Source organism: Anomaloglossus baeobatrachus, chromosome 12, assembly GCF_048569485.1.
Source record: "Anomaloglossus baeobatrachus isolate aAnoBae1 chromosome 12, aAnoBae1.hap1, whole genome shotgun sequence".
Taxonomy (NCBI): domain Eukaryota; kingdom Metazoa; phylum Chordata; class Amphibia; order Anura; family Aromobatidae; genus Anomaloglossus; species Anomaloglossus baeobatrachus.
Window position 1 is genome coordinate 13,930,001 of NC_134364.1, and position 144,179 is coordinate 14,074,179.

A 144,179-nucleotide genomic window follows, 5' to 3' on the forward strand; every position below is an offset into this window, starting at 1 on the left:
GCTGCTTTCACACCTCCGGTTTGAGCAGTGCGGCTAAATCCGGCTCTAAAACCTATGCAACGGATGGGCCGAAAAAAACACATACTTTGCATAAGTTTTTACATGCGGCCCATCCGTTTTTTGCCGGTTGTTGCCGCATCGCGCCGCATCCAGCATCCATAGGCATGCATTGGAAAAAGCGCTGCATCGGCCGGATGCGGCGCGATGCGGACAAAAAACCGTGCCAGGCAACGTTCCATCCGGATGCCGCATGGTCTAAATATGCCGCATCCGGCAAAAACCGGACCGAACTCAAGGCCATGCGGCACAATCTGGCACTAATGAAAGTCTATGCGGAAAAAAATGCAACTGGTGGCAACAAAAAACGGTTGCGTTTTTTCTGCAAAGAGCCGGATTGTGCCGCACAGCAAAAACAGGATGTGTGAAAACAGCCAAAGTGAACGGTCCATTATCATCCTGCCAATTCCTGTAACTTTCATTTCATAAGAGTAGATACATATTACACCGCTGGTGCAGATTAGACAATGTGTTAATAGACTGTAGAGCTCCTATTCCAGCAATCGATGTTATGCGCAGGAGGAAACCAATCCTGTTATGACTCGTACTAGCAATAGCGCAGTCACAAACGCATTTGGTGCTAGTCACCACTGCTAGGCGAGTCCATACGGGCCAGGATATTCTTCACCTGCTCCCGAAACAATCGGGAGGTGTCGCGTCCTGCGTCCCCACATCACACACCACTTCCCCACATGAGGTACAACCATGTATAGCTGCGCAGCCCGAGTGTGCAATAGCCCCACCCCAGAATGGACAGACCGGCAGAGAATACTGGCAACCAGAGTGGGACAATTGCAACCACGGCAGGTATTCTTAACAGTCGGGTCACACGGGGTCATCAGCACTGTAATGTATACCCAGGATCAGAATAATAATGGGTCCCAGTGTATAATACATGGGCACAGATAACACCTCCTTGGTCTGTTTTTCAGTAATAAATTATATATATGATGTGTATTGTGTGAGCAATGACAGCAACAAATATTACATTGTTGCAAGATGAATCCCCTGGAATGAGGGTAAGACTACATGTGACGGCTGATAGCATGTGTCTGAAACTCTGCCCACAGCGATTCTCCTCTGGGGCGTGTATATTTTCCTCTGTATGAAGCTGTCCAATGGAAAGTAAGAGGCATCATACAGGGGAAAAAATAACACACCCCTAGAAAGTCAGAAGAATCTGCCTTCTCCTGTGAGATGTAATGACATTCAGAACCTGCCCTGATCTCTGCAACTACTGTGTAGTATAGAGCAAAGCTGAGTGTCATTACACTTTTATTTCATGGCAGTCAGTGTGGGGGTGAGTGTGATTACAAACACTTCTGCAGTTCTGCTGTCACAAAGATCTCAATTCTGCTGTATACCTCCCTCTCCCCCCACACACACTGCTGTGAGATCAAAGTTGGCGGTATTTGCAATCACACTCATCTGTCAAGAAAGTCTCCCATCCTTGAGAGACTTGTGACAGCTGTAGGATCTGAGTCTCACATTGCCATGCGTTAATGTAATTTTCATTGGTGGTAGTTGCTAGCTAGTCCAATCTCAAGTGCAGCCGGTTTGTGACCGCTCCCATTCCCCTAAAATAGTCACATGTTCGGTCACATGATGCCGATTATAGAGAAATCATTCTGAACTGACTATCATGGAAAGAGGACATATTTGGAATTTGCTGGAGCCCAGTTGTCTGCAGCCTTGGTGTTTGGCTGCTACCTTGCTGTTTGTTGATATCATTTTGTCTATGTTTCCCTGTTTCTATTCCTCTGTGTTGGATTAATAGTGGTGACATCTAGTGCACTCACCGGCCTTGGCACTATTCAGGATAAGTGAAGGCACGCTTAGAGACTAGGTATGTGGCGGCAGCGGTGGGAAGGACCCGCTTAGGGATCCTAGAGAGCTTAGGGTGCAGACACAGGTTAGTGTCAGGTATGACCTGTCTCCTCTCTCCCTACCATAAGGGCCTTCCTACACCATTCCCATCCCATTGTAACCTATGTATTGTGCTCTGCGCCGGACATTCTCAAAGTCTGAACGTGACATCATCTCGGCTGTATTCCTTAATCCCGACACTAAAAGCTGTCAGATTACAGCTACTTAGAGTGTCTACAATCACACTCGGTTCTGCTCTACTCTTGTCAAAAACGTGTCACAACCGCATATTACCTCTGGGGGATCTGGGATCAGGAGTTCTCAATGCTTAATTGATCACAGGTCCTCTGTGGAGCCCACTTGACTGTTATCTTGTATTTGACTGGATTTACTTTTATTTGATGTTGAGATTACTCACAGCCTTTATCTCAGCTGCTTATCATCACTCCCTTCCGCTATATTTACCCACTCCTGACTTCACTCTATGCCAGTTATAGTTCTTCCATACTGACCACTTTGAAGGAGCCTGTCTCTGGAGAAGCTGCGGTGTTCATTTCAGTTGTAGCTGTGCAGTTTACTGCTGCAGAAGTTGAGGATTGCTATTTGTTGTATCTTTCCCAACCCTGTTGGCTTACCTTACTCTTGTTGTTTTATTGCAGTAGTGAGACTAGTATCTTACTGGCTTTTATACTAGTCAGGGTGAGTTCAGGGCAGCGAGGGCCTAGGAATGTCATTGCAAATTTTGGGAAGGACCCATCTAAAGATGTTAAGGAGTGCAGGGATCAGACTCAGGCATGACAACTCTACATAGTTGGCACAGATATCAGGGCAGATGAGAGCAGGACTGTCTATCATTAACATCTCACAGAAGAAGGAGGTCTCTCCCCCCCCCCCCCCTTCATGACGAATCCTGCTTGTGACTAGTTAGTACAATATTCTATAAAACATTATTTCTAATAATATTAAACTCATTCTTATTGGTAAATTCAGCATGACATCTTCCCCATCACAGAGCTCCATAGTCTCACTGCTTTTACAGTAAAGAATCAGCATTACAACTTCCCCATCGGAGAGCTCCGTAGTCTCACTGCTTTTACAGTAAAGAATCAGCATGACAACTTCCCCATCGGAGAGCTCTGTAGTCTCACTGCTTTTACAGTAAAGAATCAGCATGACAACTTCCCCATCGGAGAGCTCTGTAGTCTCACTACTTTTACAGTAAAGAATCAGCATGACAACTTCCCCATCAGAGAGCTCCGCAGTCTCACTGCTCTTACAGTAAAGAATCAGCATGACAACTTCCCCATCGGAGAGCTCCGCAGTCTCACTGCTCTTACAGTAAAGAATCAGCATGACAACTTCCCCATCGGAGAGCTCCGCAGTCTCACTGCTCTTACAGTAAAGAATCAGCATGAAAACTTCCCCATCGGAGACCTCCGCAGTCTCACTGCTCTTACAGTAAAGACTCAGCATTACAACTTCCCCATCGGAGAGCTCCGCAGTCTCACTGCTCTTACAGTAAAGAATCTTCTTCTATGTTGGTGTAAAAGATGTTATCTGATTATAGGATATAATCCTGGGTATAAATTGATCATGGGAGAGATTCTGCAGTTCAGAGGAATATTGATACTGTCCAAAACTAAATAACCCTAATTTTGTTCATTGTCCTGGGTGCTGCAGTCCATCCTTACCATTTATTTGTTTTGTTGCCGCTTTAGAACCTATTTTATATTTGTGAGATTTTTATTTTCCCACGGAGGCCATTAATTGTGCACAACAAACTATTTACAAATATTAAATTGTAATGAATCAATGTAACAGTTCCTCGAGGTTGAGCCAAGATCTGTACACGTGAGAAGCGGCTATTGTTCGTCCTGGTAGTAAAGTTTGTGCCATACACATTCCATACATCTGCAATTTGTTGGCCTAGTTCAACTTTCCTTTATTGTGTATGATACTTTTATATTTAAGTTGGACTAATATGAGCCATTTAATATTCATTTTGGCAGCACATAGTCCCGTGTAATCATGGATGTGCTGCAGACAACGTGCGGCGGTCCGTCACTCTCCAGGCAGTATGTATTGGCCGCATGAGAACAGATCACAGAGGACTTCTGAGTGCAGCTCTGCATGTGATTAGTCACTGACATAACTGAGCGTTCAATTATCACAAAACCAAGAATTTTCAATTCCCAATAATTCAAATTAATATTGTATGTAAGATAGAAGTAAGTGTCCATCCAGTCATTTCACTCCACACTTAAACTATTTAAAATTATATCCATGAGGTTAAAGACTGACCTGGTTTGGATTTATTCTTCAAAATAGTTCATCTATTGTAAAACTACAAGTGGAATATATGGAGGAGGGAGGAGGGGGATGCAGCTGCAGGTTGTTACCCTCTGTGTGATGGAGACAGCATATTGTGAGAAGGGAGGAGCATTAACAAAGGGGAGACATCTGATTGGCTGACATCACACTGGATCGACCCTGCCCATTCAGCAGGTGGGAGGAGAAAATGCATAAAATAATCTGCAGAAAAACTCCACAAGATATTTCATTCATCCAGTTTGTCCTGTTACCCTGTAGATCCAGAGGAAGTCAAGAACGTATATGAGCTAAAAGCCAGTTATCCTCACTTTATAATAAAAATAACTTCACAGATACCCAAAAAATGTAAATCAGAATACATCACTGTATTAGGAACCCACCTTATAATATACAGTATTCACTTAGCACGCACACACAGAGGTTATGACAATAAAAGATAAGGAGGAAAAGCAAGAGCTGGAAGGGAGCAACAAAACAACAAGGGTAAACTCCACAACAGCACCAAGCAGAGGGCACAACTTTCACCAGGACGTCTCGGACACCACAGCTCACAGGCAAATATAGAACAAACTATAGCTGGAATGGGTGGAAGGATTCAGCCAGCACAAATAGGAGGGGAGCAGATGTGATTGGCTTACCCACAACATGTGATCAAAGGAGCAAGCAGACTAGCAGAGATTAACTCTTGGTAACCTGCCTAAGAATCGGCACACAGCATGTCGATGCCCGAGTCTGCCTGTGTTGATCCCAGACACCACAGAAACCATCAAAAGGAGTGTCAAAATCTACAATGTAGAGAAAGCCCACTGCTGCCATGATAGTTGGCAAAGTTTGTGCGAAACTCTGTGTGACAACTTGTTGAGTGATGGGGTCTGACCCCTGGGACCTGCACCTATCTGCAGAAGTAGTTCTTTACTTGTAGTCCTCCTGTAGAACGTTCTCAAAATCTCTGCAGTCTCCAGAAAAAATTCATCTTGTATAAATTTGTAAATAAAACCATGGAGGAGGGAGATGCAGCTGCAGCACGTCACTCTTTCTATGTTATTATACCACATGCTGTGATAGGTGAGAAACAATAAAGGGAAGACATCTGATTGGCTCTTGGCACACAAGTGATCACCACCTTTTTCCGCCCCCTCAGCCTCCATCAGAGCTTGTTGATGTAGGAGGTGGTCAGGAGACCCCCACTCCTACTAGCCTGCTTTCCCAAAAATAAGACACTGCCTTATATTTTTTTTTTGCCATGAAAAAAGCGCTAGGTCTTATTTCCAGGTGATGTCTTATTCTCGAAGAGACATGGCTGGGGGTAAGTTTACCCTCCATAAAACGCAGGACCCCCCCCCCCCCTCCGGCGGGCGCTCCCAGCTGCTGCATGATGTCCTCCCCTGTGTCTGGCCGATACTCACATACATCTGAACACACTCTCACACATCCGATCGCATACACTCACACACACTCACGAAATCGCACTAAAGAGTACTTTACACGCTACGATATCGTTAATATTTTGTTGTCGGGGTCACGTTGTTAGTGACGCACATCCGGCGTCATTAACGATATCGCAGCGTGTGACACTGACCAGCGACCTTAAGCGACCTCAAAAATGGTGAAAATCGATCACCATGGAGAGGTCGTCCCAAAACCAAAAATCGGTAAGGGTTGTTTAGCGTTGTGGTTCATCGCTCATGCGGCAGCACACATCGCTATCTGTGACACCGCAGGAGCGAGGAACGTCTCCTTACCTGCCGCCGGCCGCAATGCGGAAGGAAGGAGGTGGGCGGGATGTTACATCCTGCTCATCTCCGCCCCTCCGCTTTGATTGGCCGGCTGCTTAGTGACGTTGTGGTGACGTCGCTGTGATGCTGAACGTCCCTCCCCCTTGAGGGAGGGATTGTTCAGCAGTCACAGCGCCGCCGCCGACCAGGTAAGTACGTGTGACGCTGCCATAGCGATAATGTTCGCTACGGCAGCGATCACAAACAATCGCATGCGCGACGGGGGTGGGTACTTACACGCTCAATATCGCTAGAAATTGCTAGCAACATCATAGCGTGTAAAACCCGCTTTACAATCGGGCGCATACACTCATCATATCCAGTGATACCACTTGCTTCTGGCCATGTCATGTGTTCTTCCTGCAGGTCCTGGAAGCTCCACTGCACAGTGCACAGCGTCCCAGGTCCTTAAACCGCCGAGAAGCCAGCGATATCGCTGCATGTGGTGAGTGTGTGTATGTAATCTGATGTGTGATTGTGCGTGTATATATATGTGATCTGATGTGTGTGTGATCTCATGTGTGTGTGTGTATATGTGATCTGATGTGTGTGTGATCTCATGTGTGTGTGTGTATATGTGATCTGATGTGTGTGATTGTGTGTGTTTAATCTGATGTGTGTGTTCCGCCGCATGACCTTGATGCACTCCCCTGCTTCTAGTCAGCGTCTGGGGAGCATGATTGCGGGGTCTCTATCTTCTTTCGTGTCTCTTTTGGGGGTGTCTGCTGTCTATAATGAAGTGTCCTGCAGTATACTTTAACTTTTTTACCGCTGCATGGACACTTCATTATTGAACTGCGACTAATGCGGGCGTCACACGAGACGATCTATCGTGCGATTGCACAAGCGATCGTACTCGCCCTCGTCGTTTGTGCGTCACGGGCAATTAGTTGCCTGTGTCGCACAAAGTCGTTAACCCCCTTCACACGCACTTACCTCCCGGGCGACCTCGCTGTGGGCGGAGAACATCCTCTTCCTTAAGGCCTCACAGCGACGTCACACAGCCGCCGGCCAATAGAAGCGGAGGGGCGGGGATGAGCTTGACGTAAACATCCCACCCACCTCCTTCCTTCCGCATTGCCGGTGGGACACAGGTAAGCTGCAGTTCATCGTTCCCGGGGTGTCACACAGAGCGATGAGTGCTGCCGCGGGAACGATGAACAACCGACGCACAGAAGAAGAAACAACTTTTTGAAAATGAGCGACGTGTCAACGAGTAACGATAAGGTGAGTACTTTTGCTCGATCACAGTCACTCGTAGGTGTCACACGCTACGATATATCAGATGATGCCGGATGTGCGTCACTAACGACGTGACCCCGACGACATATCGCCCGATATATCGTACCGTGTGACGCCGGCATAAGGCTTATTTTGAACTGCGACTAAGGATTATTTTCAGGGGATGTCTTATATTTAAGCCTCCCTCAAAACTCCTGCTAGGTATTATTTTTGGGGGAGGTCTTATTTTCGAGGAGACATGACTCGCCCACCCCAGGGCTATGGGACACCCGGTGCCGGGCCGGACTAGTCCGGTGGTAGTCAGTGGTGGCTGGGCCCGGCTCCGTGGCCCTGGTGGGTGTCAGTAGAATATGTGGCTTGGTGAATAAAGTTGTGTTCGTGACGCCACCTGTGGTATGCGGCTATTAGGCCGCCGCTGCTGTGTGAGGCCACCGGGATGATGATATGGCAGCAATGGTGGTACTGCTCCCCACAGGTGGAGCAATGCCCGGGGCACAGTTGGTGCTTGTGAATGTCTATGCAGCTGAAATAACAGAGACCACTCCAAGGGTGCAGTTCAAGTTCTTTACTCACACTTCTTGTCACAGTGCTGTAGGGACCCTTGGACTGCTGGGACCACTGTCAGGGACCTCCGCCTTTTCTGGGTGATTCAGAGAGTAAAAGCCGGTACCCTTCTCTTAGTGTCTCTTTCTTCTGCTGTCTTCCTTAGCCTTGCCTTTGTTAGGATGAACCTGGCTTGGCCTCCACTACAGCCTCCAGACTGGGGGGTCACCTGTCGGCTGATTACCCCTTTTCTGGAAGTCTGCTATGGGTTCTGGCCCTGGGAGTCTACAACCTTCCCTGGGCCTCGGTTTTTACTGTTTGGAGATGATTTTGCACTCCTCCAGTCTCTAGGGACCGTCCCCTGTCGCAGCTTGATCCCTCCACCGATGTTATTGTGGAACAGGCCACCGTAGCTCTAAACTGCCCCGACAGCTAGACAGACTACCCGTGGCCCTGCGACTCCTTCTGCCTCTTACGTGGTGTCACCTGGACCTCTGGGTCCCAGGATCTTCACCAGGAAGCGTCTCCTTCTGTTTCTCTGCTCCTGTCTGACTTGGAGCTTTCTTTCCTTCTTTCTTTCTTTCTTTCTTTCTTTCTTTTCTCCTCCTTGCCTGCCTCCAGCAGGCCTCCTCCTCCCTCCTTTCTCTCGTTCTTCTCCTCCAACTACATGCTCACTCTCTCACTCCCTGAGGTAGACTGACTAAACTTGACCTTCCTCTCTGCGTCTGCTCTCGGATGGCTCCTCCCACCTCCCCAGTTGCTAAGCTGTACCCTATAGGAGCAGGGATGGGTCTTACGGCCCCTCCCAGCATGCAGCATGGGGGGGTAACTGCCACTTTCCCTGGTCCCAGTATGTACCTAACAATGGGTGTAGTGTGGATTTACCAGGGGACCGGAGTTCACTCTCTTCCTCTCCCAGAATGGGGCATCACACCGCTGGATGGGGTGCAATGACCTGTGGCGACGGAAGCCTCAGGGGCGCCACACTCCCCCACAGCAAATCCCAGCACGTCCTCGGGCTGAAAAACAACAAAAACATGTGGAAGAACTGCAAAACATTTTTGGTATGCAAAACATAAAACAATAAAACATTTCTTCCCTTTATGGGAGGCACAATTACTTTAACGTTGCAACTTCTTATAAAGAAACTATGTGTGCACTTTCAGTTCATTGCACAGTTTGGGCACTTCCCCCATAATTCTGGTAGGGGGCACAACGGGTGCAACTATATACATTTTCGGCTACAACAAGTCCAGTAGCCCGGCAGTTCGTTTCTTTCAATCAACAATGGGACAAAATCAACCAGCCATTAAGTCCAATGGCCTGGTTACACAGGACACATAAGACATCACATTCACCGGGGCCCACATTCCAGTTCAGTGGCCCGGTAACACATAAACATGGGGGTGACATCTTCGAAAAGCATAAGGGGCAGTACAGCAGGAAAGGGTGTCATCTTCGAAAAGAACATTAGGGCAGAACACAAGGGACATCTTCAAAAAGAATGAGGGGCAGACAGGGGCTATATACAGTTCAGCTGCTTCTTACTTCTTTACATGTAGGGATTCTTCTCCGGCTCCCCACCTGGCAGCAGGTAGACAGCGGTTAGCACAGTCTGCGTCTGCTGGTCTTGGCGGGCCGCGCCTGGCATGGCGGCGGCCTGTATTGGAGTCGCTGCTGCGGTGTGGATGGGCGTTGCTCCGGCGGCGAAATCTTGGCGGGCCGCACCTGGCGCGGCTGCGACCCAGATCGGCGTCGCCGTGCCGGGCGTCTCTCCGGGGACCGCGGGCATGGCAGCGGGGGTTGGGGCTCTCGCGCCGGCAGGGGCATTAAATGACTCACCCCTCAGCAGCATCTCCGGTGTTCTGGTGGTCGCTGGCCTGCTGCAGGGTTCTGGTATCGGAGCTGCGGTGGTGGCACGCGCGCCTGCAGGAGGACTGGGCAGGAACCCCACCTGGCAATCCGGGCTCCGCCGGTTGGGGTTGACACTCTCTTTACCCGGCTCTGCAGCGGCTGCTGGACCTTTTCCGCTCTCCAGGACGCAGGACACCACCCGGTTCTGAGGTGCGTGTCCCGGCTCGGCCACTCCTCCTCTGGCCGCTCGTTGCTCGGCATCCATCATCTTAGCTTCTTCACGCGCCATCTTTTCTTCCTCCGCTCTCCATCGCGGGCACTGCTTCGCGCTCTTTTTGGACAAGACCAAGGGGGTGGGGCTTCTCTTCGCGCCCTTTCTTCTGGCACACCCCCCTTCTTCCCGCGCTTTGCAATCTGTAATGGCGGCGGTTTCCACAATGACACAGTCTTTTTCACGATTCTTCAGGCGCACAGTACCCGGAATGACCGGGCACGAAATCCTGTTCGTGACGCCAAAGCTGACTCGCCCACCCCAGGGCTATGGGACACCCGGTGCCGGGCCGGACTAGTCCGGTGGTAGTCAGTGGTGGCTGGGCCCGGCTCCGTGGCCCTGGTGGGTGTCAGTAGAATATGTGGCTTGGTGAATAAAGTTGTGTTCGTGACGCCACCTGTGGTATGCGGCTATTAGGCCGCTGCTGCTGTGTGAGGCCACCGGGATGATGTTATGGCAGCAATGGTGGTACTGCTCCCCACAGGTGGAGCAATGCCCGGGGCACAGTTGGTGCTTGTGAATGTCTATGCAGCTGAAATAACAGAGACCACTCCAAGGGTGCAGTTCAAGTTCTTTACTCACACTTCTTGTCACAGCGCTGTAGGGACCCTTGGACTGCTGGGACCACTGTCAGGGACCTCCGCCGTTTCTGGGTGATTCAGAGAGTAAAAGCCGGTACCCTTCTCTTAGTGTCTCTTTCTTCTGCTGTCTTCCTTAGCCTTGCCTTTGTTAGGATAGACCTGGCTTGGCCTCCACTACAGCCTCCAGGCTGGGGGGTCACCTGTCGGCTGATTATGATTACCCCTTTTCTGGAAGTCTGCTATGGGTTCTGGCCCTGGGAGTCTACAACCTTCCCTGGGCCTCGGTTTTTACTGTTTGGAGATGATTTTGCACTCCTCCAGTCTCTAGGGACCGTCCCCTGTCGCAGCTTGATCCCTCCACCGATGTTATTGTGGAACAGGCCACCGTAGCTCTAAACTGCCCCGACAGCTAGACAGACTACCCGTGGCCCTGCGACTCCTTCTGCCTCTTACGTGGTGTCACCTGGACCCTCCGAGTCCCAGGATCTTCACCAGGAAGCGTCTCTTTCAGTTCCTCTGCTCCTGGCTGACTTGGAGCTTTCTTTCCTTCTTTCTTTCTTTCTTTCCTCCTCCTCCTTGCCTGCCTCCAGCAGGCCTCCTCCTCCCTCCTTTCTCTCGTTCTTCTCCTCCAACTACATGCTCACTCTCTCACTCCCTGAGGTAGACTGACTAAACTTGACCTTCCTCTCTGTGTCTGCTCTCAGATGGCTCCTCCCACCTCCCCAGTTGCTAAGCTGTACCCTATAGGAGCAGGGATGGGTCTTACGGCCCCTCCCAGCATGCAGCATGGGGGGGTAACTGCCACTTTCCCTGGTCCCAGTATGTACCTAACAATGGGTGTAGTGTGGATTTACCAGGGGACCGGAGTTCACTCTCTTCCTCTCCCAGAATGGGGCATCACACTGCTGATGGGGTGCAATGACCTGTGGCGACGGAAGCCTCAGGGGCGCCACAGACACAGTAGGTGTTGAATGAAAGTGTCTTGCATAATGTTGTATAGGTTGCTTTACAGTGTGAGCCCTGCGTGTTATACATGTAGGTGGCATCACAGACATTTTACAACCAATCCCGTATAAATATATCCCCCTTTATTCGGAGTGTCCGCACGACCCCCGGGTCCGGAGAACCCGTCGAGCCGTACCGTAGATCCGGGTCCGAGCAGCACCGGCTGCTGGCACGGGGGCGGCACATACATGTATAATAGATAAATGTATAGGAATAGATAGAAGGTTTGTTAGTGCAGGAGGAGTAATGTGCAGGTGCAGCAAGCACAGAAATACATATTATTGGTAACTAAGGCAACAGTGCCCCCTGTTCCAGGTGTGAGTTGGACTGGCTGACACCTCCCCTCTTAGAGAGTGGGGATGGTTTGACCCAAACAGAAAAAGTGCGGGAAAGTGTCTGTGAGGAGAGAGACGTGTGAGGGAGATTCCAGAAGTGGTTGTGCCTCTGATGTGGGGTAATCTTGTGTGACACTGCCTGAGGAGAATGTGATAAGCACAGAGTGGGAAGATACACCATGAGAGAACCCAGACTTTAGCCAGGCCGGTACCTGTAAGAAGGGAAGACGTCGCCCGGAGAAGCCCAGGTGCCAGAAGAGAAGTCCCCTCTTGCCTCGCCTGGAGAAGTGTGCGCCAGCGAACCCCAGAGAGACGGTTTCTCACAACGGTATTGTGAGTTTGCATTTGTGCGCCTTGGTTAGGGCGTAGTGTAGGCCGCAGATGTTAGAGCACGGTAGCCGCAATGCCACAGTAGTGGAGGCCAGTGACACTGTAGCGCAGTGTAGGCCGCAGTCGTTAGAGCGTGGTAGTCATGAGGCCCCAGTAGTGGAGGCCAGTGACACTGTAGCGCAGTGTAGGCCGCAGTCGTTAGAGCACGGTAGCCGCAATGCCTCAGTAGTGGAGGCCAGTCGCACTGTAGTGCAGTGTAGGCCGCAGATGTTAGAGCACGGTAGCCGCAATGCCTCAGTAGTGGAGGCCAGTCGCACTGTAGTGCAGTGTAGGCCGCAGATGTTAGAGCACGGTAGCCGCAATGCCTCAGTAGTGGAGGCCAGTCGCACTGTAGTGTAGTGTAGGCCGCAGATGTTAGAGCACGGTAGCCGCAATGCCTCAGTAGTGGAGGCCAGTCGCACTGTAGTGCAGTGTAGGCCGCAGATGTTAGAGCACGGTAGCCGCAATGCCTCAGTAGTGGAGGCCAGTCACACTGTAGTGTAGTGTAGGCCGCAGATGTTAGAGCACGGTAGCCGCAATGCCTCAGTAGTGGAGGCCAGTCATACTGTAGTGTAGTGTAGGCCGCAGATGTTAGAGCACGGTAGCCGCAATGCCTCAGTAGTGGAGGCCAGTCACACTGTAGCGTAGTGTAGGCCGCAGATGTTAGAGCACGGTAGCCGCAATGCCTCAGTAGTGGAGGCCAGTCGCACTGTAGCGTAGTGTAGGCCGCAGTCGTTAGAGCGTGGTAGCGACGATGCCCCAGTAGTGGAGGCCAGTCGCACTGTAGCGTAGTGTAGGCCGCAGATGTTAGAGCACGGTAGCCGCAATGCCTCAGTAGTGGAGGCCAGTCGCACTGTAGCGTAGTGTAGGCCGCAGATGTTAGAGCACGGTAGCCATGATGCCCCAGAAGTGGAGGCCAGTCGCACTGTAGCGTAGTGTAGGCCGCAGATGTTAGAGCGTGGTAGCCGCAATATCCCAGTAGTGGAGACCAGTCACACTGTAGTGCAATGTAGGCCGCAGATGTTAGAGCACGGTAGCCGCAATGCCTCAGTAGTGGAGGCCAGTCGCACTGTAGTGCAGAGTAGGCCGCAGATGTTAGAGCACGGTAGCCGCAATGCCTCAGTAGTGGAGGCCAGTCGCACTGTAGTGCAGTGTAGGCCGCAGATGTTAGAGCACGGTAGCCGCAATGCCTCAGTAGTGGAGGCCAGTCACACTGTAGCGTAGTGTAGGCCGCAGATGTTAGAGCACGGTAGCCGCAATGCCTCAGTAGTGGAGGCCAGTCACACTGTAGCGTAGTGTAGGCCGCAGATGTTAGAGCACGGTAGCCGCAATGCCTCAGTAGTGGAGGCCAGTCGCACTGTAGCGTAGTGTAGGCCGCAGATGTTAGAGCACGGTAGCCATGATGCCCCAGAAGTGGAGGCCAGTCGCACTGTAGCGTAGTGTAGGCCGCAGATGTTAGAGCGTGGTAGCCGCAATATCCCAGTAGTGGAGGCCAGTCACACTGTAGTGCAGTGTAGGCCGCAGATGTTAGAGCACGGTAGCCGCAATGCCTCAGTAGTGGAGGCCAGTCACACTGTAGTATAGTGTAGGCCGCAGATGTTAGAGCACGGTAGCCGCAATGCCTCAGTAGTGGAGGTCAGTCACACTGTAGCGTAGTGTAGGCCGCAGATGTTAGAGCGTGGTAGCCGCAATATCCCAGTAGTGGAGGCCAGTCACACTGTAGTGCAGTGTAGGCCGCAGATGTTAGAGCACGGTAGCCGCAATGCCTCAGTAGTGGAGGCCAGTCACACTGTAGTATAGTGTAGGCCGCAGATGTTAGAGCACGGTAGCCGCAATGCCTCAGTAGTGGAGGCCAGTCGCACTGTAGTGCAGTGTAGGCCGCAGATGTTAGAGCACGGTAGCCATGATGCCCCAGAAGTGGAGGCCAGTCGCACTGTAGCGTAGTACAATCTTACAACTGACTCATAGTTACATATAATGAGAGTACTTTCCAAGTGGATTCAATATATTGCTTTATTAAATTATTTTTTTGATATATATTTTTTGGATACACGCAGTGCAGAGAGTGCAATATAAAAACACAGATACGTTTAGGTGACAAAAACAAAGGACAGTGCGACCTAAGATCACGCACGGCAATTAAATAAACCAATATATATTAATGTATATATTAGAAATTTGTTCAGCATCCAGGGAGCACCCTACATATATATGTGTACACAGCAGTATATTTGCAAATAAACAATTGGATAAAGTGCTTTACTATAGTGCTTAATAATCGATCCCATATACTGTCATATTGCACATTAGTCATATTGCACATATCCCAGCACAAACTTTGCAAATAATAGGTTGGATAAAGTGCTTCATTATAGTGCTAATTATATTTGCACATTTATCATATTGCACATACCCCAACCATCAAAATGTATCCACACTTAAACTGGACACATGAAAACATAAAATGGCTTGTTAGCAAAAATTGGTGCTCAAACTAAATGCAGAGATGAACGGTAGCTCCTAGTGGCAGATTGAATGGAAAGAATTGCAGCATGTATGGGCAATCATAGTAAGCCCAGCAATACTAGGGACACATCCCCTGGGATAACTACCCAATATTACCGTGCCCACTGTGGGCAGTGTGACCTGAGACCTGGCACGGTAATATTGGGTAGTTATCCCAGGGGATGTGTCCCTAGTATTGCTGGGCTTACTATGATTGCAATATATTGAATCCACTTGGAAAGTACTCTCATTATATGTAACTATGAGTCAGTTGTAAGATTGTAGTAGTTCTTTTTGGGGACCATAGTATAAACCATGTTAAAAGCATAATATGGATCTGGTGATTCTAATTTTTAGGTTTTTGACACTGTAGCGTAGTGTAGGCCGCAGATGTTAGAGCGTGGTAGCCACGATGCCCCAGTAGTGGAGGCCAGTCACACTGTAGCGTAGTGTAGGCCGCAGATGTTAGAGCACGGTAGCCGCAATATCCCAGTAGTGGAGGCCAGTCACACTGTAGTGCAGTGTAGGCAGCAGTCGTTAGAGCGTGGTAGTTATGAGGCCCCAGTAGTGGAGGCCAGTCACACTGTAGCGTAGTGTAGGCCGCAGATGTTAGAGCGTGGTAGCCGCAATATCCCAGTAGTGTAGGCCAGTCGCACTGTAGCGTAGTGTAGGCCGCAGTCGTTAGAGCGTGGTAGTTATGAGGCCTCAGTAGTGGAGGCCAGTCACACTGTAGCGTAGTGTAGGCCGCAGATGTTAGAGCATGGTAGCCGCGATGCCCCAGTAGTGGAGGCCAGTCGCACTGTAGTGCAGTGTAGGCCGCAGATGTTAGAGCGTGGTAGCCGCAATATCCCAGTAGTGTAGGCCAGTCGCACTGTAGCGTAGTGTAGGCCGCAGATGTTAGAGCGTGGTAGCCACGATGCCCCAGTAGTGGAGGCCAGTCACACTGTAGTGCAGTGTAGGCCGCAGATGTTAGAGCACGGTAGCCGCAATATCCCAGTAGTGGAGGCCAGTCACACTGTAGCGCAGTGTAGGCAGCAGTCGTTAGAGCGTGGTAGTTATGAGGCCCCAGTAGTGGAGGCCAGTCACACTGTAGCGTAGTGTAGGCCGCAGATGTTAGAGCGTGGTAGCAGCAATATCCCAGTAGTGTAGGCCAGTCGCACTGTAGCGTAGTGTAGGCCGCAGTCGTTAGAGCGTGGTAGTTATGAGGCCTCAGTAGTGGAGGCCAGTCACACTGTAGCGTAGTGTAGGCCGCAGATGTTAGAGCGTGGTAGCCGCGATGCCCCAGTAGTGGAGGCCAGTCGCACTGTAGTGCAGTGTAGGCCGCAGATGTTAGAGCGTGGTAGCCGCAATATCCCAGTAGTGTAGGCCAGTCGCACTGTAGCGTAGTGTAGGCCGCAGATGTTAGAGCGTGGTAGCCGCAATATCCCAGTAGTGTAGGCCAGTCGCACTGTAGCGTAGTGTAGGCCGCAGTCGTTAGAGCGTGGTAGTTATGAGGCCTCAGTAGTGGAGGCCAGTCACACTGTAGCGTAGTGTAGGCCGCAGATGTTAGAGCGTGGTAGCCACGATGCCCCAGTAGTGGAGGCCAGTCGCACTGTAGCGTAGTGTAGGCCGCAGATGTTAGAGCGTGGTAGCCGCAATATCCCAGTAGTGGAGGCCAGTCACACTGTAGCGTAGTGTAGGCCGCAGATGTTAGAGCGTGGTAGCCACGATGCCCCAGTAGTGGAGGCCAGTCGCACTGTAGCGTAGTGTAGGCCGCAGATGTTAGAGCACGGTAGCCGCAATATCCCAGTAGTGGAGGCCAGTCACACTGTAGCATAGTGTAGGCCGCAGTCATTAGAGCACGGTAGTCGTAAGGCCTCAGCAGTGGAGACCAGTCACACTGTAGTGTAGTGTAGGCCGCAGTCATTAGAGCACGGTAGTCGTAAGGCCTCAGCAGTGGAGACCAGTCACACTGTAGCGTAGTGTAGGCCGCAGTCATTAGCGCATGGTAGTCATGAGGCCCCAGTAGTGGAGGCCAGTGACACTGTAGCGTAGTGTACTGTTGATGTTCTGTACTGTTCCCACTTTGTTTTCTGATAGTTGAGGCGTCGGCTGTACTCCACCTCGGCTGATCAGCTTTCTTGTTTATTACCTCTGCAATTCTGCATACCCCCTTCCCGCTGCCTCGCAGCAGTTGCGTGTCCCGGCCTGTAAATAAACCCTGTTTATCTGTAGTCTCGTATTGTGCCATAACTTACTCTGCACTGCGGTGGTCCCTGGGCCATCGCATCACTGACACCCCCGATAATTGCAGAATGTGCCAATGTCCCTTTTATAAAATGTAAGTAAATTGAAGATGTAAGGGGTACTTTGCACGTTGCGACATCGCTACTGCGATATCGTCGGGGTCAAATCGAAAGTGACGCACATCCGGCGTAGGTAACGATGTCGCAACGTGTAAAGCCTAGATGCGCTGATAAACGATCGCAAAAGCGTCGTAAATCGGTGATCTGTGCAGTGTCGGACATTTTCATAATGTCACACCAATAGGACATACGATGTAGTTCCTCGTTCCTGCAGCAGCACACCGCTGTGTGTGGTGTGTGTGAAGCCGCTGGAGCGAGGAACATCTCCTTACCTACCTCCACCGGCTATGCGGAAGGAAGGAGGTGGGCGGGATGTTTACGTCCCGCTCATCTCCGCCCCTCCGCTTCTATTGGCCGCTTGCCGTATGACGTCGCTATGACGCCGCACGACCCGCCCCCTTAGGAGGGAGGCGGGTTGCCGGCCAGGGCGACGTCGCAGGGCAGGTAAGTGCGTGTGAAGCTGCCGTAGCGATAATGTTCGCTACAGCAGCTATCACAAGATATCGCAACTGCGACGGGGGCGGGGACTATCGCGCTCGGCATGGCTAGCATCGGCTAGCGATGTCGCAGCGTGCAAAGTACCCCTAAGTGTCTGATTGGTGCTAATGGGAAGGTTGACAAATTGGAGCCACATTGGTCATCCTCTGCACACATTCTCGGGAGGATAAATGTAGACTATATTTGTCCAGCCATGGTCCCTGCCAGGTATATGGGCACTGGCATCTGCTTGTATTTACCAGACTCTGCAGTTATAGGTTTTGCAGGCATCACCAACTGTTATGGCGGCGTCAGGATCTGTGGAAACCACAGATTCTGGCACTTTGCCTACTAACTTCTCTGACGTCTGTGATTAGCGCAGGGAGACACGGACCAACAGACATGGGCAGGCTAACAAGAGATAATCAATGCTGGACCGCTTGTTAATCTCTTTGATCACATGCTGTGGGGGAGCCAATCACATTCACTCTCCTATATAGGTTGGCTAAGCTATTCAAATAATGCCAGCTATAGCTTTGCTATACTGGTCTGGTGAGGTGTTGTGATCAAGATTTACTGATGGTACTTGTGGATTATTGCGTTGAGCAGTTGTGGTGTTATGCCTTGCTGTCTTTTTGTTGCTGCCTTCCTGCTCTTGCTTTTCTCCTCAGTCTCTTACTGTTTGTTCCTGTTAGTTTTTGCAGTGAGCCTGAGTTTTGTTTTTCCTTCTGTCTGTATTAATCTGTGTTTGTGTCGCGGGTGGGGAGGACACCGCCGCCACGCGCTCGCTAACGCTCGGGTCCGGCGCTGCTGCGGCTGCTCGGTGGCTCGAGCGGTGGGCCGGATCTGGGGACTCGAGCGGCGCTCCTCGCCCGTGAGTGAAAGGGGTGGTTGGTTTGGGGGATTTAGTCCGTGACGCCACCCACGAGTCGTGGTGAAGATGGGCACCACCGCTGCTGTTGACGGGGATCCTGGGAGCGATGGTGGGGAGCAGCTGGGATGTTGTTTTCCCCCTCCGTGGGTAGGGGTCGGTGGTCTCGGGGCCCGATGGTGAGACGGGGAGGCAGGGTCGGTGAGGTGCAGGGTTTCAGGGACAGCGCAGCGCGGTGCCGGATGGCACGGGTGTACTCACTGAGCAAGAAAGGTACAAAGTCCTCGGTAAACCAAACGGCTGGATGGACGGGTCCCGCAGCCGGCTGCAGTGTCTCTCCCCGGACAGGTGATGGCGGCTGCCTTTCCCTGCACCTTGATGTTCTTCTTCTGACTACTATGGATTCCCAACGGTAGTCCGCTCCCCAGTGTACGGGTACCGGAGGAGCCCGTTTGCCCGCAAGCGCTGGCCGTTGGGTCTCTAGCCTTAGGTGGTAGCTGTATACCCTCACGGTGTGGGCGGTTGCCTTCAATCGGGACTTTTGCTGTTGTGAAACCCCTGGAGTTCCAGTCACATTCGGATCTGACTATTGTCGGCAGCTCCAAGCCTGGTCGGGGTCCAATGGCCCTGCCTGTGTGTGCTGGCTTCACTTCGCTCCCCGGTCGGTACCGGCGGGCCGTCGCCCGTCCCCGGTCCTACGGTTCCGCGTTGCTCCACCACTCTTGCAGACGGCCACCACCATCTGCCAACCTTGCTGTCAGTGCCTGGGCCACAAACCCAGACACCCCAGTGCTCACTCCTCTCACTTCAACCTCCGAACTCTCTCTGTCACTTTTCCCGCCTCCAGGCCTGTGAACTCCTCGGTGGGTGGAGCCAACCGCTTAGCCCCGCCCTACCTGGTGTGGACATCAGACCCTGGAGGGAGGCAACAAGGGTTTTGTGTTTGGCTGGTGTCCCTGTCTAATGGGGGTGGGGTGTTTGCGTGTTATCTGTGACGACCTGGCTAGGCCAGGGCACCACATTTGCATCACACTCCTGCCTTTTCTTACCATGGCGGGGTAACAGATTAGATCTGGTCAAGAAAGGAAAGGCACGGGACTCCGGCATCTGCACCATCATGGGTAATCTGGAGGTCAGGGATAGCCCAGAGTCCCCTAGCGTGAGGAACAGTGCTTTCCTGCAGTCACATTGTGACACCCTGGGACATTTAGTGACCCTCCACCCTAAGACTGAAAAGTCACCTGGTGCCCTCCTTATGCCTCCTCCATTCAGTTTTTCCTTCCATTCCTCCTGCTTTGATGATGGCTGCCACTATGGCAGCGTGAGAGCTGTGATAGGTTTAAGCTACCCCTTTCCTGACCTTCCAAACTCATGGATTTCACCAATGCGATCCTATGAGGAGTCTGTGTGCCAAAAGATGAGTGTTGGGTACTGTTCATACCTTCAGGATTTTGCCAAAATGTAGGCACAGCTTTGACACTTACACTGAATGGATGGGTGAAATCCGACTAAAAAAAATTAATGTAGCCAACCTCATGAATCCTCTGCTGGACCGGTGCCCCATCGCTGGTCTCTACATACTTTCTGCAGCTGTCACCTACCGCACAGCTGGGTGACCACTGCAGACAATCAGTGGAACCACATGAGCCCTTGCGGTAATTTGCACTGCAGCTGCCGAGCGGTATGTTTCTGATAGTCTAGTAATAATGGCATGGACACGGAGAGTAGACGGCAGCTCTTTATTACGTGAGGAAAGCGTCGGCTGTCATTCTATTTAGTTGGGTTGATTATTCTTCCGGTGAATAGGTCGGTAGCAATATCCTTGTTGTAGATGGTGAATAAGAATGGTCGGTCTATTTTCACGTGTCGTAACAGTGGACCACTGAGCTTCATAAACCCAAGTCCGGTGGCGGCAGCGGCTTCTGTTCCCTCCTCGTCCACTTTCAGCACGGCTTTATGCACAGCCTACAGAGGTTGAGAGCAGAAAAGTCATAAAACATGGATCACCTGTTGTCTTCGGGATTTTATAAAGGAGGTGGTCAAATTATAAACATCCCCTCCCAGAAGACTCCCTGAGGATAAGAAGAACATCTGAGACATGATCCATGGGTAAAAAGGTGACGCAAATGTGATCTCCCAAGTGATGCACCGAGCGGAGGCAGCGGCCCTGTTACTTATAGAGTAGCGACCTCTACGAGGTGGGGCGTATACGATGTCTTCCTTAAGTTCTGTAAGTGAAGGAGCTCATTTGCATGTTTTTTCCCATGGAGCATTGCCAATGTGATTCCACTTTGTCTCATTGAGGAGATTCAGTCCCTGAAATAATATTCACTGCTCAAACCCAAAATTAGTTTTACCTTTGTCACTGACAGTGTGGAGTCTCCCGTAATCCCCGAGAGGTCGGCGTGGTCAGAAAACACATCTGTGATGCCCAAGGCCTGAAGTTCCTTCACAAGATCAAGTTCTTCAGACATGGAAAATTTTGGAATTGAAAGAAGAATCTTACTGAGCAAAGAGAAAAAAACCTCATTATGTCATAGAAATAACCCACTACAAAGTCCACGATCACACTGCGACCAAAACTACTTAATTCTGCCATTACAGTAATAACATTACATTACTGATCCTCAGTTACCTCCTGTATTATACTCCAGAGCTGCACTTGTCGCGGGCGGGGAGGAGGGTGTCAGCACACCGCGCCCACCCCTTCTGCTCGGGTCCGGCTGCTCAGTGGTGGCTCGAGCCGTAGGCCGGATCCCGGGGGTTTCCTCGAGCGGCACTCCTCGCCCGTGAGTGAAAGGGGGTTTTGGGGTGTTGGGATAATGTCCGTGACGCCACCCACGGTTGTGGTGATTGAGTGTACACCACCGCTGCTCTATGTGGAGGTCCCGGGGATGGTGAGGCGTAGCAGCCAGTTGTTGCGTTGTCCCTCCATGGGTAGGGGTTGGTGATCCCGGGGCCCAGTGGGGTGCAGGGGCGCAGGGGCAGCGCTGTGCCTTGCGGCACGAAGGTACTCACTCAGCCAGTAAACACGACACAGTTCTCGGTAAACAAACGGCTGGTTGGACGGGTCCCTCGGACGGTTCACGGTGCTGCGGTTCCCTGCAGTTAGCGGTGACGGTCTCTTCCCTGCACCTTGGAAATGTTTGTTTGGTAGCGATGGATTCCCACCGGTTACCCGCTCCCCGACTGCAATCTGGACCGGAGGAGCTCCACACTTTGCCCGCAGGCGCCGGCCCTGGGAAACTGGTGCCTTGGCGGTGTTTCCCCGTTGTGGTTAGACCTTTGCCGTCAATCAGGACTTGCTTGTTGGGAGATCTACGTCCCCTTCACTAACGGATTTAGCAATTTACAGCGACTCCAAGCCTTGCTGGGATCCGAAAAGCCCCTGCTCTGGTGCTGACTGCCCTTTGTATCTGCTCCAGACTACCGGGCACACAGCCAACGGGGTCCTTCCAGTAACCTCCAGACAGTCCCACTGCAGACCTTCACCGCCGTCTGCTGACCTTGCTGACTCCGTCTGGGCACACAGCCACAGACCAACTTCAGACTTTCTGTCACTTCACTGCTGTTTCACTTCACTCTAGCTCCCTCCTGAGCTACACTCCGTTGCTTTCTCCTTCCACTTCCTCCTCCTTTCTCTCTCTCCCCTTACTGCGTTGTTTACACTTGCCCTCCCTGGGCTCTAACTGCCTGGAACTTCCTGCCTCCAGAGCTGTGGCCTCCTAGGTGGGCGGACACCAACCGCCTGGCTCCTCCCCCTGGTGTGGACACCAGCCTCTGGAGGAAGGCAACAAGGATTTGTAGGTTAGCTGGTGTACCTGCAGGGAATGTGGGGGTGTGTGTTGTTGTGATCTGTGACCCCTGGCTTGCCCAGGGCGTCACATTCCCCCTTAGCAAAACGCAGACCGTCCTCGGGCTGCCCGTCCAACACCGGTTTTATTTTCCTTTTTGTTTTCTGTAAAGTAAAAGGTATAACATAATACGGTAGAATACATTTTTAATAATAACTCTTCCCAAAACGGGAGGCACATCACTTTAACGTTGCAACGGTGTACGGTTACGGTTTCCGCTCTCTCCCACCCAAGCAACCTGGCCCTGATGCTGCCCCTAAAACGCAGGCAGCACCCCTTGACCCACAGTCCAGCACACGGTTCCCGAGCGGGATCTGTCCTTGCCCTCCAGAGGGTAGCCACCGGTCCTTTTGGTGGCTGGGCCCCAGCCTGCTCTGCTCAGGGCCCTCCCTCCAACCTGCCTCTCCGGAGGCGGCCTGCGGAAAACGGTAACGGTACCCAACATATTTACAAGCCACTAACGTCTGTGGTTGCCCTGCAAGTTCACGGGCTTGTCCATGGATAGTTCCCATGCATTTTTAAACGGTCCCCACGGGGACAACGGTGCCGGCTCCAGCCGGTTGCAAATCAACAAACAAATCAGGTGACTTCTTCGATAATCATCATTTTCTTATCATTCTTTCCAAACAAGCAACAAACTTCTGGTGGTCCCCACGGGGACGGTGCAACGGGCATCCGCTGCCCTACTCCGGTCCTTCTGCTGCTTCATCCGAGGGAGGGGGTGCAGGGCTCACCTTGCTCTCTTTGCTGCCCCTGAGCTTCACATCCAGGGCAAACCACCCCCTCTCTCCGCAGTGCCGGATGTACCGCACCATGTCTCCCGGTATGAGATTGCGGCCAGGATGCTCCTCGGGCAGGTGGGCATTTACATCCCGCCGGGCTACAAACACTTCGGCCTCCAGGCCCGGTTCATATATAAACCCGTAGCCCCGGCGGACATCAAACCGCCTCACCTGCCCCTCGTACAACGGGCCCCGGACACGGAAGGTCGCTTGCCGCAGGTTTTCCTTTTCCCGAATGGCTCGGGCCACCAGCTCGGCTTTCCTTCTCTCCCTCTCCGCGATCTCCAGGCCCAGCTTTGTCGGCTCCCTATCCCAATAGGGCGCTGCTGCCAGCGCCGGCGCACGGGTCGGGCCCCGCGGGACATCCAGAACGTTACCCACTGTCAGGAAGGTGGGCGGCGTATCCCGCGGTGTCATGGCCTTGGGCGCTGCCTTGCAGCAACAACCCAGCGCCACCTCAGCCGAGGTGTGGGGGATGGGCACAGGGGCTTTCCGCGGCTGGGCCTTCGGCTCGGAGCGGGTCATCGGCTCCGGCTCGGGAAACTGCTCGTGGACTGTCTCTGGCACAATCTTCGGGGCCTTCCATGGTAATGCCTCCGGTTTGCTTCGGGCTCCGGCTACAGGTCGGTCCGCTGGGGCGGACGGGCTGGGTATCGCTACCGGTTGCGGTGGCAGCGGGCCTAGTGGCGGGGTCACGGCCTCCGGGACGGGTGGCGAGGGAGGCAACGGGGGAAGAGGGCTTGGACCGGGTCCCTCAGCCGCAGCGACCGGTCCCTCCGGGACACAGGGGAGTGGGTCACTCACCCTCCCTTCCTCCGCTTCCTCCTCGCGTCTCCGCACGGTGGCTATAACGTCCGCCATGTCGGTCTCCCACTCCTCCAAGAGGAGCTGCATCTTGACCTGCAGCCTTAGGTGGAGCTGCGCGGTCCGGATTTCCACCCACGCTGCGGTTCCCGGCGCGGGGGCCACGGTGTTTCGGGACGGCATCCACATGGTGACTTTCTCTTTTCTTTCCAGGAACGGTATGCTTGCAGGGTCCTGGCGTCCCTGCTTTTATAGCCGCGACTACATGCGGCCAGCCGCCATCGCGTCCCCCTTAGCTCTTTCCGGCCCCTCCTCTCTCGGGGCGGGGTTTTGGCCTTCGCGCCTCTACTGCTCGAGAAGACGCTCGAGCGGGAACTTTTCGCGCCAAAGATGGCGGCTTCTGCAATTTTTCTGCCGGATACCTCCGGCGGTAACAAGGCGCACCTCTACCAAACGGCAGAGCGGTAGGATCCTGTTCGTGACGCCAAGTTGTCGCGGGCGGGGAGGAGGGTGTCAGCACACCGCGCCCACCCCTTCTGCTCGGGTCCGGCTGCTCAGTGGTGGCTCGAGCCGTAGGCCGGATCCCGGGGGTTTCCTCGAGCGGCACTCCTCGCCCGTGAGTGAAAGGGGGTTTTGGGGTGTTGGGATAATGTCCGTGACGCCAGCCACGGTTGTGGTGATTGAGTGTACACCACCGCTGCTCTATGTGGAGGTCCCGGGGATGGTGAGGCGGAGCAGCCAGTTGTTGCGTTGTCCCTCCGTGGGTAGGGGTTGGTGATCCCGGGGCCCAGTGGGGTGCAGGGGCGCAGGGGCAGCGCTGTGCCTTGCGGCACGAAGGTACTCACTCAGCCAGTAAACACGACACAGTTCTCGGTAAACAAACGGCTGGTTGGACGGGTCCCTCGGACGGTTCACGGTGCTGCGGTTCCCTGCAGTTAGCGGTGACGGTCTCTTCCCTGCACCTTGGAAATGTTTGTTTGGTAGCGATGGATTCCCACCGGTTACCCGCTCCCCGACTGCAATCTGGGCCGGAGGAGCTCCACACTTTGCCCGCAGGCGCCGGCCCTGGGAAACTGGTGCCTTGGCGGTGGCGGTGTTTCCCCGTTGTGGTTAGACCTTTGCCGTCAATCAGGACTTGCTTGTTGGGAGATCTACGTCCCCTTCACTAACGGATTTAGCAATTTACAGCGACTCCAAGCCTTGCTGGGATCCGAAAAGCCCCTGCTCTGGTGCTGACTGCCCTTTGTATCTGCTCCAGACCACCGGGCACACAGCCAACGGGGTCCTTCCAGTAACCTCCAGACAGTCCCACTGCAGACCTTCACCGCCGTCTGCTGACCTTGCTGACTCCGTCTGGGCACACAGCCACAGACCAACTTCAGACTTTCTGTCACTTCACTGCTGTTTCACTTCACTCTAGCTCCCTCCTGAGCTACACTCTGTTGCTTTCTCCTTCCACTTCCTCCTCCTTTCTCTCTCTCCCCTTACTGCGTTGTTTACACTTGCCCTCCCTGGGCTCTAACTGCCTGGAACTTCCTGCCTCCAGAGCTGTGGCCTCCTAGGTGGGCGGACACCAACCGCCTGGCTCCTCCCCCTGGTGTGGACACCAGCCTCTGGAGGAAGGCAACAAGGATTTGTAGGTTAGCTTGTGTACCTGCAGGGAATGTGGGGGTGTGTGTGTTGTTGTGATCTGTGACCCCTGGCTTGCCCAGGGCGTCACACACTCACTATTCTGCTGGTGCAGTCACTGTGTACATACATTACTGATCCGGACTTAGCTCCTGTATTATCCTCCAGAGCTGCACTCACTATTCTGCTGGTGCAGTTCCTGTGTACATACATTACATTACTGATCCTGAGTTACCTCCTGTATTATACTCCAGAGCTGCGCTCACTATTCTGCTGGTGCAGTCACTGTGTACATACATTACATTACTGATCCTGAGTTGCCTCCTGTATTATACTCCAGAGCTGCACTCACTATTCTGCTGGTGCAGTCACTGTGTACATACATTACTGATCCTGAGTGACCTCCTGTATTATACTCCAGAGCTGCACTCACTATTCTGCTGGTGCAGTCCCTGTGTATATACATTACATTACTGATGCTAAGTTACCTTCTGTATTATACTCCAGAGCAGCACTCACTATTCTGCTGGTGCAGTCACTGTGTACATACATTACATTACTGACCCTGAGTTACCTCCTGTATTATACTCCAGAGCAGCACTCACTATTCTGCTGGTGCAGTCACTGTGTACATACATTACATTACTGACCCTGAGTTACCTCCTGTATTATACTCCAGAGCTGCACTCACTATTCTGCTGGTGCAGTCACTGTGTACATACATTACACTACTGATCCTGAGTTACCTCCTGTATTATACTCCAGAGCTGCACTCACTATTCTGCTGGTGCAGTCACTGTGTACATACATTACATTACTGACCCTGAGTTACCTCCTGTATTATCCTCCAGAGCTGCACTCACTATTCTGCTGGTGCAGTCACTATGTACATACATTACATTACTGACCCTGAGTTACCTCCTGTATTATACTCCAGGTCATCATGAAGTTCTTTTCTCTATTCCTCTATGTATTGGGTACAGAAGAGGGTAATCTTTCTCCCGCTGGGGCACGGCAGCGTCTGACACTTACAGGCTCTGTCAGCTGTGCAGTATCACCCCATCCCTCACATCACACAGTATCACACTATGGCCTCTTGTCTTATTTCTTTACAATGAATCCTTCTAGTGTTCGTCCTTTCTTACCTTGGCTTCATTGCTTTCTCCCACGTCTCTTGTGACACATTCTGCAGAGCCTTTTCGGCCTCACGTAATTTTCCTTTCTCGGGTATGATGAATATAGCAGAGGTGTTTCCTTTGTAGGGGACATCGACCACCCTGCATCCAATCTCACTTATATACCCGGTTAGATACTCTCCTCGTCTGTTCATCATCGGCACCTTCACTACTGTGTTGTCATCCACATGGAAGTCGTCTTCTCTGGTATGATTTACATTGAATGCGTGTTCCCAGGATCCTACAAGAAATTCCACCAGTAATATATTACTTTTCAGCAATTTTGAGCTTTTTGTTCCATGTCCGAGTTGTTGTTACCAGGCTCGGTCCTGTACATGCGCTAGTGACCTGAACGGGACGGATCTGCAGCACCAGGACTTGGCTACTTTCATTCAGCTGATGAAGACAAGGGAATTCAAACCCCATAAATTACAGTACTAAAATTTGATACATTTGATACATTCTCAATAGTTTTGCCCCTTACCCTTGAAGAATATGGTGTTGACGATAACCAGAACCGTCATTGGATCAAGATTGTCCAAGAGATCTTTAATTTTCCCATTGGTGTTCTTCTCCACATAACTATTGATCTGCTCTAAGGCTTCTTTGACTTTGTGGAAGTCGGTGGAGATGGCCTCAGATCGGTAGAATTTCTTGGCGTCTTCTAAGAACTTGTCTAGAACCTTCAGCTTATTATCGATGAAGAGCGCGTTGTTGCTGTCCAGCTGGAGACCACTTTTCGGTTGGCTGATGATCTTTAGAAGCTTTTGGAAGCCTTTGTGGATCGTTTCCTCTGATGTTAAGGATGTGTTGAAACAAAAGCCTTCCTGGATCTGACTGAGGGTCTTGGACTTGGCACCAAGTGAGAGTAAAGAAAATGCTATTGAGATACTTAATGGGGAGAAGAAAAAGTTGTCATCGGGGTGAGCGGCAGCCAGGTGGTAGTAGAGCTTGTAAGAAAACTTGAGACTTGCTGCGGATATCTGGTGCAAGGCTTCTGCTTCATTGTCATGGTGGTCATGGTGGTCATGGTGGTCATGGTCATCATCATGTGGTCCTCCGTGGTCACCACACACAAGTACCCAAAGGAGAGCTTGGCTCAAACACAGGAAGATTAGAAGCTTCATTTTTTTCTGAAACAGAAAGATTATATATTCATCATAAGTATGTGAACCCCGATATTTTTTTTTATTTACTACTAGCTGTAGTACCCAGGCGTTGCTCGGGATAGTAACTGTCTCTATGTCTCTCTCCCAGTCTCTGTCTGTGTGTCGCTGTCTGTCTGTCTCTCTGTCTGTCTCTTTCCTTGTCTGTCTGACTATTTCTATCTCTGTCTGTATTTGTATCAGTCTATCGTTCTCCATCTCTGTGTCTGTATGTCTCTCTCTCTATCTCTGTCTCTATGTGTGTGTCTGTCTGTCTCTTTCCCATCTGTCTCTTTCCATCTGTCTTGGTCTGTCTCTTTCCAGATCTGTCTCTTTCCAGGTCTGTCTCTTTCCTGGTCTGTCTCTTTGCCCAGCTGACTCTTTACAGGACTGTCTCTTTTCAGGGCTGCCTCTTTCCCCGTCTGTCTCTTTCCAGGTCTATCTCTTTCCTCAGCTGTTTCTTTCCCCGTCTGTCTCTTTTCAGGGCTGTCTCTTTCCCCGTCTGTCTCTTTCCCCGTCTATCTCTTTCCCCGTCTATCTCTTTACCCGTCTATCTCTTTCCCCATCTATCTCTTTCCCAGTCTGTCTCTTTGCCCGGGTGTCTCTTTGCCCAGCTGTCACTTTTCCCATCTGTCACTTTGCCTGTCTGTCTCTTCCCAGGGCTGTCTCTTTCCAGGGCTGTCTCTTTCCAGGGCTGTCTTTTTCCAGGGCTGTCTCTTTCCAGGGCTGTCTTTTTCCAGGGCTGTCTCTTTCCGGGTCTGTCTCTTTCCAGGTCTGTCTCTTTCCAGGTCTGTCTCTTTCCAGGTCTGTCTCTTTGCCCGTCTTTCTCTTTCTCCGTCTGTCTCTTTCTCCGTCTGTCTCTTTCCAGGGCTGTCTCTTTGCCCGTCTTTCTCTTTCTCCGTCTGTCTCTTTCTCCGTCTGTCTCTTTCCAGGGCTGTCTCTTTCCAGGGCTGTCTCTTTCCAGGGCTGTCTTTTTCCCCGTGTGTCTGTCTGTCTATTTCCCCGCCTGTCTCTGTCTGTGTCTCTGTCTGTCTCTTTCTCTCTCTATCCATCTCTCCACCGACATCATATAACCCCACGCATAAGCTTTTTATACTAAGTTTATTTTGTTCCTATAGCAACCACTGACAGTTGCTATTACTAACCTATAGCTCCCACCTCCATTTAGTTTAATGGAGGCAGGATTTTAGAGACTAACTGTAAAGCACGGGGTTACATTTTTCTGTCAAAACATAGTTTACGACGTTCCCTGGGTCCCATGAAGCGTCTGTGCAAAATGTCGTGATTGTAAATGCGACGGTGCGGATTCCTTTACCGGACATACACACATACGTACATACATACTCAGCTTTATATATTAGGACATACACACACACACACACACCACACACACACCACACACACACACACCACACACACACACACACACACCACACACACACCACACACACACACCACACACACACACCACACACACACACACACACACACACACACACATACTCAGCTTTATATATTAGATATTTACAACCTCGGGTTGTCTAGGTATACTTTTTTTTTTTCGTATAGGGGCTTGCACATGTTGAAAATAATAAACGCACTGCTGCTCAGTCTCCGTAGGTCCGGGGCCATCTCTCAGATCTATTTTTTATTTACTGACTCGCTGTGCTCCTATGAGTCCAATGCATCTGACCACTGCAGCCAATCACTGGGTTCAGCAGCTTTTTTTTGTCTGCATCAGCACAGTTGGCTGCTGCAGTCATGTGGCCGGTAGTCACGATGGCTGCAGCTATTATGCAATAAACACGAGAGCGGCATTCAAAAGGCTTTTTGATCGAGAGACTATAAGAGTGTTTATGCCTTAGTACATATGCAAGCCTTTAAAAGAAAGAGAAAAGTCTTCCAAGACAGCCGCTTAAAGTTATACTGATCAAGTGTCATCTCACTAAATTGCCTAAAAATATGACCTAACCCAAAAATAAGCCCTAGTAAGATTTTTGGGCCTTTTTTTTTTTTTTTAGTATACTTATAATATAAGCTCTACTCCAAAAATAAGCCTGAGTTGCCGTTCCATAAAGAAGTGTCCAAGTTGCTAGAAAAGTTAAAAACAGCAGGTCTCTTTATCAAAAAAACAGATGTCCCCCACAAGAAAGTAGAAAACCTCAAAATAAAGCAGAGACCCTTAAAAGACAGCAGACAACCCCCTGTTCCTCCCCAAAAACAAAATTGCATTCACTAGATCCCAAACAATTACAGTTGGATAGTGCTGATGGTGGATGGGCTCTCACACAGAGATCTGCATTGCTGTCAGGTTCCTCGCCGCTTCAGCTACATTGCACTGCAGCTCTCACACACAGATCAGGTAACAGTATCACTCCGCGTGAGTGATACTGCTTCCAGTCACCAGGGGGAGCCAAGCACTGTAGAATGCAGGGGGAATTGACAGCGGGATGCAGATTTGTATGTGAGAGCCCATTCACCTGCCAACTCTAATTGTATGGGGTCTAGTAAGTGCGATTATTTTATGGGGTATCTGGTTTCTTTGGGGGGTAAACTTAGCTGTACATAAAGAATAATAAATGTAAGCATTTAATTTAACCCTTTGTAAATACAGTATGGACCCACTTGTTACGAATCGGCACTGCTGTAGCCGCAAGCAGCCTGCTGTGGTTCCAGTTGCGCCCAGGCGCCAGCTGCCGTTTTTGGTCGTGCCTCAGGTCGTCCAGATGGCTGCTTCCTCCTCCACGTCTAAGTGTGGAGAGGTGGCTAGTGCGCATGTGCGCGATGATTTACCCCAGCCAGAGCCTATAACCAGTGTTTCACCTAGTGAGCATGCTCAGCCTGATTGTGTCATGTCTAAGGCTAATGCGGGCGTCACACGGTATGATCTATCGTGTGATCGCACGAGCGATCGTACCCGCCCCCGTCATTTGTGCGTCATGGGCAAATCGCTGCCCGTGTCGCACAAAGTCGTTAAACCCCTGTCACACGTACTTACCTGCTGAGCGACCTCGCTGTGGGCGGCGAACATCCTCTTCCTGAAGGGGGAGGGACATTCGGCGTCACAGCGACGTCACACAGCGGCCGGCCAATAGAAGCGGAGGGGTGGAGATGAGCGGGACGTAAACATCCCGCCCACCTCCCTCCTTCCGCATAGCCGGCGGGTGCCGCGGGACGCAGGTAAGCTATGTTCATCGTTCCCGGGGTGTCACACAGAGCGATGTGTGCTGCCCCGGGTACAATGAACAACCGGCGCCATGAAAAATAAATATTTTTTAAAAATAAGCGATGTGTACACGACTCACGATTTGTGACCGATTCAGCGTCGCTCGGAGGTGTCACACGAAACGACTTCCGCAAACGATGTCGTATGTGCGTCACGAAGACCGTGACCCTGACGATGCATCGCATGATAGATCGTCTCGTGAGATGCCCGCATAAGTCCTCAGTTCGGGATTCTGAACATGCTCCTGCAGTTATTGCGAAAAGCCTCTTTGCACAGGTACTTAGACTTCGTGCCGTGTCTAAGTCCTGTGTTGTGCCTACTGAGCATGCTCAGGCTGATAGTCTGATTTCTGAGACTGTTGTTCAGGCTGTTTAGCATGCTCAGGCACTTAGTGCATTGGAGGCTAAGGCTACTTTCACACATCCGGTTTTTGCTCTGCGGCACAATACGGCGTTCTGCAGAATAACCGCAACCGTTTTTTTTGCCGCCGGTTGCGTTTTTTTTTGCATAGACTTACATTAGTGCCGTATTGTGCCGCATCGGCTTGCGGTCGGTCCGGTTTTCGCCGCATGCGGCAGATTTAGCCGATGCCGCGGCCGGATGGAACGTTCCCTGGCACGTTTTTTGCTCCGGCAAAAAAAAACGCATCGCACCGCATCCGGCCGCTGCGGCGCATTTTTCAATGCATGCCTATGGACGCCGGATGCGGCGCGATGTGGAAAAACGCATCCGGCCGCTGCATGCGGTTTCTTCCACTGCGCATGCTCAGTAGCATGCCGCAACCAGAAAAAAACGGACGGGCCGCATGTAAAAACTTATGCAAAGGATGCGGTGTTTTCGCCGCATCCATTGCATAAGTTTCACAGCCAGATTGAGCCGCACTGCTCAAACCGGATGTGTGAAAGTAGCTTAAGTCCGGGAAGGACTTCACTGGACATGTCTGTGAGGTGGCAGGCCCTGATAGGCCAGAGGGCATCAGGTGTCCTGATGATGTGGCCACTCCGAACTGGCTCGAAGAGGCCCGCCCCTATGACCTAGCACCCCACCATTAGTCGACAGACGATGACTGGTGAGGTGTTTGGGGCGTTGCTGCCATGAGGCCATCAGTGATGTAGCAGTGCCGGATAGGCTGCTGGTGTTGTCACTGATGATGTGGCACTACGCTATTGGTCCCTGGAGGTGCCATTGTGGTCCACCCTGGGTTTGGGGCGGACCCAGGTTTTAAAAGTGGCTGGAGACAACATGGAGGTGCGCAGTCTTCACCTATGCTCAGACAGAGCACACCTCCATGTGAGAGCCTCATTGCGGCATCAGCCTGGAAGCAGTAGGTAGGGATAGGTGTCTGGTTCCAGCCACGTCAAGACACCTGTGGCTGGGCATGGTAGGGTCAGGCGTCGTGCTTCCCTCCTATTGTCCAGTTCTGCTAGTGCAGCTGTGAAGCCCCACATGTGTTGTGTCGGTGCTGGTGCATTAACTTCAGGGACTCCACGTGGATGAACAGTCTGGTCACAGGTAGGGAACCTTCTCTTTAAGATTTTTGTGATGCCACTCTCGGTATTGCGGTCACGGTGACCGCCACTGCAGATTAAGGTGTGCCTGGGGCTGATGGTGGGTGCAGTCAGTTGTAGTGGCCTCCCGAGAGTGAGGCAAGCCCCAGGGCCCTGTGTAAGTGTGTGGAACCACAAGGTGAAGAATGACCCAAACACAGTCCAGGCAGTCTTTCAGGGTTTTTACTCACAGTTGATGGCAGGTGAGTAACCCGGGCGTAGCTGGGATGAACCAGGCTGGAACCAGGTATCCTTCCGGCTGGCTGATGAGGGTGACTACCAACTCGCCTTCCTAGCCCTGTGTGTTTTTGTGGTGACCCCGACTTGAAGTCCCTACGGGAGTCAACCAGGGAAGTTGCTGCTGCCTGTTCTCCCCTCGTTTCGGCCCGTTTGCTTGTAGCCTGGACCAGGTCACTCCGGCTGCTTGCCTCCTGTGAACTATGGGCCCTCTCTTTGCTACGTGGCTGCGAACTCTGTGGTGGTATGGCGTGGGTCTGAAGTACCCCCACGGCAGGTTTGGCAGAAGAAAGGTGAATCTATCTCTGCACTGGGATCTGTTACCCCTGCGGGTCTGGTACCTCCCTGGCAGTCCCCTTACTCTGCCACCTCTTTGCTCTCTCTAGCTTTGGGTGGATTTCGGGCAGCACTACCAGGTGACCGATCTCCCCCGCCGGTAGTCACTGCGTGTACGTTGTCAGATTGTGACAGACTGCAGGGTCTGCTGCATGCGTCTGCTCTCCCTGAGCTGCACTCACTAACTGGCTCACTGCTCCTCCTCTCCTGTTCTTGCCTATGCAACCTAGCAACCAGGCCCTCTACCACAGCTCTTGAGTGGACATGCAGGCCACGCCCCCTCCTGGATTTCCCAGGGGTCCCTTTCAAAGGTAGATGTGTGAGACCTGATTAGTATGCGCATGTGTAGTCACACCTCGGTCAGCCTTCTGGATTACCTGTATTGTACTGCCCCCAGCATGGGTGCAGTACTCAGTGGTCCCTGACCAGGTCAGGGGTGCCACACAGCCCAGTGGAGTTAAGTGCGCCACCTGTCCTTTTCATTTCGGCTTCCTAGTCAACGCTACCGGTGTGACTACCTGGCCTGACGTGTCCTGTACACACGTGGCCAGTTGAGAGCCGGTGTCCAGAAACGCTAATCGGGGGGCCGCTCGGTCTGACGTGTCCTACACACGTGGCCGACAGAGCGCTTTCGCTTTCGTGGCAGTCTTCCGGTCAACGCTACCTGGTCACCTCCCGGCCTGACGTGTTCCCTGCACACGTGGTCAGTGTAGCACCACAGGTACACCGAAACGCTAACTGGGTTGTCGTCCGGTCTGATGTGTCCCTACACACATGACCGGTTCCCAGGACCTCTGTGGGGTTAACAGGGTGTGCCTGGGCTGGATGTGTGGATCCTGTGACGCCAACAGGGTTCACAGTCTCCTGATCCGAGTGGCGTTTAACTCGGGTCAGGCTCCTATTAGTTTCAGCGCCACCCAGCTCTGTATTCTCCGCCTAACCTTCGGGTTGCCAGCAGCTCCTTTGTCATCTGGAGCACGGTGGGCCCCGACTGGCGATTGGGATATATACCACCTTATCCTAATCAGCCAGTTAACGTATGTTAATACAGCATATCACAAAAGTGAGTACACCCCTCACATTTTTGTAAATATTTCATTATATATTTTCCTGGGACAACATTGCTGATCTGACCCTGTGATACAATGTGCAGTGTCAGTGCACAGCTTATATACAATGCAGTGTCAGTGTGCAACTTGTATAACAGTGTAAATAACTCATCACAGCCATTAATGTCTAAACCGCTGGCAACAAAAGTGAGACACCCCTAAGTGAAAATAGCCAAATTTTGCCCTTGGTGTGAATATTTTATGTGGCTGTTATTATTTTCCAGCACGGTCTTACCTCTCGGCGGTCACTAGATCTTCACAAGAGCCGCTGGATCCTCTTCATCCTCCATTACGACACCATGTATCTGGTGGATATTACAGACCTTGCACTCCTCCACCTTCCGTGTGAAGAGACTCCACAGATGCTCCATAGGGTTTAGTTCTGGAGACGCTCGGCCGGTCTAGCACCTTCACTTTGTGTCTGTAGCGAGGCATTAGGGGTCTTGGAGGTGTTTGGGGTTGGAATATGAAAAGAGGAGATCCTGCTTTGCTTTAGTATGTCACAGAAGATGTTGGCATTCATAGTTCACTCAATGAACTGTAGCCCCCACAGCCGGCAGCACTCATGCAGCTTCAAACCATGACCCTCCACCACCATGCCTTACTGTAGGCAGGACACACTTATCTTTGTCCTCCTCACCTGGAGCCGCCGCATACACTGATACCATCTGAACTAACTAAGTTTATCTTGGTCTCATCAGACCACAGGACGGCTCCAATAATCCATGTCTTTAGTCTGTTTGTCTTCAGCAAACTGTTTGCGGCTTTCTTGTGCATGATCTTTAGAAGAGGCTTCCTCCTGGGACAAGAGCCATTGAGAACAATATGCTGAAGTCTGAAGTATATGGTTTGAGCATTGGCAAGCGGCTCCCCCACCCTTGTTATCTATACAGTGTCTGGCATTTGATCTGAGCACTGACAGATGAACCCTCCCACCCCTCTAACTTGTGCAGTGTATGGTCTGAGCACTGACAGGCGGACCCCCACCCCTGTAACCTCTGCAGTGCGCGGTGTATGGTCTGAGCACTGACAGGTGGACCCCCCACCCCTGTAACCTCTGCAGTGTGCGGTGTTTTGATTCGGGGACCAAGGAGGATCAAAAAATGCGGAATCCCAAATGGCAACAGAGTGGCTGGAAACTTAACGGACTTCCGACCTATTCCTGACACACAACTAGAAGAAGCCGTGGGACGAGCCTATGATGACCTAGTTGTCTCGACACAGCCGGAGAACTAAATATTCTCACAGATAGAGACATAAGAAGCTAATCTGCCTCAGAGCAGTCCCCAAAGATAGCTAGATAGCCCCCCACATGTAAAGGCTACGGTGATATAGAAAAACACAAGGTGAGGCCCAAACTATCTTTATAGGAAAGGATAGGACGGAGCACTGTCTGCAACCGTAAAAAATTATAATATATACCAGCACTTCTGATATGGAAAAATCCTGAGGTCACACGACCCCTTTCCCACTGCATACGCACTCAGATGTTACTGGGTTCCAAAAACACTAATACAGATGAGGGACTGAATTAATACCAAGCATGACAAACACAAAACCTTGCAGAATCATGGAGCTAAGTATACAGACACTCCCAGCAGGGAATGATCCCATTCCACCAGGAACTCTACACAGACAAAATAGGAATCAAGCTTTAGTATCAAAGCAAAAAAAACAACAACAAGAAAGTGGAAAACAAACAGCAGACGTAGCAAGACCAACTTATCTGAGAGGATTTCTGGTAGAGAGCAGAGAGCTGGTTGCAGAATGTCCTTAACACACAGGAGACCATTGATCACCGGCAAGTAATATGAGAAAACTACTCAGTTAAATAGCCCAATCTGACCCTGATTGCCAGTCCTCCACAGATATGTGGCTTTCATTCCACACATCAACTGCACCATCAGCACTGACCACAAGAGGGAGCCCAAAACTGGAAACCGTATTCACAACAGTGCGGTGTATGGTCTGAGCACCGACAGGCGGATCCCCCACCCCTGTAACCTCTGCAGTTTGCGGTACATGGTCTGAGCACTGACAGGCGGCTCCCCCACCCCTGTGTGTTGACAATCTTCTTATAGTCTCTGCCATTTTAATGTAGAACAACAATTCTTTTTTTCAGATCCTCAGCAAATTCTTTGTCATGAGGAGCTATGCTGAACTCCCAGTGACCAGTATGTGAGCGAGAACACTGAGTGTAACACCCCTGACCGCCATTCACACCTGAGACATGGCTAATTGGGCACAGTTTGGACATTGTCACTTAGGGGTGTACTCACTTTTGTTGCTAGTGGTTTAGACATTAATGGCTGTGTGATCAGTTATTTTCACTACAAAAAGCATGTCCAGTGGCACTAAATAATATAAGGATACATTGGCATTGCGTTATTGCTATAAGAATATTGAAGAAAAGGCACAAATACATAGCTAATGTGAAAAATGAGTAACAAGACACAGGCATTGCATTACTGCTTTGGAAATATTCACAAAATGAGATTTTTAGCTTATCGCTATGTCCACCATCTTATTTAGCCAGGGACCTATCTGCCCAGACACACAGAATTTTAATCGCACATAGAGGCATTTAGAGTTAAGTTCCCGATTATAAGATCACCTTGTCGTGGTTATCGGGCTCACATGGATCGGCCAATACATAAGCTAACAATCTCTTTTTGTCAATATTTCCAAAGCAGTAATGCAATGCCTATCTTTTTTACTTATTTCTCACATTAGCTATGTATTTTTGTGCTTACTCCCATATTCTTATATCAGTAATGCAATGCCAATTGTAGTAAAGTTGTTTTTTTCGGTTGGTTCCTGTTCACATTTGTTGAAGCTTGTAGTCAGTTTTGTGATAGTTATTTACACTTTTATACAAGCTGCACACTGACACTACACATTGTATACAAGCTGCACACTGACACTACACATTGTATGCAAGCTGCACTCTGACACTGCACATTATATACAAGCTGCGCACTGACACTGTAAATTGTATACAAGCTGCGCACTGACACTGCACATTGTATACAAGCTGTGCACTGACACTGCACATTGTATACAAGCTGCGCACTGACACTGCACATTGTATACAAGCTGCGCACTGACACTGCACATTGTATACAAGCTGCGCACTGTCACTGTACATTGTATACAAGCTGCACACTGTCACTGTACATTGTTTACAAGCTGCACACTGTCACTGTACATTGTATACAAGCTGCACACTGACACTGTATATTGTATGCAAGCTGCACACTGACACTGCACATTGTATACAAGCTGCACTCTGACACTGTACATTGTATACAAGCTGCACACTAGCACTGTATATTGTATGCAAGCTGCGCACTGACACTGCACATTGTATACAAGCTGCACTCTGACACGGCACATTGTATACAAGCTGCGCACTGACACTGCACATTGTATCACAGGGTCAGATCTGCAGCGCTGTCCCAGGAAAAGATACAGTAAAATATTTATAGAAATGTGAGAGTTGTACTGACTGACTGTCTATGTTACAATGAGGAAAAGAAGGAGAACATGAAGAAAAGATGAAAATCAAAAAACAGGAGAAGTGGAAATAGAGGAAAGGAAGATCAAATGGAAAAGGACAGATGAAAAGGGATGTAGAAGAATGAGAAGGAATGTAAGAAGAGATTAAAATAAAAAATAGAAGTAAAAGAAAGGTAAACAGACAGAGAAATCATTGGAAGAAAAATTAGAAATAGGAGAAAATAAATGAAGAAGAAATGGAAAAGGAGAAAGGAAACAAGATAAAAAAAAAGGAAGACGACACAGACACAGATAAGACAAAATGATCAAAGTTTAAAATACGAACAGGAGAAGAATAAAGAGAAGAAAAAAGGAAGAATAAGAAGCAAGAAATTAAAATAAAAATATGCAGAAGTGAATGAGAAATGACGGACAAGAAAAAGAGGAGAAAGGAAAGAAGCAGAGAAAACAAACAAAAGTGGAGGGCAAGAAAAAATTAAAGAGTAAAAACAGAAAATGGTGACGAAGGAGAGGAAAAGAATAGAAGAGTATCAGGAAACACAAAATAGAAAAGTAGTATAGAAGGAGAAAAAAATGAAAAAGGAGAAGGATATAAACAAAGAGAAAATTCAGAAAAAGGAGAAGCATTAGACAAAAAGAATAAAGAAAAGAGGGAAAATATGAAGTGAAAATAGAAAACAAGGTTACTAGGATAGAAAAGAAAGGAAGGAAGAAGGAGGAGACGATGTCCCGCCAATAAGAACTATTATAAAACATCTGAGGAAAACGCTTGTTTGTCAGTTGATCACAGACGTTTTCATGGGCGAATATTTAGAGATGAGCATCTAGGTTGTCACCCAGAGGCTCAGGCTGCTACATTTCATCTCCCCCATACTTTACACTTTAGCTTTGCTTTCTCAGATAAGATACAAGAAGTCGGCACAAGGAGCGGTTATGTGAATCACAGCAAGGACAGAAGAGTAAGCGGAGATTTGAGCTGTAACTCACCAGCGGCTCGTGGAGGTCTCCGGGATGAGTGCAGTCCTCCAGCCGCCTCCCCATATATATATATATATAAAAATGTATATTTACTCTCGTCATTGTGTAACACATTCTTCATATTAGATTCCAGCAACCTTTGTCCTATTGCTTTGTTTTACCTGATTAAACAGTGATGCAAGAAAGTCAGATTCCGCTGTATCCGAGCTCTGCCCAAATCTGTGCTGTGAAAGCATTACAAAATCCTTACACCAGAACGTCTGCATTAGATGCCTGTCCAGAATAATCTGTGATGTGTGAACAAGAACAAACACCTCTTCTGGCCATTGAATGACTTCTATGCTGTAGAATTAACCAGATTTTCCTCTCCACGGACCATATCTCATCTTTTCAGCTGTCGCTGAGCCACTGGCAGGAGACTAGCTGCTACAATGTCTCTCATGTATTAACACTAGAACTACTGGACTCGTGACACCTATATAGAAATACACTGCAAAGTAGTCAAAATGACTACCTCATGTCACTATGTAGCACATCCTCAGCAGCAGTATGGAGGATATTATACAGCTGTACTAAGCTGTGTAGCTGGGAATCCAGCTCTAGAAGAGATAACACACTTAATAGAAAGCAGCGACAACAGCATGTGATGTGCCCTGTGCCTGGATCACCACAAATAATATCTAAATGCGTATTTCAATATATAAAAAAACAAAACTGAAAATAGTATAAACATATACTCATAAAGCCATCCCACCACGACAAGGTGTACACAATTGGGACATTATCTACACTCTCTAATATTAAAACCTCACCATGTGTCAACAGACATCAATCTGAATAAGGGCAGAGAGTGGCTGGGTCACGACTGGACACACAGCCATCGGAAGCATATTTCAATATATAGAACTTGGATTCCCAGCTTTAATGAGATTCGGTTTTCTCTGCTGTTCACCACATACACACATTTGCCCACACTCCCTTACTGGGTGTTACGCCCAGGTGGGGGATCCTCTGGGCCGTGCACCGGACTCCCCCAGTGGAGCAACTCAGAGCTAACCCCTATACAGGGACTGTCCGGTCACCCCACCAGAGGGCCTGGATGCACGGTTGCCTGAGCATGAAGCCGTACAAGAGCAGAGTCCAACCGGTAGAGGTTGCCGGGTAAAGCCGAGGTCAGGGGAACGGTTCAGACTGGAGCAGATGGTAGTGTCACAGCAGACAATCCCCGGAGGACCACTCGGACAGGTTGCGATCAGGACCCGATATGCTTGACAGGACAGTCCCCGCAGAACCTCTCGGACAGGTTGTAGACAGGACCAGGTGTAGCTTTGGTAAGACTGGTTCTGTGGAAGACACAATGTTAGAACGAGACACAGCAAGAGGGACCTGGACTCCTAGCTAGAGAACTTGTAGAACAGGCGACGCCCTCAAGGCAGGAAGCTCCTTTTATACTCTAGTCTTGATTTAGGCAATATCTCTCCCCGCAGCCGGGACAAGAAGTCACGTATCAGAGGAGTACCCACGTTCTCCCGGGGTTCCCAGGACCTATCCTCGGGGCCATAACCCGCCCAGTCGACCAGGAAGTACTACCTACCCCTGGCGGTCTTCATGGCCACGATATCTCTTACCGCATAGATGTCATCATCAGCAATGGGAGGAGGAGGAGGACTGGCATCAGCGGAGAAGGGACCAAGGACAACAGGCTTCAACAAGGACACATGGAAGGAGTTGGGTATCCGCATGGAGGGCGGAAGCCGCAACTTGTAGGATACCTCGTTGATTTTCCTGAGGATCTTGAAGGGACCAATGTACCGCGGACCCAGCTTGTACGATGGAATTTTGAGTCGGACGTACTTGGAGGCAAGCCAAACCAAGTCCCCTGGTGAGAAACGAGGAGGGTTAAGACGCCTCTTGTCTGCATGTCTCTTCATCCGTACAGCAGCTCGACCAAGAGAGGCCTTGATGGAGGCCCATATAGCGGAGAAGTCTCTGGCTATGGCGTCTGCAGCAGGTACATCGGAGGCTGGGGATACAGGCAACGACACGGAAGGCTGGAGGCCATAAACGACATGGAAGGGAGAGCTGGAGGTGGATTCGCTGACCTGGTGGTTGTGAGAGAACTCAGCCCAAGGAAGCAGCGTGGACCAGTTGTCCTGATGGGCGTTGACGTAGTGGCGTAGGAAGGTAATCATGATCTGGTTAACACGTTCCACTTGTCCGTTCGACTGAGGGTGGTAGGCAGAGGAAAAGTCTAGAGACACACCCAGGTGTTCGCAGAGAGTCCTCCAAAAGCGTGAAGTGAACTGGGTTCCTCTGTCGGACACAATATGAGCAGGGAAGCCGTGTAGGTGGAAGATATGCTGTATGAAGGCGTCCGCGAGCTCTTGAGCGGAGGGTAATCCAGGCATGGGAATGAAATGGGCCATTTTCGAGAACAGGTCTACCACGGGGGGAGATCATGATAGGATCCTCCTTAGAAAGGAGTGTGAGTGGATCTTCAGGATGGAGTCGGTACACCCTGGTGGACTTAATGAGCTGTTGTCTTATGTTTCTTTCCTTTGAGCCCAAGGGTGCTGTTTTGTTGGTCTGTGGTGGCTATACTGGTCTGTATCCCGCAACTGGGAGGTAATTTTTACGTTTAATAGCACTTTTTCATACCTGCCGGTAGGGTGATTTAGGGCAGGTCAAGGATAGCCGTCGGTGAGTGGGGGCGCCATATCGTGTCTTTAGGGTGCCAACCCCCGCGTGAGGTAGTGGACAGGAGGGAGGCTTACTTTTAGGGTTTTTATTCTTTACCCTCCTCCCTTCTCCACCTGTGCACTTTAGGTTCTACATTGTGTGTAATTTGGATGTTTTAAGCTTACCAATAAAATGACGTTTTAAGGGTTTATTTATATAAATTGTTTCTCCAAACCTTCCCTTCACTTTAATATACAGGTCTACCACGACCCAGATAACCGTATGACCGGAGGACAAGGGCAAGTCCGTGACGAAGTCCATGGCAATGTGTTGCCACGGAACTGAAGGAGTCGGTAGCGGCAGGAGACGACCATATGGCAGGTGCTTGGGCGTCTTGTTCCGGGCACAGGAGGAACAAGCGGAGACGAAGGCGGAGACATCGTTACAAAGAGACGGCCACCAATAATGACGGACGATAGCGCCCCAGGTTTTATTCTGACCGGTGTGTCCGGCCACTTTCGACGAATGTCACCGTTGGAGGACCTTGAGTCTGTCGGTCTCAGTGATGTAAGTCTTCACAGGGGGTATCTGTGCAAGAGTGACAGGGGCCACCGGAATGATCTTGCTAGAAGAGATGATGGACTGGTTTGGCTCTTCCTCCTGCTCCACCAAAACGAAGGACCGGGACAAGGCATCTGCCCGTACGTTCTTGTCCGCGGGTTGGAAGTGTAGCTGTTAGTCAAACCTGGCAAAGAAGAGAGACCGACGAACTTGGCGCGGGTTCAGCCTTTGAGCCGAGCGTAAATATTCCAGGTTTTTGTGGTCAGTATAGATAATCACTGGGTAAACCGCTCCCTCCAAGAGATATCGCCATTCCTCCAACGCCATCTTGACAGCCAGGAGTTCTCGATCGCCAATGGTATAATTGCGTTCAGGAGCCGAAAAGGTCTTGGAGAAGAAGCCGCAGGTGACCATCTTCCCGGTGGAGGACTTCTGCATAAGAACGGCCCCGGCCCCTACGGAGGAGGCGTCAACCTCCAAGGGGAATTGGCGGTTCAACTCTGGTCGGTGAAGAACGGGAGAGGAAGCAAAGGACCGCTTCAGAGAGCAGAAGGCGGCGTCGGTCTCGGGTATCCAGGCCTTCGGATTGGCTCCCTTCCTGGTCAGGGCGGAGAGAGGGGCCGTCAGGGTTGAGAAGTGAGGGACGAACTGGCGATAGTAGTTAGCAAAACCGAGGAAGCGTTGGATGGCCTTCAGTCCCGAAGGAGGAGGCCACTCGAGGATAGCAGAAACCTTCTTGGGGTCCATCTGCAGACCGGTGTCAGATATCACATTGCCCAGAAAGGGAAGAGACAATTGTTCGAACACACACTTCTCGTCTTTGGCGTATAAGCGGTTCTTCCTCAGCCTCTGTAGCACCAGCTGCATGTTCTCTCTGTGGGTCTGTAGGTCCGGGGAGTAGATTAAGATGTCGTCCAGGTATACGACTACACAGACGTAGAGGAGGTCCCTGAACACGTCGTTCACCAGCTCCTGGAAGACAGCCGGGGCGTTGCAAAGACCGAAGGGCATCACACAATACTCATAGTGCCCGTCCCGGGTGTTGAAGGCAGTCTTCCACTCGTCCCCGGAGCGTATGCGAACCAGGTTATAGGCCCCACGGAGATCCAATTTGGTGAATATACGGGCCCTCTGAGCCGATCGAAGAGTTCAGGGATGAGAGGCAGGGGTTATTTGTTTTTCACGGTGATCTGGTTTAGTCCCCGGTAATCGATACAGGAACGTAAGTCGCCTTCTTTTTTCTTGACGAAGAAGCCCGCTCCAGCCAGAGACGAGGATCTCCGAATAAACCCCCGTGCCAGGTTCTCGGTGATATAGTCAGACATGGCCCGGGTCTCAGCAGGGGACAAAGGGTATATCCGCCCTCGAGGAGGAGTGGTTCCTGGCAGAAGGTCGATGGCACAGTCATAGGGTCAGTGTGGGGGTAATACTTCCGACTCCTTTTTATCGAACACATCTGCGAAGGACCAATAGGCTGGAGGTAGGCCAGGTAAGGAGACCAGGGCTGGAGGGCGACGAACGGGCTGGACGGACTGCAGACAGTTCTCATGATAGGACGGGCCCCATCGGGTTATTTCTCCAGTACGCCAGCTGACTGAAGGTTCATGTACCCATAGCCAGGGCAAGCCCAGCAGGAGCGGATGAGACATGCGCGGGAGGACATAGAAGGCGATTTCCTCAGTGTGCAGCGCACCAATACGAAGTCTCACTGGTTTGGTGATAAACAGGACGGTGTCAGATAGGGGTTCCCCATCCACAGAGGCAATCACAAGGGGTTCCTTCAGTGGTGTGACAGGTACCTGGTACTTGTCGACCGTGGCCTGGAGGATAAAGTTGCCTGCTGCCCCGGAATCGAGATATGCCTCTGCCGTGAAGCGGGTTTCTCCTGTTGTCACCTGGACAGTCCATGTAACGGGGTCTGAGAGCTTCCCGGTACCTAGGGTGGCCTCTCCTACCAACCCTAGGCTTTGGAGTTTCCCGGTCTCTCCGGGCAAGAGCGCACCAGGTGTGCGCCTTCTCCGCAGTAGAAGCAGAGGCCCTTGGTGACTCTCTCCGCTTGACGCTGCTCGGAAGACCGCAGCCGGTCTACTTCCATGGACTCATGGGTGGAGGAGCCAGAGAGCGCGGACGAGGAGAAGATAGGCTTCTGCGGCAGAGTGGAGTGCCTAACTGGACGCCTCTCGCGGGACACTTCTTTGGACCTTTCCTGAAAGTGGAGGTCTACCCGGGTTGCGAGGGCAATCAGAGCGTCCAAGGTGGAGGGAACATCGCGGCCGGCCAGCTCGTCCTTGATACGACCGGTAAGTCCCTCCCAGAAGGCGGCACTCAAGCCTTCATTGTTCCATCCTAGCTCAGAGGCCAGGGTACGGAACCGGATAGCATACTGTCCCACTGTCAACGTCCCTTGTCGTAGCCTGAGTAGAGAGGAAGCCGACGCAGAGGCGCGCCCGGGCTCGTCAAAGGTGGTACGGAAGGCATGCAGGAAATACCGGATGTTGTTGGTTACGGGATCTTCCCTCTCCCACAAGGGATTCATCCACGCCAGTGCCTCGCCCTCCAGGTGGGACATTACAAAAGCCACTTTGGCCTGGTCAGAAGCAAAGAGGTGCGGCAGCAGCTTGAAGTGAAGCGAGCACTAGTTCAAAAACTCCTGGCAGGTCTTGGGATCCCCGACGTACCGGGGCGGAGAAGCCAGTCGGAGTTTTGAGGTCTCGGAGGCGGCTCCTACAGGGGTCGTGGACGTGACCGGGGTCGACAGGGACATGGCGGTTGTCTGCAGCGTGTTCAGGCGCGTATCCACTGACGTCATAAAAGCCAGCATACGTGATTGTGTTTCACGTTGACGGACCAGTTCCTGCTGCATTCCGGCCAACTGAGACGCTAGTGCTTCGTCGGGATCCATGGCCTGTTCTATCTGTTACGCCCGGGAGGTGGATCCTCTGGGCCTTGCACCAGACTCCCCCACTGGAGCAACTCAGAGCTAACCCCTGTACAGGGACTGTCCGGTCACCCCACCAGAGGGCCTGGATGCACGGTTGCCGGAGCACGAAGCCGTACAAGAGCAGAGTCCAACCGGTAGAGGTTGCCTGGTAAAGCCAAGGTCAGGGGAAGGGTTCAGACTGGAGCAGATGGTAGTGTCACAGCAAACAATCCCCGGAGGACCACTCGGACAGGTTGCGATCAGGACCCGATATGCTTGACAGGACAGTCCCCGCAGAACCTCTTGAACAGGTTGTCAGCAGGTTCAGGTGTAGCTTTGGTAAGACTGGTTCTGTGGAAGACACAATGTTAGAACGAGACACAGCAAGAGGGACCTGGACTCCGAGCTAGAGAACTTGTAGAACAGGCGACGCCCTCAAGGCAGGAAGCTCCTTTTATACTCTAGTCTTGATTTAGGCAATATCCTGTTTCAGGAGTGCTGGCCCTTTAAGAGGAGGTCAATGACCGCGCGCGCGCCCTTATGCACATGCGCGATGCCCGAGTGCCAGAGGCCAGAGCAGGGAGCGGTGTCGAGGAAGCAGGGGAGCCAGGCAAGGTGTCCAGGGTCGCAGGGGAGCGTCGGGAGCGGGAGACCGGAAGATTGGAGGGTGCCGAGGAGGACGTGTGGCTGAGGGCAGGTGATCCGGGGACCGAGGCGGTGTGTGAGGAACGGCGTCGGGACCCGGGGGGCGTGACACTGGGGCTGTTTACCACATACACACATTTGCCCACACTCCCTTACTGGGGCTGTTCACCACATACACACATTTGCCCACACTCCCTTACTGGGGCTGTTTACTACATATACACAAATGCCCACACTCCCTTACTGGGGCTGGTCACCACATACACACATTTGCCCACACTCCACTACTGGGGCTGGTCACCACATACACACATTTGCCCACACTCCCTTACTGCATACACACATTTGCCCACACTCCCTTACTGGGGCTGTTCACCACATACTCACATTTACCCACACTCCCTTACTGCATACACACATTTGCCCACACTGCCTTACTGCATACACACATTTGCCCACACTCCCTTACTGCATACACACATTTGCCCACACTTCCTTACTGCATACACACATTTGCCCACACTCCCTTACTGCATACACATATTTGCCCACACTCCCTTACTGGGGCTGTTCACCACATACACACATTTGCCCACACTCCCTTACTGCATACACACATTTGCCCACACTCCCTTACTGCATACACACATTTGCCCACACTCCCTTACTGCATACACACATTTGCCCACACTTCCTTACTGCATACACACATTTGCCCACACTCCCTTACTGCATACACATATTTGCCCACACTCCCTTACTGGGGCTGTTCACCACATACACACATTTGCCCACACTGCCTTACTGCATACACTCATTTGCCCACACTCCCTTACTGCATACACTCATTTGCCCACACTCCCTTACTGCATACACTCATTTGCCCACACTCCCTTACTGCATACACTCATTTGCCCACACTTCCTTACTGCATACACTCATTTGCCCACACTCCCTTACTGCATACACTCATTTGCCCACACTTCCTTACTGCATACACACATTTGCCCACACTGCCTTACTGCATACACACATTTACCCACACTCCCTTACTGCATACACACATTTGCCCACACTGCCTTACTGCATACACACATTTGCCCACACTCCCTTACTGCATACACACATTTGCCCACACTTCCTTACTGCATACACACATTTGCCCATACTGCCTTACTGCATACACACATTTGCCCACACTCCCTTACTGAGGCTGGTCACCACATACACACATTTGCCCACACTCCCTTACTGCATACACATATTTGCCCACACTCCCTTACTGGGGCTGTTCACCACATACACACATTTGCCCACACTCCCTTACTGCATACACACATTTGCCCACACTCCCTTACTGCATACACACATTTGCCCACACTGCCTTACTGCATACACTCATTTGCCCACACTCCCGTACTGGGGCTGGTCACCTGAGCTGATAACAAGGCTTGTGTGTGGCCCTAGAAGGGGAGGAGTTTAGCATGAGATAAAAGTTAGTTGGAGTTGGTGTCAGGATGTGAGAGGAGTGTAACATGGAGACGTCCTGTCCTGAGATAACTGTTGAAACCTTTGGAGGGGCTACACATTGGCAGGTATCAGTCCCTAGGCCACCAGGACTTCCAAGGTCAGTGGAAAACTGAGAGACTGCGATTAGCCTTTACATAAGGAGCAGTGAATTAGCCCAGGAGCTCAGCGACGTGATTGAGTCTGGAAACTTCTAGAAGAAACAGTGGGTTTTCCCACAGGATTAAAGTCGCCGTTCACTGGAAGGGATCAAGGATCCAGACTTTTCTTGTCTTCAGAATCCCAGGATCCCAGACTCCTTATCCCAGGTAGGGAAGTAGCGGCCGGAGGACACACGAGCATCACACCGCAGAGAAGCCAAACTCTCATTAGGGCAGGTCAGACCACCATCATTGTGAAGGCTCGAAGGAATGTTCCGGACTGCTCTGCAGAGTGTCAGTGAAAGGTAACAGCTCCTGTCCTGTCTGTGGTGAATTATTCTCTGCTGCATCGTCCCTACCTCACCATCCCCAGGAACCAGCCCTAGTTGGAGGGGGGGCGAGAGAACAACCCTCTGGCACTGTGCCACCCCACCTAACTCCTGGGACCTCCAGCAGTGCCAGCTGTACCAAATCCGAACATCCCAACTGGTGGCACAAACCGTTTATTTATTTTATTATTTTTCTCTCCCCTTTTTAATATTATATTTAACCCCCATCAGTAAAGCCCGTTGCACGTGTCCAGTACGGCCACTTCACCACTCGGCCCCACCACCGTGACATCAGAGGTCTACCAGTGGCGGCACAATATCACCTATCTATGGAATAGGGGATAACTTGTTGAGTGATGAGGTCTGACCACTGGGACCTGCACCCATCGGCAGAAGTAGTTCTTTACTTGTAGTCCTCCTGTACAATGTTCACAAAATTTCTGCAGACTCCAGAAAAAATAATACGATATAAGTTTGTAAATAAACATCATGGAGGAGGGAGATGCAGCTGCAGCCCGTCACTCTCTGTGTGTTACACTGTATTCTGTGAGAGGGTGGAGTAAGAATGAGAAGACATCTGATTGGCTCCTAGCGCACAGGTGATCATCACCTTTATCCCCCTCCTTACCCTCCATCAGCATTCGCTGACACCCCCGGGAATTGCAGAATGCGTCAACATCCCTCTGATAAAACGTACGGAAATTGAAGAAGTAATTGAGTAATTAGCGCCTATGGGAAGGTTGGCAGATGAATCTTAACACAGGTCTCATGGGAAGAGCGAGGGGCTTCAGAGCATAGATTGGACACAGGAAGGGCACCCATGCCTCCGGAGGCGGTGGCGGCTTCAGCTGGGTTATGGAGCCACATTGGCCCTCATCTCTGCACACATCCTCAGGTAGATAAATGTAGAGTATATTTATCCAGCCATGGTCCCTGCCAGGCATCTGCTTGTATTTACCAGTCAACTTTGCATCTATAAAATATGTAGGCATCTAGAACCGTTCATTGTGCAAGGTAATGATGGTTTTTCACATTGACCATGAGAATGGAGATCAAGAGCAACAGTCGAGCAAGCCCATTACCAATCCACTAATAATCTACGGGCCTGATGGAGAGACCGGACACAGTGCTCACTTTTCTCCACCAGAAACAGAAAATAAAGGAAGACACGGTGCCTATAACCGAACCAGAAGCAGAAAATGAAGGAAGACACGGTGCCCGTGACCGACCAAGCCACCATTCCAACTGGGAAGTGTTGGCCAAATTCTCGTAATTAGTGAAGGTCCCAGTGTTCAAGCTTCTCCTTGTTCAACAAGTTCTCCCCTGTCCTATACTCGGTGATCACCTGTAATCTTGGCGTAACACTTTTAATGATGGGTCATCCATAAAGGGTAGCCAATATCTCCATCTGCAGGACCACGTCTCCTACAACACACTTTTATTTGTAGATCAGATGGGGCCTGTATCATCTTATCACAGAATGACCCAACAATCTTTAACCCCGTGGACACCTAGTGACCGTCCACCCTGGGACAGAAAAGTGACTGTTTATTAATCACGTATATTCACCTTACCTGGTGCCCTCCGTATCCCTCCTCCACCCAGTTTTTCCTTCCATTCCTCCTTTTTTTTTAAAAAAAAAATATTCTTTTTATTAATTTTAATATCAATAACAAATAATCAAATAATCTCTCAATTACAGATATTAAATCCCCTCAACTCCCAACTACCCTCCCGCTTTCCTCCTCTTTTGACGATGACATCCACTATGGCAGCGTGAGAGCCATGAAAAGGTTAAACCAGCCCTTTCCTGGCTTTTCTATCCCACAGCACAGGCAAAGTGCGGTATAAACTTACCCCAGCCCTCCCGGTACCACTGCTGCCACCATGAAAGCTGGAGGAATGGAAAATCAATAATGAACATAGCAGGAATACGGAGGGGGACAAGTAGGGTGACTACACATGAGAAACCAGAATGAAGGGTCCCTTTAATTTCTACCATTTGGGGAGAGAAGGACTCGATTGCTTATTTTGCAGGTATTCCTGTGCCTAAGGCCCCTTTCACACGTCAGTGATTCTGGGACGTTTGTGCTTTTTTTTAAACGTACCAGAATCACTGACATACGCAGACACATTATAATGAATGGGTCTGCTCACACGTCAGTGATTTTTCACTGCACGTGTCTCCGTGCGGCGTACCCGCGTGTCCGTGATTGCCGCACGGAGACATGTCCATTTTTTTCTGGCATCACTGATGTCCCACGGATCACGCAGTGGTGTGGTCCGTGAAACACGTGCCAGAAAAAAACGTGCTTTTAAAATAAAAATCTTTTTTCCTCACCCGGCGTCCAGCGATGTCCTCTGCAGCCCGTGCAGCCTGCTGCTTCTGAGCCGGCTCATTACTGTCGCGCATATTCATGATGCACGACACAGCCGACCCGGAAGCAGCTGCTGCGGGGGTCAGCGCCAGCCGGATGCTGCACCACGGGAGCGATCAGTAACATGGAGAGCGGGAGCGGGCACAGGTGAGTTAATCTCTAAGTGCAATCACGGGCCACGGAGAATGGAGCCTGGATTGCACTTAGACAACCCACGTGTGCCATGATTCACGGCACACGGAGGGACATGTGCGTGTTTTACACGCCAGTGAAAAACGTCAGTGTTTTTCACGGATGTGTTAAACGGGCCTAAGGGCGGCTTTGCATGTTGCGACATCGCACATGCGATGTCGGTGGGGTCAAATCAAAAGTGCCGCACATCCAACGTCACTTTCGACATCGTAGTGTGTAAATGCTAGATGATACGATGAACGAGCGCAAAAGCGTCGTTATCGTATCATCGGTGCATTCACCGACATTTCCATAATGCCGGTGCCGCGACAGGTACGATACAGTTCCTTGTTCCTGCGGCAGCAGACATCGCTGTGTATGAAGCCGCAGGAGCGAGGAACTTCACCTTATTACCTGCCGCCGGCGGCTATACGGAAGGAAGGAGGTGGGCGGGATGTTTACACCCTGATCATCTCCGCCCCTCCGCCGCTATTGGCCACCTGCCGTGTGACGTCGCTGTGACGCCGAACGACCCGCCCCCTTAGGAAGGAGGCGGGGCGACAGTCGCAGGGCAGGTGAGTTCATGTGAAGCTGGCGTAGCAATAGTTTTCGCTACGCCAGCTATCACAAGATATTGTACCTGCGACGGGGGCGGGGACTATCGCGTGCGACATCGCAGCATCGGCTTGCGATGTCGCAACGTGCAAAGCCCGCCTAAGTCTCCAAAACATTTTGTAAAGTCTGTACTTGGACCTCTTCTCATAAATATATATATAATAATGATGTCCTAAAGTGGCAGAATGATACATATAAACAAATTCAAGAAAACCTATTAATAACCTGTGAATATTTGGAGAGAGAAGGCCCAGACCCCAAAGCTTGTTTTACATTAGCTTCTTCCTGGGGAGATACACTTCCCCAGGAAGAACCTAAAGCGAAACGCGCGTTGGGGGTTCTGGTCCCTTCTCTCTCCAGTATATTTATTGACCTTTTATACCTGGTTTCCTAGTAGAAGGATTTTTTGTGTCATATTTTCCCTCCATGATTTCTATTTATTCTATTTCGCATGTTGTTCTGTATAATTAATAAAGGTTGTTACTTTTTTGCTACTTGGGCTTTAGTTGCTTCTATTGTTATTTGTATATTCACATAGATAGAAGTTGTTTTGGGGTTTCTTTGATGCCCAATAACTGAAATCTCTTTACCACTATAATTTTAAAAGGTACAGACTCATGGAATGTGAGACTCCGAAGGGTCTGTGTGCTAAAAGATCAGTGTTGAGTACAGTGCATACATTCAGGATTTTGCCAAAATTGGGGCATGGATTTGACACCTACATCCCTACTGAATGCGCAGACAAGGGATGAGTGAATGTAACGCTAGGTACTAGGAAGTACCAAGCCAACGGTGAAAGGGAAGGGAAACCCTGTGTCTAGGGAGAGGGAAGATGGTGACCCCTGATCAAACCTACCGCTGTTCCCTGGGGTCCCTCACCACCCTAGATAGGTTCCGCACCTATACGCCTGACCCTTGGTGACCCTAGTGCTGGACCCTAAATAGGGAACGGATGGGATGAGCTCTTCATGAACCCTACTAAACACAACAAGGAAGACACAAGGAGGACACTTTGGGAAAATGCATGAACTGCTTATGACACAGGTAGACGTTCAAGAAAGTTCTCAGCCATGATACCACAGAGGAGTCCAAGCCACAAGGCTTGAACGAACTGAAACTATCACCAGCAACAATCCAAGGAAGGAAGGGGTATACAAGCACCAAGCGAATACTGATGATCAACAGTTGAGTGGAAGGCGAGATCCTGCTGGGTCCAAAAGGGAGAGAGATGAATCCAGCAGGAAAGCTCCTATACCAATGAATACTGACAGCACGAACAATGGGGACCATTCTGCACAGCCTGTGACCTTCTATGGCCACAAACCACATGACTGTCTGTCACACGTGACACCCCCGTGACAGTGAAATCCTACAAAAGAAAAAAATCATGTAGTCAACTCTTGAATGCTCCATTGGACCGACGCCACTTCACTGGCCTCTACATATCTCCTGCAGCTGTCACTTACCGCACATCCATGTGACCACTGCAGCCAATCAATGGACTCACATGTATAATGAGTGACAGCTGAGGACATAGATTGGCAGCAGCGGTCATGAAGTGATATTAATCATGTTCTCAGTGCAGGACACAATGAGAACCTGATGGTGATCGTGTAGTGACAGATTAGAGGTATTTTTGGAGTATCTTTTTTATACATTCTTTACGATGCTGAAATTTTCCATCTGCCCCAAAAAGTGACACGGAGAGTAGACGGCAGCTCTTTATTACGTGAGGAAAGCGTCGGCTGTCATTCTATTTAGTTGGGTTGATTATTCTTCCGGTGAAAACGTCGGTAGTAATATCTTTATTGTAGATGGTGAATAAGAACGGTCGGTCTATTTTCACATGTCGTAAAAGTGGAGCCGAGTGCCTCGTCATCCCAAGTCCGGTGGCGGCAGCGGCTTCTGTTCCCTCCTCGTCCACTTTCAGCACGGCTTTATGCACAGCCTACAGAGGTTGAGAGCAGAAAAGTCATAACACATAGATCACCTGTTGTCTTCGGGATTTTATAAAGGGGGCGGTCAAATTAGATTAGATTAGAGGTATTTTTGGAGTATCTGTTTTATACATTCTTTACGATGCTGAAATTTTCCATCGGCCCCAGAAGTGACAACCCCCCCTCCTCCTGCCCCCAGCAAATCACCACTTTTCACAATGAATTGCTAATGTAAGATGAAGAGTGAGGGTCTGGGATCCCATATTATTGTCTTTTTGGATAGTACCATTGTTTATAGTCAAATTATAAACATCCGCTCCCAGAAGACTCCCCGAGGATAAGAAGAACATCTGAGACATGATCCATGGGTAAAAAGGTGACGCAAATGTGATCTCCCGGCTGATGCACCGAGCGGAGGCAGCGGCCCTGTTACTTATAGAGCAGCGACCTCTACGAGGTGGGGCGTATACAATGGCTTCCATAAGTTCTGTAGTTGAATGAGCTCATTTGCATGTTTTTTCCCATGGAGCATTGCCAATGTGATTCCACTTTTGTCTCATTGAGGAGATTCAGTCCCTGAAATAATATTCACTTCTCAAACCCAAAATTAGTTTTACCTTTGTCACTGACAGTGTGGAGTCTCCCGTAATCCCGGAGAGGTCGGCGTGGTCAGAAAACACGTCTGTGATGCCCAAGGCCTGAAGTTCCTTCACAAGATCAAGTTCTTCAGACATGGAAAATTTTGGAATTGAAAGAAGAATCTCACTGAGCAAAGAGAAAAAAAACCTCATTATGTCATAGAAATGACCCACTACAAAGTCCACGATCACACTGCGACCAAAACTACTTAATTCTGCCATTACAGTAATAACATTACATTACTGATCCTAAGTTACCTCCTGTATTAACCTCCAGAGCTGCACTCACTATTCTGCTGGTGCAGTCACTGTGTACATACATTACATTACTGATCCTGAGTTACCTCCTGTATTATACTCCAGAGCTGCACTCACTATTCTGCTATTGCAATCACTGTGTACATACATTACATTACTGATCCTGAGTTACCTCCTGTATTATACTCCAGAGCTGCACTCACTATTCTGCTGGTGCAGTTACTATGTACATACATTACATTACTGATCCTGAGTTACCTCCTGTATTATACTCCAGAGCTGCACTCACTATTCTGCTATTGCAATCACTGTGTACATACATTACATTACTGATCCTGAGTTACCTCCTGTATTATACTCCAGAGCTGCACTCACTATTCTATTGCAGTCACTGTGTACATACATTACATTACTGATCCTGAGTTACCTCCTGTATTATACTCCAGAGCTGCACTCACTATTCTGCTGGTGCAGTCACTGTGTACATACATTACATTACTGACTCTGAGTTACCTCCTGTATTATACTCCAGAGCGGTAATCTTGAAGTTCTTTTCTCTATTCCTCTATGTATATTGGGTACAGAAGAGGGTAATCTTTCTCCTGCTGGGGCACGGCAGCGTCTGACACTTACAGGCTCTTGTCAGCTGCGCAGTATCACCCCATCCCTCAGATCACACAGTATCACACTATGGCCTCTTGTTGTCTTATTTCTTTACAATGAATCCTTCTAGTGTTCGTCCTTTCTTACCTTGGCTTCATTGCTTTCTCCCATGTCTCTTGTGACACATTCTGCAGAGCCTTTTCGGCCTCACGTAATTTTCCTTTCTTGGGTATGATGAATATTGCAGAAGTGTTTCCTTTGTAGGGGACATCGACCACCCTGCATCCAATCTCACTTATATACCCGGTTAGATACTCCCCTTCTCTGGTCATCATCGGCACCTTCACTACTGTGTTGTCATCCACATGGAAGTCGTCTTCTCTGGTATGATTTACATTGAATGCGTGTTCCCAGGATCCTACAAGAAATTCCACCAGTAATATATTACTTTTCAGCAATTTTGAGCTTTTTGTTCCATGTCCGAGTTGTTGTTACCAGGCACGGTCCTGCACATGCGCTAGTGACCTGAACAGGACGGATCTGCAGCACCAGGAATGGTCACTACTAGATGTTCAGGACCGCGCCTGAGAAACAAAGAAGGGAACACAACACTCGATGCAGCAACTTGGCTACTTTCATTCAGCTGATGAAGACAAGGTAATTCAAACCCCATAAATTACAGTACTAAAATTTGATACATTCTCAATAGTTTTGCCCCTTACCCTTGAAGAATATGGTGTTGATGATAACCAGAACCGTCATTGGATCAAGATCGTCCAAGAGATCTTTAATTTTCCCATTGGTGTTCTTCTCCACATAACTATTGATCTGCTCTAAGGCTTCTTCAACTTTGTGGAAGTCGGTGGAGATGGCATCCGATTGGTAGAATTTCTTGGCATCTTCTAAGAACTTGTCTAGAACCTTCAGCTTATTATCGATGAAGAGGGCGTTGGCGCTGTCCAGCTGGAGACCACTTTTTGGTTGGTTGATGATGTTTAGAAGCTTTTGGAAGCCTTTGTGGATCGTTTCCTCTGATGTTACGGATGTGTTGAAACAAAAGCCTTCCTGGATCTGACTGAGGGTCTTGGATTTGGCACCAAGTGAGAGTAAAGAGAATGCTATTGAGATACTTAATGGGGAGAAGAAAAAGTTGTCATCGGGGTGAGCGGCAGCCAGGTGGTAGTAGAGCTTGTAAGAAAACTTGAGACTTGCTGCGGATATCTGCTGCAAAGCTTCTGCTTCATTGTCATGGTGGTCATGGTGGTCATGGTCATCATCATGTGGTCCTCCGTGGTCACCACACACAAGTGCCCAAAGGAGAGCTTGGCTCAAACACAAGAAGATTAGAAGCTTCATTTTTTTTCTGAAACAGAGAATTATGTATTCATCATAAGTATGTGAACCCCTAATATTTATTTATTTATTTTTTACTATATTTACAAGCTTGGGTTGTAATCACCGCCCTTTCTGACAGGTGCTGACGCTGGTCCTGACCGCTGGGGAGACTCAGAGTTCTGCATCAGTCGGTCCGACAACGCCCCCTCTGATACTGCTGTGCCCGGGGCACATGCCCCGTGAGCTCCCCCCTAGATACGCCTCTGCTATAAGAGTGTTTATTCATTTGTGCACATGCAAGCCTCTAAAAGAAAGAGAAAAGTCTTCCAAGACAGCCCCTTAAAGTTATAATGATCAAGTGTAATCTCACTGAATTCCCCAAGAATATGACCTAACCCAAAAATAAGCCCTAGTAGGATTTTTGGGGCTTTTTTTTTAGTATGCTTAAAATATAAGCCCTACTCCAAAAATAAGCCCTAGTTGCCGTTCCATAAAGAAGTGTCCAAGTCGCTAGAAAAGTTAAAGAATACAGCAGGTCTCTTCATCAAAGAAAGCAGACATCCCCAAAAGAAAGTAGACACTCCCAAAAAGAAAGCAGACACCTTCAAAATAAATCAGACACCCCCAAAGAAAAGCAGACCTCCCAAAACGTTGCACTCACCAGACCCCAAACATTTACAGTTGGCAATTGCGGTTGGTGGATGGGCTCTCACACAGAGATCTGCGACACTGTCAGGTCCTTCGCCATTCCAGCTACGTTGCACTGCAGCTCTCACAAACAGATTGGGTACAAGTATCACTCCACGCAAGTAATACTGCTTCCAGTCACCAGGGGGAGCCAACCGCTGTAGAACACAGGGGGACCTGTCAGCGATGCCGATTTGTATGTGAGAACCCATTCACTTTCCAACTCTAATTGTTTGAGGTCTGGTAAGAGCAATTCTTTTAGGGGGGTCTGCTCTCTTTAGAGGTAAACTTAGCAGTACACAGAGAATAATGCATTTAAACAGGTAAATTAACCCTTTGTAGTTATGGTGTGTACCCAGCACTATAGGATGAGAATAGCTGATCAGATAAGAAAATGTGCATCTGACCAGTATAGGAGGAACACAAAATGTTCATGTTCCAGAATGTGATGACGATTATATGTGAATAAATGTTGATTTTTTTTTTTCAAGAATAAATGTGGATTGTTGTTTATGGGAAAATAAAAGAGGCATCCCCTAAAAATAAACCCTTGCAAAAAATAATATAATCTTCTATTAATGTGATTTTTCACTTCTAAAATGAAGAAAATATATATACAGTATGTATGTGTGTGTATATATATATATATATATATATATGTATATATATATATATATATATATATATAATAATGCTGAATGTGTGTGTGTGTGTGTGTGTATGTCCGGGATTGTCATCCTCACCGTCGCACAGCCACAAAATTTTGCACACTCACACTTCTGGACCCCGAGAGCGTCATAGGCTATGTTTTGAGGGGAAATTTTAACCCCACTCTTTACAGTTATTCGCCAAAAAACCTGCCTCCATTAAAGCGAATGGACCTGGGAGCCACAGTGCAGCCAGAACTTCAGAAGAATGCGCAGCCACGCCCTTATATGGAATGTTGGCGTGTCACAATGCAGCCAGGGAAAGAGACAGACACAGACAGGGAAAGAGACACACACAGAGAGGGAAAGAAACAGACATAGACAAGGTAAGAGACAGACACAAAGAGACAGAGACAGACAGGGAAAGAGAGAGACAGAGATATATACAGACGGGGAGATAGACATAATTACATTTACAGTTAGGTCCAGAAATATTTGGACAGTGACACAAGTTTTGTTATTTTAGCTGTTTACAAAAACATGTTCAGAAATACAATTATATATATAATATGGGCTGAAAGTGCACACTCCCAGCTGCAATATGAGAGTTTTCACATCCAAATCGGAGAAAGGGTTTAGGAATCATAGCTCTGTAATGCATAGCCTCCTCTTTTTCAAGGGACCAAAAGTAATTGGACAAGGGACTCTAAGGGCTGCAATTAACTCTGAAGGCGTCTCCCTCGTTAACCTGTAATCAATGAAGTAGTTAAAAGGTCTGGGGTTGATTACAGGTGTGTGGTTTTGCATTTGGAAGCTGTTGCTGTGACCAGACAACATGCGGTCTAAGGAACTCTCAATTGAGGTGAAGCAGAACATCCTGAGGCTGAAAAAAAAGAAAAAAATCCATCAGAGAGATAGCAGACATGCTTGGAGTAGCAAAATCAACAGTCGGGTACATTCTGAGAAAAAAGGAATTGACTGGTGAGCTTGGGAACTCAAAAAGGCCTGGGCGTCCATGGATGACAACAGTGGTGGATGATCGCCGCATACTTTCTTTGGTGAAGAAGAACCCGTTCACAACATCAACTGAAGTCCAGAACACTCTCAGTGAAGTAGGTGTATCTGTCTCTAAGTCACCAGTAAAGAGAAGACTCCATGAAAGTAAATACAAAGGGTTCACATCTAGATGCAAACCATTCATCAATTCCAAAAATAGACAGGCCAGAGTTACATTTGCTGAAAAACACCTCATGAAGCCAGCTCAGTTCTGGAAAAGTATTCTATGGACAGATGAGACAAAGATCAACCTGTACCAGAATGATGGGAAGAAAAAAGTGTGGAGAAGAAAGGGAACGGCACATGATCCAAGGCACACCACATCCTCTGTAAAACATGGTGGAGGCAACGTGATGGCATGGGCATGCATGGCTTTCAATGGCACTGGGTCACTTGTGTTTATTGATGACATAACAGCAGACAAGAGTAGCCGGATGAATTCTGAAGTGTACCGGGATATACTTTTAGCCCAGATTCAGCCAAATGCCACAAAGTTGATCGGACGGCGCTTCATAGTACAGATGGACAATGACCCCAAGCATACAGCCAAAGCTACCCAGGAGTTCATGAGTGCAAAAAAGTGGAACATTCTGCAATGGCCAAGTCAATCACCAGATCTTAACCCAATTGAGCATGCATTTCACTTGCTCAAATCCAGACTTAAGACGGAAAGACCCACAAACAAGCAAGACCTGAAGGCTGCGGCTGTAAAGGCCTGGCAAAGCATTAAGAAGGAGGAAACCCAGCGTTTGGTGATGTCCATGGGTTCCAGACTTAAGGCAGTGATTGCCTCCAAAGGATTCGCAACAAAATATTGAAAATAAAAATATTTTGTTTGGGTTTGGTTTATTTGTCCAATTACTTTTGACCTCCTAAAATGTGGAGTGTTTGTAAAGAAATGTGACAATTCCTACAATTTCTATCAGATATTTTTGTTCAAACCTTCAAATTAAACGTTACAATCTGCACTTGAATTCTGTTGTAGAGATTTCATTTCAAATCCAATGTGGTGGCATGCAGAGCCCAACTCGCCAAAATTGTGTCACTGTCCAAAGATTTCTGGACCTAACTGTATATCTATTTGTTTTGTGGTTTTTGTGTGCAGAATACATTTTTGTTAATACATTCTATTTTGTTAACAGCAGTTATTAACCCGGGCGAAGCCGGGTAGTACAGCTAGTATTATATAAAGCTGAATGTATGTGTGTGTGTGTGTGTGTGTGTGTGTGTGTGTGTGTGTGTGTGTGTGTATCTCCGGGATTGGCATCTGCACCGTCGCAGCTACAGACACAAAATGTTGCACACTCACACGTCTGGACCCCGAGAGCGTCATAGGCTATGTTGTGAGGCGAAATTTTAACCCCGCACGTTCTAATTTACCAATCAATTTTGCCCCTATCTACATAATGGGGAAAAAGTGAAACGAAAAGTGTATCCGCATCGTCGCATTTACAATCACGAAAGTTTGCACAGACACCTCATGTGACCCAGGGAATGTCATAGACTATGTTTTGACAGGAAAATGTAACCCCGCGCTTTACAGTTACTCTCCAAAAAACATGCCTCCATTAAAGTAAATGGAGCCTGGAACTACAGGTTAATAGTAGGAGCTGTGATTGGTTGCTATAGGAACAAAAGACATTCATAGTATAAGAAGCTTATATGTGAGGTAATAAGATGTCGGTGGGGAGACGGATAGAGAGAGACAGAGACAGACAGGGAAAGAGACAGATAGAGACAGACAGACACAAACGGTGAAAGAGACAGACAGAGACAGACGGTGAAAGAGACAGACTTGGAAAGAGACAGACCTGGAAAGAGACAGAAAGAGACTGACCTGGAAAGAGACAGACCTGGAAAGAGACAGATGGGAAAAGAGACACATGGGAAAAGAGACAGATGGGGAAAGAGACAGACAGGCACGCAGACAGGGACAGAGACAGGCAGACAGGGAAGGAGGAGGCAGCCAGAGAGACAGACAAAGATAGATGGGGAAAGACACAGACCTTGATAGAGACAGACGGGAAAAGAGACAGAGAAATAAAGACAGGCAAGGAAAGAGACAGACAGAGACAGGCAGACAGGGAAAGAGACAGACAGGAAAAGACACAGACAAAGAGACGGGGAGACAGACGGGAATAGAGACAGACCTGGGAAAGAGACAGACCTAGAAAGAGACAGATGGGGAAAGAAACAGAGATAAAGACAGACAAAAAAAAGACAGACAGGCAGACGGGGAAACAGAGAGACCTGGAAAGAGACAGACGGAGCACATTACTTGTCCAATTTAGTTAAGTCTGTGTGGAATATCTGTGGTGTTGAAATATATGTTGTGAAATGCTTCTATTAGCTTAGTTTTTGCCTTTTAATAATTACATTTCTATCTATTTGTTTTGTGCTTTTTGTGTGCAGAATACGTTTTTGTTAATACATTCTATTTTGTTAACAACAGTTATTAACCCGGGCAATGCTGGGTAGTATAGCTAGTATATAATATATATGCCGTGTGCAGAATTATTAGGCAAGTTGTATTTTAGAGGATTTTTTTATTATTTATCAACAACTATGTCCTCAATCACCCAAAAGACTCATAAATATCAAAGCTTAATATTTTTGGCAGTTGGAGTGGGGGTTTTTAGATTTGGCTTCTTAGGAGGATCTGTTTGTGCAGGTAACTATTACTGTGCAGAATTATTAGGCAACTTAATAAAAACCAAATATATTCCTATCTCACTTGTTTATTTTCACCAGGTAAATCAATGTATCTGCACAAAATTTAGAAATAAACATTTCTGACATGCAAAAACAAAACCCAAAAACGTTAGTGCCCATTATAGCCCCCTTTCTTTCTGATGACACTCAGCAGCCGACCATCCATAGATTCTGTCATTGCTTGATCTGTCTACGATCCACATTGCATGCAGCAGCCACCACAGCCTCCAGACACCACAGCCTCCAGCCACCACAGCCTCCAGCCACCACAGCCTCCAGACACTGTTCCCAGAGGTGGACTGTTTTCCCTCCCTGTAGATCTTACATTTTATGAGGGACCACAGGTTCTATATGGGGTTCAGATCAGGTGAACAAGGGGGCCATGTCATTATTTTTTCATCTTTTAGACCTTTACTGGCCAGCCACGCTGTGGAGTAGTTGGATGCATGTGATGGAGCATTGTCCTGCATGAAAATCATGTTTTTCTTGAACGATACCGACTTCTACCTGTACCACTGCTTGAAGAAGTTGTCTTCCAGAAACTGGCAGTAGGTCTGGGAGTTGAGCTTCACTCCATCCTCAACCTGGAAAGGTCCCACAAGTTCATCTTTGATGATACCAGTACCATACCAGTGCCCACCTCCACCTTGCTGGTGTCTGAGTTGGAGTGGAGCGCTCTGCCCTTTACTGATCCAGCCTCTGGCCCATCCATCTGCCCATCAAGAGTCACTCTCATTTCATCAGTCCATAAAACCTGTGAAAAATCAGTCTTCAGATATTTCTTGGCCCAGTCTTGAGGTTTTATCTTATGTCTCTTGGTCAGAGGTGGTGGTTTTCAGCCTTCCTTACCTTGGCCATGTCCCTGAGTATGGCGCACCTTCTGCTTTTTGATGCTCCAGTAACGTTGCAGCTCTGAAATATGGCCAAACCGGTGGCAAAAGGCATCTTGGCAGCTTCACGCTTGATTTTCCTAATTCATGTGCAGTTATTTTGCGCCTTTTTTGCCTGACACGCATCTTGCGACCCTGTTGACTATTTGCCATGAAACGCTTGATTGTTTGGTGATCACGCTTCAAAACTTTGGCAATTACAAGACTGCTGCATCCCTCTGCAAGACATCGCACAATATGGACTTTTCAGAGCCCGTCAAATCTCTCTTCTGACCCATTTTGCCAAATGAAAGGAAGTTGCCTAATAATTAAGTCCCTCTTATATAGGGTGTTGATGTCATTACACCGCACCCTCCTCATTACAGAGATGCACATCACCTGATTTACTTAATATGTAGTTGGCTCTCAGCCTATACAGCTTGGAGTAGGACAACATGTATAAAAAGTATCATGGGATCACAATACTTATCTGCCTAATAATTCTGCACACAGTATATATATATATATATATATATATATATAATCGCAGAGTGGGTAAGAAATACAGAGATGTAAATGTCTGGATGAAGATCCTCTTGTACACCAGGAGAACAAATGTAAGAAAAAGTCCAAGAAGATATAATGAGAAGGCAAAAGATACAACATGGAGACGAAATACATCAGCAATATCTTAAAGTAGAGAAGATTAAAAAGAAGAAATGGAAGGAAAGAAGAAGAAATTGAAAGAAAAAAGATCTCCAGTGTTGTCTGGTAAAAAGATATAATAAAATATTTACAAACATGTGAGGGGTGTACTCACTTTTGGGATATACTGTATGTAACAATGAGTAAAGAGGGAGAAGAGGAAGAGGAGATGAAAATCAGAAGCAGAAGAAGGGGAAGTAGAAAAAGGAAGAGAAAATGGAAAAGGAGAAAAAAAAGGGGTATGGAAAAACGACAACAAGAAGGAATGTAAGAAGAGAAGAACAAAATAAAAAATAGAAGTAAAAGAAAAGGAAACAAAGACAGAGAATTGGGACAATGAGAAATAGAAGAAAATGAAGAAGAAATGGAAAAGGAGAAAGTAAACGAGATAAAAAGGACAACACAAAGGAAGATTCGACAAAATGAGCAAAGTCTAAAGTAGGAACAGGAGAAGAATAATGAGAAGAGAAGCAGGAAATGAAAATTACAAAACTATGCAGAAGTAAAGGAGAAACGATGGACAAGAGAAAAGAGGAGAAAGGAAAGAAGCAGAGAAAATAAACATAAAAGCGGAGGGCAAGAAAACATAAAAATGTAAAATCAGAAAATGGTGAAGAAGGAGAAGAAATAATGAAGAGTAAAAGGGAACAAAAAGTAGAAGAAAAGTAGGATAGAATGAGAATAAATGAAAAAGAAGAAGGAGAAGAAGGAGAAGGAGTAAGCTTTGCTTTCTCAGATAAGATACAAGAAGTCATCACAAGGAGCAGCGGTTATGTGAATCACAGTAACAGAAGCGTAAGCGGAGATTGGAGCTGTAACTCACCAGCGGCTCGTGGAGGTCTCCGGGATGAGTGCAGTCCTCCAGCCGCCTCCCCATATATATATATAAATGTATATTTACTCATGTCCTTGTGTAACACTGAAATTCTTCATATTAGATTCCAGCAACCTTTGTCCTATTGCTTTGTTTTACCTGATTAAACAGTGATGCAAGAAAGTCAGATTGCGCTGTATACGAGCTCTGCCCAAAACTGTGCAGTGGAAGCATTACAAAATCCTTACACCAGAACTTCTGCATTAGATGCCTGTCCAGAATAATCTGTGATGTGTGAACAAGAACAAACACCACTTCTGGCCATTAAATCACTTGTATTCTACAGAATTAACCAGATTTTCCGTTCTGCAGACTATATCCCATCTTTTCAGCTGTCACTGAGCCACTGGCAGGAGACTAGCTGCTACAATGTCTCTCATGTATTAATCCCCATCCTGCTATTCTGTCACTATGTAGCACATCCTCAGTAGCAGTATGGAGGATATTATACAGCTGTACTAAGCTGTGTAGCTGGGAATCCAGCTCTGGGGTGAGATAACACACTTAATAGAAAGCAGCAGCAACATGGATGACATTTTATTGCAAAGCTGAGCAGGGTGGCTGTGAATCCATCTTTGGGTTGTGCAAAAAAAAAAACCAAACACTCATTAAAGGGAACCAAACATCAGGATTTTCATCTATAAGGTGCAGCCAGTGCAGTACTGGCACTATCGGGCACATTGTGTACATACCATCAGGGGGCAGCTCGGGTGTTTAGGCAGCGAAATCCAACTTTATAAAGTTTGAAAATTCGTGCACTTTTTGATTGACGTGTGCACCTCACTGCTAATGTCCGGGCGTGTTATGGACTTGTATCCCTGCCCCCCCGCTGCCTGTTCCTCCCTCTCTCTGGTTGTATTTAAATTTCCCTCTTCAGTAACATGACGTCGGAGTTGGCGCCTGCGCACAGCGCTTATCTCCGGCGCCATGTTTCTGAATCCCACAGTACCGTGCAGCCGTGTGCACGAAAGGGCGGCACATGCGCCCTCGCTTCTTCAGATCCCGTTGTGACCGCGGGAGCGCACGCGGTCACAACAGGACTGGAGATCAGCTGACGGTAGGACGCGATTACCTGCAGCTACGCTACCAGCACAGCAGCCACCTAGGACACCGGGGCACAGGTGAGGTGAGTTCACAATGCTGTGTGTGCGCCCCTGCGTTGACCTGGGCTCACCTTCTGAATGCCAGGTCACCGCAGGAAAGCACTCACAGCTGTGTGTCTGTGCTATGTGTGTGTGCAGTGTGTGTGTCTGTGCTATGTGTGTGATTCTGTGCAGTGTGTGTCTGTGCTATGTGTGTGATTCTGTGCCGTGTGTGTGCAGTGTGTGTGTGCAGTGTGTGTGTGCGCAGTGTGTGTGTGCAGTGTGGTGTGTGTGCACACACTGTGGTGTGTGTGTGTGTGCGCACGCTGCGTGGTGTGTGTGTGTGTGCGCACGCTGTGTGGTGTGTGTGCGCACGCTGTGTGGTGTGTGTGTGTGTGTGTGCACGCTATGTGGTGTGTGTGTGTGCGCACGCTGTGTGGTGTTTGTGTGTGCGCACGCTGTGTGGTGTGTGTGTGTGTGCGCACGCTGTGTGGTGTGTGCGCACGCTGTGTGGTGTGTGTGTGGGTGTGTGTGCGCACGCTGTGTGGTGTGTGTGTGTGTGTGTGGGGAAGCCCTTTTTTTTTTATTTCATGAATTTCATGAAATAATTAAAAAAAAAAAATGACATGGGCTTCGCCCAATTTTTGAGTCCAGGCAGGTACAACTAGGCAGCTGGGGATTGGAATCCGCAGTGGAGAGTGCCCAAGCTTTCTGGGCACCCCCGCTGCGAATTGCAGTCCACAGCTACCCCAGAAAATGGCGCTTTCATAGAAGCGCTATCTTCTGGCGCTGTATCCAACTCTTCCAGCTGCCCTGATGCCGGGTGGCTCACTGGGTAATAATGGGGTTAGGGCTAGGTGTGTATTATCAGCTAGCCCTAAGCCCGAAATTCATGGTGTCACGCCAATATTAGACATGGCCACCATGAATTTCTAGTAAAGATAAAAAAAAACAAAAACACAAAAATATTTTTATTAGAAATAAAACAACACAATTAGTGACTCCATCTTTATTGAAATAAAGAACCCCCCCTCCTCCGCAGTAATCCTGGGTCAAGGGTCCCGCGCCGTCCAATCCGGATCCAATATCATCTGAAAAAAAAAAAACTACACACTTCAGCGTAGCGTCGGACTGGCTACCGGAGGAAACTCCAGTAATGCCAGGCCTGTATTCAGGACACACACACACACACCACACAGCGTGCGCGGCGCGCACACACACACACACACACCGTGCGCACACACACACCACACAGCGTGCGCACACACACACCACACATCGTGCGCACACACACACCACACAGCGTGCGCACACACACACCACACAGCGGGTGCACACACATACCACACTGCGCACACACACTGCGCACACACACTCACACACTGCACACACACACACTGCACATACACACACTGAACACACTGCACAGAATCACACAGATAGCACAGACACACACACTGCACACACACATAGCACAGACACACAGCTGTGAGTGCTTTCCTGTGGTGACCTGGCATTCAGAAGGTGAGCCCAGATCAACGCACGGGCGCCCACACAGCATTGTGAACTCACCTCACCTGTGCCCCGGTGTCCTAGGCGGCTGCTGTGCTGGTAGCATAGCTGCAGGTAATCGCGTCCTCCTGTCAGCTGATCTCCAGTCCTGTTGTGACCGCGCGCGCTCCCGCGGTCACAACGGGATCTGAAGAAGCGAGGGCGCATGCGCCGCCCTCTCGTGCACACGGCTGCACGGTACTGCAGGCTTCAGGAACATGGCGCCAGAGATAAGCGCTATGCGCAGGTGCCAACTCCGATATCATGTTACTGAAGAGGGAAATTTAAATACAACCAGAGAGAGGGAGGAACAGGCAGCGGGGGGGCGGGGATACAAGTGCATAACATGCCCGGACATTAGGAGAGAGGTGCACACGTCAATCAAAAAGTGCATGAATTTTCAAACTTTATAAAGTTGGATTTCGCTGCCTAAACACCTGAGCTGCACCCTGATGGTATGTACACACTGTGCCTGATAGTGCCAGTACTGCACTGGCTGTGTCGCGGGCGGGGAGGAGGGTGTCAGCACACCGCGCTCGCCCCTTCTGCTCGGGTCCGGCGGCTGCCGCTGCTCAGTGGTGGCTCGAGCTGTGGGCCGGATCCCGGGGGGTTTCTCGAGCGGCGCTCCTCGCCCGTGAGTGAAAGGGGGGAATTTGGGTGTTGGGATAATGTCCGTGACGCCACCCACGGTTGTGGTGATTTGTAGCACCACCGCTGCTCAATATGGGGCTCCCGGGGATGGTGATGCGGAGCAGCCAGGTGTTGTGTTGCCCCTCCGTGGGTAGGGGTTGGTGATCTCGGGGCCCGGTGATGGAGCGCAGGGTGCAGGGCCTGGTGGGCGCAGGGACGCGGGGGCAGCGCTGTGCCTTGCGGCACTGTGGTACTCACTCAGCCTGAGACAGTGACACAGTTCTTGGTAAACAAACGGCTGGTTGGTCGGTCCCACGGACGGCTGCACTTGCTCACCCAGTCGGTAGCGGTGATGTCCCTTTTCCTTGCACCTAATGTTGTCTGTTGGTTGCGATGGGTTCCCACCGGTAACCCGCTCCCCGGCTTCAAGCTGGGCCGGAGGAGCTCTACTCTTTGCCCGCAGGCGCTGGCCCTCAGAAACTGGTGCCCTGGCGGTGGCGGTGTCTCTGTTGTACAGGTTGGGCTGTTGCCTTCAATCGGGACTTGGTTGTTGGGGGATCTACGTCCCCGTCACTGACGGATTTGGCAAATTCGGCGACTCCTAGCCTTGCCGGGGTCCGAGAGGCCCCTGCCCTGGTGCTGACTGTCCTTTGGTACGCTGCTCCAGACCGCCGGGTCACTACCCGTCCGCGGCCCTTCCAGGAACTTCCAAACGGTCACCCCTTCAGACAATCACCACTGTTGCTGACCTTGCTGACTCCGTCCTGCACACAGCTGGACACACTTCAAGCTTTCCTTCTGTAACTGTTCTCACTTTCCTTCAGCTTCTCCTACTCCTCCTCTACCACTACCACTTCACTTCACTACTTTCTCTTCCTTAGCTCATCTTAGCTGTTTACTCCTTCACCTCCCTAACTTGACTGCTGGTTTTTCCCGCCTCCAGAGCTGTGTCCTCCTTGGTGGGCGGAGCCAACCGCCTGGCCCACCCCCCTGGTGTGAACCCCAGCCTCTGAAGGAAGGCAACAAGGATTTTGTTTAGCTTTGGTGTTCCTAACTGGGATGTAGGGTGTGATGGTGCAGTGACCTGTGACCCCTGGCTTGCCCAGGGCGTCACAGCTGCACCTTATAGATCAAAATCCTGATGTTTGGTTCCCTTTAAGCAACAGCAGTATGGAGGATATTATGCAACAATCCTAAGCTGTGTAGTTGTGAATCCAGCTCTGCGTGAGATGACACACTTAACAGAAAGCAGCGGCAACAGCATGAAAGATGTTTTATTGCAAAGCTGAGCAGGGTAGCTGTGAATCCATCTTTGGGGTGTGGGGAAAAAAAACACTCATTGAGCATCAGCAGCATAAAGGATATTATGCATCAGCACCTAGCAGTGTAGCTGTGAATCCAGCACTGGGTGAGATAATATACTTACTATAAAGTGGTATGGGGGACTTTATGCATGAGTACTCAGCAGTATAGTTTTGAACCCAGCTTTGAGATGAGATAAACACTTACTAGATTTGGGGTTTGGGTCTGTGTATGTCTTTCCCTGCCTCTCCCTTCTTCATAGACTTCAATAGTCAGCTATAACCTGATCCCTCAGTGAGCTAGTAGTACATCTTATTTTGACCAACATAGATTTTAATAATTCAGAGTAAATGAATTCAGGTGGTGGGGAAAAAAAAGAAGTGGTTCCTAAGTGGAGAAAGAAGATAAGATTAATTGCAGAGTGTCTTGTCTTTGCTTGTACTATTGATTTCCACTTGTATTGTTCTCAATATTGTCCCCAATAGAAGTCTATCAGACATTTTAAATGGCCCAATTAAGCACCCTCTACTCTACTGATAATCTACTCATCTCTGCTACTCCTGGTGCTGTCCGCACCCTCTACTCTACTGATAATCTACTCATCTCTGCTACTCCTGGTGCTGTCCGCACCCTCAACTCTACTGAATGAAGGTACCTAATAATCTACTCATCTCTGCTGCTCCTGGTGCTGTCCGCACCCTGAACTCTACTGAATGAAGGTACCTGATAATCTACTCATCTCTGCTGATCCTGGTGCTGTCCGCACCCTCAACTCTACTGAAAGAAGGTACCTGATAATCTACTCATCTCTGCTGCTCCTGGTGCTGTCCGCACCCTCAACTCTACTGAATCAAGGTACCTGATAATCTACTCATCTCTGCTGATACTGGTGCTGTCCGCACCCTCAACTCTACTGAATCAAGGTACCTGATAATCTACTCATCTCTGCTGATCCTGGTGCTGTCCGCACCCTCAACTCTACTGAATCAAGGTACCTGATAATCTACTCATCTCTGCTTCTCCTGGTGCTCTCCTCAGTCTCAACTCTACTGAATCAAGGTACCTGATAATCTACTCATCTCTGCTGCTCCTGGTGCTCTCCGCAGTCTCAACTCTACTGAATCAAGGTACCTGATAATCTACTCATCTCTGTTATATAAAATAAAGATTCATAATATAGCAAACATCAAGTAAACACAGTAGCGGTGGTCTCGGTAACACCATCGTCCCGAGCAGAGACAACCATTCTAAACAATACACTGAATGGTCAGAATCCTTTAGAGATCCAAGGCCAGGTGTATTCTCATCTCACATCTGCCCAAGGCGACCAAAAGAATGCCGAATATCAATGATCATTTTCAGATATTCTACAATAATAAGGGGGAGGAGGATAGGACGGAGGAGGGGGCCCTTCAGATACCCAGAATACACTTCAGGAGGCCCCAAGTCAGTGCATTAAACACAAAAACAAAACCTACTTATTGTGGGATACAAACCAAATTTCAACCCAACGGACCACAATACAGACCCTCACACTTAAAGGGAACAGGCATAGGAGATCTGCTCTTCAGAGTCCATCCTGAATATACATTCACATTCTGTCCTTAGTATGGTCCTATCATGATCACCATCATTTGTCATTGTGCCCAAATAGTTTGATTTTGGTTTCCTCTGAGCAGAGCACCTTCTTCCACATGTTTGGTGTCTCCAGGTGGCTTGTGGGAAACTTTAAACAACACTTTTTATGGATATCTTTGAGAAATGGCTTTCTTCTTGCCACTCTTCCATAAAGGCCAGATTTGTGCAGTGTAGACTGATTGTTGTCCTATGGACAGACTCTCCCACCTCAGCTGTAGATCTCTGTAGGTTATCCAGAGTGATCATGGGCCTCTTGGCTGCATCTCTGATCAGTCTTCTCCTTGTATGAGATGATAGTTTGGATGGAGGCCGGGTCTTGGTAGATTTGCAGTGGTATGATTCTCCTTCCATTTCAATATGATCGCTTGCACAGTGCTCCTTGGGATGTTTAAAGTTGTGGAAATCTTTTTATAACCAAATCCGGCTTTAAACTTCTCCACAACAGTATCATGGACCTGCCTGTTGTGTTCCTTGGTCTTCATGATGCTCTCTGCGCTTTACACAGAACCCTGAGACTATCACAGAGCAGGTGCATTTATACGGAGACTTGATTACACACAGGGGCTTATATTTATCATCATCAGTCATTCAGGACAACATTGCATCATTCAGAGATCCTCAATCAACTTCTGGAGTAAAGCTGCACTGAAAGTAAAGGGAATGAATAATATTGCACGCCACAATTTTCAGTATTTTATTTTTAAAAAATGTTTAAAATAAGCAAAAAATATCGTTCAACTTCACAATTGTGTCCACTTGTTGTTGATTCTTCACCAGAACATTAACATTTTTATCTTTATGTTTGAAGCCTGAAATGTGGGAAAAGGTTGAAAAATTCAAGGGGGCTGAATACTTTTGCAAGGCACTGTAAATATTGATATAGAGTTTATTTCATTTATCATACTGGGATTATAGGATGGAGGGACATTTATTATCTGACTGTTCTGGGGAAAAATTGGGGCCACTGACAGGGGGTGACCCGGACGTGTTTGTTGGGTCTGGGGGGCACCTGGTCCAACCAGCGCATTATTTAAGGGACCTAAATACTATCAGGTCCCCACTCATCTTATCTATTATAGCATTTACATGGCACGCAATTTGAGCGGCTTCAAGTTTAACCTTAGGGGAAATGCATTGAGGCAGGAACTTATCCGCTCGGCGTCAGAGAGATGAGTATTTTTTCATTAACGACTCCCTCCAATGTATTTTTCTGCCATTTAGTAGCACCTCATGCACTTTCACAGGCACGAGCACTTCTCACATCATTTAGGGTGAGGTAGGGCAGGTAAGAGACAGTCAACGGAGAGTGGGGGAGCCAATTCTAATTTATTAGGGTGCCGACCTCTATTGAATAAAAGTTCATAGTATTAAAGGGTAATTTTATATAGTTGGAGACAACTGAACATTTGATTAGCACAAAACCTAGAATTTCCAGTTCCCAATAACTAAACATAATATTGACGTAAATGTCCATCCAGTAATTTCACTCCACACGTAAACTGTTTAAAATTATATCCCTCTTCCAGAATCCCTGAGATTAAAAACTGACCTGGTTTGGATTTAGTCTACAAAATAGTCCATTTGGTGTAAAACTACAAGTGGAAAGCATAGAGGACGGAGGAGGGGGATGGAGCTGCAGGTTGTCACCCTCTGTGTGATGGAGACAGCATGTTGTGAGAAGGGAGGAGCAGCAGAAAAGGGGAGACATCTGATTGGCTGATATCACACTGGGTTGACCCTGCCCATTCAGCAGAAGGGAGGAGAAAATGCGTAAAGTAAATATCACGCTAGGTACAGGGGAGCACCAAGCCAACAGCAAAAGGGAAGGGAAACCCTGTTTGAAGATGGTGACCCCCTGATCAAACCTACCGCTGGTCCCTGGGGTCCCTCACCACTCTAGATAGGTTCCGCACCTATGCGCCGAGCAGGATACCTGACCCTAGGTATTCCTAGTGCTGGGCTCTAAATAGGGAACAGGTGGTGTGAGGTCTTCATCAACCCCACTAATCACTATAGAAGACACAAGGGGGACACACGGGGGAAAATGCATGAACAACTTGTCCACAGATGACTTAGGCAGAAGTTCAGCAAAGCTTTCAGCAATGATACAGATGAGTACAAGCCACCTGCTTGCAACCAGGGCTTGAAAGAACTGAAGAATATCACCAGCATCAGTTAAGTGAAGGAAGGGTTATTTAAGCACCAAGAGAATACTGATGATCAGCAGCTGGGTAGGAGAGCTCCTGCTGGGTGCAAAAGGGGGAGAGATGAAAACCCAGCAGTAAAGCTCCCTCTACCAATGAATACTGACAGCAGGAACAATGGAAAGTCAGGGAGCCTTCTGTGCTGCCAAACACTGTGACCTTCTATGGCCAGAAACCACATGACTGTCTTGCACCCGTGACCATAATCTGCAGAAAAACTACTGCAACAAGATATTTCATCTATCCTGCTTGTCCTGTTCTCCTACAGTCAAGAATGCGGATGAGAAAAAGTCCAGTTATCCTCATTTTATGGTAAAAATTTCTTCCCAAATTCCCCAAAAATATTAATCAGAATAAGTCTCCGAATTAAGAACCCACCTTATAATATAATAAGATATCACCTATCTATGGAATAGGGGATAACTTGTTGAGTGAGGGGGTCCGACCACTGGGACCTGCACCCATCGGCAGATGTAGTTCTTTACTTGTAGTTCTCCTATAGATTGTTCACAAAATCTCTGCAGTCTCCAAAGAAAAATAATGTGTTTATAAATAAATAACCATGGAGGAGGGAGATGCAGCTGCAGCACGTCACTCTCAGTGTGTTACACTGTATTGTGTAAGAGGGGAGGAGCAATAAGAAGAAGACATCTGATTGGCTCCTAGCGCACAAGTGATCATCACCTTTATCAATGAATGAAGACACGGTGCCCATAACCGATCAAGACACCATTCCAACTGGGAAGTGTGGGCCCCCAATCTCGTAATTAGTGAAGGTCCCAATGTTCAAGCTTCTTTTTCTTCAGCAAGTTCTCCCCTGTCCTATACTCGGTGATCACCTGTAATCTTGGCGTAACACTTTTAACAATGGGTCATCAATACAAAGTGATTGGATAGCCAATATCTCCATCTGCAGGACCACGTCTCCAACAACACACTTTTCTTTATAGATCAGATGGGGCCTGTATCATCTTATCACAGAATGACCCAGCACTTTTTGGCCCCTTTGTCATAAGCAGATTTTTGTAGGCATCACCAACTGTCACGGCGGCCAATCACATTCACCCCCCTCCAACATATGTTGGCTGGACTATTGCAGTAATGCCAGCTAGAGCTTTGCTATACTGGTTTGGTGACGTGTTCAAATCCAGATTTAGTATTGGTACTTGTGCATTTGTAGTGTTAACCCTTGCTGTCTTTTTGTTGCTGCCTTCTTGCTCTTGCTTTTCTCCTCAGTCTCTTACTGTTTGTTCCTGTTAGGTTGCAGTATGTCTGAGTTTTGTTTTTTCCTCTGTCTGTATTAATCTGTGTTTCCATCACATTCCTGCCCCTTTCTTCCTTTGCGGGAGGACAGATTAGATCTTGTCAGGAAAAGAAAGGCACAGGACTCCGGCATCCCAACTGTCAGGGGTAATCCGGAGATTAGGCATAGTTTAGGGTCCCCTGGCATAAGGTACAGCATAGGAGCCCTCTGTCCCTCGCTTTCCTGCAGCCACATCATGACACCCTTGGACACCTAGTGACCCTCCACCCTGGGACTGAAAAGTGACTATATGTTAATCATGTATATTTCCCTTACCTGCTGCCCTCCTTATGCCTCCTCTGCTCAGTTATTCCTTCCATTCTTCCTGCTTCCACTATGGCAGGAAGAGAGCTGTGAAAAGTTTAAACCCCCTTTTTTTGGCTTTTCTATCCCACAGCACAGGGAACGTGTGACGTAAACTTACCCCAGCCCTCCCGGTACCACTGCTGCCACCATCATGAAAGCAGGAGGAATGGAGCAACGATAATGAAGATAGGGAGAAAACGGAGGGTGACAGGTAGGGTGACTACACAGGAGAAATGTATTCTCACTTTTTAGAACCGGAATGAAGGGTCCCTTTAATTTCTGTCTTTTGGGGAGAGAAGGACTCAGTGGCTTATTTTTCAGGTATTCCTATGCCTAAGGCATGCAGGAACTCATGAGAAGTCTCCAAAACTTATTGTACAGTCTGTACTTGGACCTTTTCTCATGGATCTCATAAATATACATAATAATGCAGTCCTAAAGTGACAGGATGATACATCTAAACAAATTCAAGAAAACCAATAATAACCTGTGAATATTTGGAGAGAGAAGGCCCAGACCCCAAAGCTTGTTTCACATTAGCTTCTTCCTGGGGTGATACACCATCAGGAAGAACCTAAAGCGAAACGCGCGTTGGGGTTCTGGTCCCTTCTCTCTCCAGTATATTTATTGTCCTTTTATACATATTTCCCAGTAGAAGGATTTCTGTGTCATATTTTCCCTCCATGATTTTTATTTATTCTATTCTGCATGTTGTTCTGTATAATTAATAAAGGTTGTTACTTTTTTCATACCTGTGGTTTTATTGCTTCTATGCTTATTTGGATATTCACATAGATAGAAGTTGGTTCATTGTTTATTTGATGCTCAATAACCAAAATCTCTTTAGCACTATAATTTTAAAGATGCAAACTCATGGACAGTGATCCTACAACGAGTCTGTGTGCCTCATCATCAGTGTTGGGTATTGTTCATGCCTTCAGGTTTTCGCCAAAATTGGGGTACAGATTTCACATCTACATCCCGATTGAATCTTTTGACAAGGGATGATAAAAATCCCACAAAAAACAAATCATGTATTCAACCTCGTGAATGCTCCGCTGGACCGGAGGCCCTTCGCTGTCGCGGTTCTCTTTATACTTCAGCTGCAGCTGTTGCCTACCGCACAGCCATGTGACCACTGCAGCCAATCAGTGGACTCACATATATAATGAGTGACAGCTGAGCACAGAGATTGGCAGCAGCGGTCATGGAGTGAGCCCCCTTAATAACTTCCGCTGTAGCTGCCGAACGGTGTGACCCTGATAGTCTAGTAATAACGGCACGGACACGGAGAGTAGACGGCAGCTCTTTATTACGTGAGGAAAGCGTCGGCTGTCATTCTATTTAGTTGGGTTGATTATTCTTCCGGTGAAAACGTCGGTAGCAATATCTTTGTTGTAGATGGTGAATAAGAACGGTCGGTCTATTTTCAGGCGGGGAAGTATTTGACCACTGGTAGCTTTTATCCCAAGTCCGGTGGCGGCAGCGGCTTCTGTTCCCTCCTCGTCCACTTTCAGTACGGCTTTATGCACAGCCTACAGAGGTTGAGAGCAGAAAAGTCATAACACATAGATCACCTGTTGTCTTTGGGATTTTATAAAGGAGGTGGTCAAATTATAAACATCCCCTCCCAGAAGACTCCCCGAGGATAAGAAGAACATCTGAGACATGATCCATGGGTAAAAAGGTGACGCAAATGTGATCTCCCGGCTGATGCACCGAGCGGAGGCAGCGGCCCTGTTACTTATAGAGCAGCGACCTCTACGAGGTGGGGCGTATACGATGGCTTCCTTAAGTTCTATAGGTGAATGAGCTCAATTGCATGTTTTTTCCCATGGAGCATTGCCAATGTGATTCCACTTTGTCTCATTGAGGAGATTCAGTCCCTGAAATAATATTCACTGCTCAAACCCAAAATTAGTTTTACCTTTGTCACTGACAGTGTGGAGTCTCCCGTAATCCCGGAGAGGTCGGCGTGGTCAGAAAACACATCTGTGATGCCCAAGGGCTGAAGTTCCTTCACAAGATCAAGTTCTTCAGACATGGAAAATTTTGGAATTGAAAGAAGAATCTTACTGAGCAAAGAGAAAAAAACCTCATTATGTCATAGAAATGACCCACTACAAAGTCCACGATCACACTGCGACCAAAACTACTTAATTCTGCCATTACAGTAATAACATTACATTACTGATCCTGAGTTACCTCCTGTATTAACCTCCAGAGCTGCACTCACTATTCTGCTGGTGCAGTCACTGTGTACATACATTACATTACTGATCCTAAGTTACCTCCTGTATTAACCTCCAGAGCTGCACTCACTATTCTGCTGGTGCAGTCACTGTGTACATACATTACATTACTGATCCTAAGTTACCTCCTGTATTAACCTCCAGAGCTGCACTCATTATTCTGCTGGTGCAGTCACTGTGTACATACATTACATTACTGATCCTGAGTTACCTCCTGTATTATACTCCAGAGCTGCACTCACTATTCTGCTGGTGCAGTCACTGTGTACATACATTACATTACTGATCCTGAGTTACCTCCTGTATTATACTCCAGAGCTACACTCACTATTCTGCTGGTGCAGTCACTGTGTACATACATTACTGATCCTGAGTTACCTCCTGTATTATACTCCAGAGCTGTACTCGCTATTCTGCTGGTGCAGTCACTGTGTACATACATTACATTACTGATCCTGAGTTACCTCCTGTATTATACTCCAGAGCTGCACTCACTATTCTGCTGGTGCAGTCACTGTGTACATACATACATTACTGACCCTGAGTTACCTCCTGTATTATACTCCAGAGCTGCACTCACTATGCTGCTGGTGCAGTCACTGTGTACATACATTACAATACTGACCCTGAGTTACCTCCTGTATTATACTCCAGAGCTGCACTCACTATTCTGCTGGTGCAGTCACTGTGTACATACATTACTGATCCTGAGTTACCTCCTGTATTATACTCCAGAGCTGCACTCACTATTCTGCTGGTGCAGTCACTGTGTACATACATTACAATACTGACCCTGAGTTACCTCCTGTATTATACTCCAGAGCTGCACTCACTATTCTGCTGGTGCAGTCACTGTGTACATACATTACAATACTGACCCTGAGTTACCTCCTGTATTATACTCCAGGTCATCATGAAGTGCCTGTCCTCTATTCCTCTATGTAATGGGTACGGAAGAATCTTTCTCCTGCTGGGGACTAAAACTAGAAAAAGAAGCGCTGATAGGGTATTACCAGATAAACAGGAGTAATATATAAAGGTATATACACTCACCTAATGTGGTTGTGAAAGTCACAACCACTGGAAAGCATAGGATAATGGCGTCTGCCACAGCTCCACGTGGATGAGTCTTCCAATTCGAGAGGAGAAGCGGTTAACGCCGCGCATCAGCCAAATGGAAATGTAGAGTTGTTGATAAATTAATATCTTTTATATTCCATAAGTCTACGCCTTTCGAGGTTGAAACCTCTTCCTCAGGACCAGAATATCAACAAAGCATGATGCTTTGTTGATATTCTGGTCCTGAGGAAGAGGTTTCAACCTCGAAACGCGTAGATCTATGGAATAAAAAAGATATTAATTTATCAACAACTCTACATTTTCATTTGGCTGATGCGCGGCGTTAACCCCTTCTCCTCTCCTATTTGAAGACTCCCGCTGGGGGACGGCAGCGTCTGATACGTACAGACCCAGTCAGGTGCGCAGTATCACCCCATCCCTCACATTACACAGTATCACACTATGGCCTCTTGTTGTCTTATTTCTTTACAATGAATCCTTCTAGTGTTCGTCCTTTCTTACCTTGGCTTCATTGCTTTTTCCCATGTCTCTTGTGACACATTCTGCAGAGCCTTTTCGGCCTCACGTAATTTTCCTTTCTCGGGTAAGATGAATATCGCAGAAGTGTTTCCTTTGTAGGGGACGTCGACCACCCTGCATCCAATCTCACTTATATACCCGGTTAGATACTCCCCTTCTCTGGTCATCATCGGCACCTTCACTACTGTGTTGTCATCCACATGGAAGTCGTCTTCTCTGGTATGCTTTACATTGAATGCGTGTTCCCAGGATCCTACAAGAAATCCCACCAGTAATTCACTTATTACTCTTCAGCATTTATTACTTTTCTGAGGTTTTGAGCTTTTTGTTCCATGTCCGAGTCATTGTTACCAGGCTCGGTCCTGCACATGTGCTAGTGACCTGAACGGGACGGATCTGCTGCACCAGGAATGGTCACTACCAAATGTTCAGGAATGTGCCTGAGAAACAAAGAAGGGAACGCAACACTCGATGCAGCAACTTGGCTACTTTCATTCAGATGAAGACAAGGGAATTCAAACCCCATAAATTACTAAAATTTGATACATTCTCTTCCAAAAATCAGTTGACGATAGTTTTGCCCCTTACCCTTGAAGAATATGGTGTTAACAATAACCAGAACCATCATTGGATCAAGATTGTCCAAGAGATCTTTAATTTTCCCATTGGTGTTCTTCTCCACATAACTATTGATCTGCTCTAAGGCTTCTTTGACTTTGTGGAAGTCGGTGGAGATGGCCTCAGATCGGTAGAATTTCTTAGCGTCTTCTAAGAACTTGTCTAGAACCTTCAGCTTATTATCGATGAAGAGGGCGTTGGCGCTGTCCAGCTGGAGACCACTTTTTGGTTGGTTGATGATGTTTAGAAGCTTTTGGAAGCCTTTGTGGATCGTTTCCTCTGATGTTAAGGATGTGTTGAAACAAAAGCCTTCCTGGATCTGACTGAGGGTCTTGGACTTGGCACCAAGTGAGAGTAAAGAAAATGCTATTGAGATACTTAATGGGGAGAAGAAAAAGTTGTCATCGGGGTGAGCGGCAGCCAGGTGGTAGTAGAGCTTGTAAGAAAACTTGAGACTTGCTGCGGATATCTGGTGCAAAGCTTCTGCTTCATGGTCATGGTGGTCATGGTGGTCATGGTGGTCATGGTCATCATCATGTGGTCCTCCGTGGTCACCACACACAAGTGCCCAAAGGAGAGCTTGGCTCAAACACAGGAAGATTAGAAGCTTCATTTTTTCTGAAACAGAATTATGTATTCATCATCAGTATGTGAACCCCGATATTTATTTTTTTTTCTAATATTTACAACCTCGGGTTGTCTAGGAAAACTTTTTTTTTTTCGTATAGGGGCTTGCACATGTTGAAAATAATAAACGCACTGCTGCACAGCCTCCGCAGGTCCGGGGCCGTCGCTCAGATCTATTTTTAATTTACTGACTCGCTGTGCTCCTATGAGTCCAATGCATCTGACCACTGCAGCCAATCACTGGGTTCAGCAGCTTTTTTGTCTGCATCAGCACAGTTGGCTGCTGCAGTCATGTGGCCGGTAGTCACGATGGCTGCAGCTAATATACAATAAACACGAGATTGGAGTTGGAAAGGCTTGATGACTATAAGTGCATTTATTAATTTATACATGTGCAAGCCCTTAATAGAAAGAATAAAGTCTTCCAAGACAGCCCCTTTAAATTTAATTATCGAGTCAAACCTCACTGTATTATGTAGCTGTTAAGACGTGCTCCAAAATTAAGCTGTAGTTGTGGTTTTTTTGCTTATGCTTAAAATATAAGCCCTACTCTAAAAATAAGCCTAAGATGTAGTTCCATAAGGAAGTGTCCAAGCAGCTAGAGAAACTAAAGAATATAACAGGACTGTTCATCAAAGAAAGAAGACGTCCCCAAAAGAAAGTAGACACCACCAAAAAAAAATATGCACCCCAAAAAGAAAGCAGACACCCTCAAACGAAATCAGACACCCCCAAAAAAAAGCAGACCCCCTCCCAAAAAATTGCACTCACCAGATCCCAAACAATTACAGTTGGCCAGTGCTGATGGTGGATGGGCTCTCACACAGAGATCTGCATTGCTGTCAGGTCCCTCAACGTTCCGGCTACATTGCTCTGCAGCTCTCACACACAGATCGGGTACCAGTATCACTCTGCTCAAGTAATACTGCTTCCAGTCACCAGGGGGAGCCAACTGCTGTAGAACCCGGGGGGACCTGACAGTAGCACAGATCTATCTATATGTGAGAGCCCATTCCCTTGCCAACACTAATTGTTTGGGTTCTGTTAAGTGCAATTCTTTTAGGGGGTGTCTGCTTTCTTTTGGGAGTAAACTTAGCAGTACGTAGAGAATAATACATATATGCAGGTGATTTAACCCTTTGTACATATGGTATATACTCACCCCTATAGGACAGGTTCTGCACCATGAGAATAGCAGATCAGATAAGAAAATGTGCATCAGACCAGTAATAAGATTAATACAAAATATTCTTGTTCCAGAATGTGATGACGATTATATGTGAATAAATCTGGATTATTTTTTCAAGAATAAATGTGGATTGTTGTTTATGGGAAAATATAACCGACGTTCCCTGAAAATAAGCCCCGAGCAAAAAATAATAGAAAACCCTGTGTTATTTTTGGGGAAACACAATAGTTACATTTTAGAATTGATTTCTTTTCTTTCTTCGTACACATGTAGCATCTTGTATTAATGTGATTTTTCACTTTTCTGTTTATTTTTTGCTTATAAAAAAACCCAATAAATAAATATATATAAAATAGCAGAGTGGGTAAGAAATACAGAGATGTGTCTGGACGGAGATAATCTCAAACACCGGGAGAGTGAAACTAAGGAAAAGTCCAAGAAGAAACAATAAGGAGACAAGGCGAAAGATACAACATTGAGAAGAAATACATCGGCAACATCTCAAAGCAGAGAAGATTAGAAGATGAAACTGAAGGAAAGAAGATAAAAGAGATGAAAATGATGGATAACGAGGAGGATAAAGGGAAAAGAAAATTAGAAATGGGAAAAAAAGACAAGAACACGGAGAATTGGAGAATGAAAGATTATAGGAGAGAAAGAAGGGAGGAAAGAAGGAGAAGAGCAATGAGAAGACTGAGAAGAAGGAGAAGAAAAGAAAGAAGAAAAGTAAAAGTTAATTGTGAAGAAATTTAATGAAAAAAAGGAAATGAAAAGAAACTTTTAGAAAAGGCCGGTGCTTTCCTCATCAAAAATGTCAACGTGGGTTATAGATAATTTAGTGACAAAGAATGCGTAATGGTGGGGAATGATGAACCAGGTGGAGCTACGTCTTTTATTAACCTGTAACTACAGGACATGAGGGAACCATGAATGCCGACATGTCCTCTGACACTGAAGCCGAGCAGGATCCCGTCCCTTTATATTCCAACTAGAGATGAGCGAACCGGTCGCGGTTCGGCTCGAGGTTGGTTCGCCGAACGGACCTCCCGTTCGAGTTCGGTTCGTCGAACGTTCGACGAACCGAACTCGAACTGCATAGGAAACAATGGCAGGCAATCACAAACACAGAAAAACACCTAGAAAACACCCTCAAAGGTGTCCTAAAGGTGACAAACAACTCAAACACATTGGAAAGTGACAAGGACATATACTCATGCGAAAACAAAACAGCTGGACAAGGAAAAAGAGGAGGACACACAGATATAGGCATGGCACGCCCTTCTAAAATCATGTAAAACACCGCAAGGTGACTCCAAGCGGAGTCTCCCTTTTTTCCAAAAATTGGGCCACACACACACCCACCCCTTCAGTGGCAGCACTTGTGCCCCAGTTGTACACTTCACAGCTACATTTGCATCAAGCACATTCAAAAATACGCCATTCTTATCCGTCCCCAGGATGACACCGGGGTAGGTAGCAAAGTCTTTCCTGATCCCAGCTCTGTTCATCTTGGCTTCTTTTAAAAACACAGCAAGCAAGGGTTACTCCAAGCGGAGTCTCCCTTTTTTCCAAAAATTGGGCCACACAGACACCCACCCCATCAGTGGCAGCACTTGGGCCCTAGTTGCAAACAGGATGTTTTGATTTGCATCAAGCACATTCAAAAATACGCCATTCTTATCCGTCCCCAGGATGACACCGGGGTACGTAGATAAAGTCTTTGCTGATCCATGACTTGTTCATCTTGGCTTCTTTTAAAAACAATGTAAGCAAGGGTTACTCCAAGCGGAGTCTCCCTTTTTTTCCAAAAATTGGGCCACACAGACACCCACCCCATCAGTGGCAGCACTTGGGCCCTAGTTGCAAACAGGATGTTTTGATTTGCATCAAGCACATTCCAAATCCACAAGCATTTACTCTCCCCAGGATGACACAGGGGTAGTAAATTCCTTCTGGATCCATGACTTGTTCATTTTGATGAACGTCAGTGTGTCCACATTGTCACTGGACAGACGCGTGCGCTTATCTGTCAGCACACACCCAGCAGCACTGAAGACACGTTCAGAGACAACGCTGGCAGCTGGACACGACAAAATCTCCAAGGCGTAACTGGAGAGCTCTGGCCATTTTTCTATGTTTGAAGCCCAAAAGGAGCAAGGCTCCAGTTGCACAGTCATGGCATCGATGTTCATTTGGAGATACTCCTGTATCATCCTCTCCAGCCGTTGAGTATGTGTCAGACTTGTTGTCTCTGGTGGCCTTGCAAAAGAGGGTCTAAAAAAATTATGAAAAGATTCCATAAAATTGCTGTTACCGGCACCAGATACGGTCCTACTGGTACGGGTAGACTGGTGAAGATGACGAGACCGTCCCATGTTTGTCAAGTTACAACTGGGAGATTCCCTCCCTGCACCTGCACGGTTGTTTAGTGGAAAAGCCGAGCTAAGATCGAGTAACAGCTTCTGCTGATACTCCTGCATACGTGCGTCCCTTTCTATGGCTGGAATTATGTCACAAAATTTGGACTTGTACCGGGGATCTAATAGTGTGGCAATCCAGTAGTCATCATCACTTCTAATTTTGACAATACGACTGTCATGTTGGAGGTAGTGCAACAAGAAGGCACTCATGTGTCTTGCGCAGCCATGCGGACCAAGTCCACGCTGTGTTTGTGGCATAGAGGTGCTAACCGTTCTTTCTTCCTCTGACATCGCCCCCCAACCTCTTTCAACTGAAATTTGACCAAGGTCTCCCTCATCCGCTGAGTCTTCCATGTCCATGGACAGTTCGTCCTCCATTTCTTCATGTTCTCCTGCACCTTGCTCAACATTTCGCCTGCTACTATGCGCCCTTGTCGATCCCTGTTCCCCATGGTCCCATGCCTGCTGCGTTGGTGATGATGAACGTCTGGATCTTGGTGATGTTGTTGTCCCTTGCACATATGAATCCTCCTGTAGTTCCTCCCCTTCATGTTGTCCCACCCCCTGACTCCGAATAGTGTTTAGCGTGTGCTCCAGCATGTAAATGACTGGAATCGTCATGCTGATAATGGCATTGTCAGAGCTAAACATATTCGTCGCCATGTCGAAACTGCGCAGAAGGGTGCATAGGTCCTTGATCTGAGACCACTCCATCAGGGTGATCTGCCCCACCTCTGCATCTCGTTGGCCCAGGCTATACGTCATGACGTATTGCACCAGGGCTCTGCGGTGCTGCCACAGTCGCTGTAACATGTGTAGAGTTGAATTCCAGCGTGTCGCCACATCGCATTTCAGGCGATGAACCGGCAGGCCGAAAGACTTCTGGAGCGATGCAAGTCGCTCAGCTGCGGCGCTTGAACGCCGGAAGTGAGCAGACAGTTTTCGTGCCCTGTTCAGAAGGCCATCTAGGCCGGGATAGTGTGTTAAAAATTGCTGCACGACAAGGTTCAACACGTGAGCCATACAAGGTACGTGTGTCACCTTGCCCAGGCGAAGGGCCGCACCCAGGTTTGCAGCATTGTCGCACACGGCCTTTCCAGGCTGCAGGTTGAGTGGAGACAACCATTTATTAAACTCGGACCGCAGAGCTGACCACAACTCCTCAGCTGTGTGACTCTTATTACCAAGACATGTCAAGCTAAAGACCGCCTGATGCCGTTGCGCTCGGCTGCCAGCATAGTAATGAGGCGTGCGTGATTCCTTCTGCGCAGTGAGAACGCTGGTGGCCTGACCAGGCAGGCTTGGGGCGGAGGTGGAGGACCCAGATGAGGTGGAGGATGCAGAAGCTGTGGCGGAACTTGGACAGACAGAGGATTGACACACAAGTCGTGGGGACGGCAAGACTTGTGCAGCAGACCCTTCACCATCTATCACCATAGTTACCCAGTGCCCAGTCAGCGACATGTAACGTCCCTGTCCATGCTTACTGGTCCAAGTATCGGTGGTGAAATGCACCCGTTCACACACAGAGTTTCTCAAGGAAGCGGTGATGTTGTGTGCGACATGCTGGTGTAGCGCGGGCACACCTTTCTTAGAGAAGTAGTGGCGACTAGGCATCTGGTACTGGGGCACAGCGACAGACATAAGGTCTCTAAAATCCTGTGTGTCCACTAGGCGGAAAGGCAGCATTTCGGTAGCCAACAGCTTACAGAGGGATAGAGTCAACCTCTTAGCTTTGTCATGGGTCGGAGGAAGTGGCCTTTTATTTGACCACATCTGAGGGACAGAGATCTGGCTGCTGTGTGTAGACGGTGTTGAGTAGGGTGTCCCTGGAAAAATGCAGGTTTGTGAGGAAAGTGCAGGCGGAGACATGATGTTGCCTTCATCCAACGTTGGTGCTATCGATGTCTGAGAGAGCTGTACACACTCACTTGTTTCCCCTTCCAAACCAACTGACGACCTTACAAGCAAACTGCCTGTTGCGGTTACAGTGGTGGAAGTTTTGCGTGGAAAAACAGGTGTGACAGCTGTCCCCACAGTCCTAGAAGATGAAGAGCGCGCGGATGCACTGGAAGGGGCGGGCGGTGGATGGTTCGCTCCGCTAGCCGGCATTGCAGCACGGTGAGCTTCCCACCGGGACTTATGATATTTATTCATGTGACGATTCATGGAAGAAGTTGTCAAACTGCTGAGGTTTTGACCTCTACTAACAGAATCATGACAAATGTTACATATCACATGAGTTGGGCGATCTTTTTCGATGTGAAAAAAGGCCCAGGCTAGGCAAGGCTTAGAGGCCATGCGACCTGTTGATCCACCCCGAATAATGCTCATAGGCAGAGTGGTGGCTGAGGATGCAGTTGTAGACGTGCTACCAGTGCTCCGACTCTGTCCAGGAAGGCGCAAGGTAACTTCGTCGTCGGTTGCATCCTCCTCCACCGCCTCTGTTGACCTCCTCGAGTGCCTGACTGGGGGTTGACAGTAGGTGGGATCTAGAACGTCATCATCAATTGTTGTGTTTGCACTCCCCTCCCCCTCAGACCGAGCCTCTTCTTGCCCTGACCGAATATTTAAGTTGTCATCCCAATCGGGTATCTGCGTCTCATCTTCATCAGTATGTTCCTCATTGTCTATAACCACAGGTGTTACAGTTTGTGACAAAGGGTCAACATTATGCTCAGAAACTTGGTCCTCACGGCCTGAATCTGAGTCACAAAGGTTCTGGGCATCACTGCAGACCATTTCCTGTTCTGTACTCACTGTAGCTTGGGAGCAGACCTCTGATTCCCAGGCTATAGTGTGACTGAACAGCTCTGCAGACTCAGCCATCTCAGTTCCACCATACTGTGCAGGGCTGATGGAGACTTCAGAGCTGGGAGAAATCAAGTGTGATTGGGATGACAACTCAGAGGAATGGTGTTTTTTGGATGCGGTACTTGAAGTGGCTGAGAGGGCACTTGTTGGACCACTTGAGATCCATTCAAGCATTTTCCTTTTTTGCCCATCATCTACCTTTGTTCCTCTTGTTCGTGTCCGTAAAAAAGGGAGCACATCGGATTGTCCACAATAAGTAGTAGACATCTTACTTTTGCTAGTAGATGGTCTATCTTCAGCAGATGATAATGGAGCTTTGCCACCTTCCCCACTGACAAAACATTTTTTGCCTTTTCCACCACGCCTCTTCCCCTTTCCACCAGCATCTGTCATTTTGCCACTCATGTTGATTGCGACAAGATTGTGGACTGAAAATGTGGTAGTAAAAATTGAGAGGTGGTGAAGATTGCAGTGGTGGTCTAGCTTTATTAACAGCAGAATAATAAAGAATAAATATCCCTGACAATGTAACTTAGTTATAATTCGTTGGAGTGTGCAACGCAGGCAGACGTGCTGCAAATGTCTTGGCACTAGTGGGACTATAGCAAAGTCCAATAGCCACGTATAGGATGCCACTAGGTACACTGAGTGTTTGCTAGTATAATGGCTTCGTTATAATTAGTTGGAGTGTGCAACGCAGGCAGATGTGCTCTGCAAATGTCTTGGCACTAGTGGGACTATAGCAAAGTCCAATAGCCACGTATAGGATGCCACTAGGTACACTGAGTGTTTGCTAGTATAATGGCTTCGTTATAATTAGTTGGAGTGTGCAACGCAGGCAGATGCGCTCTGCAAATGTCTTGGCACTAGTGGGACTATAGCAAAGTCCAATAGCCACGTATAGGATGCCACTAGGTACACTGTGTGTTTGCTAGTATAATGGCTGAGTTTAAAAAACTTGGAGTGTGCAATGCAGGCAGATGTGCTCTGCTAATGTCTTTGCACTAGTGGGACTATAGCAAAGTCCAATAGCCACGTATAGGATGCCACTAGGTACACTGAGTGTTTGCTAGTATAATGGCTTCGTTATAATTAGTTGGAGTGTGCAACGCAGGCAGATGCGCTCTGCAAATGTCTTGGCACTAGTGGGACTATAGCAAAGTCCAATAGCCACGTATAGGATGCCACTAGGTACACTGTGTGTTTGCTAGTATAATGGCTGAGTTTAAAAAACTTGGAGTGTGCAATGCAGGCAGATGTGCTCTGCAAATGTCTTGGCACTAGTGGGACTATAGCAAAGTCCAATAGCCACGTATAGGATGCCACTAGGTACACTGTGTGTTTGCTAGTATAATGGCTGAGTTTAAAAAACTTGGAGTGTGCAATGCAGGCAGATGTGCTCTGCTAATGTCTTTGCACTAGTGGGACTATAGCAAAGTCCAATAGCCACGTATAGGATGCCACTAGGTACACTGAGTGTTTGCTAGTATAATGGCTTCGTTATAATTAGTTGGAGTGTGCAACGCAGGCAGATGCGCTCTGCAAATGTCTTGGCACTAGAGGGACTATAGCAAAGTCCAATAGCCACGTATAGGATGCCACTAGGTACACTGAGTGTGTGCTAGTATAATGGCTTCGTTATAATTAGTTGGAGTGTGCAACGCAGGCAGATGCGCTCTGCAAATGTCTTGGCACTAGAGGGACTATAGCAAAGTCCAATAGCCACGTATAGGATGCCACTAGGTACACTGAGTGTGTGCTAGTATAATGGCTTCGTTATAATTAGTTGGAGTGTGCAACGCAGGCAGATGCGCTCTGCAAATGTCTTGGCACTAGTGGGACTATAGCAAAGTCCAATAGCCACGTATAGGATGCCACTAGGTACACTGAGTGTTTGCTAGTATAATGGCTTCGTTATAATTAGTTGGAGTGTGCAACGCAGGCAGATGCGCTCTGCAAATGTCTTGGCACTAGTGGGACTATAGCAAAGTCCAATAGCCACGTATAGGATGCCACTAGGTACACTGAGTGTTTGCTAGTATAATGGCTTCGTTATAATTTGTTGTAGTGTGCAACGCAGGCAGATGCGCTCTGCAAATGTCTTGGCACTAGTGGGACTATAGCAAAGTCCAATAGCCACGTATAGGATGCCACTAGGTACACTGAGTGTGTGCTAGTATAATGGCTTCGTTATAATTAGTTGGAGTGTGCAACGCAGGCAGATGCGCTCTGCAAATGTCTTGGCACTAGTGGGACTATAGCAAAGTCCAATAGCCACGTATAGGATGCCACTAGGTACACTGAGTGTTTGCTAGTATAATGGCTTCGTTATAATTAGTTGGAGTGTGCAACGCAGGCAGATGCGCTCTGCAAATGTCTTGGCACTAGTGGGACTATAGCAAAGTCCAATAGCCACGTATAGGATGCCACTAGGTACACTGTGTGTTTGCTAGTATAATGGCTGAGTTTAAAAAACTTGGAGTGTGCAATGCAGGCAGATGTGCTCTGCTAATGTCTTTGCACTAGTGGGACTATAGCAAAGTCCAATAGCCACGTATAGGATGCCACTAGGTACACTGAGTGTTTGCTAGTAAAATTGCTTAGTTTAAAAAACTTGGAGTGTGCAATGCAGGCAGATGTGCTCTGCAAATGTCTTGGCCCTAGTGGGACTATAGCAAAGTCCAATAGCCACGTATAGGATGCCACTAGGTACACTGAGTGTGTGCTAGTATAATGGCTTCGTTATAATTAGTTGGAGTGTGCAACGCAGGCAGATGCGCTCTGCAAATGTCTTGGCACTAGTGGGACTATAGCAAAGTCCAATAGCCACGTATAGGATGCCACTAGGTACACTGAGTGTTTGCTAGTATAATGGCTTCGTTATAATTTGTTGGAGTGTGCAACGCAGGCAGATGCGCTCTGCAAATGTCTTGGCACTAGTGGGACTATAGCAAAGTCCAATAGCCACGTATAGGATGCCACTAGGTACACTGAGTGTGTGCTAGTATAATGGCTTCGTTATAATTAGTTGGAGTGTGCAACGCAGGCAGATGCGTTCTGCAAATGTCTTGGCACTAGTGGGACTATAGCAAAGTCCAATAGCCACGTATAGGATGCCACTAGGTACACTGAGTGTTTGCTAGTATAATGGCTTCGTTATACTTTGTTGGAGTGTGCAACGCAGGCAGATGCGCTCTGCAAATGTCTTGGCACTAGTGGGACTATAGCAAAGTCCAATAGCCACGTATAGGATGCCACTAGGTACACTGAGTGTTTGCTAGTATAATGGCTTCGTTATAATTTGTTGGAGTGTGCAACGCAGGCAGATGCGCTCTGCAAATGTCTTGGCACTAGTGGGACTATAGCAAAGTCCAATAGCCACGTATAGGATGCCACTAGGTACACTGAGTGTGTGCTAGTATAATGGCTTCGTTATAATTAGTTGGAGTGTGCAACGCAGGCAGATGCGTTCTGCAAATGTCTTGGCACTAGTGGGACTATAGCAAAGTCCAATAGCCACGTATAGGATGCCACTAGGTACACTGAGTGTTTGCTAGTATAATGGCTGAGTTTAAAAAACTTGGAGTGTGCAATGCAGGCAGATGTGCTCTGCTAATGTCTTTGCACTAGTGGGACTATAGCAAAGTCCAATAGCCACGTATAGGATGCCACTAGGTACACTGAGTGTTTGCTAGTAAAATTGCTTAGTTTAAAAAACTTGGAGTGTGCAATGCAGGCAGATGTGCTCTGCAAATGTCTTGGCCCTAGTGGGACTATAGCAAAGTCCAATAGCCACGTATAGGATGCCACTAGGTACACTGAGTGTGTGCTAGTATAATGGCTTCGTTATAATTAGTTGGAGTGTGCAACGCAGGCAGATGCGCTCTGCAAATGTCTTGGCACTAGTGGGACTATAGCAAAGTCCAATAGCCACGTATAGGATGCCACTAGGTACACTGAGTGTTTGCTAGTATAATGGCTTCGTTATAATTTGTTGTAGTGTGCAACGCAGGCAGATGCGCTCTGCAAATGTCTTGGCACTAGTGGGACTATAGCAAAGTCCAATAGCCACGTATAGGATGCCACTAGGTACACTGAGTGTGTGCTAGTATAATGGCTTCGTTATAATTAGTTGGAGTGTGCAACGCAGGCAGATGCGCTCTGCAAATGTCTTGGCACTAGTGGGACTATAGCAAAGTCCAATAGCCACGTATAGGATGCCACTAGGTACACTGAGTGTTTGCTAGTATAATGGCTTCGTTATAATTAGTTGGAGTGTGCAACGCAGGCAGATGCGCTCTGCAAATGTCTTGGCACTAGTGGGACTATAGCAAAGTCCAATAGCCACGTATAGGATGCCACTAGGTACACTGAGTGTTTGCTAGTATAATGGCTTCGTTATAATTTGTTGTAGTGTGCAACGCAGGCAGATGCGCTCTGCAAATGTCTTGGCACTAGTGGGACTATAGCAAAGTCCAATAGCCACGTATAGGATGCCACTAGGTACACTGAGTGTGTGCTAGTATAATGGCTTCGTTATAATTAGTTGGAGTGTGCAACGCAGGCAGATGCGCTCTGCAAATGTCTTGGCACTAGTGGGACTATAGCAAAGTCCAATAGCCACGTATAGGATGCCACTAGGTACACTGAGTGTTTGCTAGTATAATGGCTTCGTTATAATTTGTTGGAGTGTGCAACGCAGGCAGATGCGCTCTGCAAATGTCTTGGCACTAGTGGGACTATAGCAAAGTCCAATAGCCACGTATAGGATGCCACTAGGTACACTGAGTGTTTGCTAGTATAATGGCTGAGTTTAAAAAACTTGGAGTGTGCAATGCAGGCAGATGTGCTCTGCTAATGTCTTTGCACTAGTGGGACTATAGCAAAGTCCAATAGCCACGTATAGGATGCCACTAGGTACACTGAGTGTTTGCTAGTAAAATTGCTTAGTTTAAAAAACTTGGAGTGTGCAATGCAGGCAGATGTGCTCTGCAAATGTCTTGGCCCTAGTGGGACTATAGCAAAGTCCAATAGCCACGTATAGGATGCCACTAGGTACACTGAGTGTGTGCTAGTATAATGGCTTCGTTATAATTAGTTGGAGTGTGCAACGCAGGCAGATGCGCTCTGCAAATGTCTTGGCACTAGTGGGACTATAGCAAAGTCCAATAGCCACGTATAGGATGCCACTAGGTACACTGAGTGTTTGCTAGTATAATGGCTTCGTTATAATTTGTTGTAGTGTGCAACGCAGGCAGATGCGCTCTGCAAATGTCTTGGCACTAGTGGGACTATAGCAAAGTCCAATAGCCACGTATAGGATGCCACTAGGTACACTGAGTGTTTGCTAGTATAATGGCTTCGTTATAATTAGTTGGAGTGTGCAACGCAGGCAGATGCGCTCTGCAAATGTCTTGGCACTAGTGGGACTATAGCAAAGTCCAATAGCCACGTATAGGATGCCACTAGGTACACTGAGTGTTTGCTAGTAAAATTGCTTAGTTTAAAAAACTTGGAGTGTGCAATGCAGGCAGATGTGCTCTGCAAATGTCTTGGCACTAGTGGGACTATAGCAAAGTCCAATAGCCACGTATAGGATGCCACTAGGTACACTGAGTGTTTGCTAGTATAATGGCTTCGTTATAATTTGTTGGAGTGTGCAACGCAGGCAGATGCGCTCTGCAAATGTCTTGGCCCTAGTGGGACTATAGCAAAGTCCAATAGCCACGTATAGGATGCCACTAGGTACAGAGTGTTTGCTAGTATAATGGCTGAGTTTAAAAAACTTGGAGTGTGCAATGCAGGCAGATGTGCTCTGCTAATGTCTTTGCACTAGTGGGACTATAGCAAAGTCCAATAGCCACGTATAGGATGCCACTAGGTACACTGAGTGTGTGCTAGTATAATGGCTTCGTTATAATTAGTTGGAGTGTGCAACGCAGGCAGATGCGCTCTGCAAATGTCTTGGCACTAGTGGGACTATAGCAAAGTCCAATAGCCACGTATAGGATGCCACTAGGTACACTGAGTGTGTGCTAGTATAATGGCTTCGTTATAATTAGTTGGAGTGTGCAACGCAGGCAGATGCGCTCTGCAAATGTCTTGGCACTAGTGGGACTATAGCAAAGTCCAATAGCCACGTATAGGATGCCACTAGGTACAGAGTGTTTGCTAGTATAATGGCTGAGTTTAAAAAACTTGGAGTGTGCAATGCAGGCAGATGTGCTCTGCTAATGTCTTTGCACTAGTGGGACTATAGCAAAGTCCAATAGCCACGTATAGGATGCCACTAGGTACACTGAGTGTGTGCTAGTATAATGGCTTCGTTATAATTAGTTGGAGTGTGCAACGCAGGCAGATGCGCTCTGCAAATGTCTTGGCACTAGTGGGACTATAGCAAAGTCCAATAGCCACGTATAGGATGCCACTAGGTACACTGAGTGTTTGCTAGTATAATGGCTTCGTTATAATTTGTTGTAGTGTGCAACGCAGGCAGATGCGCTCTGCAAATGTCTTGGCACTAGTGGGACTATAGCAAAGTCCAATAGCCACGTATAGGATGCCACTAGGTACACTGAGTGTGTGCTAGTATAATGGCTTCGTTATAATTAGTTGGAGTGTGCAACGCAGGCAGATGCGCTCTGCAAATGTCTTGGCACTAGTGGGACTATAGCAAAGTCCAATAGCCACGTATAGGATGCCACTAGGTACACTGAGTGTTTGCTAGTATAATGGCTTCGTTATAATTAGTTGGAGTGTGCAACGCAGGCAGATGCGCTCTGCAAATGTCTTGGCACTAGTGGGACTATAGCAAAGTCCAATAGCCACGTATAGGATGCCACTAGGTACACTGTGTGTTTGCTAGTATAATGGCTGAGTTTAAAAAACTTGGAGTGTGCAATGCAGGCAGATGTGCTCTGCTAATGTCTTTGCACTAGTGGGACTATAGCAAAGTCCAATAGCCACGTATAGGATGCCACTAGGTACACTGAGTGTTTGCTAGTAAAATTGCTTAGTTTAAAAAACTTGGAGTGTGCAATGCAGGCAGATGTGCTCTGCAAATGTCTTGGCCCTAGTGGGACTATAGCAAAGTCCAATAGCCACGTATAGGATGCCACTAGGTACACTGAGTGTGTGCTAGTATAATGGCTTCGTTATAATTAGTTGGAGTGTGCAACGCAGGCAGATGCGCTCTGCAAATGTCTTGGCACTAGTGGGACTATAGCAAAGTCCAATAGCCACGTATAGGATGCCACTAGGTACACTGAGTGTTTGCTAGTATAATGGCTTCGTTATAATTAGTTGGAGTGTGCAACGCAGGCAGATGCGCTCTGCAAATGTCTTGGCACTAGTGGGACTATAGCAAAGTCCAATAGCCACGTATAGGATGCCACTAGGTACACTGAGTGTTTGCTAGTATAATGGCTTCGTTATAATTTGTTGTAGTGTGCAACGCAGGCAGATGCGCTCTGCAAATGTCTTGGCACTAGTGGGACTATAGCAAAGTCCAATAGCCACGTATAGGATGCCACTAGGTACACTGAGTGTGTGCTAGTATAATGGCTTCGTTATAATTAGTTGGAGTGTGCAACGCAGGCAGATGCGCTCTGCAAATGTCTTGGCACTAGTGGGACTATAGCAAAGTCCAATAGCCACGTATAGGATGCCACTAGGTACACTGAGTGTTTGCTAGTATAATGGCTTCGTTATAATTAGTTGGAGTGTGCAACGCAGGCAGATGCGCTCTGCAAATGTCTTGGCACTAGTGGGACTATAGCAAAGTCCAATAGCCACGTATAGGATGCCACTAGGTACACTGAGTGTTTGCTAGTATAATGGCTTCGTTATAATTAGTTGGAGTGTGCAACGCAGGCAGATGCGCTCTGCAAATGTCTTGGCACTAGTGGGACTATAGCAAAGTCCAATAGCCACGTATAGGATGCCACTAGGTACACTGTGTGTTTGCTAGTATAATGGCTGAGTTTAAAAAACTTGGAGTGTGCAATGCAGGCAGATGCGCTCTGCTAATGTCTTTGCACTAGTGGGACTATAGCAAAGTCCAATAGCCACGTATAGGATGCCACTAGGTACACTGAGTGTTTGCTAGTAAAATTGCTTAGTTTAAAAAACTTGGAGTGTGCAATGCAGGCAGATGTGCTCTGCAAATGTCTTGGCACTAGTGGGACTATAGCAAAGTCCAATAGCCACGTATAGGATGCCACTAGGTACACTGAGTGTTTGCTAGTATAATGGCTTCGTTATAATTTGTTGGAGTGTGCAATGCAGGCAGATGCGCTCTGCAAATGTCTTGGCCCTAGTGGGACTATAGCAAAGTCCAATAGCCACGTATAGGATGCCACTAGGTACACTGAGTGTTTGCTAGTATAATGGCTTAGTTATAATGAGTTGGAGTGTGCAATGCAGGCAGATGCGCTCTGCAAATGTCTTGGCCCTAGTGTGACTATAGCAAAGTCCAATAGCCACGTATAGGATGCCACTAGGTACACTGAGTGTTTGCTAGTAAAATTGCTTAGTTTAAAAAACTTGGAGTGTGCAACGCAGGCAGACGTGCTCTGCAAATGTCTTGGCACTAGTGGGACTATAGCAAAGTCCAATAGCCACGTATAGGATGCCACTAGGTACACTGAGTGTTTGCTAGTATAATGGCTTACTTAGAATGAGTTGGAGTGTGCAATGCAGGCAGATGTGCTCTGCTAATGTCTTTGCACTAGTGGGACTATAGCAAAGTCCAATAGCCACAGATAGGATGCCACTAGGTACACTGAGTGTGTGCTAGTATAATGGCTTAGTTAGAATGAGTTGGAGTGTGCAGAGGACAAGAGGGTACAGTGGCAGGATTGTGGTGCTCTGGGTAGAGGAATGGAAGCCTGCCTTTCTATTCCCTCCTAATGGTGAAATGCAGGGAGGAAATCCCTGACCTTGGCTGCACAGACGCTGGCGCTGTTTTCAGGACCTGTCACCTATGGCTCTGACCCTGCCGGTACGAGCCCTTAAAAGGACTGCTAGAATGTGCTCTCCCTAAGCTGTCTAACGCTGTGTATGCAGCGCATACAGCTGTATCGGCTATAGGACTCAAGACGGAGCTGCGACAGTGATGTCTGACACCAAAGACGCAGAAGGCAGATAATGGCGATCGTGAAGAAAATGTCCGGTTTTATAATGCAGGGACATGTGACATGCAGATCCTATCACACATGCCGTTGCTTCTCTGCCTCAAAGTCCACTTAGGTGTGTGTGTCTCTGTGATTGGCTGACATGCTGGCCCGCCCCACAAGACGCGCGCGCTTAGGGAAGGAAGACAAGAAAAAAAAAAAAAAATGGCGATCGCCATTATAGAAACAGCAGTGATCTGAAGGCGCTGTTCACGCACACTATACACTGAAATGTGATAATAGTTTGATTCACAGAGTGACTTACACTATTACAGCAGAAACCAAGCTAAGATTTAGCTGTTTTTTTGGCTGCTAGAACCGTTCTCGAACGTTTCTAGAACTATCGAGCTTTTGCAAAAAGCTCGAGTTCTAGTTCGATCTAGAACATGCCCCAAAATCACTCGAGCCGCGAACTGGAGAACCACGAACCACGAACCGCGCTCAACTCTAATTCCAACATGATAATGACCCCAAACACCTCCAAGAACCCCACTGCCTCGCTACAGAAACTGAGGGTAAGGCCCGTTTCACACGTCAGTGAAAAACACTGACGTTCTTCACTGACGTGTAAAACACGCACATGTCCCTCCGTGTTCCGTGATTCACGGCACACGTGGGTTGTCCATGTGCAATCCGTGATCCGTGATTGCATATGGACATTACTCACCTGCCTTCGCTCCTGCTGTCCATGGTGCTGAACTTCTGGGCTCTGCAGCGTCCGCCCACCGCTCTCTGCAGCTACGTCCGGGTCGGCTTTTCCTGCTCTCATGAATATTCATGAGCCAGGCAGGAGTTGCCGAGAGCGGAGCAGACACAGCGAATCGCAGGCATGGTAAGTTGAAAATTTTTAATATTTAATATGTCCGTGATTTTCTTGTACGTGTTTCACTGATCACACACGGATCACACCATAGTGTGGTCTGTGGGTCATCAGTGATGCCAGGAAAAAACTGGCATGTCTCCGTGCAGAATCACGGCCACGGGTGCACGCTGCACGGAGACACGTTCAGTGGAAAATCACTGATGTGATTGATTATAATGGGTCTGCGTATGTCAGTGATTCTGGTACGTTTTAAAAAAAAGCACAAACGTACCAGAATCACTGACGTGTGAAAGAGGCCTAAGGGTGCTGGACCGGTTGAGCGTCTCCAGACCTAAACCCTATGGATAATCTGTAGGGCCTTCTCACATGGAAGGTGGAGGAGTGCACGGTCTGTAACATCTACCGGGATGTCATCATGGAAGATGAAGAGGATCCAGCGGCTCCTGTGACGATCTAGTGACCTCCAGGCCCAAGAGAGGTGAGGCCGTGCTGGAAAATAATGGCGGCCATACAAAATATTCACACCAAGGGCTCAATTTGGCCATTTTCCCTTAGGGGTGTACTCACTTTTGTTGCCAGCGGTTTAGACATTAATGGCTGTGCTGAGTCATTTACACTGTTATACAAGCTGCGCACTGACACTGCACATCGTATACAAGCTGCACACTGACACTGTACATTGTATACAAGCTGCACACTGACACTGCGCATTGTATACAAGCTGCACACTGACACTGCGCATTGTATACAAGCTACACACTGACACTGCATTGTATACAAGCTGCAGACTGACACTGCACATTGTATACAAGCTGCACACTGACACTGTACATTGTATACAAGCTGCAGACTGACACTGCACATTGTATACAAGCTGCACACTGTCACTGCACATTGTATACAAGCTGCACACTGACACTGCATTGTATACAAGCTGCACACTGACACTGTGCATTGTATACAAGCTGCACACTGACACTGCATTGTATACAAGCTGCACACTGACACTGTGCATTGTATACAAGCTGCACACTGACACTGCACATTGTATACAAGCTGCACACTGACACTGCACATTGTATACAAGCTGCACACTGACACTGCACATTGTATACAAGCTGCACACTGACACTGTGCATTGTATACAAGCTGCATACTGACACTGCACATTGTATACAAGCTGCAGACTGACACTGCACATTGTATACAAGCTGCACACTGACACTGCACATTGTATACAAGCTGCACACTGACACTGTGCATTGTATACAAGCTGCACACTGACACTGTGCATTGTATACAAGCTGCACACTGACACTGCACATTGTATACAAGCTGCACACTGACACTGTACATTGTATACAAGCTGCACACTGACACTGCACATTGTATACAAGCAGCACACTGGCACTGCACATTGTATCACAAGGTTAGATCTGCAGCGCTGTCCCAGAAAACGATATAATAAAATATTTACAGAACTGTAAGGGGTGTACTCAGTTTTGTGATTTACTGTATGTAACAATGAGGAAAAGAAGAACAGGAAGACGAGATGAAAATGAAAAATAGAAGAAGGGGAAGAAAATAAAGGAAAGGAAGAAGAAATGGTAAAGGAAAAAGGATGTAGAAGAAAGACAACAAGAAGGAATGTAAGAAGAGGAGATAAAATAATTGGGAGAAATAGAAGAAAATGTATGATACCATGCCTGATGAAGGGACCGGAGACGTCTGGAAAGCTGCTCTGTAACATCTTTTATTTTATATTTTTTAGCCATTAACAAGTATCACAACTACAAGATTATCATATTGTTTCTCACTGAGAGCAATCAATAATGCAGAAATGGAAAAGGAGGAGGAGAAAGGAAACCAGATAAAAAAGGAGGACAACACAAAGGAAAAGACAAAAAGATAAAATCCTTCAATAGCAACAGGAGAAGAATAAGGAGACAAACAATGGACAAGAAAAAGAGGAGAAAGGAAAGAAGAAGCAGAGAAAATAAACATAAAAGCAGAGGGCAAGAAAACATAAAAATGTTGAAGAAGGAAAGGAAAAAAATGAAAAGTAGAAGGCAACACAAAGTAGAAGAAATGTAAGATAGAAGGAGAATAAATGAAAAAGAAGAATCATGATTTAAAGAGAAGAGGAAATTCAGGACAAGGAAAAGAATTAGACAAAAAGAATAAAGAAAATAGGGAGACTATGAAGTAGAAATAGAAAAGAAGGTTACTAAATCAGAAAAGAAAGGGGGAAGGAGGACAGCGATGTTCCGCCAATAACAACTATTTTTATAAAACATCAGATCAAAAAACGCTTGTTTGTCATTAAGTGATCCCAGAGGTTTTCATGGGCGAATGGTTAGGGATGAGCATTTAGGTTGTCGCCCAGTCTCCAGCAGAGGCTCAGGCTGCTACATTTCATCTCCCCCATACTTTACACTTAAGCTTTGCTTTTTCAGATAAAATACAAGAAGTCAGCACAAGGAGCAGCGGTTATGTGAATCACAGCAAGGACAGAAGAGTAAGCGGAGATTGGAGCTGTAACTCACCAGCGGCTCGTGGAGGTCTCCGGGATGAGTGCAGTCCTCCAGCCGCATCCCCATATATATATATAAAAATGTATATTTACTCTCCTCATTGTGTAACCCTGAAATTCGTCATATTACATTCCAGCAACCTTTGTCCTATTGCTTTATTTCAGCCGATTAAACAGTGATGCAAGAAAGTCAGATTAAGCTTTATACGAGCTCTGCCCAAATCTGTGATGTGGAAACATTACAAAATCCTTACACCAGAACTTCTGCATTAGATGCCTGTCCAGAATAATCTGTGATGTGTGAACAAGAACAAACACCTCTTCTGGCCATTAAATCACTTGTATTCTACAGAATTAACCAGATTTTCTACTGTGCAGACTATATCCCATATTTTCAGCTGTCGCTGAGCTACTGGCAGGAGACTAGCTGCTACAATGTCTCTCATGTATTAATCCCCTTCCTGCTATTCTGTCACTATGTAGCAGCACATCGTCAGCAGCAGTATGGAGGATAATATGCAGCAATACTAAGCTGTGTAGCTGAGAATCCAGCTCTGCGGTGAGATAACACACTTAACAGAAAGCCGCAGCAACAGAATGGAGAACATTCTATTGTAAAACTGTGAAGGGTAACTGTGAATCCATCTTTGCGGTGTGGAAAAAAAACTCATTAAGCAACAGCAGTATGGAGGATATGATGCCGCAATACTAAGCTGTGTAGCTGAGAATCCAGCTCTGGGTGAGATGACACACTTCTCTGCTACTCCTGGTCCTGTCCGCAGTCTCAACTCTACTGAATGAAGGTATCTGATAATGTCGCGGGCGGGGAGGGCGCGCTGCATTCGCCAACGCCCGGGTCCAGCGCTGCTGCTGTCTGCTGCTGGCTGCTCGGTGGCTCGAGCGGTGGGCTGGATCTGGAGACTCGAGCAGCGCTCCTCGCCCGTGAGTGAAAGGGGTGGTTTTGGGTTTGGGGAGTTGGTCCGTGACGCTACCCACGGTTTGTGGTGAGGTTGGGGCACCACCGCTGCTCTGGACGGGGATCCCGGGAGCGATGACAGGGAGCAGCCGAGATGTTTCTTTCCCCTCCGTGGGTAGGGGGGTTTGGTGGTCCCGGGGCCCGGTGAGGTGATGGGGGAGTCAGGGTTGGTGAGGTGCAGGGTCGCGGGGGCAGCGCGGTGCCGGACGGCACGGTGGTACTCACTCAGCCAATGATGGATACAGAGTCTCCGGTAAAACAAACGGCTGGATGGACGGGTCCCGCAGCCGGCTGCTGTGGTTACTCCGGGACGGTTGGTGGTGGCTGCCTTTCCCTGCACCTGTTGTGTATGTGTTCGGTCCCAATGACTTCCCACCGGTAACCCGCTCCCCAGCTTGGATATGTGCCGGAGGAGCCCCTTTTGCCCGCAGGCTCTGGCCCTGGGAATTCTAGCTGTGGCGGTAGCTGTATTTCCCTTTCTCGGTTTGGACGGTTGCCTTCAATCGGGTCTTTGCTGCTAGGAAACCCCGGAGGTTCCAGTCGCTAACGGATTTGACTGGTTTAACGGCGACTCCAAGCCTGGTCGGGGTCCGTAGGCCCTGCCGGTTTGTGCTGGCTTCTCTTCGCTCCCCGGTTCGGTACCGGCGGGCCACCGCCCGTCCCCGGTCCTACGGTTCCGCGTCGATCGGCCTCTCCTGCAGACGGCCACCACCGTCTGCCAACCTTGCTCTTGGTGCCCGGGCCACGTACCCGGACACGGTCAGTCTGCTCCTCTACTACTTCTTCTTACTCCTTCACTTTCACTCTCCCTAACAGATCTGGCTTCCTTTCCCGCCTCCAGGACTCTGAACTCCTCAGTGGGTGGGGCCAACCGCCTGGCTCCACCCCACCTGGTGTGGACATCAGCCCCTGGAGGGAGGCAACAAGGATTTGTGTGTGACTGGTGTGCCTATCTCGGGGTGTGGGGTGTGTTGTTGCAGTACCTGTGACGACCTGGCTTGTCCAGGGCGCCACAATAATCTACTCATCTCTGCTATTTCTGGTGCTGTCCGTGCCTTCAGCTCTGCTGATTGCTTGCACAACTCTGTTGTTTTTGTGTGCTACAACGGTGTCACAAGTAGAGATGAGCGAACTGGCCGCGGTTCGGCTCGAGCTTGGTTCGTCGAACGGAGGCCGCGTTCGAGTTCGGTTCGGCGAACCGGTTCGAGGAACTGCTCGAACGCCATTGAAAACAATGGGAGACAATCACAAACACATAAAAACACATTATAAATGTACACATACAGTTAATAAACATTGCCATAACACTTACCGGTGCCCGCGATGCGTCCTGCACTCTGTTTCATGTCGCTATTCCTTCCGATGATCGCTGCGTCCTCCCGGTAACCAGCACTGACAGGACCTTCCGTGACGTCAAAATAGCCATGTGACCAGTCACGTGTCTGTTATCTCATTGGCTACAGACTGGTCACATGACTATGATGTGTCATGTAGGACCTGTCAGTGCATCTCTCCAGTACACGGTGCACGTTTGTATATCGCCGTGTACCGGCGACATGCTCTGGCACACGGTCGACTCCCCGTTCTGCTTCCCTGTTCCGTTAGTGACCTGCTGTCACAGCTGGTCACTAACGGAGATCACCGTTGCCATAGCAACGCGCCTGTTGGCGGTAACGTCACCGCAGCTTCTGGTCACACACTGAGTGATTACTGCACGGGGAAAAGCAGAGTCCTTTCTCCCATGCAGCGCTGCTGTTGATTGAGCAGAGCTGCATGTGTTGAAGGAGAAAGAAGAAAGAAGAGCATGGATCATGGAGGGCTGACAGGGAGTAATAAACATGGAGTCTCTAAGTGTGTCAGTGTATTTCTTTCTATTAAAGTATTTTTTCTCTGTGTGGTGGTGTTTTTTTAACCCATTATTGGAGATTCTTAATGGCCGGGTCAACCTTGCCTGACATTAAGAATCTCTGGCTTAATACTAGCTAGTAAAACAAAGCTAGCATTAACTCATAATTACTCAGCAAGCCACCCAGCTCCAGGGCTGTTGGAAGAATTGGATACAGCGCCAGATGATGGCGCTTCTATGAAAGCGCCATTTTCTGGGGCGGCTGCGGACTGCAATTCACAGCAGAGGCGCCCAGAAACCTCGGGCTAACCTGTGCTGCGGATCCAATTCCCAGCTGCCTAGTTGTACCCGGCTGGACACAAAAATGAGACGAAGCCCACGTCGGTTTTTTTTTTAATTATTTCATGAAATTCATGAAATAATTAAAAAAAGGGCTTCCCTATATTTTTAGTTCACAGCCGGGTACAAATAGTCAGCTGGGGGTTGGGGGCAGCCCGTAGCTGCCTGCTGTACCTGGCTAGCATACAAAAATATGGCGAAGTCCACGTCATTTTTTTTTAGTTTTTTGGCAAAAAAAATGCTTCCCTGCCAGTGAAGGTAACACCAAGCAGTGGGGGTTAGCAGCCAGTAGCTGCTTGGATTACCCTCAGCTAGCAATACAAAAAATGCAGCGGGAACCCATGTATATTTTTTTTAATTATTTATTTAAATAACTAAAAAAAAAAGGGCTTCCCTGTATTTTGTTTGCCTGACATGACAGTACTGTAAAAATAAATCATTAAAAAAATGACGTAGCACTCCGCTGTATTTTTGATTCTCAGCGCAGATAAAGCAGACAGCTACAGGATGCCACCCCCATCTGCCTGGCGTTACCTTGGCTGGCAATCAAAATACAGGGAAGCCCATTAATTTTTTTTATTTAAAAAAATAGTTTAAAAAAAATGACGTGGGGTCCCCCCATTTTTGAGCCAGCTAGGGTAAAGCAGACGGCTGTAACCTGAAAACCACAGCTGGCAGCTTTACCGTGGTTGGGGATCCAATGTGGAGGTCACCCAGGATCTTTTTTATAATTATTTTTATAAATAATAATAATTACAAAAAAAAAAGTAGGGTCCCCCCCAAATTGGATCACCAGCCAAGGTAAAGCGGACAGCTGTGGTCTGGTATTCTCAGGGTGGGAAGGTCCATAGTTATTGGCCCTTCACAGCCTAAAAATAGCAGGCCGCAGGCTCCCCAGAAGTGGCGCATCCACTAGATGCGCCAATCTTGGCGCTTCACCCCAGCTCATTCCGTGCCCTGGTGCGGTGGCAAACGGGGTAATAAATGGGGTTGATACTAGCTGTAAAGTCACCTGACATCAAGCCCAGCAGTTGGTGATGTCATGGCGTCTATCAGATACCCGACATCACAAACTGTCAGTACTAACAAAACAAATAGACAAAAAAAAATGTATTTGAAAAAACACTCCTCAAAACATTCCCTCTTTCACCAATTCATTGTAAGGAAAAAAAATAAGGGGGTCCCACGATGACTCTGGATCTTCTAGAATATGGGGGGACACGCTCAGGGAATGTATCCCCCATTTTCTAGGAGTACAGACCCGCCATGTGAGGAGTGTGGGTACAATGAATCTGCACCAACTCTCCCCGGGTCCACCGCAGCAGAGTCCATGTCGTAACTGTTGCTACCAAAGCTGCAATGCCCTGCTCATGAGGTAAGGGCATGCCTAATCAGGAGAACTATTCTACATTTCCAAATATTGGTATTTGCTGATATTATTGCTATTCCACCTACTATATATTGGGGATAGGATCTTGGAGATGGAATACACCTTTAAGTCCAGTTATCCAGCTGAATGAATACTAAACAACAGAGCTCGCTATTTAGATGTGTTTTCTTGTGGCGTATAACGGACTCTCATGTTTGGTAGTCGTTCAGCAGGGCAACAGAAATAGCAAATCCCTCCATTTATAAATGTAGTATAGCTCTCCTGATCAACTATCTTCCTTACCTCATGAGCAGGGCATTGCAGTTGCTTACAGATGGATGGTTACCGCCACTCACTGTGTCTGAACACAGGAAGCTGAGCTGCCAGCCGCTCTGTGCATGCGGCAGCGTCTATTGTGAAGGAGTGGGCCGCGGGGGATCAACGCTGCACAGGTACCGTGGGACACCGGGGAACACCGGTGGGGTTATAGGGGGTGACCTGGCAGGGCCTGGGGAGGAGTTTTCTGTCGCATGTGTCATGGCACATGCGACAGAAATCAGAGGAGTAGGGTGAATGCGGCCAGCGCTGCTGCTGTGGCCATCTTGGATTTCCGGGAGGGGGTCAGGGGGGGGGCACTTTGGCGACACCAGGGGACCGGGGAGGAGATTTATCATGTTTGTTCATGCCAGATGGGAGATAAATAATTTTTTAACGGCGCTGTCATTTACTGTAACGTGATCATCGGTATACAGTGTATACCGGTGACCACGTGAGCGGGGATCGGAAAAACCGGCCTGAATCCTGATCTCCAGGGTCTCAGCTACCCCCTGAAACCCCGGAGATTTTCTGACGCTGGGGGACGCTATTCACTTATTTCTGCCTGCTGTTTATAAACGGCAGACCAGAATAAGGCTACATTCACATGACCGATCCGTTTTTGCGGTCCGCAAAAAAAGGTCCGTTTATTTCACGGGTGCATCCATGTGGCATCCGTTTACGGTCCGTATGTCATCCGTTTGTCATCCGTGTGCCTTCCGTTTTTTTTTTTGCGTACTGCAAAAAAAATGAAGGAGGGAAAATACATAAATTTACCCAGGATCCATAGCTTCATCCTACATGAGGCGGTCACATGTTCACTCCAGTGCCATTTTCTACTGCTTTTCACAGCGTAGAGCGCTCTGGTGATTTTCCTGTGCTTGTACACTTCATATCAGTCTTTCCTGGCATTATAATGGCAGAAAGACACATAATGTCCCACTCTCCTGCATTTTGTAATTTTGCACCCTTTGGTGCCTTTCATGTGGCACTAAGGGGTGCTTAGCCTTGTATTTAGCCAAAAAAAAAAAAATTTAAAAAAAATGACGTGGGGTTCCCCCTATTTTTGATAGCCAGCTAGGGTAAAGCAGATGACTGCAGCCTGCAGACCACATCTGGCAGCTTCACCTTTGGCTGGTAATCCAAAACTGAGGGCACCCCACGCTGTTATTTTAAATTAAATAAATAATTAAAAAAAAAAAAACACGTGGGGGTCCCCCCAAAATTGGATCACCAGCCAAGGTAAAGCAGACAGCTGGGGTCTGATATTTTCAAACTAGGGAGGTCCATGGTTATTGGACTCTCCCCAGCCTAAAAATAGCAGGCCGCAGCCGCCCCAGAAGTGGCGCATCCATTAGATGCGCCAATCCTGACGCTGTGCCCCAACTCATCCCGTTGCCCTGGTGCGGTGACAAACGGGGTAATATATGGGGTTAATACCATATCTGTAATGTCACCTGGCATCAAGCCCTGGGGTTCGTGAGGTCAGGCATCTATCAGATACCCGACATCACCAACCCAGTCAGTAATAAAAAAAAAAATAGATGACAAACACATTTTTATTGGAAAAAACACTCCTCAACACATTCCCTCTTTCACCAATTTATTAGAAAGAAAAACAAATCCAGGGCTGGTGTAATCCAATAAGGCGTTCCCATGACGATCCCTACCATAGTCACTGTCCCAGTCAATGAAGAACAGAATGTTCTCCATTGTCTGGGAGAGCAATGCAGTGACCTGAGCTAACATCAATAGGTCAGCCCAGGTCACTGCAGGGCATGACAAGTGCTGCTGTCAGGAGGAGGTACATTACCTGCGGTGACAATCTCCTGCACTGCTGATAGCAGACCTGTCACTGACTTCAATGACCGCCGACTTCACAGCCAAGTATCGCGGGAGCCAGTGACGTCACCGCTAGTCACAGTCTCGGCTCTGCAGCTAGAGGAAATGTGAAGCGGCGGCCATGGAAGACAGTGACAGCGCTGAAGTCGGGATAGCAGGACTTCATCACCGCAGGTAAGCCGAGCGGGGTAATGTGTGCGGGTGCGAGGTGGGTGGAGCTGAGCGGGGCCATGTGTGTGGGTGCAAGGTGGGCAGAGCCTAGCGGGGTAATGTGTGTGGGTGCGAGGTGGGCAGAGCTGAGCGGGGCCATGTGTGCGGGTGCGAGGTGGGCGGAGCTGAGCGGGGCCATGTGTGGGGGTGCGAGGTGGACGGAGCCTAGTGGGGTAATGTGTGCAAGTGCGAGGTAGGCGGAGCTGAGCGGGGCCATGTGTGCAGGTGCGAGGTGGGCAGAGCTGAGCGGGGCCATGTGTGTGGGTGCGAGGTGGGCGAGCCTAGCGGGGTAATGTGTGCGGGTGCCAGTTGGGTGGAGCTAAGCGGGGCCATGTGTGCGGGTGCGAGGTGGGTGGAGCCTAGCGGGGTAATGTGTGCGGGTGCAAGGTGGGCAGAGCTGAGCAGGGCCATGTGTGTGGATGTGAGGTGGGCGGAGCTGAGCGGGGCCATGTGTGTGGATGCGAGGTGGGCAGAACCTAGTGGGGTAATGTGTGCGAGTGTGAGGTGGGCGGAGCTGAGCTGGGCCATGTGTGCAGGTGCGAGGTGGGCGTAGTTGAGCGTGGCCATGTGTGCGGGTGCGAGGTGGGCGAGCCTAACGGGGTAATGTGTGCGGGTGCAAGGTGGGCGGAGCTGAGCGGGGCCATGTGTGCGGGTGAGAGGTGGGCGGAGCATAGCAGAGTAATGTGTGCGGGTGCAAGGTGGGCGGAGCTGAGCGGGGCCATGTGTGCGGGTGCGAGGTGGGCGGAGCTGAGTGGGGCCATGTGTGTGGGTGAGAGGTGGGCGGAGCATAGCAGAATAATGTGTGCGGGTGCGAGGTGGGCGGAGCTGAGCGGGGCCATCTGTGCAGGTGCGAGGTGGGCGGAGCCTAACGGGGACATGTGTGCGGGTGGCGGAGTGCGAAGTGGGTGGAGCCTAGTGGGGCCATGTGGCGCTGAGGACGTCAGTGTCGGGGACTGCATGGCTGGGGACAGGTGAGTGTGAGTGTGTGTACATGCCGAGTGCAGGAGGGGGCGGAGCCGAGCGGGGAAGTGTCGGCTCCCTGCACCCATAACCAGGGTAAATATCGGGTTACTAACCAAAGCGCTTTGCTTGGATACCCGATGTTTATCTTGGTTACCAGCTTACCGCAGGCTGCCAGCGATGGCTCCCTGAACACTGTAGCTGAAAAAGCCACGCTTTTGCTGATCGAACCGTTTTCAAACGTAACTCGAACTGCTGAACTTTTAGCAAAAAGCTCGCGTTCTAGTTCTATCTAGAACACCCCCCAAAATCACTCGAACCTCAAACTGGCGAACCTCGAACCACGAACCGCGCTCAACTCTAGTCACAAGGAGATTTTTGCAATCATCGCGGACTGCCATGGCGGCATCAGGGTCTTTGAAAACTCCAGATTCTTGCACTCTGCCTTCTAACTTCTCTGATGTCTGTGATCAGCGCAGGGTGACTCAGGCTTCAACCCAGACTTGTAGTTCTGAGGCAGGCTATGAAAAGTTAATCTCTGCTGGTCTGGTTGTTAATCACCTTTAGTCACATGCTGTGGGAGAACCACTCATATCTACTCTTCTGCTATATAAGCTGGCTTGTATGCTCTTGTAGTACCAGCTATAGATTGTCTATTCTGGTCTGGAGAGGTGGATTTATCGAGGCTTACAGGTGGTTGTGTTTTATATTGTTGCAAGCAGTTTAGGTGTAGGCTATGTGCACACAGTGCGTTTTTCTCGGCGTTTTTGCGCGTTTTTCGGGTGCGTTTTTGGCCTCAAAACTGCATGACTTTGCTTCCCCAGCAAAGTCTATGAGTTTTCATTTTTGCTGTCCCCACACAGCGTTTTTTTTCAGCTGCGTTTTTGTGGTGACCACAAAAGCGCAGCATGTCAATTATTCCCGCGTTTTTCACTGCGCTTTTCATCCATTGAGTTCAATGGGATGTTGAAAGACGCAATGAGAAACGCAAATAGCTGCGTTTTGGTGCGTTTCTAAGACCAAAAACGCAGCTATAAACGCAGGAGGTGGGTAGTAAAGTGACTTGTACAGGAAGAGGATTCCTTCTGTCAGTATACACAGAAGCGTGAATCCTCCCGGTACCGTCACCGTCGCTTCCACCTCCCGTCCTGTGCATGTATGCTGCCGTGCGGCGCCATGTCTGGGCGGGAGGTGGAAGCGGCTGCGAAAACAAAAGTTAACAGTAGAAAAAAAAAAAAAAAAGTTATACTCACCTGTCTGCAGACTCCCAGTGCCATGCCCGCTCCCATCTCCTCTCACGGTATCGCCACCCCCGCTCCGGCTGTGTGCAGACGGCTGGGACACCTCCGATAGATGCAGGACCTGGCGATGGATCACCTGATGCAGTCACCTGACGCATCAGGTGATCGTAAGTATCGCGGTGACGCGGGCGCCCGGCCGGTATCAGCGGATGCGTCAGGAGACTTCATCCCTGATTACCGGCAGCTGCTGCAGCGATCGGACAGGATCAGACTCCCGCCCCATCGCTGCAGGAGCTGCCGGTAATCAGCACATAAGTGAGTATTATTATTTTTTTTTTTGCACCGATGCATCTGCTGATTGTATAAACGGCTTTTATACAATCAGCTGATGTGTGATGTGATTCAGGCACTTGATCCTGACACATCATCTGATTGCTTTGCCTTCCAGCAAACCGATCAGATGATATTGGATCCTGATTGGACGGCGCGGGACCCTGACCCAGGATTACTGCGGAGGGGGGTTTATTTCAATAAAGATGGAGTCACTAATTGTGTTGTGTTTTATTTCTAATAAAAATATTTTTCTGTGTGTTGTGTTTTTTTTTTATCTTTACTAGAAATTGTCTAATATTGGCGTGACACCATGAATTTCGGGCTTAGGGCTAGCTGATAATATACAGCTAGCCCTAACTCCATTATTATTACCCAGCTAGCCACCCGGCTTCAGGGCAGCTGGAAGAGTTGGATACAGTGCCAGAAGATGGCGCTTCTATGAAAGCGCCATTTTCTGGGGTGGCTGCGGGACTGCAATTCACAGCGGGGGTGCCCAGAAAGCATGGGCACCCTGCACTGTGGATTCCAATCCCCAGCTGCCTAGTTGTACCCGGCTGGACTCAAAAATTGGGCGAAGCTCACGTCATTTTTTTTTTTTAATTATTTCATGAAATTCATGAAATAATTTAAAAAAAAAGGGCTTCCCTATATTTTTGGTTCCCAGCCGGGTACAAATAGGCAGCTGGGGGTTGGGGGCAGCCCGTACCTGCCTGCTGTACCCGGCTAGCATACAAAAATATGGCGAAGCCCACGTCATTTTTTTTGTTTGGGGGGGCAAAGAAATCCTGCATACAGTCCTGGAAGGAGGATGCTGAGCCTTGTAGTTCTGCAGCTATCTGCTCTTCTGCATACACTAGTGGAGAATGAAGAACACATTGAAGAAGGAAATGACATCAGACCTTTTTTTTTTGTTCACTGATAAAAAACGCATAAAGACGCAGTGAGCAAAAACGCAGCAAAAAAACGCACCAAATCGCGGCAAAACGCGTGCGTTTTTTGCCGCGTTTTTTCAACGCAGGTGCGTTTTTGTGCGTCTTTAGCGGCCAAAAACGCACAAAAACGCAGCGTCAAAAAGACGCACTGTGTGCACATAGCCTTAACCGTTTCTTTCCTTTTGGTGTCTTTGTGTTGCAGCCTTGCTTCACTTAGTGTTCACTTTAATTTCAAAGTGTTATTTCCTGAGAGTGTGCAGTGTGACTGAGCTTGTGTTATTCCTGTCTGTCTTGTCTATTATTTCTCTTACACTCCAGCCCCTTTCTTACCTGGTGGGGAGGAGAAACAGGCTAGCTTTACTTAGGAGTACTTCAAAGTACAAGACCCAGGCATATCCACCATCAGAGGTAATCCTGGGGACAGGGACAGGCTAGGGTTGCTTGCACAGTGTGAGAGACAGTATAGGAGCCCCCTGTGCCTTGCTATCCTACAATCACATTGTGACAAAAGGTGTGCTGCCCACACATTTGGCTCTGCTGCATTTAGTGCTTCCACTGATCCACCAGCCATCCTGCATATCCAGCTCTACTGATCCTGTCTGTTTCACGTATTACCCAACGAGTCCAGCGCCGCTGAATTACAATCTCCTGTCTATGCTGCTCATCCTGACCGACAACTGTCATGCGGTATGAAATAACAGAACAGGGGCTCCTGGGCTGGCCCTCAGACTTGAGACCCTTATCTCAGAGGTAGGCTCAATGGTTGCGAGGTCTGAGCCCCCAGCGTGATCCTGACTCCTGTCAAAGCCCTGATCTTACTCCCCTCTCCCCCACCTTTGGGGTGAGCTGAAAACACAGTAACAAAATCCCACAGAAACAACACAGACAAGCAAGAATGAAACCTCATACACACTGCACTCAAACACAAAGGAGAGACAATATGTGTACAGGGAAATAAAGTGAAAGGAAGTAAATGCACAACAGGGGAACGTCCACACCACTCAAAATCGCAACTACAGATCACTACGAACTGGATCACCACAAAGTCCAAAATTGCTGGAGCTATACTGAAGCTACAATCGGTGCTCCGTAGCAAGGTCCAGAATCTTATATAGGAAGGAGATGGCTGTGATTGGTAATTGGCAACCTGAGCTCCTAGCAGAGTTCCCCAGGTCAGCGGAAATTAACTGAGGAACAGAGAACATGAAACAGTCGACGCCCGGCTCTGGCTGGACAACTAGGAGACATCAGGTTGCCTATCCAGCTCTTCAGTGTGAACAGAGCCTGACGCCGCTGTCACATCTAATGAATCTGGACCTGAACACCGCATTACAATAACTTATCTGATCCATCTCCCCAGGTGAGCACTTAACAAGTATCTAGTCCTGGATCCCCAAATGGATTTATTTGATGGAATAGGAAAACTAAAAAAACAAACTAATTTAATGCAAAAAAATAATATTTATTAATATTTAAAACATTGCTAAAAATAGTACAGCAGAAAATGGGAAAAAGTGCCCCATGGCACAATATAAACATCAGTTTGTATACATTAAATACCAAAAGTATGTCGTACATTGACGTCAATAGTAACAAACTGTAATATATGACACCATATTGTAAATCATAACAATATGTCAAATATCAATGGTGTCACAATCAGAACAACACACACATGAAGATGACACAAGCTAATAGAATAGCAACTGTGAATAGATGGTATTAAGTTGGCAAATTACTGATGATATCAAATAATAATAATAATAATAATATATATCAGGAAAACTGTAGTAGAACCTGATATAGGAGAAGATAACCCAAATAAATCATAAATGCCTATTATAAATGTATCACAATGCTACATGTTAGAAAAGCCTTACCAATAACACCCTGACGCGTTTCGCCGTGGCTTTCTCCAAGGGCGTGTGTAAATAAACAGCCTGAGAGGGTTTTTATAATACTGGTATGTCATTTCATATATTTATAAAGGCTTTCTAATACTTCTAATAGTCACTGGAAACAGTCAGCAAGCTTGTTGTTAGTGTTGCTTGTAGAGTTTGTTGATCCATTTAGCAGTAAATATTTAGCATTGATGTGACTGAGGAGCTTTCTGGACTTTATTAATGTCGGCTGTGATGTTTCTTGCCCTATATATCGCAGTACGGATTGTGCCCACCATAAAATCAAACTGGTCGCTAATTGCGAAAAGCCCTCCAATCACAGTAATGCTGAGGTCTTCTGAAAATAAGTGATATTCGGGGTGCGATATGTAGGTAGATATAGTAGATGTTGCAATTTCACTATGTTTGTGGGGTCACTATCAGAAAAGATCTGCAAACATCAAAGCCAAACAATCCGGCGCGGGGATTGGCACATAGGTCCGGGGAGTGTTGTCAGAAGGTTGCATAAAGTTGGATGATAAATAATAACAAGGACAGATGATTAACCCGATGAAACGCAGAACTTTCTGGAATACGGCCCATCAGGTTACACTTACTGCAGATCATGTGCTCTTCTATAGAAGTCTCCCCGGCCATTATTACCCACATACAGCACTGAACTGTTACTTTTACATTGTTGGCTTATGCTTAGGAAAGGTCATCAATGTCTGACCGGCTGGGGTCCGACACCCCGCACCCCCGCCGATCATCTGCTCTGTTAGCCGGTGGTGGCAGAAAGTGGCCAGATTTGCTCAGTTCCGGAGCTGCCCTGTCTTCTGATAGCAGCTGCTGGTGGGTACTGCACATCCGCCTCCCATTCAGATCAATAAGAGGCGGATGTGCAGTACCGGGCCGCGGCCACTATCAGAATATGGCCCAGCTCCGGAACTGAGTATTTCCGGCTGTCTGCTGCCACCACCGGCACCAAGAACAGTTGACCGCTGAGGGTGCGGGGTGTCGGTCCTCGGGCGATCAGACATCGGCTGCATTCGCACTCCTGATGATCTAGACCCCCTCTCAGTAGGTCACGGATCTGCGCTCTCAGGTTTTCTAGTAACTGCAGCAAATTGCTGGGTTTCTGGTCTCGGCACAATGACAGGTCCAACCAGAACCCAAGATAGCCCAGTTTTCTGGTGAGAGACCTGAAAGTTGTACTTTAGGTCCCGCCCTCAAACGTCCAGGAGTGAGGAACAGCGAGTGGGGATAGTAGTCTCTCTGTGGGAAGATCCCCAGTCCTGGGCCTTCTCTCTGATGACCGACTCCCACTCATTAGTCAGTATATGAATTTTTCGTGGCTTTGTCCCTCGTTTATGACGACTCTGATGGCGCCACACTCGCAGAGTCTAAACTTCGTAGACTCCAGCAGGAGACGCGGCCAGTAGAGGAGTATTGCTCAGCGTTCCGGAGGTGGGCCACTGACACCCACTGGAATGACGCAGCGCTATGGAGTAATTTCTGTCATGGTTTGTGAGGTAGATTAAGGGACTCTGGTGCAATACGCCGCCCCGGAGTTGTTGGAGGCCACCATGGCTCTCGCTATCAGAGTAGACGCCACAGGCAGAGACCCTCTAAGACCCTGTCCACTGTCGTTCTCCCCAGGCTACAAATATCTCCAGTACAAGTTGATGAAGCCATGAAGTTGGGGGGAGCCTGCCCTCAGGTTGAGTTGCTTGTGATTCGTCATGAATCAGAGCTTGCTTTTACTGTGGAGGTAAGGGTCATTTTATTGGGGCCTGTCCTTTAAGACCTAAGCCAAGTCCATCTGGCAAAAAGCTGCGTCCTTCTGGTTGGGTGGAGGGAAACAACTAGGTCGTGTATATCTCCTCCATTTTTATATCACAGTTCATCATAACAGCCAAGGTGGTTATTGGTGGAAAAACAGAGATGATCGCTGTGCTGATGGACAGCGGAACCGGTGCTAATTTGGTGGATTCTTCCTTTACTCTGGGTCTGACGCGTAGTGCACTGTGAAGATCCATTCCCATCCAGACTATTGTCTCAGCTCCGCTCAGCCACAGAGTTGACCCATAATGTGCCAAATATCAACCTGCGAGTGGGCTCACTGCATAGTCAACAGTTCCCCTGCTGTCTTGGAGTTTCTGCCCACTCCCATCGTGTTGGGACTTCCCTGGTTGAAAAGGCATAACCCAGTGATTGACTGGCAGTCAGGGGAAGTAGTCAGTTGGGGCAGTTTCTGTGAAACTAAGTGCCTGTCTGCTACCAATTCTGCGGTACTTGTTAAAAACCCACCACCCAGTGCACTTATAGTAACCACAAAAGTGTCTAAGAAAAGAGACTGCGTTACTCCCACCTCAGGGGAAGATTAGGCCTCAGTGCAGCCCGGTAGAGGTAACCGGGGGAGGGTAGTCATCCTCTCTAAGTGTGTGGTACTAGAGCGTAAGGTGTTGGATGGACGGAGTAACTCCTCTGTTGTGGCTTCAGTCAGGAGTTTTTTCTCTTCTACCAGGTGCACGCGTGGTAATAAATGTCCAGATCCGGACCTGTGTAAGAGTGACTATGTGTGGGTGGCCGCTAAAAACACTAGGTGGAGGTATGTGTCTGGGGTTCTAGGCTCGATGTTTATCGTCCCTGTTAGAGTTACTGACATTCTTAACCCTATGGCTGTACGGCTGGAGCAACCCCCAGCACTTAACACCCATGATGTTGTCTACAGATCCTTCCTTTGGAAATGTGTTATGTCTCTACTGCTAACTGGAGGGGCCTGTTCACATTGGAGGTGAACGATTTTACCAGGCTTGAGAGTCCCGAGGCCTCTCGTTAAAAGAGGGGTACTGTCACGGTCGTCTCTCTATTTTTAGAGACTAGTGACAGATTCAGGGTTGGGATCCCTCATTTCCATCTGGGACTCAACATTTAAACGTGGTTTCATTTCTTTCAGTTAATCATGAGTTAATGTCAGTTTGCTTGTCCAGCAGTTTATAGTTGTGTGTTTCAGCTGCAGCTGCTTTGTAGCCACGCCCCTTCAGGTTTAAGTAGATTTGTTACCCAGCATTCCTTGCTGAAGATATAAATCAAGATATAAATCCATTTGTATTCATCCCCCTTGGTGGAAGGACCTGTGAACTCCTTCACAGATCCTTCCACCAAGGGGGGCTGAATAAAATCTGGCTTCTGGAACATTCCTGTTCCTGAAGCCAGATTTTATCCACTTTTTGTTGCTTTCTCCCCTGTTTGTCTTACCTTTCCTTCTGTAATATTAGTGCAGTGGTGGGTCTAGCATCTCCTTCCTGCCAATGCACTAGCCAGGGCCACTACAGGGTTTTCTCAGGTTACTACTCAGCGACAGTTGTGGAGACTGTATAGAGCCTGGCTAGGAGAGTAGGGAAAGCTGCAAGTGAGGATAGGAGGTGTCACATCTACCCCTCTCACTAGAGCTAGGGCCCATTGTTGTTATTGTGTCCCCTGTGTTCCCCCTTTCTTATTGTATTGCTTGCTGTATTTGTTGTCATGCGTCAGACGTCTGTTGGTCTGAATGCGTCCGCCACGTGTAAGAGTGACACTGTGTACAAGAATATAACTACTATAATACTGCACCTATGTACAAGAATATAACTACTATAATACTGCCCCTATGTACAAAAATATAACTACTATAATACTGTTCCTATATACAAGAATATATCAAATATAATACTACCCCTATGTTCAAGAATATAACTACTATAATACTGTCCCCTATGTACAACAATATAACTACTATAATACTGTCCCCTATGTACAAGAATATAACTACTATAATACTGTCCCCTATGTACAACAATATAACTTCTATAATACTGCCCCTATGTACAAGAATATAACTACTATAATACTGCCCCTATGTACAAGAATATAACTACTATAATACAGCCCCCTATGTATAAGAATATAACTACTATAATACTGCCCCTATGTAAAGGAATATAACTACTATAATACTGCCCCTATGTACAAGAATATAACTACTATAATACTACCCCTATGTACAAGAATATAACTACTATAATACTGCCCCTATGTACAAGAATATAACTATTATAATACTGCCCTATGTACAAGAATATAACTCCTATAATACTGCTCCTATGTACAAGAATATAACTACTATAATACTGCTCCTTATGTACAAGAATATAACTACTATAATACAACCCCCTATGTATAAGAATATAACTACTATAATACTGCCCCTATGTAAAGGAATATAACTACTATAATACTGCCCCTATGTACAAGAATATAACTACTATAATACTACCCCTATGTACAAGAATATAACTACTATAATACTGCCCCTATGTACAAGAATATAACTATTATAATACTGCCCTATGTACAAGAATATAACTCCTATAATACTGTTCCTATGTACAGGAATATAACTACTATAATACTGCTCCTTATGTACAAGAATATAACTACTATAATACTGCTCCTATGTACAAGAATATAACTACTATAATACTGCCCCCTATGTACAAGATTATAACTACTATAATACTGCTCCTATATACAAGAATATAACTACTATAATACTACCCCTATGTACAAGAATATAACTACTATAATACTACCCCTATGTACAAGAATATAACTACTATAATACTGCCCCTATGTACAAGAATATAACTACTATAATACTGCTCCTATATACAAGAATATAACTACTATAATACTGCCCCTATGTACAAGAATATAACTACTATAATACTACCCCTATGTACAAGAATATAACTACTATAATACTGCCCCCTATGTACAAGAATTTAACTACTATAATACTGCTCCTATATACAAGAATATAGCTACTATAATACTGCCCCTATGTACAAGAATATAATTGTTATGAATTGACGCCGCCATAGTCACAAGCAGCCTGCTGCGGTTCCAGTTGCGTCCAGGCGCCGGTGCCGTTTTTGGCCGTGCCTCGGGTCGTCCAGCTGGCTGCTTTCTCCTCCACGTCCCAGCCAGAGCCTAAGTGCAGTGTTTCGCCTAGTGAGCATGCTCAGCCTGATTGTGTCATTTCTGAGGCTGAGTCCTCAGTTCAGGCTACTGAGCATGCTCCTACACTTAGTGCGAAAAGCCTCTTTGCACAGGTACTTGGACTTCGTGCTGTGTCGAAGTCCTGTGTTGTGCCTACTGAGCATGCTCAGTCTGATTTCTGAGACTGTTGTTCAGGCTACTGAGCATGCTCAGGCACTTAGTGCATCAGAGGCTAGCTCCAGTAAGGACCTCACTGGGCATGTCCGTGAGGTGGCAGGCCCTGATAGGCCGGCACGCGTCAGGTGTCCTGATGATGTGTCCACTCTGGACTGGCTCGCGGAGGCCCGCCCCTATGATTTGGCTCCTCATCATTGGTCGTCAGACGATGACTGGTCAACGTGTTTGGGGCGTGGCTGCCATGAGGTCATCAGTGACGTGGCGGTTCCAGATAGGCCGCTGGTGATGTCACTGATGACATGGCACTCTGCTATTGGCTCCTGGAGGTGCCATTATGGTCCACCCTGGGTTTGGGGTGGACCCAGGTTATAAAAGGGGCTGGAGTCAATATGGAGGGGTGCAGTCTTCACCTATGCTCAGACAGCGCACACCTCTATGTGAGAGCCTCATTGCGGCATAAGCCTTTAAATTGGAAGCAGTAGGTAGGGATAGGTGTCCAGTGCCAGCCACGTCAAGACACCTGTGGCTGGGCACGATAGGGTCAGGCGTCGTGCTTCCCTCCTATTGTTCAGTTCTGCTAGTGCAGCCCAGTGGAGTTAACTGGGCTGCGGCTTCTGCGCCACCTGTCCTCTTCGAATCAGCTTCCCAGTCAATGCTACCGGTGTAACCACCTGACCTGACGTGGCCAGTTGAGAGCCCCGGTGTCCAGAAACGCTAATCGGGGAACCACTCGGTCTGATGTGTCCTACACATGTGGCCAACAGGGTGCTTCGCAGCGGTCTTTCAGGCAACGCTACCTGGTCACCACCCGGTCTGACGTGTTCCCTGCATACGTGGTCGGTGTAGCGCCATAGGTACACCGAAATGCTAACTGCGTTGTCGTCCGGTCTGACATGTACCTACACACGTAACCGGTTCCAGGTCTCCTGTGCAGTTAACAGGGGTGCCTCACAGTTAGGGGTGTAGCCTACACCCCTGTACCTCATGGTTCTTCGAGTTGCCAGCAGCTCTTTTTCCATCTGGGAATACAGAACCTTATCCTAATCCGGCAGTTTCCCCATAAGAATATGTACAAGAATATAACTACTATAATACTGCCCCTATGTACAAGAATATAACTACTATAATACTGCCCCCTATGTACAAGAATATAACTACTATAATACTGCCCCTGTGTACAAGAATATAACTACTATAATACTGCCTCCTATGTACAAGAATATAACTACTATAATACTGCCCCTATGTACAAGAATATAACTACTATAATACTGCCCCCTATGTACAAGAATATAACTACTATAATACTGCCCCTGTGTACAAGAATATAACTACTATAATACTGCCTCCTATGTACAAGAATATAACTACTATAATACTGCTCCTATGTACAAGAATATAACTACTATAATACTGCCCCTGTGTACAAGAATATAACTACTATAATACTGCCCCTGTGTACAAGATTATAACTACTATAATACTGCCCCTGTGTACAAGAATATAACTACTATAATACTGCCCCTATGTACAAGAATATAACTACTATAATACTGCTCTCTATGTACAGGAATATATCTACTATAACACTGCTCCTATATAGAAGAATATAACTACTATAATACTGTCCCTATGTATAAGAATATAACTGCTATAATACTGCCCCTATGTACAAGAATATAACTACTATAATACTGCCCCTATATGCAAGAATATAACTACTATAATACTGCCCCTATGTACAAGAATATAACTACTATAATACTGCTCTCTATGTACAGGAATATATCTACTATAACACTGCTCCTATATAGAAGAATACAACTACTATAATACTGTCCCTATGTACAAGAATATAACTACTATAATACTGCCCCTGTGTACAAGAATATAACTACTATAATACTGCTCCTATGTACAAGAATATAACTACTATAATACTGCTCCTATATACAAGAATATAACTACTATAATACTGCCCCCTATGTGCAAGAATATAACTACTATAATACTGCCTTCTATGTACAAGAATATAACTACTATAATTCTGCTCTCTATGTACAGGAATATATCTACTATAACACTGCTCCTATATAGAAGAATATAACTACTATAATACTGTCCCTATGTACAAGAATATAACTGCTATAATACTGCCCCTATGTACAAGAATATAACTACTATAATACTGCTCTCTATGTACAAAAATATAACTACTATAATACTGCCCCCTATGTACAAGAATATAACTACTATAATACTGCTCCTATGTACAAGAATATAACTACTATAATACTGCCCCTATGTACAAGAATATAACTACTATAATACTGCCCCTATATGCAAGAATATAACTACTATAATACTGCCCCTATGTACAAGAATATAACTACTATAATACTGCTCTCTATGTACAGGAATATATCTACTATAACACTGCTCCTATATAGAAGAATATAACTACTATAATACTGTCCCTATGTATAAGAATATAACTGCTATAATACTGCCCCTATGTACAAGAATATAACTACTACAATACTGCACCTATATACAAGAATATAACTACTATAATACTGCCCCTATGTACAAGAATATAACTACTATAATACTGCTTTCTATGTACAGGAATATATCTACTATAACACTGCTCCTATATAGAAGAATATAACTACTATAATACTGCTTCTATGTACAAGAATATAACTACTATAATACTGCTCCTATATACAAGAATATAACTGCTATAATACTACCCCCTATGTACAAGGATATAACTACTATAATACTGCCCCCTATGTACAAGAATATAACTACTATAATACTACCCCCTATATACAAGAATATAACTGCTATAATACTACCCCCTATGTACAAGGATATAACTACTATAATACTGCTCCTATGTACAAGAATATAACTACTATAATACTGCTCCTATATACAAGAATATAACTGCTATAATACTACCCCCTATGTACAAGGATATAACTACTATAATACTGCCTCTATGTACAAGAATATAAATACTATAATACTGCTCTCTATGTACAGGAATATATCTACTATAACACTGCTCCTATAAAGAAGAATATAACTACTATAATACTGTCCCTATGTACAAGAATATAACTACTATAATACTGCCCCTATATACAAGAATATAACTACTATAATACTGCCCCTATGTACAAGAATATAACTACTATAATACTGCTCCTATGTACAAGAATATAACTACTATAATACTGCTCCTATATACAAGAATATAACTACTATAATACTGCCCCCTATGTGCAAGAATATAACTACTATAATACTGCCTTCTATATACAAGAATATAACTACTATAATACTGCCCCTGTGTACAAGAATATAACTACTATAATACTGCTCCTATGTACAAGAATATAACTACTATAATACTGCTCCTATATACAAGAATATAACTACTATAATACTGCCCCCTATGTGCAAGAATATAACTACTATAATACTGCCTTCTATGTACAAGAATATAACTACTATAATTCTGCTCTCTATGTACAGGAATATATCTACTATAACACTGCTCCTATATAGAAGAATATAACTACTATAATACTGTCCCTATGTACAAGAATATAACTGCTATAATACTGCCCCTATGTACAAGAATATAACTACTATAATACTGCTCTCTATGTACAAAAATATAACTACTATAATACTGCCCCCTATGTACAAGAATACAACTACTATAATACTGCTCCTATGTACAAGAATATAACTACTATAATACTGCCCCTATGTACAAGAATATAACTACTATAATACTGCCCCTATATACAAGAATATAACTACTATAATACTGCCCCTATGTACAAGAATATAACTACTATAATACTGCCCCTATGTACAGGAATATAACTACTATAATACTGCCCCTATATACAAGAATATAACTACTATAATACTGCCCCTATGTACAAGAATATAACTACTATAATACTGCTCTCTATGTACAGGAATATATCTACTATAACACTGCTCCTATATAGAAGAATATAACTACTATAATACTGTCCCAATGTACAAGAATATAACTGCTATAATACTACTCCCTATGTAGAAGAATATAACTACTATAATACTGCTCCTATGTACAAGAATATAACTACTATAATACTGCTCCTATATACAAGAATATAACTGCTATAATACTACCCCCTATGTACAAGGATATAACTACTATAATACTGCCCCCCTATGTACAAGAATATAACTACTATAATACTACCCCCTATATACAAGAATATAACTGCTATAATACTACCCCCTATGTACAAGGATATAACTACTATAATACTGCTCCTATGTACAAGAATATAACTACTATAATACTGCTCCTATATACAAGAATATAACTGCTATAATACTACCCTCTATGTACAAGGATATAACTACTATAATACTGCCCCTATGTACAAGAATATAAATACTATAATACTGCTCTCTATGTACAGGAATATATCTACTATAACACTGCTCCTATATAGAAGAATATAACTACTATAATACTGCCCCTATGTACAAGAATATAACTACTATAATACTGCCCCTATATACAAGAATATAACTACTATAATACTGCCCCTATATACAAGAATATAACTACTATAATACTGCCCCTATGTACAAGAATATAACTACTATAATACTGCTCCTATATACAAGAATATAACTACTATAATACTGCCCCTATATACAAGAATATAACTACTATAATATTGCCCCTATGTACAAGAGTATAACTACTATAATACTGTCCCTATATACTAGGATAGAACTACTATAATACTGCCCCTATGTACAAGAATATAACTACTATAATACTGCCCCTATATACAAGAATATAACTACTATAATACTGCCCCTATATACAAGAATATAACTACTATAATACTGCTCCTATGTACAAGAATATAACTACTATAATACTGCTCCTATATACAAGAATATAACTACTATAATACTGCCCCTATATACAAGAATATAACTACTATAATACTGCCCCTATGTACAAGAGTATAACTACTATAATACTGTCCCTATATAATAAGATAGAACTACTATAATACTGCACCCTATGTACAAGAATATAACTACTATAATACTGCCCCTATGTACAAGAATATAACTACTATAATACTGCCCCTATGTACAAGAATATAACTACTATAATACAGCTCCTATATACAAGAATATAACTACTATAATACTGCCCCTATGTAGAAGAATATAACTACTATAATACTGCCCCTATATACAAGAATATAACTACTATAATACTGCCCCTATGTACAAGAATATAACTACTATAATACTGCTCCTATGTACAAGAATATAACTACTATAATACTGCCCCTATGTACAAGAATATAACTACTATAATACTGCCCCCTATGTACAAGAATATAACTACTATAATACTGCCCCTGTGTACAAGAATATAACTACTATAATACTGCCTCCTATGTACAAGAATATAACTACTATAATACTGCTCCTATGTACAAGAATATAACTACTATAATACTGCCCCTGTGTACAAGAATATAACTACTATAATACTGCCCCTGTGTACAAGATTATAACTACTATAATACTGCCCCTATATACAAGAATATAACTACTATAATACTGCTCTCTATGTACAGGAATATATCTACTATAACACTGCTCCTATATAGAAGAATATAACTACTATAATACTGTCCCTATGTATAAGAATATAACTGCTATAATACTGCCCCTATGTACAAGAATATAACTACTATAATACTGCCCCTATATGCAAGAATATAACTACTATAATACTGCCCCTATGTACAAGAATATAACTACTATAATACTGCTCTCTATGTACAGGAATATATCTACTATAACACTGCTCCTATATAGAAGAATACAACTACTATAATACTGTCCCTATGTACAAGAATATAACTACTATAATACTGCCCCTGTGTACAAGAATATAACTACTATAATACTGCCCCTATATACAAGAATATAACTACTATAATACTGCCCCTATATACAAGAATATAACTACTATAATACTGCCCCTATGTACAAGAATATAACTACTATAATACTGCTCCTATATACAAGAATATAACTACTATAATACTGCCCCTATATACAAGAATATAACTACTATAATACTGCCCCTATGTACAAGAGTATAACTACTATAATACTGTCCCTATATACTAGGATAGAACTACTATAATACTGCCCCTATGTACAAGAATATAACTACTATAATACTGCCCCTATATACAAGAATATAACTACTATAATACTGCCCCTATATACAAGAATATAACTACTATAATACTGCTCCTATGTACAAGAATATAACTACTATAATACTGCTCCTATATACAAGAATATAACTACTATAATACTGCCCCTATGTACAAGAGTATAACTACTATAATACTGTCCCTATATAATAGGATAGAACTACTATAATACTGCACCCTATGTACAAGAATATAACTACTATAATACTGCCCCTATGTACAAGAATATAACTACTATAATACTGCCCCTATGTACAAGAATATAACTACTAAAATACAGCTCCTATATACAAGAATATAACTACTATAATACTGCCCCTATGTACAAGAATATAACTACTATAATACAGCTCCTATATACAAGAATATAACTACTATAATACTGCCCCTATGTAGAAGAATATAACTACTATAATACTGCCCCTATATACAAGAATATAACTACTATAATACTGCCCCTATGTACAAGAATATAACTACTATAATACTGCTCCTATGTACAAGAATATAACTACTATAATACTGCCCCTATGTACAAGAATATAACTACTATAATACTGCCCCCTATGTACAAGAATATAACTACTATAATACTGCCCCTGTGTACAAGAATATAACTACTATAATACTGCCTCCTATGTACAAGAATATAACTACTATAATACTGCTCCTATGTACAAGAATATAACTACTATAATACTGCCCCTGTGTACAAGAATATAACTACTATAATACTGCCCCTGTGTACAAGATTATAACTACTATAATACTGCCCCTGTGTACAAGAATATAACTACTATAATACTGCCCCTATGTACAAGAATATAACTACTATAATACTGCTCTCTATGTACAGGAATATATCTACTATAACACTGCTCCTATATAGAAGAATATAACTACTATAATACTGTCCCTATGTATAAGAATATAACTGCTATAATACTGCCCCTATGTACAAGAATATAACTACTATAATACTGCCCCTATATGCAAGAATATAACTACTATAATACTGCCCCTATGTACAAGAATATAACTACTATAATACTGCTCTCTATGTACAGGAATATATCTACTATAACACTGCTCCTATATAGAAGAATACAACTACTATAATACTGTCCCTATGTACAAGAATATAACTACTATAATACTGCCCCTGTGTACAAGAATATAACTACTATAATACTGCTCCTATGTACAAGAATATAACTACTATAATACAGCTCCTATATACAAGAATATAACTACTATAATACTGCCCCTATGTAGAAGAATATAACTACTATAATACTGCTCCTATATACAAGAATATAACTACTATAATACTGCCCCCTATGTGCAAGAATATAACTACTATAATACTGCCTTCTATGTACAAGAATATAACTACTATAATTCTGCTCTCTATGTACAGGAATATATCTACTATAACACTGCTCCTATATAGAAGAATATAACTACTATAATACTGTCCCTATGTACAAGAATATAACTGCTATAATACTGCCCCTATGTACAAGAATATAACTACTATAATACTGCTCTCTATGTACAAAAATATAACTACTATAATACTGCCCCCTATGTACAAGAATATAACTACTATAATACTGCTCCTATGTACAAGAATATAACTACTATAATACTGCCCCTATGTACAAGAATATAACTACTATAATACTGCCCCTATATGCAAGAATATAACTACTATAATACTGCCCCTATGTACAAGAATATAACTACTATAATACTGCTCTCTATGTACAGGAATATATCTACTATAACACTGCTCCTATATAGAAGAATATAACTACTATAATACTGTCCCTATGTATAAGAATATAACTGCTATAATACTGCCCCTATGTACAAGAATATAACTACTACAATACTGCACCTATATACAAGAATATAACTACTATAATACTGCCCCTATGTACAAGAATATAACTACTATAATACTGCTTTCTATGTACAGGAATATATCTACTATAACACTGCTCCTATATAGAAGAATATAACTACTATAATACTGTCCCAATGTACAAGAATATAACTGCTATAATACTGCCCCTATGTACAAGAATATAACTACTACAATACTGCACCTATATACAAGAATATAACTACTATAATACTGCCCCTATGTACAAGAATATAACTACTATAATACTGCTTTCTATGTACAGGAATATATCTACTATAACACTGCTCCTATATAGAAGAATATAACTACTATAATACTGCTTCTATGTACAAGAATATAACTACTATAATACTGCTCCTATATACAAGAATATAACTGCTATAATACTACCCCCTATGTACAAGGATATAACTACTATAATACTGCCCCCTATGTACAAGAATATAACTACTATAATACTACCCCCTATATACAAGAATATAACTGCTATAATACTACCCCCTATGTACAAGGATATAACTACTATAATACTGCTCCTATGTACAAGAATATAACTACTATAATACTGCTCCTATATACAAGAATATAACTGCTATAATACTACCCCCTATGTACAAGGATATAACTACTATAATACTGCCTCTATGTACAAGAATATAAATACTATAATACTGCTCTCTATGTACAGGAATATATCTACTATAACACTGCTCCTATATAGAAGAATATAACTACTATAATACTGTCCCTATGTACAAGAATATAACTACTATAATACTGCCCCTATATACAAGAATATAACTACTATAATACTGCCCCTATGTACAAGAATATAACTACTATAATACTGCTCCTATGTACAAGAATATAACTACTATAATACTGCTCCTATATACAAGAATATAACTACTATAATACTGCCCCCTATGTGCAAGAATATAACTACTATAATACTGCCTTCTATATACAAGAATATAACTACTATAATACTGCCCCTGTGTACAAGAATATAACTACTATAATACTGCTCCTATGTACAAGAATATAACTACTATAATACTGCTCCTATATACAAGAATATAACTACTATAATACTGCCCCCTATGTGCAAGAATATAACTACTATAATACTGCCTTCTATGTACAAGAATATAACTACTATAATTCTGCTCTCTATGTACAGGAATATATCTACTATAACACTGCTCCTATATAGAAGAATATAACTACTATAATACTGTCCCTATGTACAAGAATATAACTGCTATAATACTGCCCCTATGTACAAGAATATAACTACTATAATACTGCTCTCTATGTACAAAAATATAACTACTATAATACTGCCCCCTATGTACAAGAATACAACTACTATAATACTGCTCCTATGTACAAGAATATAACTACTATAATACTGCCCCTATGTACAAGAATATAACTACTATAATACTGCCCCTATATACAAGAATATAACTACTATAATACTGCCCCTATGTACAAGAATATAACTACTATAATAGTGCCCCTATGTACAGGAATATAACTACTATAATACTGCCCCTATATACAAGAATATAACTACTATAATACTGCCCCTATGTACAAGAATATAACTACTATAATACTGCTCTCTATGTACAGGAATATATCTACTATAACACTGCTCCTATATAGAAGAATATAACTACTATAATACTGTCCCAATGTACAAGAATATAACTGCTATAATACTACTCCCTATGTAGAAGAATATAACTACTATAATACTGCTCCTATGTACAAGAATATAACTACTATAATACTGCTCCTATATACAAGAATATAACTGCTATAATACTACCCCCTATGTACAAGGATATAACTACTATAATACTGCCCCCTATGTACAAGAATATAACTACTATAATACTACCCCCTATATACAAGAATATAACTGCTATAATACTACCCCCTATGTACAAGGATATAACTACTATAATACTGCTCCTATGTACAAGAATATAACTACTATAATACTGCTCCTATATACAAGAATATAACTGCTATAATACTACCCTCTATGTACAAGGATATAACTACTATAATACTGCCCCTATGTACAAGAATATAAATACTATAATACTGCTCTCTATGTACAGGAATATATCTACTATAACACTGCTCCTATATAGAAGAATATAACTACTATAATACTGCCCCTATGTACAAGAATATAACTACTATAATACTGCCCCTATATACAAGAATATAACTACTATAATACTGCCCCTATATACAAGAATATAACTACTATAATACTGCCCCTATGTACAAGAATATAACTACTATAATACTGCTCCTATATACAAGAATATAACTACTATAATACTGCCCCTATATACAAGAATATAACTACTATAATACTGCCCCTATGTACAAGAGTATAACTACTATAATACTGTCCCTATATACTAGGATAGAACTACTATAATACTGCCCCTATGTACAAGAATATAACTACTATAATACTGCCCCTATATACAAGAATATAACTACTATAATACTGCCCCTATATACAAGAATATAACTACTATAATACTGCTCCTATGTACAAGAATATAACTACTATAATACTGCTCCTATATACAAGAATATAACTACTATAATACTGCCCCTATATACAAGAATATAACTACTATAATACTGCCCCTATGTACAAGAGTATAACTACTATAATACTGTCCCTATATAATAGGATAGAACTACTATAATACTGCACCCTATGTACAAGAATATAACTACTATAATACTGCCCCTATGTACAAGAATATAACTACTATAATACTGCCCCTATGTACAAGAATATAACTACTAAAATACAGCTCCTATATACAAGAATATAACTACTATAATACCGCCCACTATGTACAAGAATATAACTACTCATATGCAACAGTAAAAATATTTAGTGTGTCTTGTCTCTGGTTAATATTTGCAGTTGCACGTTGGGCTCCCTCTCCCCATAACATCCTTGTTCCCCAGTATGGGGTTGTAAAGTTTTAATGACTCTTTAAAAGACTGTTGTGTGTCACATGTGATGATTGAGGAGCACTGTAGTTGGGATCGGTGCTGATAAAAACAGAAACCCATGACCAGTGCGTCTCTAGAGGTGTATCACGGGGTGTGATGCGATGAACGGGGACTGGAGCTCCTAAATTGGCCCTCAGGCTAGCTGTCCTTGATACCAGAGGTACATCTAATGGTGAAAATGTCTGGACCACCTTCCTTGTGTAGCCCTAATCTACTACCCTCTGTCCCTCACCCCAAGAGAGGGCCGGGACAGAATTGGTAGAACCCACAGATATGGACAAATGGGGAAACCAAAACTCAGTCACACAGCACGCTCATACAGATGTGTTACACAACAATTCTTAAGGAGGAAAATAAGACCAAGGAGGAAGCAATGAGGTGACAAGAGAACTCCACAACAACCCCACGCACAAAGCAATGCAATCACCAGCAAGACTGGGATACAGCAGCAAATGGACCAGTGTAGTTAAAGCTATAGTTGGCATGGGAAGACAGGCTCCTCCATCTTAAAAGGCAGGGAGTGACTGTGATAGGTCTCCCATAACATGTGATCCAATAGGTAACCAGCAGGCTAGCAGAACGTAACTTCTGCAAACCCAATCACCAATGGGAACACAGCTGTTCAATTCCCGAATCTGGCATAGCGAGGGGTGTCAGACTTTGCAGTGTGAACAGCGTCAGATGCCGCCATGACACTCAATGAGTTTAGAGCCAAAGACAAGAACCGAGAGGATAGCTGGAGAAAAAACAGCTCGGAAGCTTCATGTTATCATTCTCCTCCTGTTCTCCATTTCCACCTCATTGTCCGGTGACCAGAAAAATGCCCACAGGAAAATTGCCCACAGGATAAATGCCCACATGAAAATTGCCCATAGGAAAAATGCCCACACAGAAAATTACCCACATGGAAAATTGCCCACACAGAAAATTGCCCACATGGAAAATTGCCCACACAGAAAATTACCCACATGGAAAATTGCCCACACAGAAAATTGCCCACATGGAAAATTGCCCACACAGAAAATTGCCCACATGGAAAATTGCCCACACGGAAAATTGCCCACATAGAAAATTGCCCACACAGAAAATTGCCCACATGGAAAATTGCCCACACAGAAAATTGCCCACATGGAAAATTGCCCACACAGAAAATTGCCAATTCCAGCATCAAAAAGTTTCAGATCTATGATATTTGAGGTGCAAGGTGAGGATGTTCACATGATATGTGAAAAATGTCCACAGAAAATTGCCAACAGACATGAATGCCCACTAGGATTGGGGACCATGTAACTCAGGATGGGAACATATATACCAGGATGGAGACAACGTGGACCATACATACCAGGATGAGGATCTTATATACCAACATTGGGACATATACACCAGGATGAGGACATATTCACCAGGATGATGGACATATATACCAGGACGGAGGACATTACTACATAATGAAGGGGGAGGGGAGGCAGTTCATAAGTCTTGATAGAAGTTAGAACACTACAAGGGCCCGTACATGTGAGAACATGTGTGAGTGGGGGGGACAGGTCCAAATTTCACACTGGGGCCCATTGGACTCTAGTTACACCATTGCAAAAACATATCATACATTCCCAGCACGAACACAAGGTGGTACAAGTGACAGAGTCTCACCTCTCTGCTGTGCCTTTGGGGCTTTCAGGACCAACTATGGCTACTTTCATACTTGCGTTGTTTGGCATCCATCACAATGCGTTATGTGATGGATGCGTTGTAAATAGTGTGATAATAAAGGCAACAGATTCCTGTGAAATAACACGTTGCGTTAGTTTTCTTTAGTCGAGAGAGAGAGCCCCCGTCATCACCGCGCACACACAGGCACTACCGCCCCCATCATCACCGCACACACGCAGGCACTACTGCCCCCATCATCACCGCACACACACAGGCACTACCGCCCCCATCATCACCGCACACACCGTCACTACCGCCCCCATCATCACCGCACACATGCAGGTACTACCAGCCCCCATTATCACCGCACACACACAGGCACTACCGCCCCCATCATCACCGCGCACACACAGGCACTACCGCCCCCATCATCACCACACACACGCAGGTACTACCAGCCCCCATTATCACCGCACACACACAGGCACTACCGCCCCCATCATCACCGCACACACCGTCACTACCGCCCCCATCATCACCACACACAGCGGTACTACTGCCCCCATCATCACCGCACACACCACAGCACTACCGCCCCCAGCACTACCGCCCCCATCATCACCACACACACGCAGGCACTACCTCCCCCATCATCACCGCATACACCCCGGCACTACTGCACCCATCATCACCACCCCCACACTGGCACTACCGCCCCCATCATCACCGCACACACGCAAGCACTAACGCACCCATCATCACCGCACACACGCAAGCACTAACGCACCCATCATCACTGCACACACCCCGGCACTACCACCCCCCATCATCACTGCATACCCCGGCACTACTGCACCCATCATCACCGCACACACCGGCACTACCGACCCCATCATCACCGCACACACGTAGTTACTACCACCCCCATCATTAATGCACACACCAGCACTACCTCAGTGACATCCCCACTGACAGCGCGATTCACTTCAGTTGCTGTGTGGAGCTGACAGAGAGTGGTAATGGTCTGTGGCCGCTCCTGTCAGCTTCATGTAGCATAGCTAAAAGCGTCATGGGACCTCTGTGCATCACGTCGGATCTGGAGGGGTATTTGGGAATTTTAATAAAGTGGTGGAAAAGGATGCATTTTTGTCTTTTATTTCAAATAAAGGATTTTTTTGGGTGTATTTGTTTATTTATTTTCACTTACAGGTTAATCATGGGGGGTGTCTCATAGACGCCTGCCATGATTAACCTAGGACTTAGTAGAGCTATGGGCTGCTGCCATTAACTCCTTATTACCTCGATTGCCACCGCACCAGGGCAATTTGGGATGAGTCGGGTAGAGTCCCGGGACTGTCGCATTTAATGGATGTGGCAATTTCGAGCGGCTCTGCTGGCTGATATTTTTAGGCAGGGGGGCTCCCCATAACGTGGGGCTACCCATCCTGAGAATACCAGCCTTCAGCCGTGTGGCTTTACCTTGGCTGGTATTAAAATTGGGGGGACCGCACGTCGTTTTTTTTTTAATTATTTATTGTACTGCATGATATAGACCCGCCCACCGGCGGCTGTAATTGGTTGCAGTGAGACAGCTGTCACTTAGCGTGGGGGCGCATCTGACTGCAACCAATCATAGGCACATGTGGGCGGGGGAAGCAGGGAATATGAGATGTAATAATGAGCGGCCAACATTTTCAAAAGGGAAGAAGCCGCCAGAGCAGGGTGACAGCTGTGCAGCGCCGCGCCCATGATTGGTGAGTATGAGAGAGGGGGTGAGAGGGAGAGACCGACCGACAGAGAGCGATAGAGAGACCAGGAGTGATTTTAAACAATTTAGATCGTTCTGCTGGACATGCTGAGCATGTGTGATGCCCTGGACTAGCTAGGTAGTCACAGGTAGGCCCTTGCACAAACACCTTCCCCTAAAAAGGTACCAGCAGCCAACCTTAAAACCCTGAGTCACCCCTCTCAAGACTTGACGTTCACACCCAGGGGGTGGAGCCAGGCGGTTGGCCACGCCCACCGAGGAGTTCGGAGAGCCTGAGGTGGGAAAAACAGAGAGTTCAGTGACAGGAGTGGAGGAGAGTAGTAGCAAAGTGTGGACGTCTGTCAGGGATCTGGGTTGGAGCCCGGATACCCTGTGGCCAGGAGGCAGATGGTGGTGGATGCCTGCAGGAGCTGGGATTACAGCCGGTGGAACCGTAAGGGACCGGGACCGGGTAGTAGCCCGCCGGTACCGAACCGGGGAACCGATTGGAAACCATAGCACCAGGAGGGGTACTCAGACCCAGTACGAGGCCCAGAAGCCACTGGACCGATTCGAATTCCCTGATTGGGGTATGGACTTTAGGTCCTTTCCCACCCAAGACCCGACTGAAGACAACAGCCCAACCAGAGGGATAGAAAGCCACCGCCCAGGCATCGAGATCCCACCGGCCAGCGTCTGCAGGCAAACGGGCTCTACTGGCACACACAAAGCTGGGGAGCGGACTACAGTTGCTCAGGCATAGGAGTCAACATTCTACTAAAAGTGAGGTGCAGGAGAAAGGCGGAAACCACCAACCTGAAAAAAGGGGAGAAGCGCAGCCGGCTGCGGGCACCGTCCACCATCTTGTTTGGTTTACCAGAGACTCCAGTGTGTCTGTAATAGTGAGTACAACAGTGCCCTCGGGCCGCGCACCGCACCAACAAGCCAGCACACATCCCCCTCCTCAGCACCCTCGGGCCCCCGGGACCATCACCCCCTACCCACGGAGGGGTCAACACCAAGCTGCGCAACACCGTCCCCGGGAGCCTAGTCAAAGGTAGCGGTGGTGTCCATCCATTCACCACAACCCGAGGGTGACGTCACGAACTTAACCCCAAAAACAGCCTCGGCCGTGGACCTCTCCACCGAACTCCACCCCTCACGTAGTGCCAGCATCCCTTCAGAGCGATGTGACCCCCGGGTCCGGGAGGAGCTCGAGCCACCCACCGATGAGCCTGGATCCGAGCGGCTCGGCAGCCGACCAAGCCCCGGGGCGGTACATATGCTCAGTAGAATGTGATGGAATACATTAGCGGATTCCACTGCTTAGCGCATAGAGGCGGAGTCCGCCACCGTAGACGATCATTAGACTCCTTGGCGGATTCCGTTGGAATCCGCCAAGGTGCGTTGTTTTAACGACACCAAAAACGCTACATGCTGCGTTCCTTCCTCCTGGTGCTCAGTCAAAATAACGACTCAGCGTCAGCCAGCAGATGAAACGCAGACACTGTGTCCCAGTGCGTCATCAATATAAGTCTATGGAGAATAGCGCAGTCCGTTAACAGACTGCGCTATTTTCCATAGTGGTGGATTGCGATGAATGCAAGTGTGAAAGTACCCTATCTCTGCCAGCAGTACCCTGCTTTTGGTGGGCCCCCCTGAGATGATAATGTATTAGATGTGACCTGCAGTCACATGTAACTCAACAGATAATACAGCGATACTTTTGTGAGTACAGATAGTAGTGATGGCTCCTCTGGATCACACTGCTGCTGTTTCTGCATGTGCTGCTGGTTCTGCATGTGCTGCTGGTTCTGCAGGTGCTGCTGGTTCTGCATGTGCTGCTGGTTCTGCAGGTGCTGCTGGTTCTGCATGTGCTGCTGGTTCTGCATGTGCTGCTGGTTCTGCATGTGCTGCTGGTTCTGCAGGTGCTGCTGGTTCTGCATGTGCTGCTGGTTCTGCATGTGCTGCTGGTTCTGCATGTGCTGCTGGTTCTGCATGTGCTGCTGGTTCTGCATGTGCTGCTGGTTCTGCAGGTGCTGCTGGTTCTGCATGTGCTGCTGGTTCTGCATGTGCTGCTGGTTCTGCATGTGCTGCTGGTTCTGCATGTGCTGCGGTTTTGGGCTGGTGGAAGGAGTAAGGCAGAATCAGTGAGATGAGAGCAGACTGTATCTATCTATCGCTGATAATGACAGACTGTTGCTACAAACCACAGATCTTCAGCATTTTTGCAGTTTTGCACTAGGTCAACTGTAAATCACAAGTTGATCACCTATCATGTGAACATCCTCACCTTGCACCTCAAATATCATAGATCTGAAACTTTGTGATGCTGCAATTGGCGATTTTCAGTGTGGGCAATTTTTCATGTGGGCAATTTTCCATGTGGGCAATTTTCCATGTGGGCAATTTTCCGTGTGGGCAATTTTCCTGTGGGCAATTTTCCATGTGGGCAATTTTCCGAGTGGGCAATTTTCCATTTGGGCAATTTTCCTGTGGGCAATTTTCCGAGTGGGCAATTTTCCGTGTGGGCAATTTTCCTGTGGGCATTTTTCTTGTAGGCATTTTTCCTGTGGGCAATTTTCCTGTGGGCAATTTTCCTGTGGGCATTTTTCCTGTGGGCATTTTTCCTGTGGGCAATTTTCCTGTGGGCATTTTTCCTGTGGGCATTTTTCCTGTGGGCATTTTTCCTGTGGGCAATTTTCCTGTGGGCATTTTTCCTGTGGGCAATTTTCCTGTGGGCATTTTTCAGGGAACCTCATTGTCGATGTAAGAGATGAGGAGGGTCAGGAGATGGTGGATGAGTGCCCAGTGTCCAAATATTGTAACAATGCAAAATAAGAGACAACTCTGATGCAAGGTAACATTTTATTGCAGGAAAGGGTTTTTTTTTAACAATCATTTCTGAGGATTGAAGACTCTTCCACTAAAGAGAACACTTTTTGTTTTGTAGTCATATAATGAAAATATAAAATGATTGTTAAATATAACATTAGGAGTGGATCTAGGGGTAGCCTCAAGCGCTGTACTGCCGCCCGCCTCTGTGCCCTTCTCATCGATAGTGAGCACAGCTTTATGGAAAGCCTGCGGAGGGGGAGGAACACAAGCGTCTTTACATCCTTGATACATAAAATATGGATAGATAGATAGAGGGATAGATAGAGGGATAGATAGAGGGATAGATAGAGGGATAGATAATAGATAGATGATAGAGGGATAGATAGATAGATAGATAGAGGGATAGATAAAGGGATAGAGGGATAGATAATAGATAGATGATAGAGGGATAGATAGAGGGATAAATAGATAGATAGAGGGATAGATAGATAGATGGATAGAGGGATAGATAGATAGATAGATAGATAGATAGAGGGATAGATACAGTTAGGTCCAGAAATCTTTGGACAGTGACACAATTTTCGCGAGTTGGGCTCTGCATGCCACCACATTGGATTTGAAATGAAACCTCTACAACAGAATTCAAGTGCAGATTGTAACGTTTAATTTGAAGGTTTGAACAAAAATATCTGATAGAAATTGTAGGAATTGTCACATTTCTTTACAAACACTCCACATTTTAGGAGGTCAAAAGTAATTGGACAAATAAACCAAACCCAAACAAAATATTTTTATTTTCAATATTTTGTTGCGAATCCTTTGGAGGCAATCACTGCCTTAAGTCTGGAACCCATGGACATCACCAAATGCTGGGTTTCCTCCTTCTTAATGCTTTGCCAGGCCTTTACAGCCGCAGCCTTCAGGTCTTGCTTGTTTGTGGGTCTTTCCGTCTTAAGTCTGGATTTGAGCAAGTGAAATGCATGCTCAATTGGGTTAAGATCTGGTGATTGACTTGGCCATTGCAGAATGTTCCACTTTTTTGCACTCATGAACTCCTGGGTAGCTTTGGCTGTATGCTTGGGGTCATTGTCCATCTGTACTATGAAGCGCCGTCCGATCAACTTTGCGGCATTTGGCTGAATCTGGGCTGAAAGTATATCTCGGTACACTTCAGAATTCATCCGGCTACTCTTGTCTGCTGTTATGTCATCAATAAACACAAGTAACCCAGTGCCATTGAAAGCCATGCATGCCCATGCCATCACGTTGCCTCCACCATGTTTTACAGAGGATGTGGTGTGCCTTGGATCATGTGCCGTTCCCTTTCTTCTCCAAACTTTTTTCTTCCCATCATTCTGGTACAGGTTGATCTTTGTCTCATCTGTCCATAGAATACTTTTCCAGAACTGAGCTGGCTTCATGAGGTGCTTTTCAGCAAATGTAACTCTGGCCTGTCTATTTTTGGAATTGATGAATGGTTTGCATCTAGATGTGAACCCTTTGTATTTACTTTCATGGAGTCTTCTCTTTACTGTTGACTTAGAGACAGATACACCTACTTCACTGAGAGTGTTCTGGACTTCAGTTGATGTTGTGAACGGGTTCTTCTTCACCAAAGAAAGTATGCGGCGATCATCCACCACTGTTGTCATCCGTGGACGCCCAGGCCTTTTTGAGTTCCCAAGCTCACCAGTCAATTCCTTTTTTCTCAGAATGTACCCGACTGTTGATTTTGCTACTCCAAGCATGTCTGCTATCTCTCTGATGGATTTTTTCTTTTTTTTTCAGCCTCAGGATGTTCTGCTTCACCTCAATTGAGAGTTCCTTAGACCACATGTTGTCTGGTCACAGCAACAGCTTCCAAATGCAAAACCACACACCTGTAATCAACCCCAGACCTTTTAACTACTTCATTGATTACAGGTTAACGAGGGAGACGCCTTCAGAGTTAATTGCAGCCCTTAGAGTCCCTTGTCCAATTACTTTTGGTCCCTTGAAAAAGAGGAGGCTATGCATTACAGAGCTATGATTCCTAAACCCTTTCTCCGATTTGGATGTGAAAACTCTCATATTGCAGCTGGGAGTGTGCACTTTCAGCCCATATTATATATAAAATTGTATTTCTGAACATGTTTTTGTAAACAGCTAAAATAACAAAACTTGTGTCACTGTCCAAATATTTCTGGACCTAACTGTAGATAGATAGATAGATAGATAGATGGCTAGAGGGATAGATGATAGATAGATAGATAGATAGATAGATAGATAGATAGATAGATAGAGGGATAGATAGATACAGTCATATGAAAAAGTTTGGGCACCTCTATTAATGTGAACCTTTTTTCTTTAGAACAATTTGGGTTTTGCTATTTCAGTTTCATATATCTAATAACTGATGGACTGAGTAATATTTCTGGATTGAAATGAGGTTTATTGTACTAACAGAAAATGTGCAATCCGCATTTAAACAAAATTTGACAGGTGTAAAACTATGGGCACCCCTATCAATTTCTTGATTTGAACACTCCTAACTACTTTTTACTGACTTACTGAAGCACTAAATTGGTTTTGTAACCTCATTGAGCTTTGAACTTCATAGGCAGGTGTATCCAATCATGAGAAAAGGTATTTAAGGTGGCCACTTGCAAGTTGTTCTCCTATTTGAATCTCCTATGAAGAGGGGCATCATGGGCTCCTCAAAACAACTCTCAAATTATCTGAAAACAAAGATTATTCAACATAGTTGTTCAGGGGAAGGTACAAAAAGTTGTCTCAGGGATTTACACTGTCAGTTTCCACTGTGAGGAATATAGTAAGGAAATGGAAGAACACAGGTATAGTTCTTGTTAAGCCCAGAAGTGGCAGGCCAAGAAAAATATCAGAAAGGCAGAGAAGAAGAATGGTGAGAACAGTCAAGGACAATCCACAGACCACCTCCAAAGACCTGCAGCATCATCTTGCTGCAGATGGTGTCAATGTTCATCAGTCAACAATACAGCGCACGTTGCACAAGGAGAAGCTGTATGGTAGAGTGATGCGAAAGAAGCCGTTTCTGCAAGCACGCCACAAACAGAGTCGCCTGAGCTATGCAAAAGCACATTTGGACAAGCCAGTTACATTTTGGAAGAAGGTCCTGTGGACTGATGAAACAAAGATTGAGTTGTTTGGTCATACAAAAAGGCGTTATGCATGGAGGCAAGAAAACACGGCATTCCAAGAAAAGCACTTGCTACCCACAGTAAAATTTGGTGGAGGTTCCATCATGCTTTGGGGCTGTGTGGCCAATGCCGGCACCGGGAATCTTGTTAAAGTTGAGGGTCGCATGGATTCAACTCAGTATCAGCAGATTCTTGACAATAATGTGCAAGAATCAGTGACGAAGTTGAAGTTATGCAGGGGATGGATATTTCAGCAAGACAATGATCCAAAACACCGCTCCAAATCTACTCAGGCATTCATGCAGAGGAACAATTACAATGTTCTGGAATGGCCATCCCAGTCCCCAGACCTGAATATCATTGAACATCTGTGGGATGATGTGAAGCCGCTGTCCATGCTCGGGACCATCAAACTTACCTGAACTGGAATTGTTTTGTAAACAGGAATGGTCAAATCTACCTTCATCCAGGATCCAGGAACTCATTAAAAGCTACAGGAAGCGACTAGAGGCTGGGATTACTGCAAAAGGAGGAGCTACAAAATATTAATGTCACTTTTATGTTGAGGTGCCCATACTTTTGCACCGGTCAAATTTTCTTTAAATGCGGATTGCACATTTTCTGTTAGTACAATAAACCTCATTTCAATCCAGAAATATTACTCAGTCCATCAGTTATTAGATATATGAAACTGAAATAGCAAAAACCCAAATTGTTATAAAGAAAAAAGGTTACATTAATAGGGGTGCACAAACTTTTTCATATGACTGTAGATGGCTAGAGGGATAGATAGAGGGATAGATAGATAGAAGATAGATGATAGATAGGTGGATAGATAGATAGATAGATAGATAGAGGGATACATAGATAGATAGAGAGATGGATAGATAGATAGAGGGATCGATAGAGGGATAGATAGATAGAGGGATAGATAGATAGATAGAGGGATAGATAGATAGATAGAGGGATAGATAGAGGGATAGATAGATAGAGGGATAGATAGATAGAGAGATGGATAGATAGAGGGATAGATAGAGGGATAGATAGATAGATAGATAGATAAACAGATAGAGAGAGGGATAGATAGATAGATAGATAGATAGATAGATAGATAGATAGATAGATAGATAGATAGATAGAGGGATAGATAGATAGATAGATAGATAGATAGATAGATAGATAGATAGAGAGATAGATAGATAGATAGATAGATAGAGGGATAGATAGATAGAGGGATAGATAGATAGATAGATAGTTAGAGGGATAGATAGATAGATAGATAGATAGATAGATAGATAGATAGATAGATAGATAGATAGATAGATAGATAGATAGAACTTACCTTAGAAACCTTCAGTTTGGCTTCTCCAGTGATACCAGAGAGATCAGCATTGTCAGAGAAGACGTCTACTATTCCCATCTTGCTTAGCGTTTCTTTAAGGTTTATATTGCCGGAGATATTGAATTTCGGGAGGAATATTTCCACACATCTGTGTACAATTTAGAGGAACATTATTACTTGGATGCTTATCTTTACACCATTTACACGGAGCTATACGTATAAACTGAGGTATTCCCAGAGGTGGCCTTATATTGAGAGAGGGAAAGCAACGCACAATGGGATTATATGTAAGGACGAACACACAAAGAGTAGAGAAGAGGGAGAAAGTAGGGAAGAGACTGGATACATGGGTGACTAAAGAGTGTTACTGAATAACAAAGTGATGCCCAGATAGATAGACAGCCCCTTACTGCATTTCCATTGATTTCTTCCATTTCTTTATTGTCTCTTCATTAAAATTCTGTTCTATTTTGGGCAACTTTCCCTTCTTTGGCAGGATGAATAAGGCATCAGCATCTCCTTCATAGGGTATGGAGACAACGATGGCCTCTTTGGTGAAGGCCACTTTGTACATCCCTGTTCTTCTCATGAACGGCACCTTCACAGTTGTCTTCGCATTGACGTGAAAATCCATTTCTATTGTCATTTCTTCGCTAAATGGTTTTTCCCATTTTCCTGTGAAGAAATTAAGGGAAAGATAATTCAGCATAATTGTTGTGTGGAATGACAGTGGCGGAGCTGTGATATTATAGGGACAATATAATGTAAACCCAATTAAATGGCTGACTATGATGATTACCTTTAAAATAAATGTAGTTGATGAGGACTAAAACGATGTCCTGGTCTACACTGTCCAGCATGTGGGCAATCTTGCCATGGGTCTTCTTCTCCACGTAGCTATTAATCTGATTTTTTGCTTCTTCGTTGTTCTTGAAGTCAGTAGAGAAAGCTTCGGATTGGTAGAGCTTCTTGGCCTCATCTAAGAACGTCTGTAGAGTCTTATGTTCCTGGGAGATGAAGAGCGCGTTCCCTCCACTGAGTTGCAGCTCCCTGTCCACGTCATTGAGGAAAACCAGAAGTTGGTGAAAGCCTTCATGCATTTCTTGTTCTGAAATCTCAGACGTATTGAAACCGATTCCTTCAATGATCTGTGAGCGGGTCTGAGCCTTAGCACCAAGAGACAGGAAAGCAAATGCAGTTGAAACACTGACCGGTGAGAAGACAATGTTCTCATACGGATGATCTAGAGCCACCTGCCGATACAGGTCAAAGGAGAATTTGGAATTGTATGGAGCTATCTTGTGGCAGGGCATAGACTCGTTATGGTGATGGTTGTGCTCATTGCTGTGGTGCTCTTCTTTCTTGTGAAGACTGTCTTTGCGATCATTGTGGTCATTATCATATTTTTGATCCTTCTCATGATGATCAGCCAAAGCCAATTTGAAAAGTAGAGTCACTCCCAAAAACAAAAAGACTTTCATGTTTCTGAAAGAAAAAGAAAATGTCAATTACAGTCATTTTGTATTGCATTTAGATAATAAAAATGATGTCGTCTATATATCTGACCCCACTGCCCTGCAATAATCTCATAGAGATGAGGGCTCAGAGATATTTTTATTTAGTAGTTAAGACACCTTGCTAAATAATAAGTACAGAATATTTTGTTACAAATGGCACCAATGAGATGTAATTAATTGGTGGAGGAAATATTTTATGGTGGTAGCTGAAATATGATATTCAGTATTAGAAAAACATTGCCGATTTTTTCCATAAACTGCTCCATTCCTGTACATGGCTTGGTGTTATGTTCTGATTACCATGGATGATCACAAAAATCCCATCAGCAGAAAAAACACAAGAGAAGTTGGAACCTGAGCTGACCGCAATCTTCTATCTGTCAGACCACACTAGAAGTAGCTGTGGAGCGTTCCTAAACACACCTAGACGCCTCGTCACAGCCGGAGAAACTTACAACACCTCACAGATAGAAATGAGGAAACTTATCTTGCCTCAAAGTAGTCCCCAAAGGAATAGCAAGCCCCCAACATATAAAGCCAACGGTGTTGTTAGACAACACAATACACAGAGAGGAACTATAGATTAGCAAAGGTGAGGCCCGACTTCCTAGATAGAACAGGACAGGACAGATAACTGATTGTGGTCAGTGCAAAACTCTGAGGAAAAATACCAATCTCCTGATAAGAAAAATACTGAGACCACACGGACTCTTCCCCACTATATCAGGTACTCTTGTAAATAATGGAAGAAACAAAAAACCCACAAGAAATACAAAAGTGCAAATAATCAAATAGAACAGAGAGAATCTCCCTTTTCTTGTAGTGGGACCTGCAGAGGGGGCACCCCCATGCTCATCAAAACAGAAAGACAATTCCTCTCCTGCAAGAAATCAGACTTTAAGCAAAACACAAAGAAAAACAAACACCTGAGGTGTGGATCAGGCAATAAAGCAAATAACTTGCAGCTCATCTGGAATGGGACAGGCACAGGATAAATGGAAGGACAACTCCAAGCCAATTCAGAGATAGAGGAACAACATCTATAACCGCCCCCAGCCAGCAGACACTGCTCTACTATATAAACCAGCTGATCTGATCTGCAGTTGGGCTTCCCAAACTCCCAATTAACTCCCACACCTGTTGAGGCACAGTCAGCTTCACCCCCAGTCCTGGAGGCTAACTCCGGCACACTAGTGATTTCCCATAAAACCAAAGGTGAATGCAGTAATTAGATATCAAAATCCTTTTCTTTTATTTTGTTGGTGCAAGACGTGAAAAAAACGGTGCTGTACAAATGTCCGCCAGGTGTCGACGTTTCGGCTAACAAGCCTTCATCAGGTCGGACAGACTTGACCTACATTGGAATTGTAGCCTGGTGAGTATGTAGGATAACCATAATAATACAGTGCCCTTCGTGCAGAGACTGCCTATGTGGAGTCCTTGGGTAATGCCGACGTATAGGATCAAATCCTATGAGAGTGTATGGATCATAGTGAGGAGGTCTCAGTAGTCGTGTGTGTCCCTCTCTGGAGTAGCCGGACGCTTGAGAGATATTACAATCATGAGAGTGTCAGGGAGAAGGCAGCTCCTGCAGTGTGGTGTCAGGGTCCAGGGCTCAAGCTTGGGATCAGGATACCACAGGACTCCACAGGACGCGCAATCTATCTCTGCGGCACCACAGGCTCATGCCAGCTGCCTTTTGCCTTTTTCCATGCCCAACGGACCTTCCTCCAGGCCATACCACTGAAGTCATTAGCTGAAGTAACAATCAGGCACATTATCCTGATCCCAAGCTTGAGCCCTGGACCCTGACACCACACTGCAGGAGCTGCCTTCTCCCTGACACTCTCATGATTGTAATATCTCTCAAGCGTCCGGCTACTCCAGAGAGGGACACACACGACTACTGAGACCTCTTCACTATGATCCATACACTCTCATAGGATTTGATCCTATACGTCGGCATTACCCAAGGACTACACATAGGCAGTCTCTGCACAGAGGGCACTGTATTATTACGGTTATCCTACATACTCACCAGGCTACAATTCCAATGTAGGTCAAGTCTGTCCGACCTGATGAAGGCTTGTTAGCCGAAACGTCGACACCTGGCGGACATTTGTACAGCACCGTTTTTTTCACGTCTTGCACCAACAAAATAAAAGAAAAGGATTTTGATATCTAATTACTGCATTCTCCTTTGGTTTTATGGGAAATCACTAGTGTGCCAGAGTTAGCCTCCAGTTACTGTTCAATTTCTCCTGAGCACCTATGAGAGGTGACGCGAGGTATTCCCTTTTTCATTCACCCCCAGTCCTGACCACCAGAGGGAGCTCCAAACCATCACCCCATCGGATGACATTCACAACAGCTTGGGTCTGGTATTACATCTCAGTCCCATTGAAGTTGACAAGTGTTGCACTATTCTTAGAAGAAAGTATCCATATTTTGGAGAACCCCCTTTAAACTATTCTCATAACTAGTGTAATTTCTAGGTTGGGGATTTCTCTAATTTTGGACAATGTGACACCACAAAGTTTATAGGTCAGTTTATTGCCATCAATGAACCCTACATAATGTTTCCATATCATTGGTCATGGCACAGAATAATTGCTGATGAGTTTACAAGTGATTGTTGGGAAGTTATTAATATCAGGGGATTATTTTGACAAATGCACTGTACATAGAATAAAACCTCTTAAACGTATGGTCATGATGTAATAAAATATCACATAATCCAAACTAACCAAATCATTGACTCATTCAGCTCAATGCTCCAAGTATTAAGACACACAAACATAGGCAGAGTATAATGAGGGCAATCTGGGCCACTGCTCCGGGGTTCCCATGGTCAGATTGCCCTCATCATAATGTTTGGGTGCCACCACCAGCGGTGCATATGTCAAGCCAGGGAACTTTCCTGAAGGTCCCGTCACCATTTCTGTGATGTGCGGTAATGATGAAGTCATCCTGCCAGCACTGGCGTGTACACAGCAGCCACAAAAAACAAGCCCTGGGAACCAGAGGAGGCTATGCGGGGGCGCCTGTTGTATATAGGAGGCTATGTGAAGGCGAATACTGTGTATAGGGGGCTAATATGTGAGGGCACCTACTGTATGTAAGAGACTATATGGGACTCATACTGTATACAGGAGGCTATCTGAAGGCTCATACTGTATATAGAGGGCTATGTGAAAGCTCATACTGTAAATAGGGGTTATGTGAGGGCTCATACTGTAAATAGTGGGCTCATGCTGTATATATTAAAGGCTATGTGCGGGCTCATCCTGTGTATAAGGAGCTATGTAAGCCTCATACTGTATATAGGAGGCTATGTCAGTGCTCATCCTGTATATAGCAGGCTATGTGAGGGCTCATCCTGTATAAAGGAAGCTATGCGAGGGGTCATGCAGTATATAGGGAGCTATGTGGTGCTCATACTGTATATAGGAGTCTATGTGGTGCTCAAACTGTCTTGAGGAATACGTCTTCAGGAAAGAAGGTTTAATCATAATCACAGGCGAGGATTCTTTACTGTACGAGCAGTGAGACTATGGAACTCTCTGCCGCATGATGTTGTAATGAGTGATTCACTAGTAAAATTTAAGCAGAGCCTGGACGCCTTTCTTGAAAAATGTAATATTACCAGTTATGTATATTAGATTTTATGACAGGGTATTGATCCAGGGAATAGTCTGATTGCCGGATGTGGACGAAGGAAGGAATTTTTTTCCCCATTGGAACTTGTTTGCCACATTGGGGTTTTATTGGCTTCCTCTGGATCAACATGTTAGGCTACGGGTTCAACTAGATGGACTTAGAGTCTCCCTTCAACCTTAAAAACTATGAAACTATGATACTGTATATAGGAGACTATGTGGTGCTCATACTATATACCGTATAGGAGACTATGTGGGGGCTCATACTGTATATAAGAGGCTATGTTGGACTCATACTGCATAAAGGTGGCTATGGGAGGGCTCACACCCTATATAGAGATTATGTGGGGGCTTATGCTGTATATATGGGGGCTGTGTTTGCTCAAACTGTATATTGAGGGTGCTGTATATTGACTCATACTGTATATAGAAGCATGTGTGGGGGCTCTTGCTGTATATAGGGGGCTGTGTGTGTGGCTCATACCTTTTACAGGTGCATGTCAGCATACTTAATTCTGTTCATACTGAAGTGATACAATTAATATGAATATAAAAAATAATTATAATTAATATATTAATATTGGGGTGAAATAATTTCACTTGGTTCATCCCTCCATACCAGTCACAGTCTCTGATGTGGCCCCTTGGGAAAATTAAATTCCCACCCTTGCTGTATTATGCATGGCGCTGCCTCTGACGTTTGCATCTGCAGATGTTAGGCTATGTGTTAATCACCTATCATATGATGAATATGATACATGGGGGCTGGGGGGGTCAAGCTTTCTAAACTGCCCATGGCCCTGGCCACTCTTAATCCGCCCCTCTACACAAACCAAAAGTTTTTTATGTTTTCCGGAGAATTGAAAATGTAACAATTTTTGTATGTTCTATAAAAGTCACATCAGAAGACATTAGAAAAAAGTGAAGAAAAACACTAAAAAATTCTACATAATGCAAAAAACATCCATTATATACAACATCTCGGTACTCACGGTGTTTCCAGATCCAGACTGTGCAGGTGTCTCCAGAGTCACAGATGCCGTTATACTGGACAATGGCTCCATCCATTTATAGAAGCTTCGTCCTCTAATCATTAATGACAGACCCGATGCACTGCGGGATCGTCTCTGCCAAAGTCAATAAAAACTATTTGATTTTATGTTGTCTGACTGCAAAAACCTGCGTCCTCCTTATCAGATCTTGTCCTCGACCCGAGGTGTGCTGACACATTCTAACAATGGGGACAAAAATAAGATACAAAATTCACTAGAAAGTTTTATCAGTCCTAATTTCCGCCGTGGATTTGGCTGGACGTCGCGCTCCTTGTTCCGTCTTCTGTGTTTTTGTGTTCTCGTTCCTTAGTCACTTATTTGGGACAAAACAAGATTCGAAAGAAGCTGACAACAAAATAATAAATCACATTTCCCGCATGACTCCTTTACATCAGCGCAATTTTTGAAACATGATTTTTTGTTTTAGAAAGGTTCAAAATTTATCAGCAATTTTTCATTTTTCTACCAAAATTTACAAAACAATTTTTTAGGGACCACATCACATTTGAAGTGACTTTGAGAGGTCGAGGTGACAGAAAATACCCAAAAGTGACCCCATCCTAAAAATTGCACCCCTCACACTGCTCAAAACCACATCCAAGAAGTTAATTAACCCTTCAGGTGCTTCACATGAATTAAAGCAATGTGGAAGGAAAAAAAGAAATGTTTCCTTTTTCCCACAAAAATGTTACTTTACCCCAAATTTGGCATTTTCGCTAAGGTAACAGGAAAAAATGGAATGTACAATTTGTTGTGCAATTTCTCCTGAGTATGCTGATACCTCATATGTGGTGGAAAACTACTGTTTGAGTGCTTGGAAGGGAAGGAGCGTCATTTGACTTTTCGAATGCAAAATTGTCTGTAATAGATAGCGAAAACCATGTTGCATTTGGAGACTCCCTGATGTACCTAAATAGTGGAAACCCCCTCACAAGTAACCCCATTTTGGAAACTAGACCCCTCAAGGACTTTATGTAGAGGTGTGGTGAATACCTTGAATCCCCAGGTGCTTCATAGAGTTTTATCACTTTGAGCCTTAAAAATGAAAAATTATATCTTTACCTCAAATATGTTGCTTTAACACCAAATGTTTATTTTTTTTTTAAGGGTAACAGGAGATAATGGACCATACAATTTGTTGTGCGATGTCTCTTGAGTACAAGGATGCCCCATGTGTAATGGAAAACTACTTTTTGGGTGCATGGCAGGGCTCAGAAGGGAAGGAGCGCTATTTGAATTTTGGTATGCAAAATTGTCTGGAATAGATTGTAGACACCATG

At 46.4% G+C, this 144,179-nt stretch overlaps 3 protein-coding genes across 3 annotated transcripts; all 3 read right to left on the reverse strand.

Annotated features, from left to right (window-relative positions):
* Positions 1 to 20,180: 20,180 nt before the first annotated feature.
* Positions 20,181 to 27,798, reverse strand: LOC142258311 (alpha-1-antitrypsin-like protein GS55-MS). The gene is made up of 4 exons (XM_075330869.1): positions 27,156 to 27,798; positions 26,642 to 26,912; positions 20,785 to 20,932; positions 20,181 to 20,392 (listed from the first exon to the last, which is right to left on the reverse strand). Exons 1-4 carry the CDS (start codon positions 27,796 to 27,798, stop codon positions 20,198 to 20,200), a joined length of 1,257 nt encoding a protein of 418 aa, XP_075186984.1. The 3' UTR covers positions 20,181 to 20,197.
* A 24,653-nt stretch (positions 27,799 to 52,451) lies between these two features.
* On the reverse strand, positions 52,452 to 97,221 carry LOC142258149 (uncharacterized). The gene is made up of 9 exons (XM_075330627.1): positions 97,132 to 97,221; positions 77,510 to 78,157; positions 76,904 to 77,174; positions 74,998 to 75,145; positions 74,415 to 74,605; positions 54,892 to 55,532; positions 54,317 to 54,587; positions 53,288 to 53,435; positions 52,452 to 52,681 (listed from the first exon to the last, which is right to left on the reverse strand). Exons 2-9 carry the CDS (start codon positions 78,150 to 78,152, stop codon positions 52,487 to 52,489), a joined length of 2,508 nt encoding a protein of 835 aa, XP_075186742.1. The 5' UTR covers positions 78,153 to 78,157; positions 97,132 to 97,221; the 3' UTR covers positions 52,452 to 52,486.
* A 35,010-nt stretch (positions 97,222 to 132,231) lies between these two features.
* On the reverse strand, positions 132,232 to 138,152 carry LOC142258485 (alpha-1-antitrypsin-like). Its single transcript, XM_075331105.1, has 4 exons — positions 137,471 to 138,152; positions 137,082 to 137,346; positions 136,672 to 136,819; positions 132,232 to 132,417 (listed from the first exon to the last, which is right to left on the reverse strand). Exons 1-4 carry the CDS (start codon positions 138,150 to 138,152, stop codon positions 132,232 to 132,234), a joined length of 1,281 nt encoding a protein of 426 aa, XP_075187220.1.
* Between the last annotated feature and the right edge of the window lie 6,027 nt (positions 138,153 to 144,179).

What these genes read in the sequence shown, in the direction of transcription:
- LOC142258485 (XM_075331105.1), bottom strand. Translation starts at nt 138,152, where the DNA reads ATGAAAGTCTTTTTGTTTTTGGGAGTGACTCTACTTTTCAAATTGGCT. An exon ending in AAGAAATCAATGGAAATGCA is followed by an intron (nt 136,820 to 137,081) that starts GTAAGGGGCTGT and finishes AATTGTACACAG; the next exon opens with ATGTGTGGAAATATTCCTCC. An exon ending in CCAAACTGAAGGTTTCTAAG is followed by an intron (nt 132,418 to 136,671) that starts GTAAGTTCTATC and finishes CCCCCTCCGCAG; the next exon opens with GCTTTCCATAAAGCTGTGCT.
- LOC142258149 (XM_075330627.1), bottom strand. Translation starts at nt 78,152, where the DNA reads ATGAAGCTTCTAATCTTCCTGTGTTTGAGCCAAGCTCTCCTTTGGGCA. An exon ending in AGAATAATCAACCCAACTAA is followed by an intron (nt 55,533 to 74,414) that starts ATAGAATGACAG and finishes TCTCTGTTTCAG; the next exon opens with AAAAAAAATGAAGCTTCTAA. An exon ending in CCACACTGTCAGTGACAAAG is followed by an intron (nt 52,682 to 53,287) that starts GTAAAACTAATT and finishes CAACCTCTGTAG; the next exon opens with GCTGTGCATAAAGCCGTGCT.
- LOC142258311 (XM_075330869.1), bottom strand. Translation starts at nt 27,798, where the DNA reads ATGAAGCTTCTAATCTTCCTGTGTTTGAGCCAAGCTCTCCTTTGGGTA. An exon ending in GAGAAAGCAATGAAGCCAAG is followed by an intron (nt 20,933 to 26,641) that starts GTAAGAAAGGAC and finishes CTCTTTGCTCAG; the next exon opens with TAAGATTCTTCTTTCAATTC. An exon ending in CCACACTGTCAGTGACAAAG is followed by an intron (nt 20,393 to 20,784) that starts GTAAAACTAATT and finishes CAACCTCTGTAG; the next exon opens with GCTGTGCATAAAGCCGTGCT.